Source organism: Eublepharis macularius, chromosome 9 (genome assembly GCF_028583425.1).
Source record: "Eublepharis macularius isolate TG4126 chromosome 9, MPM_Emac_v1.0, whole genome shotgun sequence".
Taxonomy (NCBI): domain Eukaryota; kingdom Metazoa; phylum Chordata; class Lepidosauria; order Squamata; family Eublepharidae; genus Eublepharis; species Eublepharis macularius.
Window position 1 is genome coordinate 19,606,448 of NC_072798.1, and position 125,740 is coordinate 19,732,187.

A 125,740-nucleotide genomic window follows, 5' to 3' on the forward strand; every position below is an offset into this window, starting at 1 on the left:
CTTCACTGAGCCCCATGACAATATTAAATCTTAGTCCACTAAGGACTTTGCTTGGGCAACGTTTCTTGATCAGACAAGTATCTGCATTGCTTTACTGGGGTAGTTTTAAAAAATCGGTTAAACCTTGTTTGCATCTTTAATCTGTCATTCACCATGTGAAAACAATGTTATGTCAGCAATCCCTATGTCAGTGACCCCGGTTGCAAGCCTTGAAACATCTATAAAGCACATGCCCAAATGCATAAAACAACTCTTTGTTGGACTTTGTTCAAATACTGGTAATGTTTAATTGGCTTTTGGCAGAAGATAGATACTTTCCCCACCCATCTCACATGTTTCTGCAGAACATTTGCTTAGCCACTCTTGCTCCACACTTGCCGTTGCCTTAAGCTGCACCCTTTTCTTTCTGAAGTTTTTGTTTCACAAAAGTACAGTGAAGTTTCAGCATTCCCTGAAGTACCGAATAGGCATTCAAAGAGATGCCACTTAGCAAAGATCATTGCATTTTGATGAACGATGGGAACAAAATTCCTGTGCTTGGATTTGGTACCTTTGCTGCAGATGATGTAAGTACCTCATTTGTTTCTCATTACTGTAGCTATTTGTGTTTTTTATGATCACTAGAAAAATACCTGTTCTTATGATAGTTGGGGTGTGTGTCAAGAAAGGTTTGGTGACAAGACCCTTCTTTGTTTCCCCATGGTGTCACTGTGAACAGTTTTGATCTGCCTATTTGCATTGCTGGTATTGTGCAGTTTATATTGTATGTATAATGTACATCATTTATTCAGATAACATATAATGCATAATGTTGATTCACTGATGGACAATCACATCTAAATGTGTACATTTTGTAGGACGAACTGATGTGAAGAAACAGAAAATAGTACAAATATTTATTCTTTAGTCTCACAGGTTCAGTTTGCATAAAGGAGAAACAAAATGACAACAGGGATACAGTATATGAAGCAAACCAACAAGTTTATGAAATTCAATAGCATTCTTAGAGTTGCATAGCACAATAGATGATATACAGTATCCTATTTGTTACCTATGGCGTCATCAGGGTCAGTGGTGAAGGACTGGTTTTGCATAGAAGAGCATTTCCAGGTGCACTACCTTGCTCTTCTTCGTGGCTTATACTTCAACAGTTGTTATTTACCAGGGACAGTGGCTATTTTCAGGAATCTATCCTTAACAAATCACCCCTATTTTGACTCTGTTTTTGCTTTGGGGAAGATTTGGTGGTGGCTTTTATATGTATATTTTAGAGTACACAAACACGTACTATCTTGTTTTCTGTCACCATCAAAACTTACTATCCTGATAGTAAATATTGAATTGTTTAAGTTGCAGCCTTTCTATGAACTTCTAATAACAACCAGATCAATGTTGAGATTATATATTCCATTAACCATTCTTAATGACTTCAATCCCTGGTGGGCCCAGAAGCAAGGTTGCATTTTTCAGAAAAATAAGTATTTTTTTTAAAAAAAGAAATTATTATCATCAGTTTACTAAAGAGAAAACAACACAGCCACACAAACCACAAGAGAATATCCAACACTGCTTCAATTTGTTATAGAAATGTACTTGATAAGGTTACCAATCTCCAGCTGGGGCCTGGAAATTTCCCAGAATCACAACGGATTTCAAGACTACAGAGATCAGGTTCCCTGGAAAAAATGGCTACTCGACCTTTATCTGGGACAAAAAGGGAGAAAACTTGTTCTCTCTGACAACGCATATTGCCTCTTAATGGGTTGGGTGAATATTTACAATAACTTGATTGACCATGGCAGTTCACCAGCACACCTTTTTTCAGAAGTGAGTACAGCACAGCTGTGCTTATATAACATGTCACAGATGAAAAAGAGCTCTGAGGTTGCAGGACGCTTTGCAATTTAGTGCCAAAGCTTCAAAGAGGCAGCAAAGGAAATTCTCAGGCACGCATCAATGGATTCAACTGAGTTTACCTCTGGATTTAAGACCTTTTGGGGAAAGTGTCAGAAAAGTTCCAAAAATAGTATCTTTGGGGCATATTCACAAATTCCCCCCAACTTAAATGTCAGCTGTCAGCCAGCATGTCTCCTACCACTGTATGACCTGTATCTTACCCCTCTGCTCAGCAAAGCTTGAGACCTCCTTCCAACCTAAGAAGTGTTCTGCCCATTTAAATGGTTTACAGTGCAATCCTACCATTTACACAACATTTACTGGCAAGTTTACCTTTTTTAACTGGCAGGTTGAAAAAAGTAAATGTGAGGAAGCTACAAAGATAGCCATAGAAGTCGGCTTCCGGCATATTGATTGTGCTTATCTATACAACACTGAGGAACAGGTTGGGCGAGCTGTTCGTGAGAAGATTGCAGATGGCACAGTAAAAAGGGAGGACATTTTCTATACGGGAAAGGTAAGTGAATTTGAGTTAGCTCTTTAATTTTAATTTCTTTTCACATCATAAGAAGTACAGAACTTTGTCCAAAAGGTTTAAAGTGGAAAGACAGGTGATTATTCAGGGTGGCAAAAAGCCAAGCATTATCACTGAGAGTAAAGGGAATTTCATTTGGCTTGATTGGATAGCCCGACTCCCCACATTGGAAATTCTAATTCTTCTTCAGAATATAGATCCAGTTGACTTTCAGTGCTAAATTCTTCTTTGATGGGCTCCTCAGATTCTCTTGTAGCTGAGGTGAATGGAGAACCTGCTTCATTGCAGGCCTGAACTAGACGGACCACTGGAAGCCCTAAAAATCTGCTATGGAAATGAATGAATGTGTGTATATTTCTGACAGCTTTGGAGCACCTTCTACCGTCCTGAGTTGGTTCGGACATGCCTAGAACAATCACTGAAGAAACTCCAGTTTGAGTACATGGATCTGTTCATAATGCACAACCCTTATGCTTTTAAGGTAAATATTCCTTGAAGTTGTAATGCAAGCAATGAATGCAATATTTCAATGAGATAGATCAGACTGGCCACTGTATAGGAAAAAAACCCTATATTTACATTTCAAACATATATCTGTTTTATACTAGTTTAACTGTCACAGCTTCTCTCAAAGTATCTTGGAAACTTTAATTTGGTGAAGTTGCTAAATATTCTCTAAGAGAAATGTTTTCCCAGAACTACAATTCCCAGTGGTTCTTATGGCAAAGGCATGGTTGTTGAATCACTTTCAAATACACTCTGTAGGTGTACGTGGTACCTCTTTTGTTCTGCCGCCTCTGCAGGATGCTTGCTGTAAAACGTGCTTGCATCATCTAAAACCAAAAAAGCTTACTCTCTAGAACTGTTTTTCTCATAGGAAACTTCACAGAGATTTTATTGATTAGTCATATAATCAGGGCTTTTTTTCAGCTGGAACGTGGTGGAATGGAGTTCCGGAACCTCTTGAAAATGGTCACATGGCTGGTGGCCCCACCCCCTGATGTCCAGGCAGAGGGAGTTTAGATTGCCCTCCATGCCACTCATCTAGAGATCAGGGGGCGGGGCCACCAGCCATGTGACCATTTTCTCCAAGGGCAGCCCACTGAGTTCTACCACCTCTTTTCCCAGAAAAAAAGTTCTGCATATAATCAATCAATTTAAAGAACAATCCTAAGCAGCTTACTCAGAATCCTACTTAGATCTATTCAGTGGGGCTTACTCCCAGGAAAGTGTGCCTGGGATTGCACCGCTTTAACGGAAAGACGCTGCAAACAAGCATACGGGTATGTTTCTGGAGGCAATTAAGGTTCTCTGAATCCTAACAAAAACATTTCTCCTGTGCTTGGATTGAGAGGTGGGTTGTTTTAAGGACAGGAATTTTTTTTCCAGAATTCCCTTTTTTAGATATAGCCATTCATCCCTCTTACTCTCTTTTTCTGTCTTCTAAAAGAGGGATTTCTCTTTCATTTCTCTTTGAAGAAAAATAAAACAACTCCAACCTTTATGAGTTGTTTTGTGATACACACCACTTGAGCATAGGGTTGACAGGTCCCCTGAATCTCCTGGTGGAAGGGAAAGGGACCTGGCACTTACCTTCTTAATCTTCCTGCGCGTGTGTGAAGTGCAGGAGCACTCCCGGGGCAGTGCAGTGATGTCACTTCTGGGAGTGACGTCATCGCGGAGGCCCTGGGAGAGCTCCCACACTTTGCACCTGGCCGATTTGGGCCCAAACAGCGAAGAGTGGGAGCCCTTCTGGGGTCATCGTGCAGCGCTGGGCGCACTCCCAGGAGGTCTGTTCCCCTGCCTTTCCCCGCTGCTGGCAGGGTGAGTGGTGAAGGGGACAGAGGCTGGGAGCGGGGAAATTCCCGGCTCCCACTGGGGGACCAGCAAGTGTTGGGAAGTCATCGCCTGCCTCTGAGCATCTACAGAGTGGGATTTTGCAGAACCTCCCTTCCTGCCCTTCCTGTCTTTGAATTTCTCTGATTGAAATGGGATTGATTAGAAATAGGTTACAAATTCCTAAAAAGAAGGATTGTTTGATTTCAGGGAGAAACTGGGTAGAGAGGAATTATGAGAAATTCTCTTAACAATACTAATTCAGAGGTGCTTTGTATATGGACCAAGGAAAAACAGGGGAAACGTGGAAGAAGAAGAAAGGGGAAAGTCTTTAGGAAGATAATGGAAAAAATTAGGAACCAGAGAGGCCTGTAGGTGGAGGAAAGAATGGGGTACCTTCGATATGAGGTGCTGAGAGACCTGTGGAGTGCAGAAACTGAGAAACACTGGATAGCAGGGATGCAAGGAGGCCTATGGATGAAAAAGGGAACTGAGAGATGGAGGTGCAGTCCTCTGGAGAAGACAAGAAACTGCAGCAGGGAGGGAGGAAGATTACCAGAGAATAGATTAAAGAAAAATGCTGAGTTAATATTGTATGTAAGTAAATGCTTCTTTCAAGCAGAATGTGGAATTCTGGAAAGGCAAGAAATGAGTCCAGTGGCACCTTGAGACCAAGAAGATTCAAAAGCTTACACTCTGAAAATCTTGTTGGTATCTAAGGTGCCACACTGGACTCCTTTCCCGCTGGTCTCCTGCAGACCAACATTGCTACCCACCTAAACTGTCCTTGTAGAATTCTGGACCTCTTGAATTCATTTTTTTCAAAAGAATAAAGCCCTCAGAGTGACTGGAACTGAACGTCTCTCTGCTGTGGAATAAGCCCCTTCTCTGACCCCCCCGCCTTCTGTCTCTGTTCTTAAGTACCAAGTGCTAAAGAAGAACATAGCAAGAAATCACCTGTCCAGATCTTTTTTAGGTTCAGAGCTGCATCTTCCTTTTTCTTTTCAGCCTGGACCAGATCTCTTACCTACAGGAGAAAATGGAAAACCTATTTATGACAACGTAGATATTCGTCAGACATGGGAGGTAAGTGTTTGAAGTTACTATGCCCAAACTTTGATACGGCTCCTGTGACTTTAAAAACTGGCAAGGAAGGAACAATCTTGGCCCGGTTGCCTTTTTGCAGCGAAGTCCCCATTGGGAGAGTCTCCTTCTCCCTTTAAAGTTTACATGTACATTAATAGAAGTATGGCAAACATTCCAGCCGTTGTAAAACATAAATTATGCTTTAAGAATGTTATTGTATGCATTCTTCTTTCCTAATCTGTAAAATGGAAACATTAGCCTGACATGGCAAGCATTAATAAAAATAAGAATTATGGACCTACTTTGAAGAAGCTGCCTAACTGTTCTAGCTGTTCAGCCTTCCCTAGAGAAGTGGGTGATTTTGATTTTTTTTTTCATCCAAAGTGTTTGGAGCATTCAATGTAGACACACAGATTTGCCAGCCCTCTTGGGAGGTATGTCCAGAACAATGAGTGATGCATGGGCTGGGCACCTCTGGGCGATGTTAGTTCACTGTCTAAAATTAAATCTTTTTAGGTAATGGAGCAATCCAAAGCAGGTTCACTCAGTTGTAAACCCCATGTTATTAAAGGGGACTTACTGCCAGGTGAGTATTCTTAGGATTGCAACCAGAGTAACTGAAGCGTGTCTCCAGTTTTAACTGAGAAGAAAAGCAGGACCTGCCTACCCGAAATATGAAAGATGTTGCTATTATTTTGCAGGCAATGGAGGCATGTAAAGATGCCGGCTTAGTGAAGTCTATTGGAGTCTCCAACTTCAACCGCCAACAACTGGAAATGATCCTCAATAAGCCGGGATTGAAATACAAGCCCGTCCTAAACCAGGTGAAATGGATGAGACCGTTGTAGATTCTGCAAGCCTCTGTTAAATGTTTATTTATTGCTTGTCTGATCTGAAGACTAAGCACTAGAGCCACTGCCTGAAAAAAGTTGCTTGAGATTATAAACAAAAGGTTTTGTGGCACCTTAAAATGAAGAATTTTTTAACTTGGCATAAGCTTTTGTGGAGTTAAGTCCAATGCTTGAGGTGGGTCCTCCTCAATAGGCAGACAAGGTTACTAAGAAAAAATGTAAACATTAGGTTCAGGCCACAAAATGCAAAAAGTACAAATTTTGTAGCTTGATACAGGCAAGGAGATAGGATTAACATAACATTTTATTCTTCAGTCCTTTTTACAGCCACTGATCTACTTTTTCCTCCATCTTTCTTTCCTGCACTTACTCTGCTGTTCTTCTTCAGGAGGGAGGAGTCTAGTCTCCCAGCAACAGACTGCAATCTCCCTAATGGGACAAACTTCTAAACATCAACAATGAAATAAACTATAGCTATTAAAACACAGGAACATAATCTAAAAATAAAACACAAGACTCATCTATTTACAGTATTTTTTACATACCCTCATATGTGTGTGGGTATCTGCCCAACTGCAAAGAGAGGATCCAATCTGATGGAATGGATCTAGGCATGCCAGTTAGGGATCCCAGTCCTTCTGCTATGGGGGGAGGCCTCCCACTGATTACCTCCATTGCTCACCTCCCCTTGGAGTAGTGGCAGGAAACTAATAAAACAAAAAAATTCTGCCATCCTCTATGGAATTGCTGGAAACTCTATGGTAAATTCATAGTTTACCATAGACATTCTGGTGCATTTTTACAGCTGTTTTTGGTCATTAGCTGTGCTCACCTGACACTAGGCGTAAGGAGAAGGCTCCCAACAAAATCGAGTGATCTAATGATCCTGAAGAGATTCTTATGTGTAATCACACCTCATGTTGTTCCTGAAGAGTCAGAGGACAGCTTAACTCATTGTAATTTACTGTAAGTTGCTGCTCCATTAACTGGGTCTGTTTATCTTTATGGTTGCATGGGATTTATAGCAGTTGGTGTTCTCTTAATGCATCTTGCTAAGTCCAAGGACATCAGTAAATAAAAGAAGAGCTCAACTTTCTGCCTAGTAAAATCAAAAAGAGTCCAGTAGCACCTTTAAGACTAACCAATTTTATTGCAGCATAAGTCGAAAGCTTATGCTGCAATAAATTTGGTTAGTCTTAAAGGTGCTACTGGACTCTTTTTGATTTTGCTACTACAGACTAACGGCTAACTCCTCTGGATTTCTGCCTAGTATCTCACTGCTTTTAGTCAGTGGATTTATACTCCAAACAGAGCCGCACATAATTACCAGCAGGGCAAAACCAGAGGCAAAGAAATGGGAGCCTCTAAACGCTCTCGTGAGTTGGGGGATTCCACCTCTCCTTCTCCAGCCTCCAAGCAAAGCAAGATCAGTGACTATTTTGCCCCTGCTAATATCCCTCTGTATAACATTACTACTTCAAATCAATGTGCAGCCTTATTCCCTACTTCTGAGATGCTGTAAAATAATAATCTGCATGAGGAGCAACATGGAGGCTATAACTCTCCACTACCTGAAGATAGGGATAATGACAGGGAGACCAGAAATATACTGAATTCTCTTTACTGACTGATAAAACAATGGAAAGGATTTTTGAACAACTAAATGCAGTGCACTCTAAGCTTCACCATCTAACTTAGTTGGTAACCAAGTTAAACAATAGAGGCCCTATAAAGACAAGCTGTACTAAGTGGGCAAACAACTGGGCAATCTCCCCGATCATGCCTGGGAGAAATGCCAAAGAGCCATGTGGGTCTCCACTAGAGATGGGCAAGAACCAGAAAAAAAACGAACCGTGCAGTTCGTGGTTCGTCACATTTCACGAACCACGAACTTTCATGAACCTGCCCAGGTTCATGAACCCGTTCATTTGGTTCGTGAAAACGTCACGTCTAGGTCAGCAAATCGTCACTTCCGGGCCAGCAGAAGGTCTGCAGGAAGTCCATCCCCTGTTGCCTAGGAAACTGATTGATTGGCGCCAGGCTGTCTGCAGTGACACACCAAAAAACGAACTGAACAAACCAGGGGTTTGTTCTGACGGGGTTCGTCAGAAATGGGCTCTGACGAATTGTTGGTTCGCGAACCACGAACTGGCCTAGTTCATCACAAACTTTGGTTCGTATTTTGGTTCGTGCCCATCTTTAGACACCACTCCCTCCAATCTAGCCCAGCAGTTGATTCTTATCAGCTAGTTTTACAGCCCCACAAGATCTGCCTGAACATTTGCCACTATAATGGACATATTCCCCCCTGGAACACAAAGTTCCATGTGTTACAACATCTGAGAAGGCTAGTTGGCAACAGAATTAGCTCACTGGACTGAGATCAGTCAGTGATACTTACCAGGCACAAAAGCTGTTTTGACTGTCCATCTATTCCCTCGCTACTTCTTCAGCAGAAAATACTTTTTAACATTCAAAGGAATCTTCCCTACATGGGTCTTACTAATATAACACTAATTCCACTTTTCAGTATGAAAAACTCTCACCGCCTTGGCCCAGCAGCTGTGATTAATCCTTCTAAAGGAACTCCAGCTAGGGCCTTTCATCAAGATTTAATTAGTTGGGCATAGACATTCCGGCAATTCCTAGAGCTACTTATTGTCACCTCCAGGTTGTGCCCAGAAGTAGCATAGTGAGGTTGGCACTGATGTCACACGTCTGCCATGTTCCTACCCCAACCCTTCTGCTGGTTGCCTTACACGCAACCTTTTGAAGGAGCCGGACTGATGTTTGGGATATTACTGTAAAAAGAATATGTAACTACAATACAAACAGGATTGTCGTCGGTCCATTCATCTTGCTTTACCATCTTTGACAAAGACTGGAAACAGGACAGAAAAGAACTGGTCCACCTGTCAGATGGTCAGCTCTGACTGGGCATTTAAATTGTGCCCTCTACAACACCCTTGATTTGTACAATATACTGGACTTTTCATGAATTTAGCATTTGATGCATGATTTTTGAATGGCTATAGCAATTACTTCTATAGGATTTATTTATGTCTATGTACCTTAGTCAGGCTGTTGCAGTATTGAATATTGAATGCTACAATTTTGAGCCTCTAGGAATTGTTGTATTTACGCACCAGGACTTTTGTACAATCTTGGGCGTTGTTTTGTGTGTGTATAAGTTTCAGAGGCATATTATATTTAAGAGTACATGTCTCTTTAAGTGATCTAATTATAAGCTTGAGTAAAACTGTGAAGAAATGGATACATGAGTATATGTGTTAATTGTATTGCTTAGTTAGTTTTCACGACTATCTCAGTCAGTTGGTTAGGTTGCCAGACTCAGCCTGGCAATCCTATTGGCAGTAGGGATGCTTCCTACTAAAGCAAGAAGTCTCCCAGAAACTCTTTTTGATGCTAAAAATCATAACATTTTTGTACAATTATAGTGTCTCTGGTAATGCACTAACATCATTTTCAAGCACACAGGGAACAATGTCAGTGCATTGCTCCTAATATTAGCACATCGCCAACAAGCCCCCCCACCCCCCGCTCCCAGCAGTAAGACTTCTGCCAGTTGCCAGCCAGCAACTGGGATGGGGACATGGAAGATCCTGTTAAATTGACAACGTGATGTCATTTCCAGGGCAATCCCTAAAGTGATGTCAAGTCATTTTAACATTCAGAGGAAACTCTATAGTTTTTGCTGAGTCCTAGAGCAGTGTGAAGTCACTTCCGGGTTTGCCCTGGAAACTGTGTCATGCTATCAACAATTTTTGCCTTATTTTTTTCCTTACCAGCCTACTGAGTGGGAGTGGGAGTCGGGGGGGGGGGGGGAGGCAGCTGCTAGGTGGAGGTTTCCTGCTATAGCAGAATACCTAGCAACCCTAGTGACTAGCCTCATGTTTTTGTTTTCTTTTCATAGTTCTGTAACATGCTGTAATGTTTTGATATCGTGTTCCCAGCGCTCTTGTGTTCTAGTTTATTTAGTAAAACACACTGAAATTGTGTTTTACTAAATTAAACACGATAAATATCTTTTTCCTTCTAAAGATTTCAGACTGTGTCCACAGATCCTCACCCAGGGCACCCAGCTGCTTATGCATGCTTAGACGAGAAACTCCTGACTGGGCTAAAATCAGTTAGCAGGCAGGGAGGAAAAGGTGTGAAGTGGCACACACACGCACACCCATATCCTATATCTACGAAGGTTATGTTGGAATAAAAACATGTTAGTATTTAAGATGCCACAGTACTTCTGTCTATTGTTCCTGCCACAGACAAATAGGGTTATCCCTCTGAAATGGAAAGTGTACTTTCTGTATCCTATGAAAATACTCTGTTCTCTCTCACTGTGCTTTCATTCATATCACAAAGCATTGTTGCTTTTGGGTTGTCTGTTGATGGTGCAGGTTGAAAGCCACCCTTATCTGAACCAGAGCAAGCTGCTGGCCTTCTGCAAATCAAAGGACATTATTCTTGAAGCATATAGTGTCTTGGGGTCCCAAAGGGTACCTGCATGGTAAGAGAAGCTGGATTACGCTATATGGTTAGAAGGCACAGAGAGGGACAAAGGCGATAGTGCTATAGGGATAAAAGGAACCTAAAGCCATATCCCGATCAAAGCATATAACAATACATACTATTACATAATATCTATCCTAATTCCACTGGATCTATTGTCTCAGGGAGACAATTTGGGCTGCCACCCTCCAGGAGGGAATAATAATATACTAAAGTGCCACTGTGTACAATATACACTAACAATCATGGAGTAGTTGTTATCTGTTGTGGAAATAAACAAAAAGGAATCTCCAGGTATCTTGAAAGTCTAACAAGTTTATTGTAAACTTTCATGAGACAGAGCCCACCATCAGGTACATTAAGTGAAGTCCGTTCAACAGATACACAGACGGACATGAAGGTATTTATTTTATTTTACTTTATTTATAGTTTGCCTTTCTCGTTGAGATCCAAGGTGGATTACAGGATATTAAATAGTGTAGATGACATAAAACAGCCAAAGAACAATGCAGTAAGACTAGGATTAGAGAACAAAGGAAACAAATAACTATTTAAGGCAAGGTATATTATAATGAAACAAACAGGGGTTGAAAGACCATGAAATGCAAGTCCAGTTCATGAAGAATATGAACTTATTAATAGATTTAATTTGGACTATTCATTCCTCGTGGGGTACCCTTCAAGACAATTCAGAAACTTCAGTTGGTGAAAAATGCGGCATCTCTTTTCGTACTGGGAGCAAGGCGTTATTCATACATCTTGACTATTTTTATGTTGCTATGTTGGTTGCTTTCCATATGCAATTCAAGGTTCTTACCTTTACAGTCCTTGAAGTATTGCCTCTCCCAGTATGAACATCTGAGACAGCTGTTTTTCCCACAAACCCCCCTGTTGCATTGTTAGAATGGCCACTGCCCCCTAGTGGGCAGACTTGATGGTGGCTCCTGCACTGTGGAATGGCCATCCCGAGAAAATGTTATTTATTTATTTTATTTTACTTTTTAATTTAATTTTATTTATACCCCACCCTCCCCACAAATGGGTCAGGGCAGCTAACAACATTCATAAAACACAGTGAATTAATCACAAAACCATAAAATCATTAATAATAATCTTTTAAAAGTCATTAAAATAGTCCAGGCGCAGGCTATTTAAATAAATATTTGGGAGTCCGTATATGGGCCTTTTATTCAGGAGAGATTTTGCAGCTAGTTGTCAACGTTTAGAAGGGCTTTTGGAACCTGATAGTGTTACTTGACAATTTTTCAGGACATCTGGTGATAGTTTTGTTTTAAATTGCTTGTAATTTAATCACACGGTTAAACAGTGTTTGAGTCATTCATTATGAGTTAAAAATGCCTTACATGAAATAAATTAATGACGGCATCAATGAGACAATATATTTCTGACCCTCTACAGGGGTTAAAGCAGCATAGTGCAGCTAAGGAAAGTGCGTTTCCCCAGTGACAGCTGTTGTGAATGTGTGCTTATCTTGTATCATGCTGAGCTTTGCATGGAATTGTCTCAGATTAGACCTCTGCATTGCATGGCCTTCTACTGTTCAGAACTTTTTTCTTTCTATATCCAGTGCACATGAGTGGTGCACATGTATGCATTTATAATTTCCTGACTAATGGTTTATCTCAAGCATGAAGTGGGTACTGGCCCACTAATGCTTAAGAAGTGACAAATCTCTTAGCTTTCAAGAATCCTTTCTGATTTTGAATGTAACTTGTGGTTGTAATAATAATATTTGATTTATATACCACCTTTCAGGACAACTTAATGCCCACGCAGAGTGGTTTACAAAGTGTGTCATTATCATTCTCAGGACAATGACTCTGTGAGGTGGGTGGGGCTGAGAGAGCTCCGAGAAGCTGTGACTGACCAAAGGTCACCCAGCTGGCTTCAGGAGGTGGTGTGGGGAATCAAACCCAGTTCTCCAGATTAGAGTCCTGCCACCCTTAACCACTACACCAAACTGGTTCTATCGTCAAGACAAAATCAAAGGGTGCCATTTATGCCAGGGTCAGATAAGGGATGCAAATTCTTGAGCAGTGCATTCAAGTAGCTCTTCTGATGAGCCTTTGAAAGAGAAAATATTGAGGTTGTCTCCGTATAATGGGTTTGCAGCGCATCAGTTCAGGTGATTTTTCTTTTCTTGATCCTGGAAATGCTCTTGCAGGTTAAATAAAGAGATGCCCATTCTGCTTGAAGACCCTACACTGGCCGCTATCGCCAAGAAGTACAACCAAAGCCCGGCCCCTGTGATTTTACGCTACCTGCTGCAGCGTGGCCTAGTGGTTCTGGTGAAATCATTCAACAAAAAGCGGATAGAAGACAATATCCAGGTAGAGCAGTGAAGAAGATGCAGCTGAGGAGGTGTATATGCTGGAGCACTGGAATCTTAGGACCACATTTCTCATATTTGCTATATATAAAAATGTACAGTTAGACCATAAGTGGAGGCCAGGAGATACTCCTACAAGAGACCTACCATCCAAGGCCTATGAGAAAACTATACTTGTAAGGATGGACTGTAGCCCACTGGTGATACTTTATCTCACTTCTATTTCTGCTTTTTCTGCTGGAGGGTTGTGACCTTCTCCAAGTTCTGGAAATGATCTTGTTTAAAAACCCCACTATTCGAAAAAGAGCCCCTAATTGTTACCTCCCATTAATGAAACATCGCCCGCTTTGTTGGACAGTTGGCCAGCAGCCTGCCTAACAACAGATAGCCAGCAGATATAGCACCACAGCAAGAGAGGGAAGTCTGGATCCAAGGTGGTTGTTGTGGGTTTTCCGGGCTGTATTGCCGTGGTCTTGGCATTGTAGTTCCTGACGTTTCGCCAGCAGCTGTGGCTGGCATCTTCAGAGGTGTAGCACCAAAGCCTGGATCCAAGCCTTTAAATCTTTGAACTCTATACTTTATACCTCTGATATGCAGTAGGATACATGATGCCAGAACTCCATGACGATTCAACTTCTTCACTTCTTTCGGTCAGGTGTTCGATTTCCATCTTTCTCAGGAGGATATGGAGTCCATTGATGGCCTTAACAGAAACCAGAGCTGCTTTAAAGTGGATGTGTAAGTCTTTCTTTAAAAAAAAAATGATTTTCAGAAGCTGTCATGCTATGACTTGCACTTAACTAACGGGAAATATGGAGTCAACTCTTTTTCATATAGAATTAAGGGCAATTATAGGAAGGGATCTTGGGGTAACATTTCCCTACCCCTGTGCCTCCCGTGTCTACTGATACTGCAGGTACAGTGCCAAACAGTCACTTCTAAACTGAACAGGACTAGACAAGAGAGGTAATAGCCATCTTGAGCCAAGAGGAAATGTGGGGTATAAATATTTAAATAAATAATAATTCGTAACATGCTTTGCATACATACAAATGTCACATTAAAGGACATTTGGCACATTAAGTAGAAAAGTTCTAGCTCAGCCTTCTCAATATAGGGATGGTTTTCTACCTGCAGGGAATGGTTTTTAAAAACACACATGAAGAGAGAATAACTTTTAAAACTATGATCTTCCACCTGGTGTCAGAAATGGCACAGTTCATTCTATTGTCTTTCACTGCATCTGCAGATCAAATCTCTGATCTTATTTGTCTTTAAAGTAGGCTACATGCAAAAAAAATTGATGTTTTTTACCAATACTTATAACTGATATTCTGCTCCAAGTCCTGAGCACAATTAAATTGTTTTGCCTCTTGCTTTTAATAGTTGTTTAATTTACCCTGTGGTGGTTTGACTTCTTTATGCCATTCTTGAAATTATTCAGAAAACACAGTTGTCATGCCTCAGGTGGGGTGAGCCACCTTACACTGCCACCACTCTGGGATTTAGGGTCCCTTGGGAAGGCCCAGAGTACCCTCCCAACCCTTCTGACCTCCTAGCTCAGCCAATAAACAGGCGTGAGGACCCAGCAGAGTAACAACAAACAAAAGGGTTTATTTACAAGGTCAGTTAATATCAAGCAAACAAGGTGCCTTAGCAACAATAGATGGGTGAAAGCAAAATAAACAAAAGGCCCTAACGCGACTGAACTCACTGTCCCTCTGACTGCCAGGCCTGTCTTCTCACCCTATCTGGATGAGGGCTTTTTTCCCTCCCAGACTTATATAGCACTAGTCCCGTGTTCTGATTGGCCAAAAAGGGCACCAAAACGGCCCAGGGGCTCCTGGGAATTGTAGGCAGGCCTACTCCCACTGCTAACAGGCTTCTGAGGCCTTGCTAGGCCTTCCTGGCACAGCCAGATCATGACAACTGTTAATTTGGATGTTTTGTCTGTTAACTGACCCAGGTCTAAATTTGTCCCAGGACTCAGCCCAGGCATCTGCTTGCGAGCCCTAAAAAATAGGAAATAAAAATAGGTGAAAGTACCCTTGAGTATGTACAGAATGTATTTCCTTTACACAAAGATTAGGAGGGAACATTGTTTCAGATAGAAGAGAGATGTGAAAGATAACTTGTGTTACCTTAGCATCTTTTCTCCACCCTTTCCCTTTTTACATGTACACATGTAGCTACCTTTTACTGCTTCAGGATATTAGTCAGGCAAGGTCAGTATTGTCTACCTTGACTGGTGGCAGATCTGCAGGGTGTTGGGTAAAGGTCTTGTCATGTTACCCAGGCTCTCATCCTTTCACTGAAGGTGACAGGATTGAAGGCCCAGGGGGCCTTCTGCGTGCCAAGCAGATGCTCCTCCATTCAGCCATGACCTTTTCCTGTTTCGCATTTAAATGCTAAAGTGAAGTAAACCCTCACAGGTGTCATCCTGTTCTAGGGTGTGTGCTTGGTCCGTGTGCTATGTGCAGAGTTCTATGATGGAATTAGTGAGCTCAACAGCCAATTACATGCAAGTTTTTAATCCTGCTGACACCATGTGCTCCTGAGCTGATTCTAGCTTTGCCACCCTGTGAAGAGCTACCTGAAATCTAAAATCTGAACATGTCTAAGATGAAGTTCCAGAAGAGAAGGCACTCAATGGGAGAAATTGCCAGAAATCCATAGTCAGGTTGTCACATTTGCTCTGCACGTACTGAGAATTCAAAATTGGCCTTCAAGTGTCATGTAGATGAACCTTAGATTGCTGCTGTGAAACGTGGGAAACAGCCCTGGGAGCCAGTTTGGCAACAGGACAATTCGTAACGCATATCTCTTGATGTCCCACTGTACTATTTCTCTTTCTTTTAGATTTACTGGGCACCCACAGTATTTACCACCAATTGAAGACTAGGATGCCAATAAGCTGTAACATCCAAAATGAATCTTTAAACTCAGGAAAATATGAAAAGGTAAAGAGTGCTGTGTTGAAGTCAGAACACCTAAGCTGTAAAGTGAAATCTATGAAGAAACCTTGTTAAAGTAACCTAAGTCTGATACTACCAACCTCTCACTTTTAAGATCTGTGACTACAGATAGTAAGCTTTAAGAAGATTATTGTGCCTAATGCTTGTGAAGTAATCTGTTCTACGATCAAAATTTACCTCAGCTTTATTTTCCCTGCCTACCCATATATCAGCCCTGCCTGTTTTAATAAACTTGCTGTTTCCTTTTGAACTTTACTCAGCCTCTAGTGCCATTTCATTTGAAGAAGATGTGGGTTGTTGCTTCTCCCTTACCAAATATTTGGGTTGGGATATAAGCCATAAATATAGGGCAGCATTTCCAGTCCAGACAGAGCTGTACAAAGCAAGCAAGCAACAACTTGTGTGAAACTGTAGCAGAGCTTAGAGTCAGCTTACAGTTGTATGTTGGAAATTTTCCAGTATATGGTAGAGAGGCAAACAGATTCTTTCTGTATCTTGTTCTGTGGCACCCCTTCAAAACTAGTCCTCTGCACTGATGAACAATTTTTAAAAAAGCTTTCAGCATACAAACAGCTAGTTTGGAAAGGGTTGGAATGTTTTTAACTTCTAACAGCAGCTCATGTGTGCAATTTTCCTAGGATCCCTTTATTTTGTGATTACATCAGTGCAGATCTATGGGACTTTAAAGCCTTTTTTAAACTTTCCGGTGTTCACAATCTCTGTGGGCATGAGGGGAAAATTAAGGATAACTATGGGTCAGAAGTTGCCACTTGGGTTCTCCAAGCCAGACAAAGATAAGTGGGCAGCATTTCACCAGGGACAAGTCCCATTGGTAAAAAAAGATGGAGAAGGAACAGGCAGAAACAACTTCCCCCAAATGCTGAGCTGACTGAGCAACTCTTGCACAAGACAGCATTGGATTACTGAGTCCCTGGGCTAGCACTATATAAAAGGCAAGGGTGGCCCACCTACTCAGCAACCCTAGGCAATTGCCTTGGGCACCAAAGGGGCAGGAAGCACCAAGAGGAGCAAACTGCTATGACGAGTGGTGCCCCGAGCTCTAGTGCTGCCACTATGGCATGATTGTCATGCCTACCACCTCTGCCTCTGTGAAGAACAGAGGAAGGAAGAGCAGGCAGTCACCTGCTCTGCCAGTGTGGGCTTCTACTCATCCAGCTTACTTCATGGCCGTGCTTCCTTTCTCAACAAAGTCCAGGAACACCACAGCCGTTCAGCGTATGCCCAAGTCTGTGCTTGCCTGACTTGGGGAGCACCTGTGTCCATGAGTGCTTGGCTTTTGGGAGCAGAGGCTTGATCATGATGGGAGGGGATGCCTGGCTAGCAATGGGAAGATGCCTGGCTAACAGGGTGCTGAAGCCCCAGGGCTGGTCCTGTTAAAAAGGATTCAACTTGTGCCCACTCATCAGAGAATGCTAAACAGCCATCAATCCAGAGAGGCCAGGGGCTGCTTCACATTCCCTGTCATCCTGAACTCCGCACCACCAGGAGCATACTCTGAGGGCAGCCGCCTCTTTGTGTGGAATGCATGGAGGTAGACACTGAGACCACAGTGTGTTGAAGTTGCACATAGTGGTTTGAGGCAGAACTGTCTGCCAGCTTGTGTATTGGCTTAATAAAAGCTACAGACAAGGTGATTACCTGCAAGTCTTGAGTCCATCCCTTTTTAAAAGATTCTATGAAACAGAACTGCTTGTTATCTGTAGTATATTGGTTTTAGAGGGCTGTTCTCTAATTTTCTAATCCTTTTGCTGCATTGTTGATTGTATTATAGTGCTCTAATTGCATTGCTTTTTATTATGTAATCCACCTTGAGTGAAAAAAGTAGAATATAACCTTACCTACTTCCTAGGGTTTTGTGAGGATAAAATGGAGATGGGGAGAATAGGAGGAGGAGCTCCATCTTACAGTTAGCTTGTTTTGTAATCACACTAATGTGTTATTGTTGAAATGTTTACGAAAAGGTACTTAAAATCATAAACAAAGTAGAATTGCCACTTGTGCAAGTGCCACTTGCCACAATTATCTTTTGTGCAAATCAGTTCAACAGATAAATTTACCATTCGAATGTTATTGATTCCGGTGAGCTGATCCCAAGATTAGTTAGTGGGTGCAGGAAACATCTCAAACTGGTTGGCAGCTGCAGAGTAGAGGTGGGCACGAACCAGGAAAAAACGAACCATGCGGTTCATGATTCATCCCATTTCACGAACTTTCATGAACTTGCCTCAGTTCCTGAACTGGTTCGTGGTTCATGGGGTTTAAATGCTCCTTTCCATACTGCTGCAAAGCAGCACGGAAAGGGGCATTTCGCCCCACCTCTAGGATCAGCTGCTTGTCAGGGAGATCTCTGACAAGCAGCTGATTCAAGGGTTAAAATGCCCCTTTCCCTGCTGCTGTGTGCAGGCTGTTCTGCTTCCCATGTTTGCAGGTGTTTGCTTATTCCCTGCTAACTTCCCTACCACTTTGTTTCCAAAAGGCTGTGCAAAACACTTGGTTTTTATTCCCTTTGGCAAAGCCTGAAACACGCCTGGGAGGGAGGGGAAAGTAGCTACTTAATCCTTTCCTGGCTTTTAAAGCCAGGAAGAAAGTGCAGTAATGTTGCAATGTTACAACTTTGCAACACTTTCCTGCCTTAAAAAAAAAAGTGTGTGTGCATACCCCAAAAGGAGGAAGGGAAAACCAGCCATTTAGCCCTTTCCTGGCTTTTAAAGTCAGTAGGGAATAAGCAAACTCCTGCAAACATGGGAAGCAGAACAGCCCACATGCAGCTGCAGGGAAAGGGGCATTTAAACCCCAAATCAGCTGCTTGTTGGGATCTCCCTGACAAGCAGCTGATCCAAGTCCATCTCCGGTTGCCTAGGAAACTGATTTATCAGTGCAAGGCTTTCTGCAGTGACTAACCAAAAACAAACCAAACGGACCAGCCTAAAGTTCATCCTAGTTCATCAGAAATGGGTTCTGACAAACTGCTGGTTCGCGAACCAGGAACTAGCCCAGTTCATGACAAACTTTGGTTCGTATTTCAGTTTGTGCCCATCTCTACTGCAGAGTAGCTTCTGTGTGTACTAGCCATACTCATTACTTGATCTCTGTGCCTTATTAACAGATAGACCCGTTCTCCTTGTGAACCAGGTCATTCTGGTGATTTGGGCATTAATAGCAAAGGCAACTCCAGGGCTGTTTCCTTCTACCCTTCCTCAAGCTTAAGTACAGTAGTGCATTCTGAGCCAACTTGGAGGAATTCCCTTGCATAGCATTTCTCCAGCTATTTGTGTGGGCCAAGGTGCCAGAGGAAGCATGGGAAATCCCTCTGTCCTCCTGCCCACATGTATGTAAAAAATCAGAATGAATACTTTTCAAAACCAGTGAGCCCATTACTCTGCTGTGTTAGAAGAAGGGACTGGCAATGTCTCTTGCTCAAGCGTTCAGGACTGCCAGCAGAGGAAAAAGGTAGGCAACAACCATAGATTTAGATCAATAGGCTGCTATCAGTCTCCTTCCTGCCAGGGGAACTTCCTTCCTTCCCTTCTCTCCTCCTCTCTCTTCTTCCTTGCATGCACCAGGAGAGGCAGCATCGTGTCTCCTCCTGAGATAGGGTTGCCAGCCTCCAGGTAGTGGCTGGAGATCTCCCAGAATTACAACTAGTCTCCAGGCCACAGAGATCAGTTCATCTGGAGAAAATGGCTACTTTGGGGGTGGGGTCTATGGAATTATGCCATGCCAAGGTCTTTTCCCTCCCCAAACCCCACTTTCTCCAGGTTTCATGCCCCAATCTCCAGGAATTTCCTAAGTTGGAGCTGGCAACCCTAGAGAGAAATGGCCTTTCAATCTAAAGTCATCCTAGCTAGGTAAGTTATTAGTTCTTTCTCTCCACTAAACTTATGTAAATATATTTCTTTAGTTAAACAGTTGTTGGTTCTCAAACTTGGATGAGAGGCTTTCAGCGTGCAGTTTTAGTTAATGTGCCTTAACTAAAACCCAATACGCTGATGGTGGGACAGGTGCTGTTCCCCAGAGGGGAGAAATGTATCCTTGCTGGACATGGTTTTTCACACAACATGTATGGCAAAAACAGTTGCAGCTTTGTTCATATTGCTTCCTTTGCTTATTTTACTTGTATGTCCTGATGCATTTATTTTGCGTGTGTGCAGTAGGCTACCTGGCTTGCTTACTAATCTTTCGCCTGCTTTGGCATTTGCACAGTTCTGTACTATCTGCCTGCAATGTTACCTTTCAGGGTCGAACCATCAGTTTGACCAATGACTTTGAACTGTTTGTCATTTGCCCCATCTCAATGGCAGTCACAAATGGGGTTGGTGGAAGGGATAACAAAGTATGGCTAACAATTAAAGATAGTGGTGCAAGGCAAACATACCAGGCCCTTTAACTATGGGCTGGGCCAAGAGTGTCCTACAATAGTGGTGAAGCAAAGGGTTGTGTTGCACTGTTATGGTAGAATCAATGAATCCATGAATGAAGCAAACTTGCATGTGTTAGTATTTCAAAAAGTACACGGTGCCATCACATCACCCCTTTGGAACCACTGGAGAGTGATGGTTGGGAGGCGCAAACTACTAATATGGAGGGAAACAACTCCTACGTTTTTTTGCAAAACCAAGCACACATGAAGCTATGGAACAGCAAGAGGAGGAACTTGTTCATTTTGAAAGACATCCATGCTAATTTAAATTTGTGGCATAGTATTTTTCCTACGAAAAAGAGTTGTCAGGCTGCAAGAGATAACACACATGCATGGAAGCCAATTGTGGACGTCTGAATGCATTTGTTGTGCACTGGGTTGCCTGGCTCAGCCTGGCAACCATCAGGAGACCAGGATTCGGAGACCAAGGTCAGTGGTAGTAGTATATTGCTGTGGCACGATAGCTGTACCATGGTAGAGAATGTGAGTGAACAAGACCTTGATGTGGTGGATGCTGTTGTTGGATCCTATCAGTCTCCCTCAAATAACATGGGTATAGAGCTGACAGCATGGCTTTATTTGCAGTGGCTAGACCCCATTAATGCTGAATAGCTATTGAAGGGGGTGTCTGGAATCAATATACCTTGCCCCCTCCTCTCCCCTATTCTTGGTTGTGAGAGGGAAGGATCAATTTCAGTCCTGCTGTGTAGCTCAGAAATGCCTTCAGAAGGGCTGCCATTTTTCTCCCCCAGATGCAGTTTTAAAATTGTTGCAGAGACTGCTTGTAAATGACCGACGGGTCAGTTCTTCACGTTTCTTGGACCAAGGCCTGGTAACTTCATTGGGAAGCTACTTGCAAGTAAACTTGCACAGGACTACAACCTGGATCTACACAGACTATAATCCCCTGAGGCTGAGGAACAACTCTTAGAAAGATGAACCTGGAATAAGTAGACCCACTTTTTTTTTCTGGTAGTACCAGGAAAGGGGTATTTCCATAAAATGCTTTTGCTGCAGGTAAATTTGTATGAAAATAAGAGACCAGGCAGAAATAGGGTTGCTATTACAATAAATTACCATTTAATTTTTCAAGCAATATAATATAAATAGAACATCGTTGCCAAGATGACTCCATCTTGTCCACGCTCCAGGTACAGATAGGTGTCCAAGATCACACAGATCTGTTTCAAACATTGGCGTAGATAAAATATAATGAGCACATATGAAATTTCCTTCCATGCTGGCGATTAAGAATTTAACCATTATCTGGCTCAGCTAGATGTATGCCCTGGTCCTGTGCAATATTTTGCATCCTTAAAGGCAGAAGGGGATGGCTACAGGGATATGACACTACCTTCCAGGAGCAGAATATGGAACAATGACATTGGATACCTAATAGAACAGTTGGTTTTGACATCCATGAGTAGTATGCAACCTTGGTGTTCCTTGGTCCATTAAGTTCACTAACAATGGACAGTCCAGGGCTTAACAGAGACACTGGATTCTTCTCTCACTACAGATGCCGATTTTCTGCTTCTCACATCCCAACTCTATTAAGCTAATTATAGTATTGTTATACCTCACAACCTTACTTTAAAATACCCTTCCCACCTTCTAGCTGGATAAAAACCCTACATATTTCCACTTCTAAATGTATCAAGAAAGGAGCTCTGACTCTTGAAAGCTCACACACTGGGAATCTAGTTGTTTAAGATGCTACTGGATCCAAATCTTGCTCTTCTACTGCAGCCAACATGGCTACCCACCTGAAACTCTCTTAGCACGGGGTGCTGGTTGAACATCATGGGTATCTGTATTGTGGCTTTGGAAGAAGAGTTGTTCTATAAAAAGGTTGGTGTGGAGTTCATGTAGAGTTGGGATGCTGTGCTCGAGTTCTATGGTATCACTTAACTGGTTTAATTCTCCATTGCCTCTTCCCAGGAAATCCTGAAAACTACTCAGGAAAGGACAGTTAAAACCTCTTAAAATGAATTCTCATCCAACTAGAATTCCTAACATTCTCTAGTGAAAATCTATTTACTCTCAAGCAGAATAAAGCCCATACAAAGTTGTATTGTAGACGCACACTCCGGGAGAATGCCAGAAGGTATTGTTCAGAGAAGGCAAATGAGACATAGGACTCCCTCTTTCTAAATTGCTACGTATTGCTCCTTCTGCAGAAATGCCTTTTCCCCCAGGGAAAGTCGTGTGATGCTTCAGCAGTCAAGGAAGCCCTCCGGAAATGAAGATGGCACAGTTCTCCAAGACTGTAGGGAAAGATGCTTCATGTGTCAGCTCTGTCTCCTTCTGAGCACAGTCACATTATGACCAGTTAAAGATATCCATGCAGAATGAAACTTTGTGGATCAGACTGCAGCTGCCAACTCTTTTTTCAGGTAAACCAGAAGATAGGCTGTTTCACTCCTGTAGGCAGAAACAAAAGCAAGACCTAATCAGTTAGCACACAGATTATGCTGCAGCTAGTCCTCTGATTAGTATCCTACAGAGTGTGTGAAGTGGATGACTGACAAAGTCCACGCTGAAGCGGGGAGCTAATAATTCAGGCAGCTATTCAACACACTGCACAGCAAGAGTGTTTGTGGCTGAAAGTGACATGCAATGTAAACAGGGATACAGGAAGCCAGCCAATAAAGGATCCTAGGCTCACATCCACTGCTTGTCCCCCTCTGTTTGTTAAACGTGCACCTTTGCATCCTGCTTTCCGAGCTGTATTGCTGCAAACTTGCGTCAAAACACTGTTTGGGAAGTGATCAATCAGCCGTGAGCCTAGCTGCATAAGAAGGGAAGTTACTCAGTTTGCAGAAGGATTCTCCCGTATGACTTCCTGAATTGTGTGTTCTGCTGGCTCATAATAAATGAAGGTCAAAATAAAAATGAAATAATATGTTTTAAAGCCAGAGATGACCTCCCAAACCCTAGAATTTAAACAGCCATATTTTCCTAAATTCCTTGGCCCTCACACTAGGATTGACAGAGAGAGAGTATAATGGTACTTCTTACCAGCGGAGACCTGCATTGCCAAAGGTACACCTGACATCATCCCAGGACACCTAAAGAGCAGAAAGCACAAACAGCATGCACACTTAACAGGGATTATTTATACCACTGAAGTCATCCATGCTGAAAGCATGTCAATACGTGGAACAAATATTAAACTTTTTCTCACAAGAGGGATTTTTTCATACAGTTATACTGATAGCCCAGGCAAGCCCAATCTTGTCAGATCTCAGAAGCTAAGCAGGATCAGCCTTGGATATTAATTGGATGGGAGACCTTCAAAGAAGACCAGCGGCCTTGACTTGACAGCATTCTTCACCACCACCAAACGGATAATAGCCTGGATCTAGCAATTCACAATCCTTGCATAAGCAGAGCTTTCTCTTCCCACTAATACCTGTTTCCAACCCTAAGAAAGCGGGAAAGTTGTAGGACCCACATGGAGTAATAGCCACAAAGGCTGGTGGGCTGCAATAAGCGTAAAGGGGGCAAAACTGTTCTCTCTTCCATCCTCACCCCATTGACCTGTGTAGCTATTTTTTAAATTTTATTCTATTTTAAAAACTTTTTACCCTGCCTTTCTGCCCACCCCAAGATGGCTAACAAATTAAAAACATACATCATAAAACCACTTCTTAAAAACCATTAAAACCAACAAATACATACCATTAAAACCAGAACTGATATGCATACAAAAACATAAAAAGAACGGTTAAAACATTGGGAAGAAAGGATTGCTGAGGGAATGCCAAGCAAAACAAAGTCTTTGTTACCAAAGATGTACAGTAAGCACATAAACATGAGGCATGGGAGCCTGTGTTGCAGTGTGTGTGTGGGAGAGAGAAACAAACTTACACTCAGAACGTTGATTAAGCTTTAGAAAAGAAATGAGAGTTCTTTATTGTAGGAACTTCATAAAGGATAGGAAACATGAGAGACAGGTCCGTATCTAGCTACCTAGTTTAAGGATGCCATTGGATGGCAGGACAGGAGATCTTGCCTCCATGGTGCCAAGACAGAGAAGAGAGCATGAAGTGTGGCAAAGAGAAGAAAATGAGTGTCACAAAGAGAAAGTAATCTGTGCATCAAAGGATAGCACCAGAGTAGTGAAGAGCAAAAGGGCAAACAGATCTCAGACCTCTCTGACTCTGGTTTGTTCCCCTCTAAAACCTGAGTAAGGGACAGCGTTCAGTCCTCCTCCCTTTACAATCTTTACCTGCTGTATCACTCTACATGGGTCCCTCCATCCTGGGAATCAAATTTCCTAGGGCTAGAAAGAGCTGCTCCACATGGGGAGATCCATGACCACCAAAGCCTTCCACTGACAGATCTCTGGATCCAACCTCAGCACTGGAATGCAGGCTACTTTCTTGTATTTAAAATAAGCCAGGCTGACCCTTTTACCGGATACATGTTCCCTGCCCCATCAATTGAAGTCGACCCAGAGTAAAATTCCAAACATGCATGCCGCAGAGGATACAATCTAGCCGCACTGTTTGATACTGTGTTCTGGCATGTGTTTGAATGCTCATTTACCTTTTCATGCAATGAGCAATGTCTGCACATGTCTAGAACTGGATTGGGGGCACTGTCTGGTGTTTCTTGACTCATGGTATCCTTTTTGGTAGATCCTGGGTTGTAGGAAGGGAAGGGAAGGAGCAGCTGTAGATATGGGTCTGGTTTCCTCACCTGGCAGACACTGGAGTCATTGAAGCAATACCACTTGTGTTCTGTTAGACTCCAAATATACGCGCAGTAATGGCCAAAGTTGGCTGATCCCGAGTGTGCAACAACTGCAAAGAGATCATAAAGTCCACTGCCCTGCAAAAAGCCATTCAGAGATGTGGTCAACACAAGCCAAAACCAGATCCACAACTTTCCAAGCATGAAGAATTACACGCAGAGCAATTAAAACTCCGAATCAAAGGATGATGCGATACTGTATCAGTTCTTACTGAAATTTCCTCTCTATTCTACGCTTTAGTCCTGCTCTTTATGGGTTTGCATTATAGAGTGTAGAACATTTTACTAGATTAAGTAACTCTGATTGCTGAATCTAATGGCAGAGTGGGACACTTACTGAAGAGCAGATCAGCGGGGTAGGAGTTCTTCAGCCAGTTACATAAGAGGACATGCTGGAATTCTTCCAGACAAGCATATCATCTAGTTCATTTTGTTCCAAGAAGAAATCTTGTGGGGGATCATCAGAAGACACATGGGAGACCTCCTAAGTACAACCTCAGACTTCCAAGATGGGGGTGCATATGGGAGGCACAGATGTAATAAACAGGGAGGGGAAGATTGAGAAGAACATTTTGGGCAGCTGTACCATCTTGCTGAGTGCTTGCTTTTACTTTTCTGGGCCAGAGGCAAGAGTTGAGGGCAAAAACCTTTTGTGTTTTAGCCTGCAGTACGCCGCCTGTGCCTTCACCCATTGAAGGCAGATGTTGATTTTGTTTAAGTTTTTATTGACTTGTTTATATCGTGGTTTTTTACTGCACGAAGCTGCTTTGGGTCACTTTCGGGAGAAAAACATGGTACAAATATCAATACATTTCCCCCCAATGAGTGACGGTAGCTAGCCCATGCCCCACTGCTTATCACAGACAAACTAGGGTGGCCACTGTGGGCAGATTTATTCTCCAACATGCACTGCACCCAGACATCTCAAATGGCAACCTTCCCAGGACTAATATTCTACTTGCAGCCAGTTCTCCTTTTCCTGCTCACCCAAGTGAAATTTTAACAAGAAAGGACAGGACAGCCAGTTACAGAGCGCACCAGCAGCTCCTGGCTTATCTGGAAGACCCGAACCCTCAACCCTGCAGCCCTATGTCATTTCAGAAAGTCTATAACCAAGCAGTGCTCTTCAGTGCCTAAAACCTTGAGAGTTTGTGTGGAGTGGGAGGCCAAGATAGGAAATCCTCCGTTCAGGTCTCACCCCGTCCTTAAACTTACGGAGCAAATGGGGGCAAACTGAAATCCTCTCGCCCTCAGTTATTCCTAGGACAATATTCCAGGAACCGTAAGTTCTGAATGCTCACCACTATCGGAATGGAACTTTAATTTGGTTGCTGCTGCTGTGCTTTCAAATTATCAATGGTCTCCTAGGAAGCTACAAGGAAAGATGCATTCCAGCACTTCAGAATTCTATTTTGTAGTATTGGCATCAATAATATCTAGGAATGAAATACCCCCGTGTTGTCAGGGAACAGGCCACTCTGCTTCCTGGGTCCTTTGACCATTGTGTTTTTTGGGCTATGGCTCTGAGGAAGGGTAGCTCAGCAGCAGTGGAGCAGGGGAAAGGGGGAGAAAGGAAAGGAAAAATCCTCCAGAAACAAGCTGAAACTACATCCTCATTTATGCTGTAACTCTGAGAACGTAAATTAGAGGGTCCAGAGTAATAAGGATGGATCAAATAAGGACGTATTCTTGGATTTGAATCCTGGGTCTGAAGAAGAGAGCTCTGATGTTCAAAAGCTTACAATCTCAAAGTCTTGTTGGTCTCTAAAGTGCCACTGACTCTGACCTGGGTAGCCCAGGTGAGCCTGATCTCGTCATATTTCAGAAGCCAAGCAGGGTCGGCCTTGGTTAGTACTTAGATAGGAGACCTCCAATAAAGACCAGGGTTAAAGAGGCAGGCAATGGGAAACTTGTATTCTTGGGACTCTTCTCTATAAACAACTGTATAGTGGCAACTGAGCTGGACGTGGTAGACTGAGATCTAGCTTTCAGCCACGTGAAAAAATTAGCCCAACTCTTGTCAGTAAAACTGGAACCATACCAAGTCAATTTCAGAACACTTCCCCAAAATAAAACTGCCTATCAGTCGATATGCTTTACCCCACCCTTCCTCTATGCTGGCTTACGAAGTTCTCCTCTCCTCCATTTTTATTTCCCCAACATCCCTGTGAGGTAGGCAATGCTGAGAATGTGTATCTGCAGTTCATCCAGTGGGGGTTTCATGGCTAAACGGGGACTGGAGTCCAGGTCTCCCCAGTCTGAATCTAACTCCTGTACCACACTGGCTTTTCATTCCAAGCTGGAACTATGATGTGAATAAGTTCTCCACCTCCTCCAAAGCGCCTGGCTGATACTGTTCTGCTGTCAGAATCTCGTTGAAGTCTAGATTCCGAGGGAAGGACAAATAATGGCTGATCTTCTGAGTCCTGCCACTGTTCTTGGAACAGAAACGCTTCAGGTGCAGGGTCAAGATGTGAGGTAGGCAGGTTACTTTCATGCCCTGCAAGTCAGAGAACAGAATGCAGAGATCAGCAGGAGGGAGCCATATGGTAAAGGACAACTGATCTATGTCTGAAGATCTGGATCCTGTCTTAGTTGAATCAAAACTTCTGGTCTCCGCAATGAGCTTATCCTGAAAGGGGATAGCCCTGAAATGCCAAAGAGGAAGCCTCGAAAGACAGCTGCGGTCCTTCATGACACAACAGCACAGATACCCGCTTACCTGCAGACACGGAGTTCTCTTGCCACACCGCTCACAGTGGCATGTGCTGTCCCCCGTCAGGTGTTCTGGTGCGAAGAAGCAGCGCAGTGCATCTTCCTGCAAACACAGGGAGGATTTTATTAGGCAAAGAGCACAGCTAAGCCGCCACCCCCCACCCCCCTCCACTTTTCTTTCTCATTCATCTGCACTCGCAGAACCTACAATGGCTTTTAATGGAAGACAATGACGGGACTGAAGTGGATTATTCTGCCTTGCTTTGGAACAAGCATCCAAGCGCCCTTCTTTCCTGAGCCACTTGTTGCTGCCTCTGTTCCAGCAACAAGTACCTCCTATAACTTCTTGTTCATCACTCTGAGTGAGGTTCTCATCTGTCTAGAAGAGCGGTATATAAGCGGAGTTATTATTATAACTACCCCATAAGCCATCCGCCCCCATGAGAACCAGTGCGGTGTAGTGGTTAAGAGTACTGGGCTAAGATCTGGGACATTCAAGTTCAAATCCAAAACCTTCTATAAAACTTTATGGGTGACCCTGGCCCATGGTCTCTCAACCTAATGCACCTCACAGGGTTGTTGCGAGAGTAACATGGACGAATGGAGAACCATGTATACAGCATACCTGACACAAGCAAGCGCCATTTTGAAGCCCCAAAAGTGGTAATGGCCAATAGGAAGACTACATGAGCAAGAGTCTCTGCATCTTGTAGTATTCCCATAAGTGCTCCTGACATACACACAGATGGACTTCCCCTTTCACAACAGAAGGGTCCCTATCTCCTACTATCCCCTAAATGCAGGCACGCCCTTTATGGCCTATGATAGAATGCCGGACGGAAAGCCCAGTTGAGGCATGAAGAGAACGATTCCCCGAATTTTAATATGTGTGTGTGTGTGTATATGTACGTATGTATATACAGGGCTTTTTTTCAGCTGGAACGTGGGGGAACGAAGTTCCGGAACCTTTTGAAAATGGTCACATGGCTGGTGGCCCCGCCCCCTGATCTCCAGACAGAGGGGAGTTTAGATTGCCCTCCGTGCCGCAAAACTCCCCTCTGTCTGGAGATCAGGAGGTGGGGCCACCAGCCATGTGACCATTTTCCCCGAGGGCAACCCACTGAGTTCCACCACCGCTTTTCCCAGAAAAAAAGCCCTGTATATATATGTGTGTGTGTGTGCGCGCGCGCGCGCGCGCGCGCACGCACACACGATAAAGCTCTCTTTGATGGCGCACTAAGCTTACCAAGGTCCTGATCGGAAGAGAATCATAAGCAAACACTGGGAGAGGGAGCATAAGCATGTTGCTGCTGTTCTTTGTCTCGAGCGAGCACTTCTGACACACCAAGCTCTCCTGCAACTGGATGGTGTATAGACCCGCCAGACTTTCAGCCTTAAAGGGAAAGATACAGGAGAGGGGAAACGGCCAAGAAGCGAGTAAATAATATTAGTGGTGGACAATAACAGCAGTTCTTTTATATGACTCCCACTATGATGGGAATTGCTGCTCTGAGACCCCCATCTGAGAGCCAAGCTACAAGTGATGAATGACAAGTGTCATTCATCACTTGTAGCTTGGCTCTCTGAAATGCCTTTAGACTCACCCAGTTCTGAGCTTTATAACGTTTTGGTGCTGTTTAGGTTTGCCAACATTTGGGGGAAATCTGTCCTGTCCCTTTAGTAGAGGCTTCACGTGTGGAAATTGGCAGCTGAAGCTTTTCATGACATGGACGTAAATCGCATCAGCCCACTTATGTCCTCAGCCCACCCACTGGTTGCCAAGCAGGACCTGGCAACCCAAACCCTTCCCCAGCATGGTTATAGGGAAAGCCCCCTTGGGGGACACTCTCCCTTCTATAGAACGTTTAAAGATATGCAAGTCTTCCCAGGATCTGGAGACCTTTGCTAACAAGTAATTGCCGGGGGAAAGAATCATTGCAACTGTATAGTATCCTTTATGGTTATAGACAAGTTGCTAGTAAAGCTGTAACATTCATGAAGTCTAGAAAATGGGTATCAAAATCAAACTACCAGTGCGGGGATGGGGGGAGCATGAGTGCAAATATTACATAAAAACTAGGCTGATTCCCAGACCTCTAAAAATGAAAACTGAGATTAACAACAGAATGTTTCTCTTTCCAAAACAAGCAACTTACCAGATCTAAATTTATGATTTGGCTCTTAATTAGGTTCCAGAGGATCAAGAAGAGTTCAGAAGCATCATAGAGAATGAACACTGGACAAACAGAAGAAATTACACTCAAGATTTAGTAGAACATCTTTAATTTCTTGTGCTCTTTGGAGCATCTCTCAAGTTCCAACATTCCACCCACTTCCTCCACCGGATCCTTCCCCAGCATCCCAGACTGACCCCTGAACATAAGCTCAACAGTTGTGTTCATCATCATTTCTTCTGTGCAGTACCACATGGGAACTGTGCATGCGCAGGCCAACTGCGCATGTGCTAAAGCTCCTAAAGGCACAAAATGTTCGCCTAGCCTTTTAGCATGCTTTTCACCCAGGCATGACTATAAAAGGCGGGGCAAGTGGCTCCCTCCCTCAGTTCTTCTTTAGCTGCCGCTGAAGAAGGACGTGTACTTTGCTCTGCTCCTTGATTTCAACAACAGATGCAGATTCGGGCCTTTGGATCCATGGTTTCGAAGACCCTATTCAAGAAGTGTTCACAGTGCAAAACCAAGATGGCCCGATCGTATGAGCATGCCAAATGCCTGCTTTGTCTGGGCGAGGGCCATGACAACTTGAAGTGTGCGGTCAGCAAACAATTTACATCAAAGCACACCATGAAAGGGCATCGTGACTTAAAGTGACTCTGTGGAAATCAGCCCTGAAGGGTTCTACCAACTCAGATTAAAACACCGCAGATATTGGACTGCAGTGCCCAGAAGGGGCCTCCTCAGTTCCTCCAGCATGTTCGGCAGCTATTACCGCTCAGAACCAGTTAGTTCCAGCCGTGCCTTCGACTGTCCTACCTCAGTGCCAATCAGAGATGCTTACTAAAAAGATTAAACTCGAAGCATGCTGATAATGCGTTGACTTCTAACTCGCCTAAGAGGAAAAAATCCTCGTCTTCATCCCCAACCCGCTAAACTGCGCTCCACTTTGGTTCCATCCCTTTCTGAGGGTGAGATTCCTAAAGTCGTGGAACTGTCTACAGCCATTTCTCCATTGCCGCTGTCACCAATACGGCCTATGGAAAGGCAAAGGGTCCCCTCAGATCCATCTGAGAGCAGAACCACAAGTGACAAAAGGCACAGATTGGACACTTATCAGCTTCCCTCAAGTTTTGATGGGAAATGTAGGCAGCTTGGTGGAATGTTGGACAAGTGACAGTTGAAAAGTCCATTGGACAGCAGTCAGAGAGCGAAGCTGCGAGACCAGGACGCCTACATTTCCCATCAAAACTTGAGGGAAGCAGACAAGTGTCCAATCTGTGCCTTTTGTCACTTGTGGTTCTGCTCTGAGAATGATAATTGACTAGAACTGGCTCCTCACCACAGACACCACTGGTTCCATTCTTCTCCATATGTCTACCATACCCTTGCTACACTTATGAGTTTGAAGCTTCACTGGGTATGTATCCAACCTCTCATTACTTCTTCCATGAAGAAGATCCTCATGTTTCAGTTCCCACAGAACCAAGAGGTAAATCAAAACTGGCATCGGTTCCGGCCACAGTTCCAGAAGATGCTGCTGCCCCAGAACTGACACTGAACCAAACGGTGCACTCTGGTGACAGTTCTGATGTCCAGTCTTATCTTGCACTGGAACCTTCTCCACCAGAATTTCCTTTGAAGGGGCAGGTCTATTTTCGTCCACAAAATGAAGAACTTAAAAAAATTAAAGATGATAAGGTAACAGCGAGGTCGTTGGGTATCACACCTCTCTAGACAGATTCCTTTAGGCAGATTTCTCCCCCAGGGGAATATGCACCTTACAACAGCAAATACAACTGGTCTTATCCGCAACCAACGGCACACTGTCCAGCACCTCTCAATAGCCGTCTCCCTCTACCTTTACTCAACCTTGGAGGAGGTATTTCTGAACCAAATTGAAGGATAATTCCCAATCCCCCAGGGATTAACCCTGATTCAGTAAACAAGACTTTTGATGCCACGCCTTCTTGGGCCATGTCGTTCAGCCACTCACTTCCTCTACAGGCTTGGGAGTCCATCATTCAGGAGGCTTGGTTGTTGTCCATAGTCAACCAAGATTACTACCTGGAGTTCAAAACAACGCCACCCAACATTCTCCCTCTGTCCAATCCTCCACCTCCTCTTCCCTTACTTTTAGAGGAAGTGCAGTCATTGCTGCAGAAACAAGCCACAGAACCGGTTCTATCCATGTTCCGACAGGGCATTTTCCTGGTATTTTGTTGGGGACAAAACAATCAGGGGGCTTCTGCTCCATTTTAGACCTCCGTTCCCTAAACAAGTTTATAGTTTCGAATGTTATTAAGAGACTTTGACCTCTGTTGGGGAGTCATGTTTGCTGTGTTACTGTTGATCTAAAAGATGTTTATTTCCATGTTCCAATAAATGTTCATTACAGAAACTTTATGAACAGAGGGGCACGGCTTTGTTGGTTCTTTCCTGAGAATCCTGACTGATATGGGAATGGGCTATCAAGCATCAAGTCACTCTCTCTGTCATACACATAGCAGGCAAGGACAATTTGCTAAAACAAAAAATCGTGACGACCTAAATAACAAGTACAATAATAATTACTCTCACAAACCAATTATTACAATATTTCAGCATGCATTTTATAAATAGTATCTTGAATACTATTAGTTATCTTGAATACTATTTATAAAATGCATGCTGAAATATTGTAATACTTGGTTTGTGAGAGTAATTATTATTGTACTTGTTAGTTAGGTCGTCACGATTTTTTGTTTTGGCTACTGTTTCTCTCGTGACTCTCTCCTTTGAAGGACAATTTGCTGGCAGATCCATTAAGTCGGTCAAAATCCCAGAACTAAGAATGGTCCATCCACATGGACTTCCTTCGTCTTGTTTTTGTAATGTGGGGACATCCTACTATATATCTGTTTGCCACAGACTTCACGGGCAGGCAAGGGGATGGCCTCTCTTGGGGATGCTTTTCAAATCCGTGGGTTGGGCACCCTCCTGTATGCATTTTCCCCTCTTCCTCTTATGACTTGACACTCAGCAGGATAATGAGGGAAGGTTCCTCGCCAATTGTCATAGCCCTTACTGGCCAAGGCAAGCCTAGTTTGCCACTCTATTACAAATGGCACAGAGCAGAATCCACCATTTCCCCCTGACATCACACCTGCTACAGGACAATGTGGTTCACCACCATGACCTGGCCACTCTGAAGCTAGCAGCCTGGTTCATATCCCCACCCACCCACCCCAGCTGAATTTCTCCTCCCCAGTCCAGAAGATTCTGTTGGAAGCTAGGAAACCACCCACCAGGAAATCATACCTAGCGAAATGGAAGAAGTTTTCTCATTGGGCTGCAGGCAACATCTTGAACCTCGTCTCAGCCCCACGGCCATCTGTTTTGCACTATCTGGGTCCATCTAAAGGACCAAGGTTTGGCTAACTCCTCCATTAAGGTTCACCTAGTGGCCATTTCAGCCTATCATAACATTATAAATGGGAAATCTCTCTCTGCCCAATTACAATGCAAATCTTTCTTCAGAGGTTTAGCAAATCTATATCCTCCAGCATCCAGACCAATTCCCCAGTGGAGTCCCTCACTGCACTCATGCATAAACCATTCAAGCCCCTAGCTACCTGCTCCCTGATGGTTCTGACAGCCAAAACAGCCCTTCTAGTGGTTATAACCTCAGTTACAAGGGTGAGTGAATTGCAATCCCTGAGATATGACCCTCCTTTCATTAAGATGTTTGCAGATAAGGTTTTCCTTCGTCCGAGCCTCTCCTTTCTGCTGAAAGTTGCCTCTGCTCTTCACTTAAACCAGGACACTGTCTTGCATGTATTTTCCCCTACTCCTTCAACTGACACAGAGAGACTTTTGCGCACACTTGGTGTTAAAACGTGCTTTGTGTTTCTACTTAGATAGGACAGCTCCTTTCCAAAAGGACCTTCATCTCATTTAAAGGGCCCACCAAAGGCCTGAAGGTCAATGCTAGGACCATTTTAAATCAGCTATTTTGGCTCATTAAGGATTCTTATCATCAGTCTAAACAACCACACCCTCTGCACATAAGAGTGCACTCTACAAGTGCTCAGTCCACTTCATCAGCCTTCATCGTGGGCATTCCTCTAGTGGAATTGTGTACGGTGGGCCACCTGTCCACTTTCATTAAGCATTATGCCATGATGTAGATTCCAGAAGGGATGCAGCCATCAGCAAGGCAGTCCTGAAGTCTTTTCCACTAAAGAGCCGCACGCCCACCTCCTGGGTAAGTTAGCTCACTAATCTACCACGTGGGATTGCACAGAAGACAATGAAAACAGGATTGCACTTATGTGTAACTGTTGTTCATCAAGTGTTCTTCGGTGCAGGCACACATCCCTTCCTCACTGTGTGCTCTTTTGTTTTCTTACATTCCTTCTACGCTAGCAGTTTAGAGAACTGAGGGAGGGAGCCGCTTGCCCTGCCTTTTATAGCTATGCCTCAGCAAAAAGCAAGCGAAAAGTCTAGGCATCTCACACCTTTAGGAGCTTTAGAACAAACATCCACGGCAGGATGTGCATGCACAGTTCCCCTGTCTGCCTGTGCAGAACACTTGATGAACAACAGTTACAGGTAAGTGTTCCTTTGTCATGATGCCCAGTTACTTGCATTTTTCTATTCTTCAGTTACATGGGGAATAAGATTAAAATCAACAGTGTCCCACTGGCAAAGAGTGAAACCCTTCAGTTGCTCCTTACGTCTGACTTCATGCTTTGAAAGGCATCTGGCAAGACCCACGGGGTGCACCGCTTCGTGTCTGCCCCGCTGCATCTCCTCTAAAAGCAAGAGCATTTGGTAAGGGACGCTCCATTTCTGATCTGCAGCTCCAAACGGCACCTTGATCCTGCAACAGAGAGGATGGAGGCCATAGTCAAACTTCATAGTCAAGCAAAAAATCAGGCCTCATTCTTGAAGGCTGTAATCCTAACCATTACTTACTTGGAAGTAACCCCAATGGAAAGTAATTGGACTTGCTTCCAAGTAAGCATACTTGTGCCCTGACCTGGATAGCCCGGGCAAGTCTGACCTCATCAGAGCTCACAAGTTAAGCAGGATCAGCCTTGGTGAACAACTGGATGGGACCTGGGCTGCAGAGGCAGGCAATGAAGACCTGGGCTGCAGAGGCAGGCAGTGGCAAACCATCTCTGTTAGTCTCTTGCCATGAAAACCCCAGCAGGGGTCACCATAAATCAGCCATGTTTCCACCATCACCAAGTACATTAAGCATCACACTGTTAAGTGGCACGACATTAATTAACATGCTCCCTTCTGATCTGTTCCACAATTTAAATAGATACAGTTATCTGCAAATTCTTTCTCGTCACCTCTAGAGGTGAGAGCCAGGATGGTGTAGTGGTTCCCACTCTGCCATAGAAGTTCTCTGGGTGACTTTCGGTCAATCACACATTCTCAGCCTAACCTGCCTCACAAGGTTGTTGTGAAGATAAAATAGAGGAAAAGAGAACGATGTACACCAACTGAGAATAATAGAATCATAGGGTTGGAAGGGACCTCTAGGGTCATCTAGTCCAACCCCCTGCACAATGCAGGAAATTCACAACTACTCCCCTACCCCACCCCCCGACCGGCCTGGTGACCTGCGCTCCATGCCTCCCCATCATGATCTGCCCAGGTTCACAGAATCGAAATAAACAAAGTAGAGCTCTACACGTGAAGGACAATCAGGGAATGTACATCACCACCAAAACAATGTGGAAATACACTGTGCCACAACTATGCAGTCACAATTTCCCCTTCATCAAACACATTCCAGAAATGAGTCACAACTCAAGATAATCATCAAAATATACCATCTATTGCAGTTAATTTAACATAACTAGACAAATTCCCTCTATAATGGTCATAAATATATACAATACATATGTCTTATTGAAATAAGCTGTGCACTCTTTCCCCACTAGTGTGCACTAAACCTCAGTCATACAATGATTCCAAGTTCATCAAAAAAAACCCATAATAGGTAAGTCTCTCAAGTAAATGTCCAAAACAATTATCTGAGATGTTTCTTCATAAATAATCAATGAGTAATATCCTTTCCAAGTATTGAAGAAAGCACTGTTGAACACCAAAGGGGCGTCCTTCGCCCTACATAATAATCATCCAAACATACCTGTGTGTCTTCTGCTCTGATTCTAATAAACCAGGGATCCCCAACCTTTTGGCACATGGGGGCCGCATTAGAGTGCCCAGTGCCTAAAGAGGGCCACAGCTTAACTCAAAATGCAACAAAATTGCAGGGTGATAGCAGCAAAAAAGCAGGTTGGAGGGCCGCACAGAAAGAGCTTGGGGGCTGCATGTGGCCCGCGGGCCGCGGGCTGGGGACCCCTGTATTGGTGCAGTAACAGCTGGGGAATGTGAAACCCCACAAATCACTTAGTCCTAAAAAGGCTGCTAATTGTTCACTCTTAAAGGAGCCATACGCTATTATAACTCCTTACAAAAAGCAAGTCAAATTAAACTCATGGTTCAGACCCTTGGGTTTCATAGACTTTAATTTATGGATCCAGAATGATTCTATCTGAAGCAACACCCTTTTTAATCTACGTTCAGAAATCCCTTGCCCTGAAAATAAGACAGTAAACTTGAAATCCTGTGCTTCATGATTATGTTGTAAAAAATGTTCCACAAGGGGAGCTTCCATCACTCTATTGTTTATACGTGATATGTGTTCTAATATCCGTGTCTTTAATGCCCTTGTAGTACTACCCACATAAAGCATATCACATTCACAAAAAATCAGGTACACCACTCCCACAGACTGGCAAGTGGTAAATTGTTGTAATTGTATTTGAGAGTCTAAGCCTGGGATGGTAATCCTCTCACCTGTGATTGCTTTAGGGCATAAACGGCATCGGCCACATTTAAAGTGCCCTACCGGGAAGTTAGAAGTATTACTGCCTCTCCCAAAGTCAGAGTGTACTAATAAATCTCTAAGATTCCTCGTTCTACGATGTCCAGTGATGGGAGGACACTCACAACCTTTGATATAGTCAATTAGGGACCAATGTTTATGTACAATGTTCCTGATACGGTGTGATAAAGAGGTAAAATCCACTGTCCATATCAGTTGTTTCTTATCCTCCCTATTCCTCTGTGTGAATAAATCCTCCATTTTGACATTCAAAGCCCGTCTTTGAGCACTATACAAAACTCCTTTAGGATAGCCCTTCTGTTGGAAAGCAAACATTAAACTCCCAGCTTCTCTAATGAAGTCCTGTTGATCAGTTGCATTTCGTTTGATCCGTAATAACTGACTATAAGGAATGTTGTTTTTTAAGCTCCTGGGATGATGGGAGTTAAATGTCAGATAAGAGTTCCTATCTGTTGTTTTGTGATATGGTCTGACTCCAAGAGTGTTGTTGTCTAAACATGAATACATCCAAAAAATGTATGCAATTGGAGTCCCCTTCCCAGGTAAAGCTAGTATTAGGATGTAATGAATTCATCCAGGCAGCAAAATCTTGCATACTGTCCCCTGCTTTTAAACTCAAAAAGCAGTCATCAATAAAATGACAATACAAGAGTATGTTTTCCAAAAAAAGGGTTTGATTCTCTCCTATATAAGAATTCCTCCTCTAAGTTGGACATAAATACATTTGCTACACTGGGAGCCATGGAACAACCCATGGCAACCCCCGATTTGAAAAAAGAATTGTTCTCCAAAGCGAAAAAAGTTCTTCTCTACCACTATGTCAAAGAGTTGTAATAAAAACTCTGTGGAGGGTCTTTGGGTGGTGCGGGCTCGCAAAGCTTGTTCTACCACTAGACGTGCCCCATCACGGGGTATCGATGTATACAAGGATGAAACATCCATTGTCACTAGGACTGAATCATCGGGTAACAGCATGCCTTCTACTTTCTGAATAAAATGACTGGTATCCCTTATATAAGCCCTAGAAGCTCTAACTATGGGCTGCAAAAAACCATCCAAATATATTGTTAAGGGCTCAAGGATCGAATTACTGCCCGACACTATCGGGCGTCCTGGTGGAGGAAAACACCCCTTGTGTATTTTGGGCAAGATGTAAAACACCGGGGTCCTGGGACTCGAATTTATAAGAGCTCTTTTGGTTAAGTCATCAATTTCCCCTTCCAAAAGAGCCTCATCCAGTACTATCCTGATCAAGGTCTCAATGTGCAGGGAAGGATCCTGTGGGATTTTAGTGTAACTCAAAGTGTCCGAGAGTTGCCTTTCGACTTCTTCCACGTACACTTCCGTGTCCAAAATTACAATTCCCCCTCCCTTATCAGCTGGTTTTATTATTATTTGGGGGTCTTCTTCCAACGTTTTTAATGTTTGCCAATCCCGTCTAGATAAATTGTGCCAACTGTTATGTGTTTGCTCCTCTAGTTTAGCCACATCTCTCAGCACCAAACATTCAAAGACCTCTATGTTAGGATCATTAACTGGAGGTAAGAGCCAGGATGGTGTAGTGGTTCCCACTCTGCCATCGAAGCTCTCTGGGTGACTTTCGGTCAATCACACATTCTCAGCCTAACCTGCCTCACAAGGTTGTTGTGAAGATAAAATAGAGGAAAAGAGAACGATGTACACCAACTTAGAATAATAGAATCATAGGGTTGGAAGGGACCTCTAGGGTCATCTAGTCCAACCCCCTGCACAATGCAAGAAATTCACAACTACTCCCCCACCCCACCCCCCGACTGGCCTGGTGACCTGCGCTCCATGCCTCCCCATCATGATCTGCCCAGGTTCACAGAATCAGCATTGCTGTCAGATGGCCATCTAGTCATCAGTGTTAGGACAACACTGAAAGAAAGGTGGGGTATAAACAAAGTAAGTAAATTTTAAAAGGGGAACATTCATGTGTTATGTCTCCCTATGAAAGCTCCAGGACACCATATAGGTCTATAGCAGCTGAGATCTGAAAAAAGCCTGTTCACAATGTAAACTGCATGGAGCATTTCCATCCCAGCTGCAAACCTCAATGCAACTAGAGCCCTGTTCACATGTTACAGTTACAGTCAAGGCACATCCATCCTGCATGTACATGAATAACATTGGTTAGAAAGAGCCACCAAACTTTCACTTGACAGGTAAAACTGGATAAATATTCGGTTTATGTCACACATTCAATTGCACATGAGTTGAATGTAACATTTGAATTACACAACGCACACATAAAGAAAAACAAGAGTACACTGTACGCAGATTGTACTGAGTTCACTGTAACTTGTCAACGGGGCTGGGATGACGCACAACACAGTGACTGGTTGTTCGATGCACATGCCACACATAGCCACACACCACCACTTGGAAACCTTTTCAGCAGTCCATGTGCCATTCAAAAGATAAGGAGGAGCCCATGGTGGACTGTACAAGAGCAAATGACATGAAGTGCACTTCTTAAACAGAACTCCATGTGACTATGGCTTGGGACAGTGAACATTTTATTCTCAGCTTTAGCCTGGGGAAAACAAAGCTGCCTCAGTGGTCCCCGGTGGGTGGGGATACAGACCCCCCCACCCTTGCTCACCTCCGGAGTATTGCAGTGAAATGTCTGTTCATGAAGAAAACCTGAAGCAAAGAGTTGAGGCAGCAGCTGAGTCCAATATTGTACAGGCCAACAGCTTCTGAAGGCAGAGACAAAATTGAAAAACAGGTTGTGCAAATGGAGAAAGAGAGATCCATTTATTTGGTTGTAATCCTATTTATGACAATACAAACTGGAGATGCTATTTAGATAGAGAATAATGAGACATGTTACCAACTACCTGTCCCAAAGTATCTGCACCTAACATATATCTGATCCCCACGCCCAATCTATCTACAAATCTCGAGTTATCTGCACAATGCTTAATACTGATTTGCTTAATTTAAGACCTGGAGAGCTTTGGAATGACAGAGTCTTATTAAGGTCTGCAGACAGAAGGACCCGACTTGGGGTTCCCTTAAGATAAGAAAACCCTTGTTTACTTCATTTATACTCTGCCTTTTTCCCCAATGGGGACCCAAAGCAGCTTAACATTGTTCTCCTCTCCTTAATTCATCCTCATGACAACCCTGTGAGGTAGGTTAGGCTAAAAGTGTGTGACTGGCCCAAGATCACCCAAGAAGTTTCCATGGCAGAACAGAGATTAGAACCTGGATCTCTGAGATCCTAGTCCGACATTCTAACCAGTACACCATGCAGAAGCCTGTAGCAAGGGAGGCCCTCAAGTCCACATCTGTTGACAAAGGAAAAGGCAAACATCTTTGAAGGGGTCCCAAAGCATCTCGCAATAAATAAGGCATTATGCAAAAGAAAACATCTCTGTCGTCAAGGCCTTCTGCTGATGAGTTTCACCTCCCAATGACTCTACCGCAAATTCATCACAAGCATCTACAAGGACAGAAACGAGGAATATGGAAAGGAGAGCATGACCAACTTAGGCATTTGACAAGTACCATTCTTTAAGTCAGCCAATCCACATATGGCTTTGAGCTGCTGACTGTGCTTCTCCACAGCATCCGCTCTACACTCCTCCTCCTCCTCCTCTTCCTCCTGCTCCTCCGCAGTCATTGTCTGATACTCTTCCAGCCTGATGCTCTTGCTTCTGTCTGGCCGTCCCACTCCCTGGCCCATCAACTGTATCTGTGCAACACAGGGAAACAAGAAGCCACTTACTATATTCCATGCAACAATTAATTTTATCACCTGAAAGTTTATGGTTCAGTGGCAGAGCATCTGCTTTGCATACAGAAGTTCCCAGGTTCAGTCCCCGGCATCTCCAGATAAAAGGATCAGGTAGGAAGTGGCGTGAAAGACCTCGGATACAAAAGACCTCTGCCTGAGATCCTGGAGAGCCATTGTCATTCCGAAGAGCAAGACTTTGGTCCAACAGCATCTTAAAGACCAACTGGATTTCCAAGGTGTGAGCTTTGGAGAGTCAAGGGAGCGCTGAGTCTCAAAAGCTCATACCTTGAAACTCCAGCTGATCTTTAAAGTACTGTTGGACCCAGATCTTGCTCTTCAATTGCAGACAAAGACTGCTACCCACCTGAAACGGTCACTCCAAGTAGACAATACTGACCTTGATAGACCAACGGCCTAACTCCATCACCCTGTCCATTTTTTATATTGAACATATGTCTAACTTGCATGTATGTGAGTATATCTGTTAGCAAGAAAGAACTAACATGAATTCCCTTGACAAATGAAACCGGGGGCCAGTACCTGGATAAATACGGGGTTTAAATTTCACTTGCAGCAGTGTATGTATTGAATGGAACGTGAGAATTACTCAACGCATGAAAGAAGAAAAAACAAGGGTACACTAAACATGGATTGTATGTGCATTCTCTGTAGTTTGTGAACGGCACTTGTATAAGGCTGCTACAGGTGAAAGAACAGCTTTCATTAAAAGTTTATCATTCAGCCATAAAAACAAGCAAGTAACCACCTAAGTGCATACTCGTTTATGGCTGCCCTATTAGAGAAGCAGTGCCCCACCCCCCACAACCAACAAGAACTAAACCTAGATATAGATTTGTGTTTTTACTATCTTAGAAACAGTTGAATAAAATGTTTATTTTAGTTGAATTTAAACAGTGTTACTTTATTTTTCAAATGAGTTGTAAGAAACTTTTTCTTTTTTATTTCTTTTTATTTCACTTCATTTATAACTCAACTTTTTCACCAAATGGGAACCCAAAGTGGCTTATTCTCTTCTCTATTTTTCCTCACAGTAACCCCATGAGGTAGGTTAGGCTGAGCACAAGGGACTGGCCCAAGGTCACCCAGCAGCTTCCATGGCAGAGCAAGGAATGAAATCTTAATCTATCAGTCTGGCCACCACACCACACTGGCTCTCATAACCATTTATAACAAACAAGTGCCTTAAATTACAGCCCTTCCCCTTAAGCATCTTTCTGTGGTAATAATTACACTATCTTGAAATAAGCATAGTTTTTTTCCCCAAGGACATTGCTTTATCATGTAAAGCCAAACAGGGAGGGTGGAAAGTACCTTTTCTTCCCAGTTAACTGCGCATTCAGCATCTCCCCAACTTTTTATGTTTTCTTCCGGAGAAGTAAAAAAGATTTAGGACCCCATGAAATCAAATATTATTGTTAGATTGTTCAGGCAGTAGAAATGATAGCTCTCTCAGAAAAAGGCATCTGGATTTTCCATGCTGAATCAGTATCAGACGCACATTATACTTATTTTACATTATCTGCACAAAGGCCGAAGAGACTGTGCTAACTGTGGTAGTAGTTGGCAGGGGATGGTTGGGCGGATGACACACCATCTTTATCAGCAGCCACCAGCCGAAAACTGCCTATAAAATGGCCCATACTTGAGAAAGGGGCAAAAGCCATCCTGACTGTTATTGGGGAATATGAAGTTCAAATTAGTCTACCTTGGTAGCTGGGACCTTTTAGCCGTACAAAGAAGCGCATCAAAATCATACACATTTATATTTCAGTGATGCAAGTACAATTTGAAACAAATCTACTGCGTCAAATTTAACGCAAATGGAACTCCCGGATTATTTACTACTTTCTAAGTGCCTCTCCATGTGAAGGCAATTGCAAAAAGAATTATCAAACTTCTAGAAAGACTGAAGCCATATGGGGTGGTCTTTTCCACAAAAAATGGAAATTTGGAGAAAGTTAAAATATATCCAATACTTACTGTCTTACCAGCCCTAAGCTTACTTTACTGTTTTATGCACCATGGAGAACCTACTATCTGGCATTGTTTATTAAATTTAGAAGTCTAAGAGCCAAAACACACGTTAAGAAATACCTAGGTTCAGCACGTGTTCTCTTACCTCAAGGTTTGCCGGGATCTGTAGGCGTCCTGGAAGCTTAAAGTTTAGCATTTACAGAGTGCCTGTATTTTAAGCTTTAAGCTTCCAGGACGCCTTTAAGCTTCCAGGACGCCTACAGATCTTTAAGCTTCCAGGACGCCTACAGATCCCGGCAAACCTTGAGGTAAGAGAACACGTGCTGAACCTAGGTATTTCTTAACGTGTATTTTGGCTCTAAATGCTTTGTGGTGTAATCCTAAGGACACTTTCCTAGGAGTAAGACTCATTGAATAGACCACAGTAGGATTCCGAGGAGGCCTGCTTAGGATTGCTTTTTTAATTTTCTGAAAACTAAACTGAATATACCCAGGAGTGTGTGTTTATTTATCAAAATGTATATCCCATCTCTTGGCCCTAATAAGGGCCACCAAGGCTGCTAACAAATTAAAATACAATATAATAAAATCACATTCTAAAAACTATTAAAACCAATCAAAATCATTAAAACCACAGCTAAAATACATACAAAACATAAAAACAACAATTTTTAAAACTGGGCACAAAGAGGGATTGCTGAGGGAATGCCAAATGAAACAAAAAAAGTCTTCACCCACTGGTGGAGGAACAAGAACACCCTCTCCCAGATGGCCACCCACCTAAACCCAGAAGGTGGGGGCACATGAAACGCAGCTCTGAAGATAACTGTAGTGGTTGGATAGTATAAAGGAACAGGTATACGGGAGAGGATGGGTCTTTTAGACATACTGGTTCCAAACTGTAAAGGGCTTTAAAAAGGTCAAGAGCAGCACCTTGAACTGTGCCTGGAAACAGACTGGAAGCCAGTGTAGAGGGGCTAAGAATGGAGCAATATGGTCCCTTATGATTCACTCCAGGCCACATCTGGGCTCCAACATTCTGCACCAATTGAGGTTTTCAAACACTCTTCAAAGGGTAGCCGTACACAGCACACTGCAATTATCTAATCTAGATGTAACCAGGGCGTGTACCACAGAGGCCAGATCTTTCTTGCCCAATAAAGGCCACAGCTGGCTAACCAGACAAAGGTAGTAAAAAGCACCCCTGACTGCAGCTGCCACCTGCTTATCAAGCAGTAGGCTTGAGTCCAAGAGCACCCCCAAACTACAGACCTGTTTGTTTGAGTGGAGTGCAACCTCATTCAGAATGGGTGGCATCTTAAATCCCAGGTCAGACCTTCCAGTCACCAGTAGCATTTCCATGTTGTCAGGATTAAGCTTCATCCAAAACTGCCTCCAGGCACTGGTTCGGGATTTCTACAACCTTCCTGGGATGAGCCAGGAGTGCAAGATAGAGCTGAGTGTCATCTGTCTATTGCAGAAAATCCAGCTTAAATCTCTGGATGACCTCACTCAGAGATTTCATGTAGATATTAAAGAGCGTAGAGGACAAGATGGAACCTTGCAGGACCCCACAAGTGAAGGGGCTGAACAGCATCCCCTTAGTCCCACCTTCTGAGAATCTTGGTGTACGCTGCAAATGGCTGCTCCCTAAACCACACATGCGTCTTAGTTTTTGTCATCTGAGAGGTATGAAAAAATAGAAATACACATTTCATAATAAACCAAAGAAAATGTACTGCTCGGATAGGAAGCGTCATGGAATCACAATAGGACTAGCAGCATATATGGATGTCAAGTTACACTTCATAACATTAAAACCACTGAGTTCTTCATGGTGTATTATTATCATCATACAAAGCCCTTCATGGCTTCGGATGCTGATACCTGTGGGGACTGCTTCCCCAGGTGTGTTCTGCCAAGACAAATTAGCTTATCTGAGCAGGGCCTTCTGCAGGTGCCATCACTGAAGAAAGTTAGGAAATTTGTTACTGAACAGACAGTATTCCATCCATTTTGTGTGCTGAACAAATATACTTGAAATTTGGATATAAATCTCCATGACTGTACTTAGGAACACAGCCGTGTGCGTCAATCCTAAATTCACCCTTTATGTTTAAACCATCAATGCTATCTATCTACAGGTCCTTCGGAGCAAGGCTGTAATTACAGGTTGCCAGGTAATGCCAAATACCTGGCGATTAGGCTTGCAAACCTCCCTCCAGGTGGTTGGCTGGAGATCTTCCAGAGTTACAGCTTATCTCTAGGTCAGAAAAATCATTTCCCTCAGAGAAAATGTCTGCTCTACAGGGTGGACTCTATGATATTATACCACATGGAGGCCCCTCCCCTCCCCAAACCCCACCTTCTCCATGATCCATTCCCCAAATTTCCAGGAATTTCCCAACCTGGAGCTGGCAATCCTACGGCCGAAAATCTAGTTGATCTTTAAGATGCTACTCGGCCCGAATCTTGCTCTCGTACTAGCAATGGTATCTCTGCTGCACAACTGCATAAGGGAGGGGCCATTTGGGCAGGGAAAGCTGTGGGAGGAGCTTATTAGCTCTGCCCCCCCCCGCAACCTCAGAAGTTTCTCGCCTTGCTAGGGGGGTTCCAGACTATAACTACTGAATTAAACAGTTTCTTTCCCAGCAGGAAGAGACAGAGGCAGTCCCATTTATAACAATGTGTCTCAAACGACACGGAAGGTGACTCCCCCTCCCACCGACCTGGACTGGCTCCAAATTGGATGGGAGGGAGCCTAAAGCACCATAATCTCCTGTGGCCACCCCTCCCACATTCATGCAGGGGCTCAGGGGCTTACGAATGCACTCCCCATCAGCAGGAGCAACGCCTATCTGACAACTGCTTTGGGTTGAGGCGGGACTTGAAGGAGGGTGGGAGAGCCACATTCCTCCACATTTGGCGCTGCATCTTTGCATCCCGACTTTGCACAGTAATCTTTGCACCACTGTCCCACCTTCTGACAGAGCTGTAAGGGTTCAGGGATCTCCATTCCTACTTGTATCTGATCAAAGGAACCTGACTCTCAAAAGCTTACACTGGGGGAAATTATGTTGGTCTTTAAGGTGCTCAAATTTGGCCCCAGTGCTCTTCCCAGCCTGAAATTGCCCCAGAGGCCTTTGCAACGCCCCAGGCTAGCTTCCTTTTCTGCCTGGGAGCAGCAGCAGAACCTGCGCTTCTTAAATCCCCACTATCAGCTCCTTCCTCTTCAGGCAGGCTTTGAGGCGGCGGCAGAGGGCCAAACCAAATGCAATGCAGATGTGGGAACCACTGGCTGATGGCTGTGGGGGTTTCCTTTACCAAAATGCAGCTGCGGTGGGGGCTGTGGGTCCTTTCTCTGCTCCAAGTCACTCCCCTCAGCGGCTTTACGGGCGAAATTGTTTTATCCCCTTATCCCCGAGTCAGACCACTGATCCACCGAGGTCAGTAGTATCTATTCTGACTGGTCGTGGCTCTCCAGGGTCTCCGGTCAAGATCTTTCGCGTCATCTGCTACTAAATCCTCCTAGCTGGATTGAACCTGGGACCTTCTATATGCAAAGCAGATGCCCTACCAGTGAGTCAAAGCCCTCTTACGAGGGCTTTCATACTCAGAAAGAGAAATGTCAGAGGATCCTCATACCTTTGTAGAGAAAAAGCAGCTCAAGCAATGGTTTTTGAGCAGAAGAGAAAAAATTCTGCATGGAAATGGAATGGCGCACACATCCTGCATGACTGCTCCTCGCAGCCATCAGTGGCTGTATCTCAGTATAGATAAAACCAGGGGGACTGTTCCTGCATCTGACCCAGAAATCCGATGCCCACCTTAGCCAGTGGCCCCTCGACAGAGTCTTCTATCCTCAACAGTGAGTTATGTCCATGAAACTGTGTGATGGCTTTAGCCGCTAAAGGACTGCAGGCAAAGAAAATACCGATTTACAAGAGGCACGCAGTGCAATACTCTGGATGGTGATTCAGATGCAAATCCTACTGACCTGTTGCATAGGATTGCAGCCTTATGGGCTTTCGTGCACAACTCTTTAAACACAGTTGCCTTCTTGTATGTTTTGGCCCTGATCCAACAAGGAAAATCACACGTTCAAACATGTGCTGCACATTTCCTGGGGCTGAAAAGTCTAATACAAGAGCCAGAGCTGTGGGCATGATTCGGGTGAGGGAGGGAAGAGTAGAGAGCTAGATCCATACTTCTCCCAAACAGATGATTTTTATTTATTTACATTATTTTTATAGTGCTCCTTTTTCACTGCTGTATTTGAACAGGGGTTAATGCAAGATGGTATGGCGTCCTGGTAGGAAAGCAGCTGACGTGGAACCTCCCATCTTCTGCTTTGTACCCCACCCCCCTCCACAAGAGATGCAGTACCTGTAAGAAAATGTAAGTTATTTTTACCCCTACATAGAACTCTGAATCCCGGATCAGACTTTTTTCATGCTAGGAAGGACGTGTACAGTATCCTTTGGCATGCTGGATCAGGACTGAAAAGAGAACCAATTTAAAACTGCAACCCAATTTTCTACAAAAATACAGAAACAATGTGCAGTAACACCTCTATGGGTGGTTTCACCAGTGAAGCACAAATCACTGTACAGCCAATAAAAATTATCGTGCAACCTGGTGCTTCTCAATCAATGCCTCTAGAAAGCCCCCACCAAGCTCAATGTGGCTTTGGTCAGGTTTGCTGCCTAACAATCCTCTCCCATGTGTGTGCCTGTATGTTCCAAAGATGGGGAAAAGCCAGGATGTGAGCATCACAAATAATCCTATGCAAATATCTTCAGACTCGCTGAAGTCATAGGGGCTTAATAACGTACAGAACCAGACTACATATTTCTTTATATCTACGTCAGGATATTCAGCACATTTACTGGCTGGTACGTGCAGCAGGCTTACTTGTGAGTAAGTGTTCAGATGCTCAGCATCAAATCCAAATGACTAGCTTTGTTAAGTCTGTTGCTGGAAAAGTGGCCTTTAAATAGCACCAAAATTTTATTCCAGCATAAACTTTGATGGACTAGAGGGCTCTTTAGAAGCGTTTTGATTGCAATCCAAAGACCCTTTCCTAGGAGTATGACCCACTGACTAACATGGGGCTTAGTTCTAAGTAGACCTGATTAGGATTGCTCCCATAGTGTTTCCTAGGGAGGACCCACCTCATGCTCTAGTCCACAAAAATATGATGGAACAAATTTGACTCAGTCTTCCGCACAAGACACCTTTTTATCCAGAATTAAATCACCTTTAAGGATGGCTCTAATGCCATTCACACGAAGGGAAAAAAACAACAAACTATTGTTTCCAAAGCCAGCAAAAGTCGGATCTCAGTATTTCTTACATGGGGTAAAAGACAAACATTTTAATGAGTTAATTTAATATTCTATACAAGAACATCCTCATTTTTGATTTAGCAAAAACCAGGGCGTGTTTACCTTACGAGGAAAGAACCCACCGCGCTTATGCCCTATAAGTTGCCGGGAGAGAAGTGTCTTTGAAAAAGCACAGAATTCCACTGAATCTCTTTTTTACCATCCTTATATACCTCGTGAGTTGCCTTTGAAAGTTGCCCTAAAGGCAGAAAATCATCAGGAGAAGCCTGCTAGGAAGCGCAGTCATGCAACCCCCCTTAACCCATTTCGCTTACCTAGGTGTGCAATCTTCCGCACGCTTGCTCGAAAGTAAGCTGCACTTAGATAGTCTGTTCTATTGCGCTGTCAGTATTTTGTGAACGTCTGATACAGGCGAGCAAACTTTCCCGATCTCAAAAAGACATCCCCAACTGGTCCATAAAACACAACTCTCAAACGGTCCACAACGAGAATGCCTTCTGCAGACCGGAGGAAAGGCAACAAGTGGCCGGGGGGGGGGCTTGCAGGACAACTCCAATCTTTCCAACTTTTGCGGGAAATAAAATCAGAAAGTGCAAGCCCCAGAGAACGGGACTTACTCCGAGCGAAGGCGACCAGAGCCTGTCACCCCACCTCCCGTCCTCTTTCTTCCACGAGCCCGGAAAGCTGCGCTTCTGCAGCACGTCTCTTCTAGAGGGCAGAGCTGCGCAGCCCAAAGACTCCTTCGCCTGAGTTTTGCTTCCCCGCCGCCCAGGCAGCGAGAATCGAAAGCGAAACTTAACACGCGAGCCGCAGCGCCAGCTTCTGAGACGCCGGAGGTTTTCCAATATCCAGCCCGTTTGCGCGACTCTTAACCGGGGAGGACCAGGAGAGAGAGAGAAGGTGGCCTTCTCCCCTCGATAGGTATGGGTCTACTTGGAGCACGCACTTACTGCATCCCCAGCTTAGATTTGCTTGGGTGCGTTTAATTTAAGAGGAGGGCACCCGCTGAGTTCAACAACCGCGCTTACTTTCATGCAAATATTCCTCCCCCTCCCTCTTTCTAATGTAAACTGCTGGAAGAGAAGAGGGTCTCTGAACACGCACAGAATTCCATCGAATCCCTTTGTGACCGTCCATAGCCTGAAGTTCCCTTTGAACGTTGCATGAAAGGTAGAAAATCCACACGAGAAGCCTGAGAGGAAGAACGCAGGCATGCATAACCCAAACTCATTCACAGCACAGGTGGGTTTTGTCTCTCCCGGAGAAAGGTGAGAAGCCCAACCCACAACGTGTTAAGATAATAAAAGGGAACTTTCTACAGGCTCAGAGATTCTCTATACTGGCTTTAAAGAAGAAACGTTCAGTCTTAGTTGATGCATAGGTTCCAGGACAGCAAGACAGGTAGACAAAGTAAATAGATCCAGAGGAGTTAGTCGTGTTAGTCTGTAGTAGCAAAATCAAAAAGAGTCCAGTAGCACCTTTAAGACTAACCAACTTTAATGTAGCATAAGCTTTCGAGAATCACAGTTCTCTTCGTCAGATGCAAAGTAAATAGAGTAATTACATTTTTTAAAATCCGGGTACTGGAGTTGCTAGGTGATAATCTTTATTACCATATTGTAAAAAGCTTTTATCTCTTGATTTCTGCAGTGGAAGTGGCTGATAGGAGCACGGGAGCAGGCTAAACCAGATTTTTGGGCAATTGGCAAGCCTTCTGCTTATTTTACAACCTGCTGTAGTCTTTGTATTCAAAATGCTATGATCCCGTGCACACATATCCAGTGGGAAGCCTTGCTTCCAGACGTGTTTAGGATTAAGGTTGAGGGAGACCAGTAAATAGTTTTTCAAAGCGGGACTTACTCTGCAACTCTGTCTAGGATCATCCTACAATCTCTGCAAGTTTGCTGGGTTCATTAGCATCACGCCATTGGTTCCACGTGGAGATTTTGCTCCATTTTTTATCTCCAAGATAAAGCATCCACATTCCATCACCCCCCAATTGTCCGCATTCTGAGTTTTAATGATGTTTCCAAATGAGGGGGGGCAATGCCATATGGATGCTCCAGTGTGGAGAACCAGGAGAGCTACACAGGGACAATCTTCTTGCATCCTGGATATTGCTGTGATCTTGTTTTCTGCCGTATCTGGATCTTGCTTATGGTGACGGAGTTTATCGTGTGCAAATGTTAGTGGACTCTATGTAAAAATTTGATCCCACACAAGGATAAATTGGTCCTCTAATCTAATGGTCTTCATAAAGGGGACGGTTTATGATATGAAACTGACATAAGACAGCCCCACCTACTGTTTCCTTGCTGCTGAGGATTCTCATGGAATCAGTGGAAATGAAAGTTTGAAAAAGCTGTACAAGGGAGGGGAGAGAAAAGAAACCTCAAGTGGCCCTTGGGCTGTTTTGCATCTAAATCCCACTGTTGACCAGAAAGATAATAAAATTCAAAGCACTCCTCTAGATTGAAGAAGTTATGTTTAAGGTCTCGAAAAGCAGAAGAGAACTATTATCAAATCCATTCTTCTCCCAGAAGAATTCACTAGCACCCATGGAGTTGAATGAGACTTTGAATATAGTATTTTAAGTTTTATGATGATATGATTTTTAATGGTTCAGGAAATGTAAGAAATTCAGTCTGTACCTTTCTATGAGAAGATAAAAGTTTGCATTAAAATGGTTGCTTCTATTCTGGAATCTCCCTACTCATATGCAGGAAGCCCCCCGCCCTCAATTTCAATGGAAACATCCAGGCGGCATCATGCTTACTCATGGGGCATTTTGTCTCTATTTTTCTCCTTTATTCATGGGGCATTTTTCTCTCCACTCATTTAAGCATCTCCTTCTCTTGCCTTCATGATATCTGTATGATTTACCCTCATATCGATGTTTCTAGGATGCAGGGCATGTTGGCTGCCTCACCATCAGGTTCTAGTGTGCAGAGTTATAGTGCCTCTGATCATGGAAGCTTCATTTACCTTTCATCATTAACAGCTAAAGGGGATGCCAGTCCACGGGAGAAACTGATGCGAAAAGCAATGGACATGCACTAGGACTGCCAACTGATCGGAAAACATGGCTTGTCCTGTTCCTGTGCCTTTTCAGCTATTTGAACTGGATAAATCAGCAAGTGAAACTTTTCAGAGCATGGGGACAAGCAGTATCACCTACTTACATACACTGCCCAAGTAGCAGTTTAGGACATAAGACCAGCAGTTTAACTCTAGCTGCAATCATATGCACACTCCCTTGATAACTCCTGTTGAGCCTAGTAGGACTTTGCTTCCAAGTAAATGTGCATAAAAATTGGACTTGTGGTTGACAACAAGCCCAAAGAAAAATATCCTATCCCTTTAATAATGTCTTAATAATGACAGCCAAAGTCACCCATTGGTCTGAAGGTAAATAACATCAACCAGGAAATAACATTCCATTAAACCTTTATTAAAGAGTGGGATATTTTTTTCTCCAGGTTGTTGGTGACCCTAATTGGGCTGTACAACCACTTTTGAGGGGTTTCTGCCTTTCACCTTCTTTAACATGTTGTTTTAAAGCTTGGAGGTAGAGTGCCATCAAGTTGTAGCTGACTTACGGACTGGGGTTTTCAAGGTGAGAGATGAACAGAGGTTTACCATTGCCTGCCTCTGGATAGCGACTGTGGTCTTCTTTGGAGGTCTCTTCTTTGGAGGTCTCCCTCCCATCCAATTACTAACTAAGGCCAACACTGCTTAATCTTCCAAGATCTGATGAGATTGGGCTTGCCTGGGCAGGTCCAGGTACTTTAAAGTTTATACCCTGGGAAATCTCATTGGTCTTTAAGGCGCTACTGGACTCAAATCTTGCTCTTTTAGCTCTTGTGTAACAAAGAGGTTGATACCATCGCTGCTAAAAATCTGGATTGGATTTTTAAATTTTTGAACCAGTCCTTATATAACTGTCTCCTAAACAGAGTTGTCAACAGTAGGGGTGTGCAAGCCAAACTTTTTCGGCTTTCTTGTTTCGGCTTTACCTGAAACAAGAATCTATTTCGGATAATGCCGAAAGCCGAAACGGCTGGCCGTTTTGGCTTTCGGCTTTCGGCTTTGTTTCGGCTTTCGGCTTTTTTCAATGGGAAAATGCCTCCGTTTTCCCGGATGCCTGGGGGAGGCATTTTCCCACCGAATCATCCCAAAATTGGTGAGGACCTTCCACTAACCCCTCTCTAACAACCCCCCAAGTTTCAGACCAATTGGACTTTGGGGGGGCCATGTTATGGCCCCTCAAACCAGGTCCCCCTATCCTCGCCTAAGTAAGGGAAAAGTGAGCGTCTTTTTAGCTTGCTGCTGCTAATCTTCTTCATTATTTCCTATGGGAAAAAATGAAGAGGCAGGCTTCCTTTGCCAGGGGTGGCATTTTGCATGCAAAATGCCCCCCAACCCTCTGGGGCCCTTCTCCCACCCTTCCTCCCACCCCCCACCAAGGCTCAGCCTGCTCCCACTTGGAGGGGCCATTTCATGGCCTCCCCAAGTAGGTGCTCTCAGCCCCCAAAGTCCACCCCTTACAGCCCCACACAAACCCAATTCCCCCCCAGCTGCCACACACAGGCCCAAATCCCAACATTAGCCCCTCACAGACCCAAATCCACCCCCAGCAGCCCCACACCCATAACCCCAGGAACAGGCTGGCAAAGGCCAGCCCTCTCCCTTTGTTCCCTATGATGGGAACCAACTGCACAAGAAAGAATAAAACACGAACAACACAAAATAAAGTTTTTAAAAAATTATTTTCTCCCTTTCAAAGTACAAGAAGGCAAAGCATTATGACACATTACACCAGCAGTCCCCCACACAGAAAAATAACATAACTCACTTAACATCAGAGAATCACAAAAGCACAATTCCTGTCAAAAACACTTTTATTTCTTGAACAGCTTTAGGTTACACAGTAGGAGGGCACAACAGGGCATGATAGCAATGTACTACACAAAATAATACAACCCACTTCACCGTTTTTGACAGCAATTGTGTTTGGGTGATTCTCTGATGTGAAGTGAGTTGTGTTATTTTTGTGTAGTACACTGCTTTCATGCGCTGTTGTGCCTTCCTACTGTGTAACCTAAAGCAGTTAAAGAAATAAAGTGCTTTTGACAGCAATTTTTGGGGGTGATTCTTTAATGTGAAGTGAGTTGTGTTATTTTTGTGTAAGATGCTGCTGCCATGCCCTTTGGTGTTCCCCCCTGCTGTGTAACCTAAAGCTGTTCAAGAAATAAAGTGTTTTTGACAGGAATTGTGCTTTTGTGATTCTCTGATGTTAAGTGAGTTGTGTTATTTTTGTGTAAGATACTGCTGCCATGCCCTTTGGTGTGCCCCCCTGCTGTGTAACCTAAAGCTGTTCAAGAAATAAAGTGTTTTTGACAGGAATTGCACTTTTGTGATTCTCTGATGTTAAGTGAGTTGTGTTATTTTTGTGAGGTGGAATGCTGGAATGCCCTTTGGTGTGCCCCCTGCTGTGTAACCTAAAGCTGTTCAAGAAATAAAGTGTTTTTGACATGAATTGTGTTTTTGTGATTCTCTGATGTTAAGTGAGTTGTGTTATTTTTCTGTGTGGGGGACTGCTGGTGTAATGTGTCATAATGCTTTGCCTACTTGTACTTTGAAAGGGAGAAAATAATTTTAAAAAAACTTTATTTTGTGTTGTTCGTGTTTTATTCTTTGTTGTGCAGTTGGTTCCCATCATAGGGAACAATGGGGCTGGCTGGCCAGCCATCTCTGTAGGTGGTGGGGGAATTTGAGGGAGGGTGTCTGTGGTTTAGGTGCTCTTTCACAGGGACCAGCTGGCACTCAGAAGTGTGCCCACCATTGTGGCACCCCTGGGCTGTGCAGAATTGCCCAGGGAAAGAGAGTTTAGAAGTTCCCAGCATAGGGAACAAAGAGAGAGGGCTGGCCTTTGCCAGCCTGTTCCTGGGGTTATGGTGGGTGTGGGGCTGCTGGGTGTGGATTTGGGTCTGTGAGGGGCTAATGTTGGGATTTGGGCCTGTGTGTGGCAGCTGGGGGGGGAATTGGGTTTGTGTGGGGCTTTAAGGGGTGGACTTTGGGGGCTGAGAGCACCTACTTGGGGAGGCCATGAAATGGCCCCCCCAAGTGGGAGAAGGCTGAGCCTTGGTGGGGGGTGGGAGGAAAGGTGGGAGAAGGGCCCCAGAGGGTTGGGGGGCATTTTGCATGCAAAATGCCACCCCTGGCAAGACAAGCCTCCCCCAGGTGGAATTGGTGGAGAAAAGAGCACCTACTTGGGGAGGCCATGAAATGGCCCCCCCAAGTGGGAGCAGGCTGAGCCTTGGTGGGGGGTGGGAGTAGAGGTGGGAGAAGGGCCCCAGAAGGGCCACCCCTGGCAAAGGAAGCGTGCCTCTTCATTTTTTCCCATAGGAAATAATGAAGAAGATTAGCAGCAGCAAGCTAAAAAGGCGCTCACTTTTCCCTTACTTAGGCTAGGATAGGGGGACCTGGTTTGGGGGGCCATAACATGGCCCCCCAAAGTCCAATCGGTCTGAAACTTGGGGGCTTGTTAGAGAGGGGTTAGTGGAAGGTCCTCACCAATTTTGGGATGATTCGGTGGGAAAATGCCTCCCCCAGGCGTCCGGGAAGACGGAGGCATTTTCCCATTGAAAAAAGCCGAAACAACCCGAAAAACCCGAAACGTTTCGGGTTATTTTGTTTCTGATAACCCGAAACGTTTCGGCTTTCCCCGAAACATTTCGGATAACCCGAAAAAAGCCGAAAGACATTTCTTTCGGCTTTCTTTCGGCATTCGGAAAGCCGAAATGCACATCCCTAGTCAACAGTCCTGGGAGAAAACTGTAATGTGGCTTTAACAGAGGCTTAAAATATAGGAAATGTACAGCTAGCATGGAGGTAAGTAATGGCATAGAAGTAAGTCACATCACCTGGTAAATAACAGCCTATTAAACCTCTATTAAAGGGACGGCATTTTTTTTCTCCATGCAGTTGGCAATGCTAGGGAGAGTCACTCCTGCTGCTGCCCCAGGACAGACTATCAGCTGAGCAGCTTTTTATCACCAGCCTTGAAGACTCTTTGATGAAAGAATAAGTCTTTAAAATAAATGTCTGGCTGCATGCTCTGATGAGTTTCTCTAGCTGATTTCTGCAAAGAGGCCTCTGCATAATGCAAAGGAACAAACAGGGTGTTTGCTGGGGAGGGGGGGTCCCCCCTAGGTTACATTGCCAGGTAGCAGGCAAGCTATTAAAAAACTCTTTAGCATGTGCATTAGTTGACTTGTCATAAGTTTCGTTTCAGCACTGGGATGTGGTGTAAAATGAGAGCTGTTTTGGCTCTGCATTTTGAGGTGGGGTTACTTTCATGTAGCTATTTCAGTCACAGTATACATAGATGCACAGGTTGGTCCAAAGAAAATCTGCAGGAACTGTAATTAAACTAGTATTTCTTGAGGGGTAGTTGTATTGGGCTGCTGCAGCAAAAAATAAACGGGCCCCGTGGAATCTTAAAAACTAGCAAAATTGGGGAGAGGGCACAGCATGCAGAAGTTCCCAGGTTCAATCTGCAGCATCTATAATTCAGAGATACAGGTAGCAGGTGGGAAATCTCCACCTGAGACTTTGGACATTTGTAGCCTGTAAGAGCAGATGGTGCAGACCTTGCTAGATCCAAAGTCTGACTTCGGACACAGCTTCATGTGTAATTCAACATTTATTCCAATGTAAGCTTTTGTGGACTCCACCAGCTTCTTTAGATGCAGTGAGTGGATCCTCATTAGACTATCAGGTTTTGCTAGAATAGACAACACCTGCAATGAGTGACAAATCTAAGGTAGAAAGGTAGGGTTGCCTGCAGCCTGGAGAAAAAGTGTCGTGGCCCGTTAAAAGAGGCTTAATGGGTTGTTATTTTCCAGGTGCGGTTATTTACCCCCATGCGGGGGGGGGGGGGGGATTTCCCACTGCCAATTTCCACATATTAATCAGGGGTTCCCAACCTTTTTGTGCCTGCAGGCACCTTTGGAATTCTGAAATGAGCAGTAGGCACAACCACTAATTGTCTGCCACAGAAGGTGGACCTAACCACAAAATGACTGCTGTGGGAAGTGGAGCCACACATTCAGAGGAAGCCCAAGTGCAGAGGAGAAGAGGAGGCATTTTAAAAATGTGCTGGGAAACGGGAGAGAGAATAAAGCTAACATGGTGGCAGCTACTGCTGCAGTGTTATTTTAACCCACACAGATCTCCAAGCCTATCAGAAGCCCTGCTGGGAAAGAGCAGCATGTGGCCCCACCCACTTTCTAGAAACCCTTTGGTGGGCACCAGGATGCCCAAGGGTGCCTCATTGAGGACCCTTGGATTTAATCTTCTGTTAAAGGGACAGACCATTTCTCCCCATGTCTGTTTGTAGCTCTAGTCCTCATGTGTGTGGAAAAAAACTTGTCAAGCTGGCTATCTTTGCTGAGGACTCCATGCTGTGGAAAGCTTCACATACTGATGCCTGCTTATCCAGCTGCTGTTAAAGTTACAAGAGCAAGTTTTCACTAGCCAGTTGGCAACCTTAATGGCAAAGTGCCACACCTTCCATTTCTGTACAGCGTGGTTCTGGGATCATTTTTAAAGCTTATGTTGTTTGTTTTCCATTGTGGGTGCTGCAGCTCTTTTTGAAGATGAGGAGGGGGGACATTTAACCCCTTCCTATTCTACCATTTTCCTGTTGGAAAACAGCACTGATTCCCCCCCGCCCCCGCTGAGTGTTCTCCCATCCAAATGGAACCAAGCCAGGTTGCGCTACCCATAGAACATTTCACTGCTTGGGGAAATAGGGAGAAGGTAATAATATGGAGCTTGCTGAGGTATAGCCTCTAGCCTTTGAAGCCAGAGAGCAGCACAAAGCTGGCTTGATTGTACAACAGGACAGACAGATCCTGAGCAATACCTCAGACCAGCTGGGTTGCAAGATAACTATAGCGCGTCCATTCCCCCCCCCAACACATACACTTGTATTTTGGAAGGCCTGTTGTTAGTGTGCATGCATAGAGAACAAGGGTGCTATGCTGAGATGAGCAGTAGAACAACGAGGCAAGTTTGCGCAGTATTGGAGGGAATTAATTCCACAGGAAAGCACATCTCCTGGGGTGCAGCTTGTGTCCCCCTCCTAGTTCTCTTGCTCTGCTGTCCATCCTCCTAGCCTTCACACCGCTGAAATCTTAACTCTGCTCCCACTCTTCCTGTCGCATGAATGTGATGTCACAAAACTTCCTGTCAAGTGCTCAGTGGTTCCTGGATCTCAGATGGTGGAAGACCATTGCAATGGACCGTTGCTGTTCCCGTCGAAGCTTCTGACATTTTGCAGTTAAAAATAAGAATGCCCTTTTGGACTGTTATACTTCTGCCCTGACACCAAATATCACCTGAGCGTGTGTGCCCAAGCCCTGCCTGTCAACAGTGTGGAAGGTTCTTCTCCACCTATGTTGTCTGTGCAGTCACTTGCCCTGTAGTGGTTTTTGAAGCAGCGTGTATTAATAAACGTCATATATTTTTTTTAAAACTGAGAATATTTAATCGTATACCAAGTCAAGTTGTACTTGCAGAATAGCTGCCCATCAGACATATTCAACAACGTTGTCTTTCTGGCGGGACGGTGACAGAGGGATACAAAGGAAGCAGGTGTTGGCTTTTTAGGCCCACGCAAGCAGTCATCTGTACTAGAGCTGAGATGCCTCCACTCGCTAGTCACACAGAGTCTTGGGGAAAGAGCTTGAACCCTGAAGAACTCTGGTGCACATTACAAGGCATCCTCAACAACTCCCCCAAGTTCCAAATGGTAAGAATGTTTTACTAGGGACTGTCATTATTACTAAGGACCATTGCTAGAACATAGGGATAATATGGACTATAAATCCCTTCCAGAATCTCCGTACAGTCCTGCTTTTGTGCTGACAGGCTGGGCTACTAAGCCATAGAGCATCCTGGTTCAGTTGTGGGAGTAAGCAACCTTGTTGGCCCAAGTGCCAGAAAACCCATACTTCCTACCTGTGATGATGGTGATGTGTGCTGGAAGACAAAAGGAGGGCAATGGGTTATGCTTGCCCTAAGCCAGACATGTTGGGAGCAAGCTGGGCCCCCAGGACTCTGCCAACGCATTGGGGGCTTGCCTTGGGCAGAAGCAAAATAGCTTGGCTTGCCTTGGTTTGGCGTGCGTAGTTGGAGGTTGCTTTACCTCTCTTGTGTTGCCTGCTATGCTTTCCCTTGGACTACTGAGTGTGGGGAGGACTCATGTCTTAGTGATATATAAGACAGGAAGAGGAAGATTCAAGTCCAGGAGCACCTTAAAGACCAACAAGATTTCCAGGGTATAAGCTTTCGAAAGTCAAATTCTTTCATCAGATACCTGATGTCAGATATCTGATAAAGGCAGCTTGACTCTTGAAAGCTTATTCCCTGGAAACCTGGTTGGTCTTTAAAGTGCTACCTGGACTCGAATATTGTTCTGTTGTAGACCAACCTGGCTACCCACCTGAAACTATAAGACAGGAAGTAGTTAAAATTGCTTCTCACACCGACCGTCCTACTGCAAGAGTGGAGCCAGGGTGTCGCTCCCCCAATGTTCCTACTGTGCACCTGCCATTCCTTTCAAGGGGCCTTGTGTGGGAGCTCCGTGGAACGAATGGAAGCTGCACAGCAGAGAAACTGGTGAGTTACACCCCAGTGCAGTGAAGAGCTACCAAGATGCCTTCAGGCTCAGCCAAGGACAAACTGTATTTTAAAATTCTTCCCCATCGTTTTCCTCTTCAACGGAGTCCATTCCGACTTCCTCATAGTCCTTCTCCAGTGCAGCTAAATCTTCTCGGGCCTCCGCAAACTCACCTTCCTCCATGCCTTCGCCAACATACCAGTGGACAAAAGCACGCTTGGCATACATCAGGTCAAACTTGTGGTCCAGCCGTGCCCAGGCCTCAGCAATGGCTGTGGTATTGCTGAGCATACAAACGGCTCTCTGCACTTGGGCCAGGTCACCCCCAGGGACTGCGGTGGGAGGCTGGTAGTTGATGCCAACCTGGAAATGCAGAGGAGGGGAGGGAGAGATTGAACAAATAACAGGAAGAGCGCAAAGAACAGATGAATGAAAGGTTTCATAAGCAGCAGAGGACAGCTGAAAGATCCAGGACATTGGCCTTTTTACTTACTATAGTCACTGTCCTTGCTCCAAGAATTGTCATCTTTTGAATTAGATTTTTAAACTAAATCATTCTGGATTTTCTCTCCAAGCCTGCAAGTTATACTCACGCTTATCTGGATATAAGTAATCCCACTGAACTTAGTGGTGCTATTAGGATCAACCTCTCTTTTGAATAGTAATAAAAAAGCAGGAGCCAATATATTTCCTGTACAGATTCTTGCATGTTTCTTGGAGTGGAAGAAAATCCACTGAACACAACTGAGGGTCAAGCTAGACATGCAAGTTTTCAAAAGAGTTGGGCTCCCTGCAGCCACACAGCGGGGAACCCCTAGTTAAAACAGGGAAACAAACCTCCCCCTGTGTTATTTCGACATGGAAAACAGCTTGGGCTGGAGGAAGGCAGGAGTTCTTCTTTCCCCCATGGCAGCATCCTGAGGCCATTTGGGCTCTCCTTTATTTTTTATCAACCATTCCCCAAAGGGGAACCCAAATTGGGTCTAGGGAAGCTGAACCCAACTCTTTAAAAACCTGCATGTCAGGCTGCACAAGATAACACTGTTGGAGGAGAGGTGGCTTCCTCCAAATATCTCCTACTCTAGTATAGGTCAAAAAAGAGAAAAAGTTCCCTAAGCAGCAAACATCTGCAGAGTTCAAGCTTTTCCAACTCGTTACTTTGAAGGATTTACTAACCTTGTTGCTAGTCCCAAAGCTCCCCTGCTTGCATTCAATTACTGACTGATTGATTTTCCCTCCCCTTCTTGACTAATTCTCTGCCACAGAATTAAAACAAGATCAAAAGTTCAACACTTAATTTACAGCAACATTTTCTGCACTATCGTATGTTGTGCATTAATGCAGAATGGTGGAGGGGAGCTGCTCTGCCCCCCACCCAGTCTATAGGGTTCCCCTGCTTCTTTTTATTGGTTGACCCCCCCCACACACACACACACACCACCACCACCACCTAGAGTTGCCAGCAACCCTGGAAGAAAATGTCCTGTCCTTTTAATAGAAGCGTAATGTGATGTTACTTGCTAAGTGATATTATGTATCTCCATGCCATAAAAAAATTTACCTTCCCATTTCCACATATTAAGTCTCTATTAAAGAGACATTGTTCTTCAGGCCTGTTGGCAACCCTTACCCTCCCTCCACTTCTGTACATTCAATAGAGATGCTCCTTTAAGGATTCAACTTACAGAGCACCAATTCTTAAGAGATGAAGGGGTGGGAACAGCCTGTCTGCCACAACAGAAGCCAGACTTTTATAACTTTTCTTGGAAATGGTTGGTGAAGGTGCAAAGACTGAGTAGTGCTGGGAAGATGTGAGAATGTAGGAGGAACCATTCAGCAGAGGTCTGATGCATGAGGACTCAGTTGTGGAGTGGCAGGGAAGCAAACGGGCAGCAGGAAATACATCTGTGGCATATGCTGCTGTAGGTCAGTATCTTCCATGCCATCTTGGGAATTGCACACATTAGCCTTGAAACCTTGTCCTTTATCTTCGGTCCTAAGCACTTCTTTTTTTAGACCAAATGAGAGGGACCAGCAAGGACTTACTGGGGGCATCTCATTTTCCTCTTTCCCTTCCTTGAAAATCCCCATAGCCTCTAATCCTTTTCCTGGTTGCTTCTCTCCTTCTAGCCCACCAGGCAATCTATCTCCACCCCACCCCCTTCAGCATTCTTTCCTTCCATTTCCCTGGCAGCCTCTGCCCTGGAAAACTGGCCCAGTTGCATGGTGCTGGCTGCCACTCCAGGCCCAGTTGTGCTCTGCTGGCTGCTGGACTGGGTCCAGTTGTGCAGTGGGGAACCTACAAGGACTTGTGGAGGGGCTCTTCACTTTCTCCTGTATTCTCCTCAGCCTACACTATTTCCTTTTCTCTCCCCCTGTCAACTCTAATATCGTTACCTTTCCTTGCTTACTTCTCTCTTTCCCACTTGCCAATTGACCTACCTTTTATCTGCCCCGCATCTTCACCTATATGTTTTATTTACTTAATTTTTATTCTCCCTTATATTCCACAATGGGGACCCAAAACAACTTAAACCATTCTTCTCCATTTTCTCCTCACAACAACCCTATAAAGGAAAGCAAACATCCCTCCTCACCTTGAATCCAGTTGGGCACCAATCAACAAATTGGATTGTCCTCTTGGTCTTGATAGAAGCGATGGCCACATTGACATCTTTGGGCACAACATCACCACGGTATAGCATGCAGCAGGCCATGTACTTCCCATGGCGGGGGTCACATTTCACCATCTGGTTGTTGGGCTCAAAGCAAGAGCTGGTGATTTCTGCCACAGACAGCTGCTCATGGTAGGCCCTCTCAGAGGAGATGATGGGTGCGTAGGTCACCAATGGGAAGTGGATGCGCGGGTAGGGCACCAGGTTGGTCTGGAACTCGGTCAGGTCCACATTGAGGGCACCATCGAAGCGCAGGGAAGCAGTGATGGAGGAGACAATCTGGCTGATGAGACGGTTGAGGTTGGTGTAGGTGGGGCGCTCAATATCCAGATTGCGACGGCAGATGTCGTAGATGGCCTCGTTGTCCACCATGAAGGCACAGTCGGAATGCTCTAGAGTGGTGTGAGTCGTCAGGATCGAGTTGTAGGGCTCCACCACTGCAGTAGAAACTTGGGGGGCTGGATAGATGGCAAACTCCAGCTTGGACTTCTTGCCGTAATCTACGGACAGGCGTTCCATCAGCAAGGAGGTAAAGCCAGAACCTGTGCCACCACCAAAACTGTGGAAAATCAGGAATCCTTGTAGGCCACAGCAAGAGTCAGTCTGAAAAGAAAACCACAACTATATGTAATCTGTTCAGATTTCAAGGACTCCTTTGACTTCATTCTCACTTCTGCCATATTCAGAGATCATTTTGTCAATTCTAGCCAAGTCTGTTTAATTAGTTAAAACTCCAACTTTTATTTTTTACCACCCTTTCAATGCCATTTTTAAGTTCTTTTTGGGTGTGGTTTCAGTAGCATCATTTTTTTCTTTTAAACCCTCTCTTCTGATCCAACCAATCAGGGATCACATAGCCCCCAGGTTGACATCACAACACTGTGTAGGGGGGAAAAGGCAACGTGTTGTCCCCATTTTGTATGGGTGTCTGGGAGCAAGGTAGGACAGCAAATAATTATTTTCATCTGCATCCCACTCAGTTGCCGAATGGGTAGAAATATTTCCAAATATCATCCCCCTTCAGTCTAACTCTAGGATCAATGGGGCCAGCCAGTGGTCCATATGAATGGAATGGCTGATCTAGAATATCCAGAAAAAGAAACAAAATCATGTAATACCTTTTACTGAGGCCAACCCAAATGACACAAAACATTGTAGAAGCTTTCAAATGCTTTAGAACCCTTCATCAGGCTAATCTTACCAAAATTAAAAAATGGCGGCGAAAAGCAAAAATTCCCAGTCTGGAATATGTTCCAGGATATTCTGTATAACAAAGGGTCTCTGGTGGGAATGGAAGCATCCCTTGGCAGACAAGATGATATGGAAACAGTTCCCACTAAGGCAGAAAGTTAGAAAAATGCTGGCTTAAACAATTACATGGTATACCTCAAACCCATCATGGCCTGAACAGGTGTGAATGGAATGAAAATTTCTGGCAGTCCAGGCTCCTGTCTTTTCCTGCTGTCTGTGGCCCTTTTCACACTACTTACCTGCTCCCAGAACATTGTAAAATATTGCACAAAAAATGCGGAAGATAGCGTCTTCTTGCGAGAGTTTTGCATGATGTCGCGCAAAACTCTCATGAGAAGACGCTATCTTCCGCGTTTTTTGCACGATATTTTGTAACTTTCCGGGAGCAGGTGAGTAGTGTGAAAGGGGCCTGTGTCACTTTTAATGAAATAATTTGTACTTACCAGTTTGCGAATGCGATCAAGGACCATATCAATGCTCTCCTTGCCAATTGTGTAGTGACCCCGGGCATAATTATTAGCTGCATCTTCCTTGCCAGCAATCAGCTGTTCCGGATGGAAAAGATGGCGGTATGTGCCTGCCCGCACTTCATCTGTTAGCAACAAAAATGCACCATGATGGAAGTTTGGCTGGGGGAAATGTCTTTTTAGTCATGTTGAAGACATATGACTTGGCAGCATTTCTATGCACTAATAAACTTTTTGTGTGTGTAAAGTACCATCAAGTTGCAGCCTATTTATGGTGACCCTGTAAGGTTTTCAGAATGAGACACACAGAGGTGGTTTGCCATTGCCTTGTTCAAGCTACAGGCCAGGGAATAGAAGAATCGGAGTAGGAGTACACTACCAAAGAGTCATTGTTGCTTTGTCCTGGTTGGTTCTTCCTTCTTGCAGTACCTTCCCCACACATCTGCAAGGCTAGAGCTGTTTAACATGTGGGAATTTATAAATGTATGAACCCAGGGGTGTCCAAAAGGATACTCAGTGAACTTGCCCTATTCAAAACAGCAATGCAACTTCCCCAGCTTTGCCAAAGAGCATCACCTCCACCTTGTCTGGTTTAAGCTTCTACATCCCCAGCTTTGCCAAAGAGCATCACCTCCACCTTGTCTGGTTTAAGCTTCTACATCCCCAGCTTTGCCAAAGAGCATCACCTCCACCTTGTCTGGTTTAAGCTTCTACATCCCCAGCTTTGCCAAAGAGCATCACCTCCACCTTGTCTGGTTTAAGCTTCTACATCCCCAGCTTTGCCAAAGAGCATCACCTCCACCTTGTCTGGTTTAAGCTTCTACGTATCCTGCCTCATGTACTTAAGCACAGCGTCCAGACATTGGCCCAGCAGGTAGTTTCTGGAGGTTTACTTAATGAAATACAGAACTGGGTGTGATGCACATACTGATGATGCCAAACCCCAAAACTACAGACGATCTCAGTTAATGGTCCTTCCATATATTTTGAGCAGCTTCAGGGATATTATCAAAACCAATGGGACTCCACAGAAGACATCCCACCAAGCACATTAAGCTTTTCCCACAACACCCTTTGGTCGCTAGCCCAACAAAAAGGGTGTAAACCATTTTTGAGATAACCTCCTTGTGGTGGAGATGGGTTGACCCCCCCTCCACACCCACACACAAGCCTTTCACCTTCCTTGCCACTCGGGCAGAAAAAAAGGCCAGGAATCCACTGCCACACACCATCACTTGTCTAGCCTCCACTATAGCAGACAAGGAGCCCTGACACAAATCCTCAACGAGTCCCCTCTCTCCTCTCCCAGAGACTCTGCCAGACAGGCATCCCGTATTTTCCTGCCCTCACCCAGCTACAGCCCAGGGCTACTGGGGAACTCAAGAGGTTACTTTCCCTCAATGTATACTGCCACCATTTAGACTAGGCCTATTTAAGGTGACCAGAGTGTTTGTGTGTGTCAGATATTTCACCTCAGCTAACAACTTCAGGCCAGCCAGGGTTAAACAAAATAAAAATAAAGTTTATTTACAAGAAGGAAGATAGGAGTGAACGGATTTTAAACTAAAAACCATACTGGGATTAAACAGGGAAGGTTTCAAAATAAGAAAAGAGATTTATAGCCAGATATCTTTCTGTTGCGTCATATAGCAGCATCTCAAACACTTCTGTCTCTCTGTCTCTCAAAAGCCACCTTTTCCCTCCAATGGACTGTGATTGGCCCAGCATTCCACCCACTCCCATTGGAGGATCTGGAGTCAGTCCTGTCTGTCTCACCCCTTTACTCCCATATTATTCTCTTTTTAAAAATTTTATTGGATTAGAAACATTTAATATCCATTACAATCAATTTCCTTTAAATTCTAATATTCCAATTCTAACCCCCTCCCTCCCCCCCCTTTTATTGACTTCCAACAGTTTTCCAACCCTTTGTCTATTTTCCGCTCCCATATTATTCTCCAGGGCCAAATCCACACTTCCCTACATTCCGCTTTTCATGTGCATTAATCGCGCTGGATTCTATTCCGCAATGTCCCAGTCTGTGTTCACATCCCTTCTCTTACTGCCGCTGCCTCGCACTATACTTCATCCACATCCCTGGTAGAATTGCGCAATATGGGGCGGTTTTAGATCCGACGTCGCCGATGACGACATCGCATTCATTTTTTTTTCATTTTTTCATCAGATTTCCGCTATAGCGTTTTTTTGCTAAATTGCTATAGCGAGGCCACACCTCTATGATGCCTGTGATTGGTTAATGTTATTCTGTGCCTTCTTCTTTGAAATCCATTGGACTATTATTCTGGCGGGCTAATTTGAAGTGATATCGAGGGTGTGGGGGTGCTCCAAACTCTCCAAATGGGCAGACTAATTGTTTGACGCTTGAATGTAATGTTAGAATGATGGATTTCTGCTATAACGGTAATTTCAACAGTTAAAAAAATTAATTTTAACAGCCACCGATATTTCCGACCGTTCGGCATCCTAAAATGACACGGAAATGGAAATGACGCCACCCCTTGATGTCTCCGCAGGGATTTTGGAGCACCCCGATTAAGATTTATGGCTGGGATTGTGCAACAGCGCTGGGAAAGTCCTCTTTTTTATTTTTTTTAAAAAAGGGAAAGGACGGGCAGGCAGGCATGCTGCAGAGAGAGTGGAAAAGCTTGATAATTGCACGGCAAAGAGGGATGGTGTTCCGGAAAGGCTGCAAACACGGAAGTAGGGTGGTTTGAAGGGGGCAATCTCCTTGGGAAACGCTTCTATTTGTCCACATCTACGGTGAGAACCACGCAAGAGAAGCATTCGAATGCATGACAAATCCGTCTGAGGTGCAATGTGAAAGATGCGAGAGAATGGCAGGATTGAGGTAAGAGTATGTGAACAGCCCTCTGAGAAATGAATAATGGGTGGGGAAAAAGCAGAAAACTTGAGATGTGTGGATTCGGCCCAGGTGTCATAATAAAATGATATTGTAACAGTGTCAAACGCTACTGACAGATCTAACAGAAGAAGGAGGGAGGCAGGCAAGCATTCCCACCAGGGATTGTGGCAGGTACGGCTTATCTTACCCTTGCATGGCACCTTTCAAAACTCCCTCTTCTGTATAATTATTAAAGGTACAGCCGCCTTGTCTGCCTTCGCATCTGGTTACTGCACTTCCATCCTCACCACCAATGTGCATGCAAACAGTCTCCTTGGCATTTGCTAATGTTCACACTGACCTACTACTGTAGGTTCTAGGTCCGCCATGACAGCCCGTGGCACATGTTTCCCTGCGCGTGTTTCACTGAAGAAGGTAGTAAAAGAGTCGTCATTGTTAAACTGGTTGGGATGGTTCTGAAAGGTACCGTCCGGCTGGATGCCATGTTCCAAGCAGAAAAGCTCCCAGCATGCATTGCCAATCTGAACTCCAGCTTGTCCGACATGAACAGAAATGCATTCACGCTATGGGAGAACAGAGAAAAGTCAGAAGAAACAACAGCTATCATGTCCATTTGTCCATCCATCCCGCCGTTCTTCTCACGCATCATCTTTGGAGGAGCATCATCAGTAAGAAATCTGAAACCTGTTTTGCTACAGTCTTATTGAGAAAAACAGAGTTCAAGCCATCTGGACAGCAACGTGTATATTTTCAAAAGTCCTACCTACACTGATGCCATTTTTCTTCTATTATTACCTAGAGGCTCCTGTTTTTCCTATTGCATCACTGGAGGGCTTTTTGGGAAAAAAAGTACTTTCTGTAATGCTAGACTGATATACAATTTGAAATGAAATCCTGCCCTTGAGTCATAGTTGACTTATTGCACACCCTAGTGGGGTTTTTATGGCAAGAGACTAACAGGTGGTTTTGCCATTGCCTACCTCTGCAACCCGAGTCTTTGTTGGTCTCCCATCCAGTTGCTAAACCAAGGCTGAACCTGCTTAGCTTCTAAACTCTGACGAGCTTAGGCACTCCTGGGCTATCTAGGTCAGGGCTGATACAGCCTTTACCAGTGTTTTAAAAGCCCTCTAGTGGCGTAGTAAGGAAAAATGCAGAGGGAAAGGAGGCTGATGGAGAAAAGTGTGCAGAAAACTCCCATTTCAAAGTTTCTGTACTGGTGTGAATGACTCTGCACCCCCAGTGATGATTAAAGCAAAATGGAGATTCTTCCCCATGTGGACGCAGCCACTGTTGCCCTGCTCTGATGGTGCGCCCTATTAAAAACCCAAGATTGGTAAAGGTAGAAAAGTTACGAAGCAAGCTTGGCATCATTACTGAACTTTTCACTAAGAAACACCAGGGGTTGCCCAGAACACAGCTTAAAAACAATTAGCAAATAAGGACTGTATATTCCCTAGCATAACAGCTTATTAATTACTATTTTCTCACTATATACACAGTTGCTATCAAGTTGTCAATGACAATTGATGATATCCTCCAAATGTATTTGTTTAGGAGACACGCTTTCGTGTTCCCAATAAAGTAGCGGCTGAGTATTATTATTTAGTGTAGTGCGGCAGTTATAGAGTCAGAACGGGATCTTGGAGAGCAAGTTTCAAATCCCATAAAATGCTGTGAAGCTCATTGGGTGATCTTGGGCCAGTCACACGTCTCAACCTAATCTACCTCACAGAGTTGTTGAGAGGATAAAATAGAGGAGGAGCAACATAGGCTTCCCTTCGCTCCTTGGAGGTTCTGTAGGCTAAAAATGTCCAAGTCAGATAGCCACCAAGCCAAAGAGTTTGCTGTAAATGCAATCGTCGATATAATTATAAAGTGAAAGTTTTCAATCTTGAATAAAAATCCGCTTTGTGTTCCCGGGGTTGCCTCCAAAAATATGCAGAGATGGGCAAAGAACAGTCATGCCCTGTGATAGATCATGGAAAGGAGACCGTATGCCTAATGAGTTTATTTTTATTTCTGACTGGGACCTGGCCCAGCTGAACAGTATTTCTTCACCTCAGTGTAACTCAAGAAGGCCAGAGTCTCTTTTCTGGTTGCAGGGCTGAGTACAGGCCCTCCAAAAACATTTATTTCTATCTTTTCTAACCATAAAAGCAGCTTAGCTTCATGAATCACAGGAGATTAATAGTCAAACGATTACAGTTGTTTAGTGTACAAGTCGAAATTAAAGTTTTTAAAAGCTTGCAGATGGTTTTAAATGGGTCATTTCGTAGAAAAAGAGCTGGAGGATCTCAGTAGCATATGCCACGCCCCTTGACAGCACTGGAAGGGTGTCATTATTAGCATAACTGATTTGCATATGCCATGCCCCCTGACTTCACCTATCCTGGCCATTTTGGACCCAATCCTGGCCATTTAGGGCCGAAATAGCAAGAAGGGGCTGAAAATGGCCGAAAAGGGGCCCAAAATAGTCAGGATCGGGCTGCTGCTGAGTGGGAGAGTGATCCACCACCCATCAGAGGCCCAAGCTGGGCCATTTTGGCCCCAATCCTCCTCTTGCCTGGCAAAACTTCTTATAAATAGGAGCCAGGGGAATTACTGAGAGGGACACAAGTTTATTGTCAACAGGCCTGAAGACAGTCTACTCTAGGGTTGCCAGCCTCCAGGTAGTGGCTGGAGATCCCCCGGAATTACAACTGATCTCCAGGCCATAGAGATCAGCTCACCTGGAGAAAATGGCTACTTTGGGGAGTGGACAATATGGAATTATGCCATGCCAAGGTCCTTGACACAGAAATCCATCAAGCAGAAGCAGTTGCACGTAGACTGATCCCAGGACGGCATAGGGTAGTTTAAAATAGATAATAAGGTACAATTATTTATACTTCAGTAGGTTTTTTTAATCCCCTTGGTCTAATTTAGGTTGCTTTCCATCATTTGCACTGAGCCACTAGAATGATACCAGTTTTATTTTTAAAGCCTAATGAACACACAAAGCTGCCTTATGTGCAGCCAGATCCTTCATCTGTCAAGGTCAACATTGTCTTTGCTGACTGGCAACAGCTCTCCAGGGTCTACTGCCTGCCCCATTTAAGTAGAGGTGCTGGGGATTGAACCCTAGACTTTCTTTATGCTAAACAGAGGCCCCTTCTCCACAGATACTGTAGTTCTGATCTGAACTGGCAACCACACGTGCAGAAACAGATCCCACCGCTCATGTGGGATCATGTTTGTTTAACACAGAACAGGGACCTGGATCCAACCTGTGTACTCCGTAATGTGTGAAGAGGGGACTCCAGGCTAGCCGGTGCCTGATGCAATGGTTCTCAAATGGTGGCTTGAGGAAATATTGTACAAGGCAAACAGGATGCCAGCAGCGAGAGAAGAAGCTGAGGGAAGACGCTGTAGCCTTTCTTAAGAGAATCATTTAAGAAACATTGCGCTAATATCTTGTCTTGAGTGGGTTACTTGACAACTGTTAAAGGCTTGTGCCTGCTGAACACAGGTTGAGCCATTCACAAGAAAAGGATGCCTTTGGAATATCACTGGTGTTATAGCTAAATCATTACATAGCAAAGACGACATTTGAGTAAATTCATCTTTAAGTTACCTGTGGTATTCACAGAAAAGAGAATACCAAAACACTGCAATTTTTCTCCATGACTGGCAGATCTAGGGTTGCCAGCTCCAAGCTGGGAAATTCCTGGAGATCTGGGGGGTGAAACCTGGAAAAAGTGCGGTTTGGGGAGGGAAAGGACCTTGGCATGGCATAATTCCATAGAGTCCACACCCAAAAGTAGCCATTTTCTCCAGGTGAACTGATCCCTGTGGCCCGGAGACCAGTTGTAATTCCAGGAGATCTCCCGCCACTACCTGGAGGCTGGCAACCCTAGGCAAATCTGCAGTGAAACTTGCAGCCAATTTATGGTGACCCTGTAGGGTTTCCGAGGCAAGACATGTTCCTAGGTGGTTTGTCATTGCCTGCCTCTGCATAGGAACTCTGGACTTCCTTCATGGTCTCCCATCCAGGTACTAATCAGGGCTGACTCTGCTTCGTTTCCAAGTTCTGACAAGATCAGGCTAACCTGGGCCATCCACAGATCAGGTCTGTGTTTTGATTCTCTCATATGATCTTTTGGGGTAGCAGAATCGGCTAAGAGAGGAATATATTAATAAAAAGCCACAATTCATCTTCAGTACTTGTGTTGCTAATTAGAAGCAGTAAAGATGAAAAAATGATTTTGAGAGCCTTTCCTCACCTCTGAGGAAAGGCTTTGAGCAACTAGTCTATTCACAAATCCAGACAGGGATGCACTCTCCCAACCAGTAACTCTTGTTTTCAGAAATGAAACTTGGCTAAACTCTTGTCAGATTAAACTGCATTATCTAGATTTGCTTGTATTTGGCAGAGCCATGGTTCTTACCACTGAAGCCCTAAGCAGTCTGAGATCAGTGTATCTGGAGGATCTGATTGCTACAAGCTTACTCAGAAGGCTGGTTTCGAGTGCCACTTCAGTGGACAGTTGAGTGGCTACCAGAGATAGAGCCTTCTCTGTGGTGGTACCTCTCTGCACCCATTTTCCAGGGAACCTCCTTTTGAGTTTTAGTGTCAGATGCTGGCTGGGGTTGCCAGCCTCCTGGTGGCACATGGAGATATCCTGGAATTGCAACATCTCCAGGTGACAGAGATCAGTTCCCTTACAGAAAATGGCTTCTTTGGAGGATGGAATCTATGGCTACAGCCCCTTCTAAGTTCACACCCCTTCTAAAACCTCACCCTCCCCGGGCTTCATCCACCCACCCTCAAAACACCAGGAATTCTCAACCAGTAGTTGACAGCCTTATAGCTGCCATATTTATAAGCTGTTTTTATTCTACCGTCTGTTTCATTTTTCTTCTGAAGGACTTTATTGCTTTGTATTTGTTTTACGGTTACCACCAGCCTTCAGGTGTGAGGCTGAAGTTCTCCTGGAATTCCATCTGATCTCCAGATTACAGAGATAAGTTTCCCTTGACAAAGTAGCTGCTTTGGAGGGTGGACTCTATGGTATTATACATGCTGAGCCTCCTCTCTTCAAACAACATCCTCCAGACTTCACCCCCAAATCTTCAGGAATTTCCCAGCTTGGAGATGGCAATCCTAATTTGTTTATTTTATTTTTGTGCTCTATTGTACTGTTTTTTAAATCTGTGTAAATCACCTCAAGAACCTCCCTAGTTAGTTGATATACATATAAATAATGATTTAACAATAGTCTTAAAATGAGTCTTGAGGGGAGTAACAGTACTATCACTAATAATAATAAATAATTTGATCAATATTAAGTAATGCTTTTTTAAAATTTTCACCTTTTTTACAAATTACACTAAAGACATGTCTAGATTACAAATGTAAACTGATTCAGAACCACTTGAATTGCCATGACTTCTGTTCAAGATACCTTAGACTGTTTATTTTCTAATGGATTTGAAAATCTTAATCTGAAACTAGCAATCCATAGCACCTTCATGAAATTACTATTTTCAGTTTTGCTGACTTGGTTCAAGTGCTGTGGCCACTCAACTGCATCAGAAATTGGGTAAAATGTATAGAATAGATGTTTCTTAGTTCAAAGCCTGGCTTTGCCTGAGGAAAGGGGTGAAGTTTCAAAATCAGAATATAGGTCTGCAGGTAAGGAATTAACCTGGAAGACTAAAACTTAAAATTCGGCCTAACTTCTAGACTATGACCCAGCAAATTATGGATGGTGCAGTCCTGAACAGAGTCGCACCCTTCTATTGAGGTCAATGGGCTTAGAAAGCTATTACTCTTTTCAGGATTGTACACTGCACCACTCTGCAGGAGAATAAAATACAACATTGTACCTGCCCTGGCCCCAAACCTAAACATTGGTGTGGGGGTGTTGTACATCTTTCAATATACAAATATTTAAAATGTTTATTTAACTTATTTTATATGCCCATCTTTCCCCTGAGTATCTCAAGACAGGTACATTAGGAAGAATTCCCCAGGTTTTACTTTGGGGAATAAAAGTTAACAGCCCAGTCACTTTAATAATTTCACTATAGGCGGACTGCGTCAGAAAAAAAGGGAAAAAATCTAGCCAAGGAAGTGGGGAAAATGACTCAATCTGATATAATGATCACTCAAGTATCAAAAAAGAGCCAGTGGTTGAGAAACACCCCCAACACTTCAGTCTCTTTCTGTTTCCCATATTCCCCCTTACCATAGTGTTGCGGCTGATTCTCGCTTCCCTTCTTGGTCAGCAGTTAGGCAGCAAAAGTTCTGTTTCGTCTTTCTGCTGTTCTCCTGAACAGCTTTGAGCTGCAATGCAAGCCCAGAGCTGGGACTGGCAGCAGACACCTGCTAGTGCCCTTCAGTGTCATAGAGCAGAGGAGGACAGAGGTCATAATTCCTACCCTAGACACACTCACACCCTTGTCTACTTACATCACTAATAGCCCTTTGCATGAATCTGTCTACACTGGTAAGCTAACCCCTGTTACATGGGACACATGGGCAAGGCTTGCCACCCCTGTCTTTAGGAACACTGTACTCTTGTTAACACCAACTTTGTTTTTCAACTTTGTACTACCCTGATGAGAGAGGACACATTGGGCATAACTGGCATAGTTTCCAATGGGGATCATCTAGGGCTGCCATCCTCCAGGGGGTGGCTGGAGATCTCCCGGAATTACAACTGATCTCCAGGTGACAGAGATATGTTCTCCTGGAGAAAACAGCTGCCTTAGAGGGGCGTTTCTATGGCATCATACCCTACTGAGCTCCCTCCCTTCCCCAAAACCCACTGTCTCCAAGCTCTGTCCTTAAAATCTCCAGAAATTTCACAACCTGGAGCTGGCAACCCTAGGGCCATCCAATTTGCTTGTTGTTGCTTATTTCCTAGATAGCTGGGTGATTCTGTAGGCCACCTAGTTGCTCGTAATTCCCCAAATTCTGTATTTTAAATTGCTCTTTCAACCTCGCTTTGTTTCCTATTTTCCCTTGTTCTTTTTCTGTGTTTAATAAAGATTAATACACAGGTACTGTGTCCTCCTAACACAGTCTGCTGTTCCAAATCTTTTCCTGAGGCATTGCCCAAGTTGGTGCCCATTTAAGCCCCCCTTGTCCCAGGAATCTGGAAGTGTTCCAGGTACCACTGTTGGCGTCCCGAGTAGTAAAGCAAGTTAAGCTAAAGAACAGTATTAGCTGTTCAAAGAAAACAAAATATAAAGCTTGCTCCCAGAGGATGGTTTCACCTTTGCATTAGGCAGCAGTGACTTCTCCCTTCACATCCTGGCTGGAGCCTTCCTAAGAAATCTGCTTTTGCAGGTGGCTGCTAGTAGTTGGTTACCAACGGTTGCTTCCACCTTTGAACATAGAAACTTTCCCTATGTGGAATGCAGAGAGGCCTCCTATTTAAATGTCATGCTCCTTCTAAGCACAATTCATGGGTCTCCTTGGCCTGACCAGATTAAGAAATGTAGAAGCCCTAAGACGTATTAAGCTTAAGAGGCCCCCTAGAATGACCAAAATAATGTTATTTAGTAATGTTTAGTATATTTTTCCTGCATTTAAAGGCCACTCATAATTTGTGGCCCTAAACTGTAGTTTAGTTAGTTTGTACATAAATCCAGGTCGGCTCCAAGGGTTTTCTCATAGCATAAAAACTTAAGAAGAACCCTGCTAGATCAGAGCAGTGGTCCATCTTGTTGTAATAGAGATGACTCAGGGTGCCTGGACACTGGGGGCACAGTGTTTTCCGCCTTTATTTTAGAAACAGACTACGTAGTTGTGTGATAACTCTTTTTATCTGAGCTAAGAGCTTCTATCTGACTCCTCTTTCCATGTCTTTTGTTCTCTCTTCCCTTGAGTTGTTGCAAAAAGATGCTTCTGGAGAGCCCTCCTGTGATCCCAGACTCCCACTAACGTGCAACCAGATTAGCTGGCCACTTGTAATAGGGAATAGTGTTATTCAAGTTAGATTTCTATTTTTCTTCTGCTACTACAAAAAACTGCAAGTGAACGTGAATCAACTTCAGTTAAAGTAAGTTTCATCTGTTGCAGTATACTGGCTTACAGAGTGTTTCACCACGTTTCCGTACTTTTCCTGACAGTGCAATTCTGCATTACCTAATATCCCCAATACATCTAGGTCAGCATACTGTCTCACATAGCGACCAACCAGTTATTCTGGAGAGCCAATAACATGGCATAGAGGCTGAGACCATCCTCAGATGTTGCCTCCTGGCATTGGTAGTCAGAGGTTTACTGCCTCTGAACATGAAGGTTCGCCTTTAGTCAACCTGGAAGTCCCCTTTGAACCAGATTTTTTTAAAAAAAACATTTTTGAAATGATTTAAAAGATGAATTGCAAGGGGCGTGTCCATGGAGACATTCCACAAACAGTCACTTCAGAGAGGGGTTGCAGAACTAAGATCTGTCTTCAAAATGGTAAGCTCCACATTTTTACCGTCTCCATTCTGGCCCTATAAAAAGCTTTCCCCCTTTTTTCAGATGAGCAGTGTTGTAGCTTTGTAATTTTTTTAGTTTTTAAACCTTCAACCTTTGTCTTTGGACCTTCAGCTTCAGCTCCAGCTCCTCCCTTATGTTAAAGTTTTACCTCAGGAGGCCCCTGGTCCCAATCAACGCTCCTTATATTTCCACACCCACAGAGCTTCAGGTGTTCTTTACCCAGGCTTATACCTCAAGAACACCTCCCCTTTTTTGTTTGTGTGACCTGTATATTGCTACCTTCCTAACTCCCTTAAAAAGTTCTCTCTGCCTTAGACCTCCTCAGTTTAAACAGACGGTAGTTTGACAGAACAGTCAGCGCGTGAGAATGATCGTAAGGTGAAAAAAGGGATATTTTTTCTTGAACAGAAGTAGAATTTATTTCTAAGTACATAAGTGCGATGGCTGTAGAGTTTTGATAAGCGTACTGGTTTCAGAATAGTTCTTAAGCTTGGGAGTTTCAAAAATTGAAAAGGGGAGGGAGCAGAAAGGTTTCTGAGCCATGGAGGGGCACCATCGTCTCCATCACACGGGTGCTTTTGTGCAGATATGATGGAGGAAAGGGGGAAGGGGTAGCAGGAGCAGCAACAAGCAGCAGAGGATGTAGTTCCAGCCCATCTGCACGCTGTTTGCTGCTGCTGCTGCTGCGATGGTGAGGCCATGCTTTCAAGACAGCAGCCAAAGGATGGCTGCTTCCACACACGTTGGATATTCCACTTTCAATACGCTTTAGTGAACATTTATAACTGATTTTCCATGTGTGGAACAAAAAACTCACTTCTAAAGGATAACTAAAGTGCATTGGAAGTGCATTATTCAACGTGTGTGGAAACGGCCGATGTGTCCTCCTGGCTATGTGGTGTCCATGGCAGGATGGCTGATCCATACAGAAAGCCAGTTCACACACAGCAGATCATTGTGCAGCCCTGGTAAATTTTTTTTTGTTTGCTTGCCAACACAAGTCACAAAACAAAGAGAGAGGGGGTGGGGGTGATCATTGGCTCTGTTTGTCAAACTCCTAAAAAAACTACAAAGACAGAAGAAAATGTTGCCTTAGTAACATTCTGAAGTCCAGTAGGAAGTGGTGGGAAGCTTGGAGAAGGTTTCCACATGCGGCTTCAAAGAAAGAAATTCAGACATGTATTAGAGTGAAAGGTACAATGTAATAGATATGTAATTTCTTTTTTTTGTTGTTCTTTCTTCTCTTTCTATCCCTCCTCCTTTACTTTCTATTCCCTATTTTCTATCTAAAAAAATTAAAATTTTATATAATAAAGAGATTCAGCAGAGGTCTGGTTCACACTTTAGCCTCAGATGTCCTTTGTATACTCATAGGGTTATCAGGCTTGCACTGACAATTGAATTGGGGGGGGGGGCGTGCATGAGGAGGGTAGTTTCAGGCAGTGTGACAACACATTCTCCGTAACATTCTAGGAATTTCCCCAAAGAAAAGGTAAAGACCATAGAGATTGTAGGGACTCCTAGAGCGTCACCTGTAATTGATGTCACATTATCCAGTCCTCCATGCAGAACTGACATCACTTCCAGGTAACGCTTTAGCGAACTGTGCATTCTCTATGGTCTTCACCATACAGACTGAGGAAATATACCTTCAACGCTATCCCCCCTTTTTTCTTCTGCCCCTCATATCACAGAAAGCAGAGAACTGGGGCCAAGGGTGGGGGTTTTGCCCACCACAAGCAAGCAAATGGCAAGCCTATATACTCAGTGGACAGCAAGTTTGCAGGCCTTCCCTACCCAGTACATACAGAAGGTCGGACTCTGTGTATTTGTTCCAATAGCAGAGGTGCTTTCCCCCGAGGCAAGGGTCTCTGAAAACCTATCCCAGTTTTTTCTGTACTGTGAATATTTCTCACATGCCTGAACACAGGTAGCATATGAGCAGGCTCTTCTCTCCTGGATGGTTATGTGCATAAGATCACACTGAAGACTGTAGGTGTTGTGCAATAATGCCAGTGAGTATGACATTCACTCCCATGCCCCATCACATGCAGCTGCATGTGTGAATTGTACCAGAGAACCAGTCTAGTTCCCAAATTAGCCCTCCTTTATATGCAGCGGAAAAGCCAGCTCTAGGGATACGCTTCATGTCACCAGTGAATGACTCTCCCATTTCATCACTGTTTTTTGGTCAAGAAAATTGGCGAATAGGATTTTGTCCCTACTGCTTATGAACAGTGCCTGCTCATTTAAAAGGGGCTGCTGGAGAATTTTCTGGTGGACATGTACCTTCTTTGCCAGGAGACCAGGCTGTCATAGCCAGTCCCTGTACAATTGAGCGCAAGATGGAGCAAGGGTGGAAACATGTTTGCATTCATTAAAAACAATCTCCTGAATTGCTCATACTGGAAAGCAAGTCCAATTCACAAGATTTTATAGGAGTCAGGGAGTATCAGTATCCATCTATTGAACACATTTTCCACTTCACCTGTACTTCAAGGAGTTCTGGATGGTAAACAAGGTTTCCCCTCCCCCACTTTATCCTCACAACAACCCTGTGAGGTAGGTTAAGCAATTTGTGAGCAACTTATCCAACGTTGCCAAGCAAACTTCAGAGATGGAGGAAGATTTCCCCTAACTATAGTTTTGCATTCCATCCACAGTGTCACACTGGCTCTCACCAAGGCTTACCAGTTGCTGACTGTAGCAGAAAACCTTCCAGCCTTGCACGCCATACCTTGTGCTCATTTGATGGAGCAACAGAAGAAAAATGGGGGCAGGAGGAATAAAGGACAGCATCCACAACACTAGGAACTTCCCCATATCTCTATGATCTTTTCCATAGATATTGTGGGGGAATTGCTAGAGCATCATGAGTGCTGTGATATCACTTCTGGATGCTCACTTGGAAATGACATCATGGCTTCAAAGGTGCTCCCCAAACAACTCTGCACTGACAGCCCCATTCTCACCTGACTTACTTTGACCTGTTGGGACAAGGAACCTTCCTTGGCTGTTCTTCTTTCATTTTCCCCTTTGGGCAGAATTCAGTAGTGGCGCTTGGTCCCTACCCAGCATATTTCAGGGCACTTGGTCACGACTTGCTAGAGACCTCAGTCACAGATCTGATAGCTCACAAACAAAGTGAAAAACAGAGAGAGAGAAAGAGAGAGACTGCTTGATGCACAGAGAGGAGCAAACTGTATTTTAAATGTCCTCGCCATCAATTACTGACTCAAATGAGTCAGTTGCCACTTCCTCATAGTCCTTCTCCAATGCAGACAGGTCTTCTCGAGCTTCTACAAACTCTCCTTCTTCCATGCCTTCACCAACATACCAATGCACAAATGCTCTCTTGGCAAACATCAGGTCAAACTTGTGGTTTAGTCGAGCCCAGGCTTCGGCTATGGCTGTGGTATTGCTCAGCATGCAGACAGCACGTTGGACCTGTGCCAAGTCTCCTCCTGGAGTGACTGTAGGGGGCTGGTAATTGATGCCAACCTGGTTGGGATGGAAGAAGCAAGCAAGCAAATAAACAAACAAAAATAATGACACTTTAAACCACAATGCTTAAGTGTATCTGTAGAGAGAGGGGAAAAACTAGTGATTCTCCAATGTAGTATCCATGGGCACCAGGGTGCCTTTAGATGCGTTTCCTGGCACCCACTTGCTTCTTCCCCAAAACAAAGAGCCATTCTTGGCTTTCTTCCACCTTACTGTAGCAGGAGGGGCTTCAAAAGACTCATCAGAAGACGATGTTTGGCTTGGAACCTCCAACATTTTGCTGTGGACATCTATGGCAGCCATTTTCTGATATCCAACTTCCCATGGCAGCCATTTTGTAATGGCAGCTGGTACCCTTTTTCAAAATTCCAGTAATGTTCACATGCTTAACAAAGTTAACAAATCCCTGGCCTTGAGTGACATACAGCTTAAACTTCAGGTAACAGTTGAAAGCTATTTGCCAGGATTTTAAAAAAAAATTGTACAGATTGATAGTGTATGGTAAAAGTTCTTTATATTTTGCATAGGAAGACAGAGTGGGTTAGGCCCCAGAACCATCCTCAGAAAAGGGGAAGTTCAGTATACTGGCTGGCAGACCATATAAGGCCTTCAAATTGGCTGGGCCAAATATTAGTGCTTGGGGGTTGATGTGCTGCCCTTCCCTGGTCAACAGAATCAAATGCGCTCTGTCTAATGCTTTCAACTGCAGTTACTGACTGCAGCTGAAGAAAATTTAAGGGCCTAATTGCTCATTACAATTTTCATGTTTCCTCACATGTATGCCCTTGGTCCTATTAAACCAGACATACTGTTAGAGTTTCATGCTCAGTGGCTCAGAACTGAATTCTCACGTGTCTGGGAGCCTGATTTGGATTGAGAGCCCAACAGGAGAGGAGAGGTGGTGTAAGCCTTCCCCTCTGTGCTGCTTTCCCATGCTGAATCAGTCCCAGAGAGCCACAATTTACTTCAGTGGGGAAATGTATGCGTACTGATGGGTAACATATAAGTTTCCCAAGAGAGGCAAATATAAGTTCCCTGGGGCCATTTAAGCCTGGGAAATGGCATGGAGGGGAAGGCTTATGTCCCTCATCTCTGCATGCTTGGTCCTCCTGATCCAAATCAGGCCTCTGTACACCTTGGAAGTAAACTCTGAGCAAGGAGCTCGTAAAGCATATCTATTGACAGGGCCAGGCGGGACGTAGGGGACACAAAGACTATACAGATATGAGGTAACCCTAGTCTCAGATAATCAGATGTTAGATGACAGCACACAGCAGAAAAGAAAATGAAAGCGTTTCTCTCCTTTTTGTAGTTAGCTGAAAGAGGAAGAAATAACACTTCGGCTTCCTCTTTATCCTCATATAGTCCAAGCCTTCCGAGGAAGCCAAAAACAGGTGCAGAGAAAAATTGCAATACACACTTCTTTTTCCAATATCAGTATTTACCCCTTTCTTACTAATATTGTCTAGGACATGGCTTTCAGCCTTACAGAAATTAACTGTGATCACAAATATTTCTGACGTCTGTGGTGATTTCAGGCCATGCTAAATTACACAACTTGGGGTCGCGCCACAATCATTCAGCCTGAATTTCATTCCTGGCATGCCACAGAAATGCACACCAAGAGCCAAAACCAAACCATGAAAAGCACAAGTCGCGTGCTTTTGTGTTCATTAGGCTTTAAAAATAAAACTTGTATCATTCTAGTGGCTCAGCGCAAATGACGGAAAGCAACCTAAATTAGACCAAGGGGATTAAAAAAACCCTACTGAAGTATAAATAATTGTACCTTATTATCTATTTTAAACTACCCTGTGCCATCCATGCGACTGCTTCTGCTTGATGGATTGCTGTGTCAAGGCTGTAAAAAGTAGCACCAGCCATTCCATCATGTATGGCTTTACCAAGAAAAGTTGGATCCAGACTTAGGTGAATGGAAGGAGGTTCTGCAAACAGATCTCATTCACCTGCTCCTTTGCAGAGGAGACCCCACCCCATCCCACCTCAAATTAATGTGCTTAGGATCAGATGCCCCTTGTAAACAGAAACACCACAGCACCAAAGTTTGCAATGAAGAGGGGGAACCAGGCAAAGTTGCCGTCCATAGTTCTTTCAACAGCAGAAAAGTGGAAAAGCACCCGGGAAGTGAGAAAATATATCTGTATTGTAGGACAAGAGCAATGTAATATATTCAATAATAGTACAGTGTGCAAAAGTGCATTCATACGTTCATAATAACATTCCTAATATGTCCAAAATCCTTTGAATCTGTCCAAACAGGGGACTCAATTATACAAATTGAACGCAGAACGCAGTTAATTATACAAATTGATCCACCCATTGGACAATTGCCCTGTTCCTGAAACTGCTGGAGTGGGGCATTGAGTCCCCTGTTTGGACAGATTCAAAGGATTTTGGACATATTAGGAATGTTATTATGAACGTATGAATGCACTTTTGCACACTGTACTATTATTGAATATATTACATCGCTATTGTCCTACAATACAGATATATTTTCTCACTTCCCGGGTGCTTTTCCACTTTTCTGCTGTTGATCTTTACCGGGGATTGCCTTGTTGTTTTGCCGTCCATTGCTCTTTGGCATGAGCTCAGCAAATTTGGGTCGAGGCTCGCTGCCAGACAAAGGAGAGGAGATTTCAGTTTGAGTCCTTCCTCTTCACCGCAGCCTGTAGTGTCAATGTGCCTTTTCTTTAAAAGTACTCTCCCCACACAGTGCATGAGAGCAGCAGTGAGAAGGGGAAGATGAACAAAATCTGCGTTTGCAAATTCCTCCAGCTTGCATAAGTCTGGATCCACTGAACGCTTGCATTCATAGCTACCAAACCGCTTTATGAAGAAGGCCACAGATGTAAGAAACTGGCAATAAAAGATACCGTTCCAAAAAAAGGGAGAAAAGCTAGCAAGTATGACAAGGCTAAGCACGGTAAAGGTAACTTCTATTTATACAGTGAAGCCTGAGCAGACAAATGCAAGCACAGATCTAATCGGCAGACCTGATTTAACCTTAATGTTGACTTGGGGTTAGATCCAGCCAGCTTTTTTCACTCAGTCCTGTCCAATTTCCCTTTTTCTTACAGCCCCAGTTTCACATGGCTGTACATGTAGATCCCAAGATCGGCAACATAGCCTTGGGGGCAGCGGGTGTCAATAGGGATAGCATTTTTTCACCAGAAGAAAAGCTGATTGGATGTAACCCCTGCCACTGAATGTCAATATTCCTTGAAGACAAAAGAAAATTCATCCCTCCTCACCTTGAATCCAGTTGGGCACCAATCAACAAATTGGATTGTCCTCTTGGTCTTGATAGCAGCGATGGCCACATTGACATCTTTGGGCACAACATCACCACGGTATAGCATGCAGCAGGCCATGTACTTCCCATGGCGGGGGTCACATTTCACCATCTGGTTGTTGGGCTCAAAGCAAGAGCTGGTGATTTCTGCCACAGACAGCTGCTCATGGTAGGCCCTCTCAGAGGAGATGATGGGTGCGTAGGTCACCAATGGGAAGTGGATGCGAGGGTAGGGCACCAGGTTGGTCTGGAACTCGGTCAGGTCCACATTGAGAGCACCGTCGAAGCGCAGGGAAGCGGTGATGGAGGAGACAATCTGGCTGATGAGACGGTTGAGGTTGGTGTAGGTGGGGCGCTCAATATCCAGATTGCGACGGCAGATGTCATAGATGGCCTCGTTGTCCACCATGAAGGCACAGTCAGAATGCTCTAAAGTGGTGTGAGTTGTCAGGATCGAGTTGTAGGGCTCCACCACTGCAGTGGAAACTTGGGGGGCTGGATAGATGGCAAACTCCAGCTTGGACTTCTTGCCGTAATCTACGGACAGGCGTTCCATCAGCAAGGAGGTAAAGCCAGAACCTGTGCCACCACCAAAGCTGTGGAAAATCAGGAATCCTTGTAGGCCAGAGCATGTGTCCGCCTGAAAAGAAAACCATAATGAAATGCTAGCTTTTTACATGCAGGGTTTATCTGTTTGCTTTTTTAAAAACTTCAGGAGAGACTTCAGACATGAGCTACTCCAATTTCATTTATTGTTTTCCTATAACTTATTATTTCCTGGCTCTTTAGAGTCAAACAGTACACAATAAACAATACATAAAGAAATAAAAACAAAATACACATCACAGTACTTAAACTACATATTTCTCCTCTCCATACTCATACTTACTTAAAATATTTTACATTCAACATTTTAAATTAAACATTTTATGTTCAGCATTATATTCAAGCTTATTATGTTTGGCATATTATATTACTAATTTAACTATTTAACTTAGCACTTAATCTATTTCACTATTAATTCCTCTTCGTTTTCCTTAGTTTACAGCTACATAATAAAAAAAAAAGCTTACCATTTTATCTGAAACTCTTCAATGCTTTATTATGTACAGAATAACATCAACAACAACATTTGATTTATATACCATCCTTCAGGACAACTTAACACCACTCAGAGCGGTTTACAAAGTATGTTATTATTATCCCCACAACAATCACCCTGTGAGGTAGGTGGGTTTGAGAGAGCTCTGAAAGAGCTGTGATTGACCCAAGGTCACCCAGCTGGCTTCAAGTGGAGGAGTGGGGAATCAAACCTGGTTCTCCATATCAGAGGAGTCCCACCGCTCTTAACCACTACAGCAAACTAAGAAGTTAATTTTGCCATTGACACACATTCATACCATTTGTTCATCTAATCTGTCATATCTGGATAGGATTCCGCCTTCCATTTTGTTGCATATACTACTCTTGCCAGTGTCACCATATATTTAAAAAGTTTGCTGTGTTCTTTTATTATATTACTTGGTAAAATATGTAATAACATTCTTATCCAGCACAAAGTGGAACTTCAATATTTTTTGCATCTCATCATGTATTTTTATCTAATATCTTTTTGTTCTCTTACGTGTCCACCACATATAATAGAAAGTTGCATCCGTACATTAACATTTCCAACACATTCCACTATCATCCTTACTAGTTTTTGCAATATCCTTAGGACTAATATACCATCTAAAAAAATTATACCAATTTTCTCTTAACATTTGATAGTCTTTAAATTTAATTTCTTTAGTCCATAAATTTTCCCATTGACTCATTGAAATATTTTCACCAAAGTTTTGCATCCATTTAATCATACAATTTTGACCTATTCTGATACTGTTTCATGTTGCAATAAAGTTTATATACTTTTCCTAACAGGTGTTTTGGATCTCCGCTGATTAATTGTTCAAATACTGTTTTCTCTTGAGTCATATATCTTCATAAATATATTTATAACCAGTTTTTCTCCCCAATAGGGACTCAAATCAGCTTACAACATCATTCACCCTTCCCGTATGTTATCCTCAAAACAACCATCCAGTGAGGAATGTTAGGCTGAGAAATACTGACTTGCCAAAATCACCCATAGAACTTTTATTGCAGAGACACAATTCGAACCTGAGTCTTGCAGATCCTAGTTCGACATTAACTACTACACCAGGTTAGTGAGGCTGATGATGAATATTCCCCTTTCACAGATGATGTGGTGAAAGTGAAAAGGTTCAAGCACATACAGAGGACTGGCATGATGTTGACTAACGGTTGAGAAATGAACTCTGCCAAAAACTACATTATATGTTGAATGCCTTGGGCTCTTACCAGTTTTCGAATGCGATCCAAGGCCATCTCGATCCTGTCTTTGCCAATTGTGTAGTGGCCACGGGCGTAATTGTTTGCTGCATCCTCTTTGCCAGTGATCAACTGTTCTGGATGGAAAAGCTGCCGGTATGTCCCAGCCCTCACTTCATCTGTAAAAGGAGAAGAAGGGTGAACTCTGAGACCACCAGCAAAAGCTCCACTTAAAAGCAAGGATGGCCAACTTCTTGATGATCAAAAGATATATTTTGCTCCATTCTATCAGGCTCTGTAATAAACCTTCCCAAGTATCGATGGTTGTTGTGGATTTTCCGGGCTGTATAGCCGTGCTCTTTGAATTGTAGTTCCTTTTTTTTTTTTTGAAAAGTTTTTTATTGGGTTAGAACATTATTATTTTTGCATTACAATCAATTTTCCCCTAATTTTTCGTTTCTAACCCCCTCCCTTTCCCCCCCTTTTGTTGACTTCCAACAGCTTTCCCACCCTCTGTCCCTTTTCCCTTACTTCTGTTAAATTCCTCTATCTAAAACAGATATACATTCTCCATTATATTAAGCAGTGCATCTTTAACTCCCTTACTTATTATAAACCCAAACTATACGTCTTTAGATAAACAATTTATCCGATTTTCCAGTTTTGAATATTTCTATATAAACCTATATATCATAAACCATAAAAATTTCCCACATTTAAATCAAACAATTTGATTTGTTCTTTATGTATTACTCATTTCATCTTTTTATGGTAATTCTATATAACTCCTCAGATACTCAATCAATTTAACTCTTCTATACATTCAGTTTGGTGCATATAAATCTTGTCAAAGAAAGAAAATATTGTTAGTTACTCAATCCTCATGTTTAAACCTTATCATTAATTATTCTCTATCAGTTAACCTATACATATCTATATATATCTCAATCAATTAATCTAACTGCTTATAAATTCACATTTCTCTTCCTCCCCCGGTAAAGTCACCCCTCTCTTTTATACTTTTATTATACTTCAGTAGTTCTCAAACTGCCACAGTTTTCCTCCCACCTCCCATTTCTTCTCCAGATATTGTTTCAGCTTCTCCCAGTCTGTGTTAAACTGCCCTGAGTCCAGATCTCTCAGTTTTCTTGTCATCTTGTCCATTTCAGCCATATACAGCAATTTGTAGATCCAATCTTCAATAGTTGGCACTTCTTGTACTTTCCATTTCTGCGCATACAAAAGTCTAGCTGCTGCAGTCATATAAAAGATCAACGTCCTATGATGGGCTGGAATTCCCTCCATTCCCAAGTTTAGCAGCAGGAGTTCTGGGTTCTTATTTATTTGAAACTGTAAAATTTCACTCATTTCTCTTATTATTTCCCCCCAGAACTGCCTAGCTACCTCACACGACCACCACATATGATAGAGGGAGCCCTCATGTTTCTTACATTTCCAGCATTTATTAGAAGTATTCAAGTTCCCTAGCGCAATCTTCTTTGGTGTCATGTACCAACGATAGATCATTTTGAAAATGTTCTCTTTAATATTGATACATGTCGTTGTCTTCATTGTAGTTTTCCACAAGTATTCCCATGCCTCCATTGTTATTTCTTTATTAAAATTTATAGCCCATTTCACCATCTGTGTTTTAACTATCTCATCCTCAGTATACCATTTCAACAATACTTGGTATACCTTGGATATTCTTTTCTTGTCTTCTTTAAGAAGGGTCTGCTCTAGTTCCGAGTTCTCTGTTCGTATGCCCCCTTTTACAGAGTCCGAATTGTATAAATCTCTAATCTGTCTGTACTGGAACCAATCGTAGTTAGGTGATAGTTCCTCTTGTGTCTTTATTCTAAGTTTAGATACTTCAATTTTAGTTATTTCTTTGTATGTTAAACATTGTTGTTCATTATCAACCGCTCTCGGATCTATCACCTCGTATGGAACCACCCACAAGGGGGTTCCTTCTTGTAAGTAGATTCTGTACTTCTTCCAGATTGTATATAAACTTCTCCTTACAAAATGATGTAGGAACATCGAGTTGACCTTTACTTTGTCGTGCCATAGGTATGCGTGCCATCCAAACATTTTTTTATATCCCTCAAGGGCTAATAGTTTCTTATTCTTTAACGTCATCCACTCTTTTAACCAAACTAGGCAGATTGCATCATGATAAAGTCTCAGGTTGGGCAGTTGCATTCCGCCTCTTTCCTTTGCATCTTGTAGAACTTTTACTTTCACTCGAGGCTTCTTGCCTGCCCAGACAAAATCTGATATTTTCCTCTGCCATTTTTCAAATTGTTTAGAGTCTCTGATGATTGGTATTGTCTGTAGCAAAAACATTACTCTTGGTAACACATTCATCTTAACTGCTGCAATCCTGCCCAACCATGACAGATTCAATCTATTCCATTTGATCAAGTCTCTCTCTATCTGAGTCCATAATTTTTCATAATTATTCTTGAACAAATCTATATTTTTTGCAGTCAGCTCAACTCCCAAATATTTCACCTTACTAGTTACTTCACAATCCGTTGTTTCCATTAACAATTGTTGTTTCTGCTTAGTCATGTTTTTGCATAATATCTTTGACTTCTTTTTGTTAATGAAGAAACCTGCCAAGTCACCAAACTCCTTGATCTTATCTATCACTTTTGGCATGTTCTCCAATGGATCTTCTACAATTAACATTATGTCATCAGCAAATGCTCTAACCTTGTATGAATAGTCCTTTATTTTCATTCCTCGTATTTCCTCATCTTGTCGTATTTGTATCATCAGAATCTCCAATACTAAAATGAACAACAATGGAGATAACGGGCAACCTTGTCTTGTTCCTTTACTAATCGTCAATTTCTTGGTCAATTCATCATTCACTACAATTGCTGCAGTCTGGTCTCTATAGATTTCTTTAATTGCTCTGATGAATCTTTCTCCCAGTTGTAGCTTTTCCATAGTGGCAAACAAAAAATCCCAGTTTAAATTGTCAAACGCTTTTTCAGCGTCTACAAAGAAGAAACCAACCTCTTTATCACAACGCTTATCATAGTATTCAATAGCATTGATCACTGTCCTTAAATTGTCTCTTATTTGTCTGTCTGGCAAAAAGCCTGCTTGTTCTTCCTCTATGACTTCCGAGAGCCACCCCTTCAGTCTCTCCGCCAGTATCTTCGCAAAAATTTTATAATCATTGTTAAGTAGTGATATAGGTCTGTAATTTTTCACGTTAGTCAAATCTTGGCCCTCTTTAGGGATCAATGATATATTCGCTTCGCTCCAGGTGTCTGGAATTCTTTGATCCCTAAAAACTCCATTCATCACCTCTTTTAGGAATGGTGCCAGTTCATTGGCCATTGTCTTATAAAATTTAGCCGTAAGTCCATCTGGCCCTGGCGCCTTTCCTAGATTTGCAGATTGTATTGCCTTACTTATTTCCTCATCGGTTACTTCACTATTCAACTTATTTCTCCAAGCTTCCGAGATCTCTGGAAGTTTAGTTTTCTCCAAATATGATGCTATTGATTCTTTGGTTACTTCTTTTTTATTATACAGCTTAGCATAAAATTTATAAAAGGCTCTACTAATGGTAGTCTGTTCCAGATACGTTTTGTTTTCTTCACAGATTTTATTTATTATTTTCTTTTCCCTTTTCTTCTTCAATTGCCATGCCAAATATTTCCCAGGTTTATTAGCACCCTCAAAAGCTTTTTGATTCAGTCTTTTAAGGTTCCACTCCAATTCTTTATTACTCATTGCTGTTAACTGTTCTTGAAAAATTTTGATTTCCTGATATACCTTCTTTTTCCCTGGTCTCTTTTTTAGCTGTATTTCTTTGGCTTTTATTTTCTCCTCAATCTCTTGTCTTTTCTCCTCTTTCTTCTTTCTTGCTCTACCATTTAAGTCCATTAGTATGCCCCTTACAACCGCCTTGTAAGCATCCCAAACTTTATTGGTTGGTACTTCTTTATTCACGTTGTATTGTATAAAAAACTTTGTCTCTCTTCTCAGTATTTCCATATTCTCTCTTTCCTGTAACAAATCCTCATTTATTCTCCATGGTTTCCTTTTTCTCTTTTTTCCAAATTTCCACATAATTGGGTTGTGATCTGAGCCTACCATCGGCATTATTTCTACCTCCTTAGTCCATAACGCTAAGTCCTTTGAGGCCCAGATCATATCGATTCTTGATAATGTAAGATGCCTTGCAGAATAAAAAGTAAACTGTTTGGTTTTAGGATATTCTCTCCTCCATACGTCTTCGAGAGTCTCTTGTTGAATCAACTCAAAAAAAAGCTTTGGCAATAGTCCTCTTTTCTTTTATGCTGTTGTAGTCTTTTTGTCTAGTTCCAAATCTGTCACTCCATTGAAATCTCCAGCAAGAATTATCTGGTCATATACAAGATCGTCTAAATGCTTCCTTAAATCCTCAAAGAAGCTTTCCTTTGCACCATTAGGTGCATAAAGTCCGACTACCAACACTCTCTTTAAATTCCAATTACATTCCACTGCTACAAATCTAGCTTCCACATCTCTCATAACAAATTTTAGCTGCAGCTCCTCTTTTATGTACAACACCACTCCTCTTTTTTTCTTGTTAGAGGCCGCTACAAATTCTTTGCCCAATTTTCCAGATTTTAAATATTTTACATCCTGTTTTCTAATATGGGTCTCCTGCAAACAAACAATATCACATTTTTGTTTTAGTAGCCAATGAAAAATATTTTTCCTCTTATTCGGTGAGTTTAGTCCATTTACATTCCAAGATAATACTTTACACTCCATATTCATGGTTTTGTTGGTAAGTCTTTTTCATTGTCCTTGATAAATCTCTCCATCTCCCGCTCAGATCTGATACGTTTTTTTGCCCCTCCAAACTCAAAGGACACTCCTTCCGGTAACTCCCATCTGTACCTGATATTCATGTCCTTCAAAGTCTGAATTAGCACTCTATATTTTTTCCTGTCCAGTAACACTGATCTGGGCAGTTCCTTCATTATGATAATCGTCTTGCCATCAATCTCCAATGGATCTTGAAATTGTTTTGTCACAATCCTCTCTTTCATGTTTCTAGTTGTAAACTGCACAATCACATCCCTTGGTAGTTTCCTCTGGGTTGCAATTCTCGAGTTCACACGGTACGCCACATCTAGGATAGCCACAATTTCCTCCTCCTCCTTCCCCAGGTAATCAGCCAACACCTCAGTCATCTGTTCTTGCGCTGACTTCCCTTCCACTTCCGGCAGACCACGAAAACGAAGCTGCTTCTCCATGTGTTTAGTTTCTGCAACTGACATCCTCCCCTTCACCAATCTCATCTCTGTTTGTTGCGTGTCTATTAAATTCTCCATCACGTCTTCTACTGTTTTAACTCTCTGCTGCGTTCCTTGTAATTCACTACTAATCGTTTCCACGCCTTTTTTCACTTCTGACAGCTCCGACTTTACTGTCTGTGTAACTTCTTTGACCTCTTTAATAAGCTCCAGTTTCGTGTCCTTAAGTTCTTTCATCATGTCTATAAGTTTTTTGTCCAAATTTTCTATCGCCGATTGCCACTCTTTTTTCGACATCGTGGGGCTTGCTTTAGCTCGCTCCCACGAATCTGCTCTCTTCCTTAGCTCCGTGGCGTATATTTAAACGTTTTCCTTTTTTTCAAATGTCCCAATCTTTGCCAAAATTAATTTTTTTTGTATCCAAAATGTCGGGCGTCTTTTCTCTATGGTTTCTCTATGTTATTGTAATCCAAGATGGCCTACTTCCTCTTCCGCTGAAGCCGCGACCCTTCCCCTTTCAAAAATGGCGATTCCCTGCTTCCTGTCCGTCGGCAAGGGCCGCTTCCCTCCAGCCACTCTATTGTTGTTACGCACTTCCTGTCTCCCGTCTTCCCACAGCAGGTCTCGCGATGGTGTCTTTTTCCCACAGCTCCGAAACCACAGGTATTCAAAACAATAGTCCAATTTTTGCAATAACTTCTTTAAATTTAGTCTCTTTTAAAATACCACTCCTGCCGAGTCTTCGCCTCCTTTTCACTAGTCTGTTGCAGTTTAAAAATCTACTTTCTTTCTTCTCTGTTTTTATCAATCTGTCCCGTTTCAAGAGATAGCGATCTTTACCTTCTCTTCAGCTTTCTCGGGTTGTAATCGCTGTTTCGATCTTAAATTCTCCTCTCGACTTCCCTCCCCGATCAAAGCTTGGGTATGTAGGTCTTATGCCAGCCGAATTGGCCCCAAAACTGCCGCAGAGATTATAGCCGACCCGTCGCAAGGTGGGACCTCAAGGATCAAGGGGGAGACTCCTTGTGTAGAGCCCCCCCTCGTCCGAGATCTAACTCACCCTAGGGTCTTGAGCGTTCTTTGCCTGCTCCCCGCCTGAGAGCAGTCGGCCGCGGGTTATTTTCACCCCTCCGGCCGGTTAAAACGGCAGTCCGGTCAGCTCCGCAAATGGAGCTGCGTTAGACCTCCATGAATCCCAAACCGGAAGTCGAATTGTAGTTCCTGACGTTTCGCCAGCAGCTGTGACTGGCATCTTCAGAGGTGTATCACGAAAAGAAGTATCTGTTGTGTAAGGCTGCTATTGCTTATAAATCATTTGATATTTTATTGTTTTGTCTTGTTGCTGCTAAGTTAGTGCTTTTCTGCTGCTTAATAGTTTGTTTGTTTTATAACATTTGCTATATGCTGCTGTTGGTTTTTGTGTCTTTTATCCTATTTTCATAGATCAATGTTCCTAGATTCATTATTCATTATGCTCCTAGATTCATTATTTTAATATAACAGTTTACATTTTCTGCTAATAATTTTAAATGTTTAATGTTGTTGTTTTTTTAATTGTAAAATATCTCAGGAGCCTCCTGGAGGAAAGACCAAAGAAAATGTTAACATTAGAATGTGAGACATCTCCATTTCTTGCAGGGCTTGAAAACACCACAAGTGAAAATGCAGGCAAAATTCTTACCAAAACACTAACAGCTGGAGATCAAGCCCTGGAAAACCTAGGTTCAAATCTCCACTCTACCATGGGAGCTTGCTGGGTGACCTTGGGCCAGTCACACACGCTCAGCCTAACCTGCCTCACAGCAGGGCTTTTTTTCAGCAGGAACGCAATGGAACAGAGTTCTGGCACCTCTTGAAAATGGTCACATGGCTGGTGGCCCCGCTCCCTGATAGCCAGACAGAGGGGTGTTTAGATCGCCCTCTGCACTGCTGGCCAGCCATGTGACCATTTTCGCCGAGGGCAATTTAAACTTTAAAAAACTCCCCCCTTCTTCCAGCTGACCCAAAGTGATGTCATTGCGCAGTCCCGGGTACGTGCGCACACTTTGCGCATGTGGTACCAGGGGCACCATCTCCTGCCAGGAGTTGCTCCCTGTGCTGGCAACCTACTGAGTTCCACCACCTCTTTTCCTAGAAAAAAGCCCTGCCTCACAGGATTGTTGTGCGGATAAAAAAGGAGGAGAGGATAACAAAGTAAGCCATTTTGGGTCCCCATTAAGAAGAAAGGTGAGCTATAGATGAAGTAAGTAAGCAAGCAAGCAAATAAGTAGGTAAATAAAATATTGCCCTGCTCTCTGCAAATCACACTGTAAGTCAACACTGGTGGCCATGCTGTCTGTCCAATCACAGTCCATTTTAAAAATAATATTTGGGTTTTCAAGAAGGTATTTTTGGGCTCTTGCAAAGTGCTGTTGGGATTTTTTAAAGGGAGTTCTCCACAGAATGGAAAAAGAGGCCTACAGTGTTCTATAAGGCTTCTGAGAGCTATCCCCAGTCAACTTCTTATACAAAGTGTGCAGCACACCATGTCCTGATTGCAACAGCTAGGAAGCACAATATTGACAATTTTGTGTTTGCCTCATTTTCACCACACAGGAGATCTGTGCTTTAACAACTGCATAACCTGTAGAAAACCAATAAAAGGATGATGCTTCCATGGTCAATGCCAGGAAGAGTTCTATTTGTTAAATTTCTAGTTGCCCCACAACAATGAAAGTCAAAGTTGTCTTGCAAACATGTGCCGTCATTACTGACACAGAGTAGGGCTGCCAACAGGCCTGGAGAAAGGTTCTATCCCTTTAATAGATGCTTAAAGTGAGGAAATGGGTACCTGCAGGTCTTTTTTTCTGGGAAAAGAGGTGGTGGAACTCAGTGGGTTGCCCTTGGAGAAAATGGTCACATGGCTGGTGGCCCCACCCCCTGGTCTCCAGACAGAGGGGAGTTTAGATTGCCCAGCGGTGCGGAGGGCAATCTAAACTCCCCTCTGTCTGGAGATCAGGGGGTGGGGCCACCAGCCATGTGACCATTTTCAAGAGGTTCTGGAACTCTGTTCCACCGCGTTCCAGATGAAAAAAAGCCCTGGGTACCTGATGATTTTCATGGCATGGAAGTAAATAAAATCACCCTGTAAATTACATTCTATTAGACCACTAATAAAGGGACAAGACATCTTTAGTTTCCCAGGCAGCAGTTGTCAGAAGGCTGGTCAGTTTAAAAACCACAGAGTGACCTTGAACTAGGCATTCTCTCATGCTGACCTGTCCACACTAGGCTGTGAGGATAAAATAGAGGCAAGAACCAAGTATGCCAGCTTGGGTTCCTTGAAGGAAGGATCAGATTTGAACATGTAATAAGGATTGTGTTTCCTGGTTCAATCAAGACAGATACTGAAATTTGGCATCAAAAAGCCCCACATCTTTTTTCTCAATGGGTCCCAATTTCTCTTGGAGTTTCACCCCACACTTCAAAGAGAAATGCTGTCCTAATAATCTTGCAACACATTTTGAGTAGCATTTTCATCTGAATTCTGCACTGAGAGGTATAACTTTGCAAATTGTACTCACTTTTTTGATAGGGTGGACTTCCATCTAACAGGCTGTGCATGTTTTTGAAATTATACAAAAACTTGCAAGTCCTGTTTGCCAGAAATGAAAATTGAGAGTTACACACTGTAAGCAGCAACCTCTCTTTTAAAGGGACTTAACTTCTCTGGTGGTGGGGGACGGGGGAATGCTGTACAGAGGATACTATCCAATCTTTGTTCAACATTCATATAATTTCCATCAGCAATTTCTTGCCAAAGAAATGGCCTTGTATCTCTCAGGAAAATTCTCATTTATCCCAGTTACCAAATCAAATCATGACATACAACTGTAATGTCAGTAAGAGTATTAATCAATAATATTACTTATTATTATTAAACAAATACTAATTAGTACTAATTCATAACTATGCTAATCAGTAGAATGTATTAGAAGAGCAATCCCCTGTCCTTTTTCCTGCCCTAAACCTAGGCCAATAATCCCCCAGTGTAGTGCCCATGAACATGATGGCAGTCACCAATGTGGTTTCCAGCACTCACTTCCTGCATCCCACAAGTGACATCACTGACACTCTAGGATTTCACCAGACACCAGTGAAATCCTAGAGCGTTGATGATGTCACTTCCAGGTTTTAACCAGAAGTGATGCTGATGCCTCAATGATGTCTCCCCCACCCCATTCCTTCCAACCTGCTCACTCAAGCAGCGACAGTGACCAGAAGATGGCAGTAGAAGATGGTGCATCATAATAGGTAAGTTGGCAACCATAGATGAATCTTCCAACATTCATAACGGGCCCCAGCTCCTATGGAAGAAATCAGTGGTGGTGCCCACTCCCTACTTTCAGCAAAGTTGGGATCAGTCTTCTAGACTCACCAACTACAGTTTGTTCCAAATCCACCATGATGGCCCGTGGCACGTGCTTCCCAGTGCCTGTCTCTCTGAAGAACGTTGCGAAGGAGTCATCATTGTTGATCTTGTTCATTTCACCAAAGGTGCCATCTGGCTGAATTCCATGCTCCAGGCAGAAGAGTTCCCAGCATGCATTGCCAATCTGAACTCCCGCCTGGCCGACGTGAACAGAGATGCACTCGCGCTAGGGGACGAAAAACAAGGTAGAGTCAGAAGAAACGGCGCACACTGCTCCTGGTACCCCCCAGACAATTCCATTTATCTTCGTTAAGAAACCACACAGAACCTTGGATTCATCCAAATGAACCTGCCATCATCCAGTCAAACTAAGTAAAAACTGGATGTAATAGTAGTGGCTGAGATGACCGATTCAGGGTTTGAAGTAAGCATTTCTGAAAAATGGCCCCATTGCTACATTGTAATTTGTGGGGGGAAAAGAAATGTGTTATTTCCAAGGAGTATCTTAACACGTGACCCAAAAGTAAGGTTGCCAGTTGCTTGGAGAAAAAATTGTCTGAAAGCAATGTGATGTTACCAGGACCATCTCCTCCTGTACTATCCAGCTTACCAGTTAAGATCTGACTCTCAAATCCTATTCGCTGTGCCCCCACCTTAAAGGCGGAGGTGGGTGATAACCAGTGATAGGGCATTTTCCATGGCGGCACCTTGCCTTTGGAAAGCTTTTCCCCTCAGGCTTGCCCAGTGCCTACTTTACTTTCTTTTAGGCACCAGGCTAAAAACGCATCTTTTTACCCAGGTTTTCAATCAGAGGTTTGTCTTAGCTTTTAAATGGTCTGTTCTGTTTTATGAACAGTTTTTATGCTGCTAAGGTCTAACAACTTGTGTTTTTTAACAGCTTGTGTTTTGTACTTTCTTTTATTCTAGACCACCTTGAGCAGGACTATGAAGAGATGGTATAGAAATATGCTATCTATATAAATTTACCTCCACCATGACATGAAAACTTCAGCTGCCCAATTCAATGCATTAAGGCTCTACCAAAGGGATAGGCCTGTTAGCAATCCTACCCCAAGTGTTTTATATATTTATTCACAGGGCTTTTTTTCTGGGAAAAGAGGTGGTGGAACTCAGTGGGTTGCCCTCAGAGAAAATGGTCACATGGCTGGTGGCCCCGCCCCCTGATCTCCAGACAGAGGGGAGTTTAGAGCGCCGTGGCACGGAGGGCAATCTAAACTCCCCTCTGTCTGGAGATCAGGGGGCGGGGCCACCAGCCATGTGACCATTTTCAAGCGATTCCAGAACTCCGTTCCACCGTGTTCCAGCTGAAAAAAAGCCCTGTTTATCCAAATAGATTTAGGTATTTTCATGCGGAGTCACCCCAAAACATATTACAGGGAATATGTCTGAATTTCCACAAATCTGCAGCTCAGCAGGGCACCAAATGCTCCCTGAGAAGAAAACAAACGTGCTGTGTTCCTTGTAAAGATATTGACAGATGTGTGGGTGAATTTTAACAAAGTGCACACACTTCTGCCTGCTTAAATCAAAGCAGCCTTGAGAAACTGTGAAGGAACAGTTGCAGCAGGAATAGGCAAGGCCCCATTCACCACCCCCATGCTGCCCTTGGTTCTGCTCTAAACCATCTTGGTAGAAGAAAAGAGGTGGATACCCGTACCTTTTTCTTTGCAGGACCTATTACGGTTGCCAACAGGCCTGGAGAAAAAAAAATGTCCTGTTCTTTTAGTAGCAGCTTAACGTGTGGAACGAGGCAACAGAAACTTTTCATAGGTAAACGGTATCACCTATGAAATGACACCCCATGAAGCCTCTGTTAAAATGGCAGGCCCCTTTTTCTCCAGGCAGTCTGCAACCCTAGTATCAATTTGTAGTACAATACCAAAATTACACTCTTCTAAACCCAATGACTTCTATGGATTTCAAAGGGTGTGATTCTATTTAGAACTGCATAGATGGACTTTGTTTCAAGTGATAACGTCAGATGAGGAAGAGGTCAGAAAAAGGGATGCTGAAGTTTTATGTTCTTGCACTGAGCAGGGGGAAGATAACCTCCAAAGTCCCTTCCAGTTCTAGCACTCTTCTGATTCTGAGAGTCTCTCTACACGAGACCTCTTGCATGAGAACGCTTAAGTGTAGGAAGACGCAATGTTAGCTGGGAAGCATAGTTTAAAAAAGAGCTGAAGCTCTGTCAATTTCACCTCACTATAGGAGGGTAGTTTAAAAAGAGCCAGCAAAGATAGCTCTTCAGAGGGTTTGTTAATTTCATCTTTGAGGGGAGGGGAAATTGACAGAGCCTTTGGGGAGGTGAAGATGAAATTAACAAACCCTCTGAGGAAGGATCTCTGCCAGCTCTGTCTTTTTAAACTACACTTCCCAGCTAACATTGTCTCCCTACACTTGAGCGTCCTCATGTAAGAGGTCTCGTGTAGAAAAATGATACAAATAAAGTGTGTGTGGGGGGAGGGGTGGTAATTTTGGGGATAAGAATTAGAACCAAAGCGCTGGATGTAAGTTCTCCCCATGTCTTTCGGCTTCTGCAGAACAAGCCAGGCATTCTGGGGGAGGAAGGAGAGTCTCCATGTCTGTTTAAAACTAGATGGCCATTTTGTTTGCTTTTCAATTAGTTACTTTACCAAGTCACATTTTATTGCAGTGCTGGGGTATGATTATGTAAAAACTTCTCCTTTGAGCAAGTTGTTTTTGATGTCTTTGTTATCAGTGCAGTGTCAGGCTCTTCACTATAAGTTATAGTCATGATAATAGGTAACGTGATGCCATAGATAAATGTAGTACTTTGCAGAGTTTCTTAAGCAGAAGAAACAGGTCCCCAGTCTTCAAAGAGTTTAAACTTTGGCATTAAGGGATACAACAGAAAGAAAGTGGGATGGAAAGCAGAAGTGGAGTAAAAAAGGATTGAGTGGAAACATAGGCTTTGATTCGGTTGCGGATAATGGGGTTAAACTGGGACACACAGCCAAAGTCCACTTGAATCCCATTTTTGCCTGTTGGCAGTGCATCGGTTGAAACAAAATCTGCAGGTCCCACCAGAGCTTACGTGGGAAGATATTGAATCCACGGCTACAGCTGTGAGCTGGTTAGTGTTGGGAGTGGTGCCTGCCAAGTTTGACTCAAAGCACTATGGCTGTTCCTAGTAAGTTGCTTTTGCTACCCCTGCCTCCTATTGTATGCCATGAAGGTGGGACAATCATGTTTTTCCTTTTAGGGCTGTACCGATTGCAGCCTGTTTTCTTAATCGTGTAGAAGTCAAGGGAGTGATAGGAAAGGATATATCCAGTACACAGAAGGGAATTTACGGCATTCCCTTGAGTATGCTGGGAGTAGCCTTTCCTCTAGCATGAGTGGGTTGAGGGGAAGGTTCCCATCAGGAAAAGAGGGTGCAGTCATCCCACATCTCTTGGCTTCTTGTCCCAAGGATTGTGTTTTCTCCTGAAGGATTTTCCTAGCAAGCTCGGAATCCTAGTCCAGGAGCTGGGATCCACATCTACTGCAGAGGCACACCAGTAACCTGAAAGCCTTGTCCCCTAATCTCAGCTGCAGAGATGTGGCTCAGGTTACCCACAGTATCAGCCCTGTAAATCTGCTGCAGATGAAGCCAGAACGTATCTTGCAACATCTTAAAAACGAATGACTCTATTGTAGCATACGCTTTCCTAAGCCGAAGCCCACGCCTTCACTTGCGTCAGCAGAGACAGACATCATTTGAGCAAGCTCGGGAACACTATTTTTCACGCATTCCAGAGAAAAGGCCATTCCGTTTCTAAAAAGCTGAGCATCTCAGCCCTGGCTCCAATTCAGCCCAGTAAAAAATGAAGTTTGAAATCAAGCCCATGTTTTGATAGCTTAGCATGCTATCAGCATCCCTCTTTAAATGACACGGTTACAACAGAATTAAGCCCACTACAAACTTCCGTACAAGCTTGTTTGCCAGGCAAATATGCCTTCCTCCAGGATCACTTCCTACTCACGAGGTGAGACCTCACCTGTCTCACCCACAGTTTGATTCAAGCATTGAGCCAGGCTGTAGTATAGCCACCGTAGCTTACTTTAGCATCTTTATGACTGGCAATCGTTGTTGATGCTTGTGCAGTATGGGGGCATGGTTGCCAACAGGTCCAAAGAAAAGTGTCCTAGACCTTTAATAGAGGCTTTGTGGGATATTATTTCCTCCATGTGATGAAAAACTTCAGCTGCCTCTATTAAAGGGGCAGGACACTTTATTCCGGGCCTGTTTGCCCGGGGACATCAATCTAGGACATGTCATTAAAGCACACAGATCAGTTTGTCATCTCTTGTGCATATGCAGTAGGAAACATCATTTGAACAGATTAAATACACATTCCCCATCGTAGTCATATGTTGTTGTTAGCCAAACACCAAACAGATTTTTTTCCTCTTAGAACTTTTAAATTTCTTCATGACTGGACTGATTGTATTTTGATGCTGCCCTAGCCTATGTGTAATCTTTTCCTCCCTTCTCCCACACTGGCAGGATTTTTCAAGTATTTTCCTGCCCACGGCCTCAACCCGCCCATTAGAGATGTGAATAGACCCTTCCAAGGCTTAATATGCAAACATCTGGATTATCTCCATTCTGTGGCCATTCTTGTAGCTGCTGGCCTGAAACAGCAGGCTATTGTGACATCACACTCTCTCACCCCACATTCTATCCATCGCCAACCATTCTAGAAGCTCAGGCTTCCTTGGTTCTCTTTACTTTGCCCCAGATCCACAGCAGAACAGTGGCCAAAAGGAGCGTTCTGCTTCCTTGGACCTGCTTCCTCAGAACCAAGGCTCCTTCTTCACCCTCCTTACCATGGTGCCTGCACTGGTGCTCCTTCCTCCCCTTCCTGATCTGCCACAGCAGGTTCTGGTGTAGATGTTCTCCACTGCTGTCTCACTCTCAGCAGCTTGCTGCCAAGGAGTCTCACCCGTGCATGTTATCCCAGGGGACTGCCCTTGAGCATCACAGTACGAGGGACGAAGGAGGTCACAATCAACCTTGGCAACCTCCACTTCCCTCCTCCTGGCCCCCTTTGCATCACTCAACCACACTCAAGAGGTGGGCTCAGCAGGAGCCATGGGCATACACTCCAAAAAGGGTGGAATCTTCTTTGCGGGGGCCTTTCGTACTCGCAGCAGAAGCGAGTGAAGAAGCTTTCCTGGACTTTTATGTCATGCTGCCAGCCGGGGATCGAATGACTCTCCCCCATGAAAAGCAAATAACATCCAGCATATAGGAAAATAGCAATCAAGATGGCTAAGGCTGAACCCTTCTGTCATTTTAGTTTTTGATGTGCAGGGTGATTCTCCCCTCAAACACACCTGGGAGTTGTCCTGAAAGGGGGGGGTATATAAATTGAATGTTGTTCTTGTTATTATTATTAAGCATGCAAATGCAACTCGTTCTGTGCAGTTGCACATTCCCAGAACTCCAGGGACCACTTTGGCACACCAGATGTGTGGTACTACAACTAAACAGGATTTGAGTCCAGTGGCACCTTAGAGACCAACAAGATTTTCAGAGTGTATGAGTGTCTGAAGACATAAGCTCTGACTTTCAAAAGCGCACACTGTGAAAATCCTGTTGGACTTTACGGTGCCACTGGACGCAAATCCTGCTGTTCTACTGCAGACCAGCACGGCTACCCACCTAAAACGACAACAAAGCAGACACACAATACAGAACACTGATTGAAATTATTAAAAGGCCTAAGTATACAAAGAAGCATAACAATGAACTAAAAATTAATATATAACAACCACCCTTCAGCAACCATTTTGAAATTCTGCAGACAATACTTCTTCACAGAGAAATCCAACTCTGGAAGCTTTAACTGGATGTCTTTGGGGAAATGGGCGCCACATTTTGGCCATTCTATTGTGGAAGTACCTTAGCAATACAATCTTGACACGCTACGGCCACTGCTCAGTTACTACACTTGCACCGTTTACTTTTTCTCCCGTTGGCAAAGATGTCCTTCCACTAACCCATGCAAGTCACTTCATATATCTCCTCCAAACCCTCCAAACCACTTAGTGCTGAACACAAAATTAGTAGTCTTCAAAAATGAAATAGTTTTAATGTATGAATTAAATGGAGGGCAACAATAACTACTTTAAAATGCCTGTTTAAAAATCGTAAAAATCTTTACTATGCCTCCCCCCCAAATGGAAAATAGTTCCTCTTTACCAAGCTGTTTCTTTTAAACTAAGCAAAAGACATGCTAATATGAAGGTTATAGCACTCCCACATATGAAAAAAAAACCATTGTTATTAATTCGTGGAGGGCCACAGAGGTGCCACCTTTTCTTCCTGGCAAGGCTCCTATGCTTTTAAATTACCTTGTGTCCCAAACAGGAAAAATTAAGCAGGTAAAGTCGTTCTCTTCATTTTATCAGCTCCATGCCATGAAAATAACTAGGTGTTGAATTCCTGCTTAACACACATAGCTTGTTAAAGGCACAGGAGCTCTGGCAGAATTTGTTTTGGGTTTTTTGCAACCTTAATAATCACGTTGAAAGGATGGCTATCAAAGGGTCTGCTTGCTGTGTTAACCCAAAGCGAGAGAGAGAAAATATACGACAGTTCCAGGCCTTGTTCCCCTGAGAGCTAAACAGGTCATAACTCTTGAAAGGACAACACAGGTTTCCTAGGGCACGCCGTGAGAAGCCACAGAACTGAGCAGCAACAGAGATCTCTCTCTTAAGAGATGGGCTTGAACCAAACATCGAGGGCTGGAAGAGGAAACTTAATCCCAATCTTAAACACATTCATTTGGAGGAAAGCTCAACTGGTCTCAACAGAGCGTTCTTTTCAACAGAGTCCAACCAAGTCTAGCAGGACAAAAATGAACTCGTGTGTAATTGCACAGTCTCCTCAAGAGATGCACAGCTGAGGTGAGGAAAAAAGCGAAGATGGCCTTCCAAGCCCAGTGCGTCATCACATTAAGCACTTGATAAATCTTCCACAGTGCTTGTACCCTTCTCTCTCTCTCTCCCCTCACAACAACAGGATCGCTCAAACTGGCTTACAGAGTCTCTTCAATGGCTCTCCAATGAGTAGAATGTCATTACTGAGGAAAACGGCCCAGTTCAGCCCTGAACAGGAGGCCTGTAGTTTGTGGAAAATACAGCCGAGCGGACTTGATGAAAAAGCTGGATGAGCCTGTAGAGGAAGGGCAGGGAGGTGGGAGACGCTGTGGGAGAGGAGAGGGGAGGAAAGCACTTTTAATGTTTCAGCTATATTTTTTTCAGCTCTCTAGTTTTTTTTTTCTTTTAAGCTCTCTAGTCCACCAACGTTAAGTGTTCTTAATGAAATCTGTCAACTATTCCTCTTCCAAATCCTCGTATCTAAAATAAACCCTTAACACAGCTGGAATTCCCCACTGTGACAAAAACGTATTTCCAGCAATCAAACTTCATTTTCTTCACCGGCCTATGAGGAGCCACGAGGTTGGACTCATCAAGCCCCTATTGAACCTTCACTCCCCCCTACTGGCTATCATTGAAAAAACATTCTGGAGCAACACCGAGCATCCAAGGTGGACTAGCTCGGCAGGCAGATGGGAGAATATCTAGGTCAGGGGTCTCCAACCCCGGTTAGCTTGTGAGCAGCCTTGGAATTCTGAGGACAGGGAGTGGGTGCCGCCACAAAATGGCTTCCATGGGGTGCTGGGCCCAACTGCGAAATGTTTGGAGGTTACAAGCATCCTCCTGTGATGAAGGCAGCTCTTTCCGAACTGGCGCTGCCTGCAGAGATAAATGGACAACATGCTAAGCTCAAAGGCCCCGTAGTTCTAAACACACACACAGATCCCCATGTCCTGGTGTCTGTGTGTCCCATCTTGTCCTACTAATACTGAACAGGGAAGCAGAAATACATGGGGAGAAGGCCCTAAACTTGCATCCTAGGCTTTGTTTCTAGTTGCGGTCCCCCAGATTGAGCCTCCTCTTCCCTTACTCCTGGAACTCAGCATCACAGAGTTGGAAGGAACCTTGTAGATCAAGCAGTCAAATTTATTTACTTAGATATTTATACCTGGTTTTTCTCTCCAGTGAGGTTTACCACTATCTTCTCCCTTCCTCCATTTTATCCTCACAACAACCCTTTACCCTGCGAGGTCAGTTGAGCTGAGAGACAGTGACTGACCAAAAGTCACCCATCAAACTTTCATGGCAGAGCAGGGGTTTGAACTCGAGTCTCCCAGATCCTGGCCTGGCACTCTAACCACTACGCACAGTGGCTCCAACCCTCAGCTCACTGCAGGCATACTCAGCTACAACGTCCCTGACAGATGGCCACATAGCTTCTGCATAAAGATGTGGCGCCTTTATTCAGGCTTCTCCAGACCCCCCTCCCAGCCGAACATGATCACCCATTACCTGCGTTGCTTGAACCACTCTGAACAGTCCCACAGTCCCAATCCTTGCCAAACGCCCCTGTCCTAGACTAGGCTGCCTAATAACCCAGCCCCTTTTCCTAAATCCAGCTTTGCCAATTCTTTCTGTAAATTAGAAGTTAAAAATCAGTAACAATCTGAATGAATCTCTCCTTCTCATACCTGGATCAAGTTTCACAACAATGAGAAACAGCATGAAAATGGCCAAGAGAGTTTTCTTGTAGGGAATGGAGCTGAACTGGCCTGCTAAGGACCCCAGCGCTCTGCCCAGCTGCACCAAGACGGTCAAAACCTTTTGGGACATCGAGCCTACAATACAAGAAGAAAGAGTCACAGAGGAAAGTGGCGAAGACTCGCGGGGGAAAGTGAAGGGAGACATTTTCCCCAAAGGTAACTTGAGGCAGTCTTTCAAGACAATATCCCACGGAAAATATTATTAGAAGAGGTTGTGTGTGCTTTTTCTTGCATAACCATATTTTGGAAAGTCATTTATGCATGTCCTCATTGCCTAGAAATATTATTTACCTGTCTAAATACTGGAACAATTCCAGCACAAGAGAAATAATACTAACTGGGAGGCGGGTAGGAATTGTTGGAGCACATACATGAGAAATGAACGATGGCAAGGCAATCCACACAAGACCCTCACCAAAGGTCTCTCAGAAGTCTGGCTGCCTGTCTCCTAGCAGGACGAAGAATGTGTAAAAGCCAGATTTGGTCACATATACCAAATGATTAGCAATCAGGGCAAAGAAAAAAATGTACGTATAAATGGGAAAAGATATTATTGGGAGTTCCATCCCACAACAAGGAATGGATCTGGGAAAACGCCTCCAGGAATATAGATAACATCAGGGCTTTTTTCTGGGAAAAGAGGTGGTGGAACTCAGTGGGTTAACCTTCGGAGAAAATGGTCACATGGCTGGTGGGCCCCACCCCCTGATCTCCAGACAGAGGGGAGTTTAGATTGCCCTCCGCGCTGCTCAGCAGCGCGGAGGGCAATCTCAACTCCCCTCTGTCTGGAGATCCGGGGGCGGGGCCACCGGCCATGTGACCATTTTCAAGAGGTTCCGGAACTCCGTTCCACCGCATTCCAGCTGAAAAAAAGCCCTGGTTAACATGAACTACATTTAACCATTGTTTAATTGTGCACAGTTAAGACAGTATCTGACGCTATCATGGTAGAAACATATGCATGCAACAACTTCCTTGAAGAATCACGAGCGTATTCAGACAGCAACAGTTTCTGTGACAAAATGAGAAGGTTAAAAAGAAAGCTCACCCAGCTGCGTCTTCCATGCCATTTCTGCCTTCTTCTCAGGATCTGGGTGCTCCTTTGCCTGCTGCAACCACTGATGCCTCTTCTCCTTAATGATTCCACGTGCCTCCAGGCGCTGCTCCTTGCTTAATGCCTTACAGCCTTCCACCAGCTCTTGTGCTTCTTCAAAGTGCCCAAGTGGCAACAGAACATGGAAGATGTGCAGCTGAACCAATAGGCTGTAAGTTGGCAGGTGCTGATTGGCTGAGGCGTGTAACCAATCACATCCAACATCCAGCATCACATGAGGCTCTTTCACTTTGCTATGGAGGAGGATGCTGGGGGAAGGGGATAACAAAACACTGCTTTAATGGTGTAATAGGCAGCTTACATAGGCAGAATTCTACTACTGGACTTCATTACCCTTGGTGTGATCTAGCAAAGCCCTTTTCATATTCTTAAACACAAGTGCAAGCTGAGCCAGGATTACTTCACTTGTGCCTTGGTAAGCATACATGAGTGTGCACTTTTGCTTTGCAAATTAAAGAATATTTATCATTGGATTTTGGGCTCTGGGAGGAATAAAATCAGTCAGCCCATCCCCAATTTAAGTAACATTCATTTGGAAGATGTAAGCATACTCAGATAGTAAGTTTGTGTCTAGGCCACACAGATCACAACTTGGCTTGCACGAGCCATACAAAAATTCCCTGCATGAAGAAAGCTAAGATTTCAGGGAGATCAGCAGTATTTGAGTCCAGTCACACCTTAAAGACCAACAAGGTTTTCATGGTGTAGGCTGTCAAAAGTCAGAGCTCCATTCTCTTTGACACATGAAAGCTAACACCTGAAAATCTGGTTGTCGCTAAGGAGCCGCTGGACTCAAATCCTGATGTTCTACTGCAGACCAACATAGCTACCCACCTAAAACTGTTTCAGGGAGAAGACTGTCCTAGAATACTTGTTCCTGACATCTACTTTTCACCATGCATGGAATCATTTAAAGGAACATTCTATCATATCAGCCCTGGACCTGCAGTCTGAATGGTACAGCCCAGATGTGAGTTTTCCACTTTAGTAAGAACTAGACCGACTTTGAAGAGGGGAACCCACCACAGCTCCAAAACTTTGGGAGGTAAACATGCAGGATCTTGGTAGTATTGGAGAACCCAAGGGAGGACTTCTCTCCATCGGTTCATTTCAGCCAGGGCCTGGATACCCACGATGCATAAGGAGCATCTCAGTTCTTCAGAGCTGGTTCATCAAGGAAGACAATAAATAACAACAGGGGTGGGAAGAAACGTTATTGTTGCAAGCAGCATCCCAACCTCGAGGGCAGTTTGGCCAGATGCCCATCCCCTCCAATGACCATAAATAAAATTAAGTCTTCCTGTCTATAGCTCTCAGGATGTTCTAAAATTCTATTTCATTTTTATGAAAGTGCAGAAACTCCAATCCCTCTCACGCTCCAGGTAGCATTAAAAAAAGATTAAGATCTGCAAAAAAGATACGTCCTGGATGGCATCAGAACATTTCACTGTAATAGTAGTCCTAAGATAGCATTAAGCATCGGAAAAGTATCAAAGGATTTGGGTTCCCACAGCACCAAATTTCTACACATGGAAAGGCACATGAGTATTGGAGTGCCACTATACACTATAAGGAAAATGTTACATGGATGCACTCATGTCCTCTGCTTAGGCAGGCAATCTGTCCCATATGCACCATATCACAAGTGACATTCATTAGAAGGGTGTGCTAGAAGGTTCAGTCCCAAAAGTTTAGAGTGCCAAGGCCTAGCCCGAATACACAAACTATTAAGACAACAGCACAATGCCCTTTTCTGACCACAGGATAATCACAGCTCAACATCTTGCTCTCTAAGATTTGAGAAGAGAACTCATGCAAATAGGACTGAGTATCCAGTACCTCTTCATTCTGGAAACCAACCTTCCATATCAAACCTTGTGGCATTATCCCAACTTGTAATTTGGAGGTTCATTTGTGGGGGAAGGCCTATACCTCAAAAAAGCACCATCTCTCACTTCTCTGCCATGCATACAATTCCCCAAGGGTCCAGGAAATGACCCTTCTGTTGACACCTTTTCAAGCAACTACAGGTCACCTCTGCCCAGACTGGCTGGAGATCTCCAAGAATTACAACTGATTTCCAGGTCACTGAGATCCATTCTCCTGGAGAAAATGGCTGCTTTGGAGGGTGTACTGTATGCCATTTTAGTTCTTTGGGTGAAGCTCACCAGTCATCATTACATTCACAACACATACCTGCCTGAGTCTTCACTCTCTGGATCATTCAGGAGGCTCTCACAGCCCTTCTCGCATCTGTCTACAGCAGCAGCAAAGTCCAGGTGCACCACCAACAGATCTGCAGCTTCCTCCAAGAAGGAGGCTGCCTGAGAAGCCACTGGAGACAGAGACGCAGGCTCACTGCTCCGCAAGACACTGCCGGCCCCGCTGACTCCAGCAAAGGCCACGGACAGGTCGTTCCTCATGGTCCCAGGATGGTTGTGCCCCTGAACCCCAATCAACACTCCAGCTCTGCTCTGCCAGTGACGTCGTTAACCCTTTCCTCAATAACAAATTCAATGCACAACATCCAACTCATCAGCTCTGGAGTTTGCTGGGGGAGGGTGGATTGTATTATATACTTTTCTCTCCTTCAGAGACTGAATCTTGTCTTTGCAGTTGGGCACCAGCTAGAAAGGAAAAGAAAGGAAAAGGAATGTAAATCCTGCAATAAAGAATGGTTTAGACTTTGCAATGCCTAGGATGCCAACCTCCAGCTGGTGGCTGGAGACCTCCCAGAATTACAACTGATCTCCAGATAACGTAGATCAGTTCCCAGAGAGAAAATAACTTGTTTTGGGAGTTGGACTCTATGGTATTATACACCGCTGAGGTCCCTCCTCTGTCCTTCCCAAGCTCCACCCCTGAAATCTCCAGGAATTTCCCAACCCAGAGCTGGCAACACTACCTAGATGAAAGAACCGTCCCCAAACAGTTGTACGCAAGCAGGCGTTTACAATCCACCAACAACAGTACATGAGGCAAGCAGGAAGGAGCAATTTTATATGGCCCTAAATCCTATAACGTGCACCCAAATCAGCCCTTCCTTTTTAAGTTCCCAAAGACTCCCTATGCCGCCTGCAAAAAAAACAAACCCACCAAACTGCTCCTTTCTGCCGCAGAGTCTTTCCGGCTTTTCCTACTGTGAGGAAAAGCATTCTGGGGATTGTAGTTTCGCTCCCTAACGGAAAAAAGGATGATGTGGGAACGCTAGACTACAACCCCCAGAATGCATCATTCTACAGGAAGTCACGTGAGAAGTTCTACCAGGGCGCTTTGTCGATGACCTAAGTTATCGTTAGGCAGCAGCAGAACTTCCCAAAGTGAGTGTAGGTAACTTTTAGGTTACCAATCTCCAGGCGGGAGCTGGAGATCTTGATTTAAAACAGCTCTCCAGACGGCATAGATCATTTCCTCTGGAGAAAATGACTGCTTTGGTGGGTGGACTCTATGGCATTACATCCTACTGAGCTCCCACCCCTCCATAACCCTGCAATCCCAAATCTCCAGGAATTGTTCAACGCTGAGTTGGCAACCCTACTTCCAGTGAGGGCTTACCAGGAGCTCTTAAATTTCTCTCCCATACTACAGGGGTTAGGTTGGCAAGTTTAGTAAGATTGTCTTCTTATCTGGTGTGGTGGTGGAACGTGCTGCCAAGTTGTAGCCAGCTTATTGGTGAGCCCTGCTGGTGTTTTCATGGCAAGAAACTAACAGGTGATTTGCCATTGCTTGCCTCTGCATAGCAACCCTGGTCGTCTTTGGAGGCCTCCCATCCAATTACTAACCAAAGCCAACCCTACTTAGCTTCTGATAATCGGGCTAGCCTGAGCTAGCCCGGTCAGGTTTCATCTGATATTGTTGTGATTGGCTGTGCTTATCTTGTACACAGTTACGCTTAGTATAGAAATGTCACAGACTCGTGCTTTCATCACATTTTGCCTCCTCTGTTAGTCCTTGTTTGTATGCCCACATATGTATTTATATCTGCTAACTGATGACATACTTCATGCACCTACCCCATGAAAACTTATGCCACAATAAATCTGTTAGACCAGATTTGCCTGAGCTTATTAAAGTGTTTTTCAGCCCCTCTCGGGCTGTTGGCATGTCATGTGAAAAATGAACAGTGCAGTACTGCTTAGTACAAGTATACACACACTTCAGAGAGGGTAACAGAACTAAAAAGATCCAGAGGAGTTAGCCGTGTTAGCCTGTAGTAGCAAAATCAAAAAGAGTCCAGTAGCACCTTTAAGACTAACCAATTTTATTGTAGTACCTTGCATCTGACGAAGAGAACTTGATTCTCGAAAGCTTATGCTACAATAAAATTGGTTAGTCTTAAAGGTGCTACAGAACTAAAAAGAGCAGTCAAGATTCTATACTTTTTTTTACTTTGATCTGCTCTGCTGCTCTCCCTTTGACCTTAGACTGCTGTTCTCAGGGAACCTCCTTCCCTCTGGCTGATCATCCTTCTTCCCTGTCTTACTCTCATAGGAGCAAGATGTTTCCACTCGATCCATCATAGCATGGGCAGACGGTTAGAATGTCATCTCCACTCTTTCCTGGCCAGTATGTATAATAAAGGACTACTTTTTATTGTTCTGAAGCAGCCAGTCTCATGAGAACTTAATTCTTAAGCAGCAATGCAGTTCTGCTGTACAAAAAGGTACAGGGTCATTAACAAATGAACAAAAAAGACTATAACAAGTTTCCAGATTGACTGATGATCTTGTATGAAGGTTAATTAAAAGTTTCATTTTAGCCTGCCTGTGCTTTACAGTATACACCTGAGATTTCAGCCTTAACCATTAAGATGCCACATGGCTCTTCGGGTATGTCGCAACAAGCCTTCTTGTCAGAAACTACTCTGCCATGGGAAGAGTTGCATTCGTTATCTGGAGGTAAAGTTTCAGTGTTGGGTCTTTACTTGATTCAGATGTTGGATTGCAGCCTGGATGAAGATTTAGTTGCTCCAAATAGCCTGCTGACTACCTCCGATCACATGTCCAGACTACCAGAAGGCTTGATCCAAAAGTCTATTTGTGCCAAAGCATCCTCAAGGGAACACCTTCATTTATCCGACTGGAAACTAAATACAAATAAGGTACTGATGGGTTTAGACTTGTGCCCCCCAAATAGCTTTTGGACCACCCCCAAATCAGGAGAATGTCCCCTGGATGCTCCAGTATGCTTGATGATGGGTCCCAAAGTTTACTTTCATAGATGTCTCTGCCCAGCATAGTGGCCCCTTCACTCCTAGTAGAAACACACATACAAATTCAACACTAAGATTTAAATAGCCGGTAAAAAGCAATTGATATCTAGTTTCTCTAGGCCTGGAGTATAGAGCAGACTGATACAGGGGCAAGAGTTCCTGACAGGTAACACTTTCTGACAGTCTGTGCAACAGTGAGATCTATCCAGTGCCTTTTTTGGGTACCCATTTCACCAATTCTCCCTGCAGGACTTGGGAGAGCCCTGAAAAAGGTGTTGGTACTCAGTACTGATAAGTGTATATACACAGATACACACAGAGAGAGTAGCTCATTATAGTTGGAGATGAAGAAGCAATTTCTGACAATTAGTTTGCCACAAGGGCCAGAAGAACCAAATAGTCCTACCACCAGGAGAGGAAATTTTGTTCCCTTAATTTCTATGTTTTGTAAGGCATTCTACCATTACAGAGGTTGTAGCAAAATAGTAAAGTGTCCAGTAGTACATTTAAGACTAACCAACTTTACTGTAGCATAAGCTTTCGAGAACCACCGTTCTCTTCGTCAGATGCATGGAGGGTAAGAAGAAACTGGCCAGATATATATAGGAGGAGAGGGGGGAGTCGCCAGATATATATAGGACGGGAGGGGAAGTAGCTCCCCCTCTAACACAGACTAACACGGCTAACTCCTCTGGATCTATGAGAGGTGTGTAGGAGACACTTTGTTTCCTCAGGGCCTTTATAATTACCAGAAACATAAGAAAAGCCCTGCTGGATCAGACCAATGGTCAATTTACTTTAGCATCCTATTTCATAACAGTGGCCAACTAGTTGACCTGGAAGGCCAACAGGCCACAGAGGCCTGATGTTGTCTGGTATCCAGATGTTTACTGGCTCCAGCAGGGTATTAGCTGCAGCTTAAGAAGGGAAAAAAACATACTTTCCCCCTCAGACAGGAAATTGCAGCTCTGGATAAGAGCATATGCTTAGACAGGATTTTTATTTGTCATTTAGTTAGGATTTGGGGTCAGGTTAGGGAAGAAAAATAGTTTTAAGGAAATAAACAAGCTCCCTATTAAGGGCCCGTCAAATCTAAATTTGTGTTCTACGATTAGGAGCTATGTGAGTTAAAGGAGAGACCTGGGACCTGAACAGTAGTCCTGTCAGTTGTGAAAATAGGTTCTAGTTGAACCTTGAATTGCTGAGGAACCCTTTCTGGAGAAACAGGAATCAAATCTCCCCTCAGTAGTTGTATATATTAGCTGAGGCTCAGTTTCAACTTAACTCCCATTAGGAAAATGTATAATTTCTGGACAGTGAAGCTGAATGCCTATTTCACATTCAATACTGAAGTATTCCACACAAACCCTTTACCTTATTATGCACCTTACTTTCTGTAAATAAATCTTTGTTGTTCATCACCACTGGTGTCTTGTCTGCCCAACCAAAAGAGCTGTGAAAGTACATTATACTAGTAGGGTCCCAAATGAGACCCCTTTGGGAAGCACAAAGCTTAGATACTGCCAACTAGTTAATCAGAGCTTATATCCCCTCTTTTTTTTTTACTGACTGTGGATGGCTGAGGTTTAAACAAATAAAAGGAGAGACCAGGGAGTATGAGAGTGGACAGCCATAAGCCCAGAGTGCAGTTAAGTCAGAAGTGTCTTTCTCATTGCCTGTCCTTGTCACCACAGCCACCCTGGCTAAAGGACGGTCTACTGAGCTGCTATCTGTAGCCTTCTATTCCAAAGGCAGGCAATCGCCCCAGGGCTCTGGCCTGATCCCCTTTTTCTGGTCTTGGTGAAAACATGTTTCTTTAATAGGGGCTTAATATGTGGAAATGAGCTGCTGACTTATGGTGACCCTGGCAGGCTTTTCATGGCAAGAGACTAACAGGTAACCACCTGCCATTGCCTTCCTGTGCACAGCAACCCTGGTCTTCGTTGGAGGTCTCCCATCCAATTACTAACCAAGGTGAATCCTGCTTAGCTTCTGAGATCTGATGAGGTCAGGCTCATGTGGGCTAATCAAGCTGCAAATGGAGGGGAAAAACCAGTCCTAAAATACAAAAATCAATTCTGTTATGAAAGTCAACAGCTATATACAAGAAATACTACAACAGCATTGAATCTCAATTAAATGAATAAATCCAAAGCAGGCAAGCCACTCCAAAATACATCAATATAGTCCAACAGGTGAAGTCCACCAAATGACTGGACTCCACGAGATAAGGAACCTTGTATATAGCTGCTGACTTTCATAATAGAATTGATTTTTGTATTTTAGGACTGGTTTTTCCCCTCCATTTGCAGCTTGTTCTGCCTGTTAGTAGTTCTCTGGTTGGTGGAGGAGCCTCTTTCTATTTATGTTTTCATCTGGGATAATAACATCCCCTCAATTAAAGGGACAGGATAGTTTTCTCAAGGCCAGTTGGCAACCCTAGTTATGAGAAAACTAGGGAAACTATTTCCCTAGTTATGGGAAATACTGAGTTTGATGACTGGGGGAAAAACGCTTTCTCTGATTTGTATGTGTACAACTACAGAAGGTGCAACCAGGCAGGGCAGGACACATCAGTGCCAGATAGATCTAGTACTGGAATTTCTTTGGCAACCATTCTTTGCCTGTCCTCAGAAGCACAAAGGAAATAACCTGATTAGGAGATGCAGTTCTTTGTCTAGTCACAAGAGGATGCTCAAATTGTGCATATTTTCTAGCCCAAGTTATAGGGCATGGTCAGGGCACCATTCAAAACAACAACAGACAAAACTGAGGAAAGAGAACAGTTAAGGCTAGCATTTGTCCTACTGATGCAACACTTAGCAAGCTACTTTTCAAGGAGGTGAACTGAGTAACAGTACAAATCCCCCCTCCTTTTTTTTTTTGCTATCTAGATCTTCAGGTGGAAATACCTAGCTGGCACGGCAGAAGGAGGAGCATTTCCTTCAAAATCAGTAAAGAATGCAAGTTACTATAGAAGTTACATCCCTAAACCAACATTCCCTATCCTCCTCTACTGAGGTAATGATCCAATCTGACCTAGACAACATGCTTATTTGATCCCAAATATTGCAAGCAATTAGACCCCCAATTATTAGTAAAATTAATGCACCAAGCTTTTCAAAAGAGAATTGGGAGTTGCTAACCTTCAAAGAAATAGACCACCTTGCCCCCACCTATTCACTGCGGAACAAGAATTTATAATAGCCAACGCACAGCTATAAAAAACAGAATTTTTAAAAAAAACTTGCTTAACAGAAGTATCAAAAACATGGAAAGAAAATGAGGCGAACTACAGACTTAAAACATTATTTAAAAAATTGCACTGCTACTCGGGTCATTTTGTAGAAAAAGAGCTGGAGGAACTCATTAGCATATGCCACACCTTTTGCCATCACCAGAAATGTGTCATTAGTATAACTGATTTGCATATGCCACACCCCCTGACATCACCTATTCTAGCTGTTTTGGACTCAATCCTGGCCATTCAGGGCCAAAATTGGGCCCAAAATGGCAGATAAGGGCTGAAAATGGCCGAAAAGGGGCCCAAAATGGTTAGGATCAGGCTGCTGATGAGCAGGAGAGTGATCCACCACCCATCAGAGGCCCGATCCGGGCTGTTTCGGCCCCAATCCAGGCCGAAACAGGCCCAAAATGGCTGAGAATCAGGTGGGTGGGGCCACCTGACGTGACCTCTTTGGGGCACTGCCGGAACTGCGTTCCTGTGCGTTCCCCCTCTAAATGAGCCCTGCTGCTACGTTTTTTAAAAGATGCAAGCAAGATCTTTTAATGAGAACTACAATTCCCAGTATGCACTAAGAGAGAAGCGTTTGAGTTATACCAGCCTGTACCCAACACAAATTCCCAAATATGGAAAAGGATTAAATTTTGACAGTTCCTAACTGTTGAAGAATGGTCCTCTACTGTGAAGAAGAGGCAAAGTTTGAGAGAAGCCAAATGTGAGGCAAGTAAGAGTCTGCAAACGTTTCCGTCATACATGTTTCTTTCTGGAAGATAGCCAAAGATGTTTGTTCGTGGGAAGGAAGGAGAGGCGCATTGGGGATTGGTTGCTGTGGAAATTGGTCTGAATTTTGAAACAGGGCTGGTTGTTTCAGATGGAATACAGTCTCAGGAAACAGATTTGCTCCTAAAATGAATCATGTTCCTACTTTTCAGCCGTGTGGCTTCCAGTAAGGAACAAGGGAATGAAATACTACTCAGGAGCATATTTCTGCTAGAGAAAGGCTGCACAGTTGCTACATAACCAAGGCATGATCCAGCCATAAATTTCAATGGGGGAGTGCCTCAAGCTGCAAATTTATGTGTATTTACTAGGGAGTAAGACACGGGCCTGAACTCAGTGGGATTTACTTCCAAATGTACAGGATTGGACTACAAATCTGTCCCACTTAGGGTTGCTGACAACTTGATGGAAAAAGTCCCCTACCCCTTTAATAGAAGCTTAATATGTAAAAATTAGTAGCTGAAACTTTCTGTAGCATGGAAGTATATAACATCCCATTAAACCTCTGTTAGAGGGACACGGTATTTTTCTCCATGACTGTTGGAAGCCCTAGCTAAGTCAGGTCCTAACATAGATCCTGTTTCTTAAAATCAGAAGCCTGCCTCCTACATATAATGGGGGGTGGGAGCAGCTAACAGTTGAGTTTGTGTTGAGAGCACAATGGCTTCATACAGTAACTGTAGTAAGAAAGCCTAATGAGTTGACCCCTGTGGATATGTTCTGTTTTCACAAAAGAAACAATTGTTTGAAAATACAAATTCACAACTGAACTGAAAGGATATGCAATCATTGTCACTATTATTTGTTATATGTACTAGCTACTGATGTGGACTGAATACTGACACTTCTTTTCCAACAGTCCTTTGACTGGTGACAGGCTATTTCAGTGATTAAATCTCAGACAACTATGCTACAATAAAATCTCTACCAAAACACATGTACATTTATCCGACAGTGAGCTTTAACTCATAACAGCTTATACCCTGGAAAATCATGTCAGTCTTTACAAAGCTACTGGATTTTAATTTGTTCTACTACTACTATAGAGTAATACGCCTGCCCCCCTGAAACCTCATACACATTTATAACTGTAAAGTCAAACAGGGGCATGATCCAGGCAAAGTTATGCACTTTCAAGCCTTATTGCTTAGAGTGGGAGAGAGAGTTGCATTCCACACTCTCTCCTGGTAACCCACCCATGCCCGAAGGAGACGTCTGCATAATTTAAAAGCTTGCATTCAACATCTTGAACATCGGATGTTTTTTTTTTCGCCATTGTCTTGTTTCTTTCTCAGAAAACTGCCTGGTAAAAGGTGCTAGTAGCCACAATCCACCCCAATCAAGCATTCTCAGTAGGAAAGAATAAACACAAGCTTAACAATGCAGTCCTAAGAACTTTCCTGGGAATAGTGTTGCCAACCTCCAGGTGGGCCTGGAGCACTCCCAGAATTACAGCTGCTCTCCAGGTGACAGGGATCCGTTCTGCTGGATGAAATTGCTTTGGAGGGTAGATCCTCTATGGCTTTATACCCCGCTGCAGTTCCTCCCCTCCCCCAATACCCTCCCTACCCAGGCTTCATCCCCAATCTTCATGAATTTCTCAGTCTGGAGATGGCATCCCTACCAAAGCCCCGCTGAGTAGACCTTAAGTCTGCTCTCTCAAAGCAGAGCAATCCTAAGCAGATCTCACTGAATCCAGTGGAGTTAGAAGGGTGCAACTCAGCGTAATCCATGGAACCCTGCTCTAACATAAGAGATGCCGGAGCGGATTGTTTTTGTATTTCCCCATAGAGGCCTCTAGGGGGCAATGTGGAGCTATCAAGAACCAATCTCAACTCAATTTCCCTCAGTGCCACTCACAGTAACGAGATAGTAATGAGGTCTGTAATGTGATTGGTAAATGTGTTTCAGGCACAAATACATGTTCTGAGGGGATAGGACAGGCTTTTACTTTTGAATCAAATCAACCTGCCATACAAACAGAAGCAACTGCTGAAATGTCAATGTTCCGATTTTGGAGGGTGTGGGCGGATTAGAACGATTTACAGGAATGGCTTTCAGTCTGAAATGTGTCACTTGTTAATGCCAATATGCCATACGGTAGGATAGATAGAAAACGGACTCTATAAACTATATGCACATTTATCAAACCAAATCAGATAATGCAGAAATGCCTAATGCTTATAACATCAAGTGTTATAAGAGGCCCCGGGGAAATGATCTCAAGAAACAGAAATTCTGGAAAGCTTTTTGCTTTATGAAGCACATGTTTGCGTTTTATTTATTTTATTTATTTACTTCACTTATAGCCCACCTTTCTCACTGAGACTCCAGGAAGATCACAAAATATAAAAGCAATTTAATCAGGCAACGTAAGGTGCGCCCAATAAACAAAGTAACGGCTAGAATTACAGTATTTAAAAATAAACTGACGAAGACATGGCATACTGGAATACAGAGAGTGGCCTTTCTCTCGCTGATTGTGCTGTGTAGTAATACTTACCAGGTCTACAGTGCACTTCTAGGCAGAGTTACTCCTAGGGTTGCCAGCTCCAAGTTGGGAAATTCCTGGAGATCTGGGGGGTGAAACCTGAAGAAATCTGGAGAAAGTGGGGTTTGGGGAGGGAAAGGACCTTGGAATGGCATAATTCCATAGAGTCCACCCCCCAAAGTATCCATTTTCACCAGGTGAACTGATCTCTGTGGCCTGGAGACCAGTTGTAATTCCGGGAGATCTCCAGCCACCACCTGGAAGCTGACAACCCTAGTTACTCCAGTCTGAGCCCACTGGGTTCAGACTAGGATTGCACTGTTACAGAGCTTTAGAATACTCAAAACACATCACATACATGATTTTGTTGTAATATTACAACAACCCTGTAAGGTATGCCCATATTTTAGCTTGGTCGAGAGATTGCAGCTTGACTAAGGGGTGAAATTCCTGACTTGTAGCTCTATTTTGTAGTCTTTACCTGGTCTTGGCTTTGAGAATGTATGTAGAAGTTGATATTGCAGGTTGCTGTGCAGAAGTGTCACAGAATTGTTCCCTTTTAGTCTGAGAAATCATGAGCAATCCGGTCCCTCATTTGCAAACTAAGGAGGGTTCCTATGAGTTGCACTACAAACACAATATAATCGCAATATCTTGTTGCATTGGTCTGTGAATATATGTAATAAAGGTCTTGGAAGAGGAACAGGAAGAGATTCATGCATGTTTGTGATTTATGAGTAAATTGGAATGTTGTTTTAACATAAGAGGTCTAAATAACTATAAAAAGACATACAAATCCCTCCGTTTGGCTATCACTTTGACCAAAGGCATGCTTTACATGCGGAAGGCCCCAGATACATGCCCCAGTACCTCCAACAGAAGGGTCTCTCAGTTACCAAGGCCACAGAAGCAGCGCTGTTGAAGAACGTGGTGAATTGCAGTCTGTCAGGATGGACTTGAACAACGAAGAAAGATGTGGTAGAGATGTTTTCATGAATAAAATAAATTAATAATAGACAAATGGAGCTACCTTATACTGAGCCACTGGTTCTTATATCTCAGAACTATCTACTTTGTCTGGGAACAGCATTTTGGGAAGATGTCTGTCCTAGCCCAACTCTGCAGAATCTTTTTAATTGGAAAAATCAGGGACTTAAACTGTGACATTCAGTATACAATCTGGATGCTCTGCCATTGAACCAAGCATTGGGCTAGATGGAACATCATCTTACTCAGTATAAGAGTTTTTTCTATGTATACTGTCATTCAGTTTGTTCAGAGTGGGTATGGCAAGCAAAATATCATCATGCATTATATTTCCACAAAACAACATTCCCTTATTAGGTTTCGAATTCTGGCTTGGTTTATCCTGCGTCAAGATACCACCCCCGTTTCACTCAGTCCCATTTTTTAAACTGAAGGCAAAATAAAGTTCGCTTGTACACATGATTTCTTTCTTCTTGAAAAAACGACAACTTTATTCATAAAGTATTTTTCGACTTACTCTGGACAAAATTCCTGAAATGTGAACAAACTTATGTAAGTTATGAGCTGGTAAATGTAATGTGTAGTTGGGGCTCCCACTGAACAGTGCTTTTTGATCACTCCTAATTTTGGTCAAGTGGATCATCAGGGTGTATACTTTGGTTGTTAGGCCTAGTGACTGAGGAGGTAAACTGCAAATGTGGGGTCACTTCATTGGATGCTCCTCTGACCATACCACCCAAAACACCTCACACAGAAAACTAGTGTGTCAAGGAGTAGGCCAAACCCTTCTCCCTGATATTTTCTATATGCAGTGTTGTTGGGTTTGGGTTTTTTTTCAAATAGAGGAATGTTCTGTCATGAAGCTCCCCATGTATTCTGAAGTTGAACATATTGGGCACGGGTTTGATACCACAGAGAGAAGGAAGAGGACAATATTTGTTTGTTTATAATTAAATACAACACATGAAGAGCTTTGCTGGGTCAGACCAAAGAGCCATCTAGTTCGACATCTTGTTCAGGACTGGCTCAACAACGATGTGAGGCGGTGGCCTCAGACAGTAGATTTTGAGATGCAGCATTCTCTGCCATCTTGCCTTCACCTCTTTTGTTCCTGCCCCTGTCACTTCTGCTCCTTCCATTCTCACAAGATTTTGGGAAGCCCTATTGGGCATGTGCAGCTTTCCATGCTGCATTGAAGATGCCTGTGGGGGGGTGAGGAGGAAAGGGGCACACACTGGCTGCTTTGGCTCCTGGGCAGGGAGAGGCAGTGGGATGCAATGAAGGCAGCACTAGGTAGTAGGGTGGGGGTAGTGTCCTCAGGTGGAACTAGGGTTACCAGCCCTCTGGTGGGCATGGAGGTCCCCCACTCCCAGCTTCCACCCCCCTGCCACCTCTCACCTGACTGGTGTGAAGGGGAAATGTGTGGGAACAAGGCTGGAAATGCTGGAGCGCACCCTTGGATGCCCCTGCATTCTGCCGGGAATGACATCATTCCTGGTGCGAAACAGAAGTAAAAATCAGCCCCAAGCCCCCCCCAGTGCAACCCCCCTCCCAGTTCCCCACTTTAAGTCCCCTGCTGTGCTTCCATTGAATCTGTTTTCCATAGTGGCCAGCCCACAAACATCATTAGAAGGCAATAGCTCTCCTTTGCTGTTTCTCCACCAAGCAAGAGGCATTCAGCAGCATGCTACTTCTGATCACAGAAGTTCCCTTTAATCATCATGGATATAGCCATTGATGGACATCGTGAATTTCTCTAATCTCCTTTTAAAATCACCTAAGCTTGTGGCCCTGACAGTCTTGTGACAGTCGATTCATTTGGTTTGCTTTTAACTCAGGCTGTTCACTAACACAAGATACTGTAGGTGGCAGTGAGTTCCAGTGGCTGGCTTGTTGATAGCATGGAGAAATGTTGCCTGAATTGCAAATAAAAGTTTGTTTACACTCACCCTGAAGCTATTTATTTTCCACCTCCTTGTCATATTTCCTCTGCACTTTTTTTCAGCAGAAGAAAACTTAAGGGAGGGGCTGTGGCTCAGTGGAAGACCCTCTGCTTTGCATGAAGAAGGTCCTACATTCAATCCCTGGTGCCTCCGTTTAAAAAGACAAGGCTGTACATGATGTGAAAGACGTCTGCCTGAGACCCTGGAGAGCTGCCAGTTTGATTAGACAATATTGATCTTGGTGGACCGATGGTCTGGTTCAGTATACAGCAGCTTCATCTGTGTCCAAGTGTATTCATCTTGCTAGGTATAGAGGACAGTCTATTCTCCCTGTACATTTTGGGTGGGCAAGTGTACTCATCTTGCCATGTTCAGAAGGCATCCTATGCTCCTCGTACATTTTTAGTGGGCATTTGCTGCTCCTTTTGCATTTGTGAAATCCTTTTTTGCAGGGGAGGGATAGTTAAGTGCAATAACAGAAGGACATGGAGAGTAGAAAGATGATCTGGGATCTTAATCATCGTTGTATACGTGGTGCAGTGCAAGGGATGGTGACGTTTTGAATGCCACCTGGTGCATCTCAAAGGGCATTAGAAAAGGCCAGCGCTTGAAATGAGGCCTCTGGGGCAAATCGCCTCTCGCATTAATCCTGATCAGAACAGTGCCTGGTCACAGGGCCACAGGGCAGGGTGCGGGCAGTCTCTCTAGCTCCAAGCCTCTTCTGTGTTAGTGGGCTGTTAAGTGGAGATTAGCGGCACTAAGACGTTGAGCTGGAAGGAGCAAGGCCACACAGTGGAGTTGGAAGAAAAGCAGGCCGTCTTGCTTCCTCGTGTTGAAGAGGAGACTGAGGGCAGCGCGCAGGGCAAGTACCTGGAATGGTACAATGAGGTTTGTGGGGCATGCTCCTCTTCCGGTCTCTTGGACAGACTGGGGATATACTGCCCTGTGTTGATTGGTTGCAGTATTATGGCCGCTTGGCCTCTTGTACCTCAATGAGAGAAGATTATAACATGCATTTAGTTCATATGTGGCAGATATTGTACCAGCTATGGTTTTCAGCAAGCTCATTAAACCCAGGGGGCACTGGCAGCCCTTCTCTGCTACTGATGAGGAGTGCAACCTTCAGAACAGGAACAGAGGGTCCCCAATGTGGCACCTGTGAGCACTGTGGCACCTGCTGACACCTTTCTTGGTGCCCACTAAGCATTTTTAGAAAGTGGGTGGGGCCACATGGGGCTCTTTCCCAGCAGGTCTTTGGATTGGCACTGGAGATGTTATTGGCTCTACAGATTTGAACAACATTGTTTCAGAGGCATCTGCCACTGCAGTGTTGGTTTTATCCTCTGTCACTTCTTTCCTTGTATGTGCATGTCTACCACCAAGAGCAGCCATTTTGTTGTTGGCTTGACTAGGGTTGCCAACCTCCAGGTGTTAGCTGGAGATCCCCTGGAATTACAACTGATCTCCAGGCCACATAGATAATTTCCCCTGGAGAAAATGGCTGCTTTGAAGGACAAACTGTATGGAATTATACCCTGCTGAATTTCCTCTCCTCCCCAAACTCCACCTTCTCCAGGCTCCACCCCCAAATCTCCAGGAATTTCTCAGCTTGGAGCTGGCAACCCTAGCTTGACTTACTGAGGCAGCCATTTTGTGATTGCACCCACCACCTGGTGACAGAATTCCAAAGTGCACAGAGGCTCAAAAAATTTGGAGACCCCTGATTTAGTGTGTTATTTTTGCCATATTTTGGATACCTCCTCCCATTGGCTCTGTGTTTTAGATGCCAGTAAAGAGCTTGGAGCGAGGAGGCCTTAGTCTCTCTTCAGTTACCCTGTTAATAAATTACTGCATTTGGCTGCTTTAACAAAAGGCATCTGAGTTTCTATTTGGTTACTAGGTATTGGTCAATAAAATAGTACAGTTAGCTTGAAATCTCCTCTGTCGATTTACAAATACTACACCTGCCCCTGATGTATGTCTGCCAGTTTTGGTGGCTATTTTATCTTAAGCTGGACTTAATCAAAGACTCGGCTTTATTACAAAGGAAGGAAAAGTAACAGAAGAGAAACACTGACACCAAAGTCTGGCAGGTAAATACATTAAAATGGGGGTGTGGGCAGAGGGCAGACTGAGGTCCACGTGACAGCCAGTCAGTTTCTGGTGGTTCCTCTGGCACCTGCTGGTTGCTGGGAATTTTGCAAAGAATGCTGGACCTTTCTCTGATGCCAGCAAACGCTGCTTCATATGGAAATCCTAACAACAACAACAATAATGATAATAATACAAAAGAATAAACCAAGACTGAAATCATCCCATTCCTGCATTATTTATTTATTTTTTATATTTATAGTCCACCTTTCTCACTGGGACTCAAGGTGGATTACACAGAGTAAGTCAATACAATCAACAGGATGAGACATCCAGTAAAAAATGTGATAGGATTTGTGTCATAATACTCTTTTCTGTGCCATTGTTGAGCTACTGTGGTTCAAGAGACCACGTTATATATTAATAGTCAGACAACATATTGACATTGGAACGGACCATTTAAACTTCATAGATGTCATAGGTGTAGTGGTTAAGAGCGTGGGACTCTAATCTGGAGAACCGGCTTTGATTCCCCACTCCTCCGCTTGAAGCCAGCTGGGTGACCTTGGGCTAGTCACAGCTTCTAGGAGCTCTCTCAGCCTTACCACCTCACAGGGTGTTTGTAGTGGGGATAATAATAGCATATTATTATTATAATAGCAATAGAACCGCCTCAGGATACAGTGAAGCCTCCCGCCATTAGCATTCCACACCCTGGGAAACTCTTACAGAATGACTCAGCTCAACTCCACCCCTCCTGAGTAGATACAAATGACCTACATCTTTTCCACACTGTGACACTGAGAGATCTCTGTCTTTTGGTGCTACACCTCTGAAGATGCCAGCCACAGCTGCTGGCGAAACGTCAGGAACTACAATGCCAAGACCACGGCAAGACAGCCCGGAAAACCCCCAACAACCATCAATAATAGCATACTTTGTAAACCACTCTGAGTGGGTGTTAAGGGCGGTATATAAATTGAATGTTGTTGTTGTTATTCCTGTGCTGCATTTTGAATGGTATGCCATTCTAGGAGGGAGCACTTAGACTGAACTACAAGAGTAAGATAATGCTTTATTTGATATGGCTTTTTTTCTTCTAATAAATGGGACATTAATTATTTCTAGATGTTTGGTACAGGGGATGGTTTCTTTAATTCCGGTAACAGCCAGAGAATCAAAGAGTAAGTAGCCATGTTGGTCTATAGCAAAATCCAAAAACAAAAACCATGGAATACATTTGATTAAGGCCAACCAAAATAACACAACCCATTATGCAAGCTTCCAATATCTTGTGTTTCTCTCCCTTCCTCCTCCTCTAAAAAAAATCCGGTCTGATGAAGAGTTCTGGAGAACTCAAAAGCTTGCACATTCTTTAGGGTTGCTACCAGACCTGGAGAAAACTGAAATGCTGCTTTAATAGAGGCTTATTGTTGGAAATGTATAGCTGAAACTTTTCATGGCATGGACGTAAGTTATGTCAGCAGATAAATAACATCTCTCATGATGGGAAGCGATCAAGCAAGGCAAATGGTTAGGCAAAGGATTGATGATATTGAACGACAATCTGACTTACAAGGCACTCCTGCTTTTATAGCTCCTCCTAGTAACAGATATATTTCTGCACCTGCTCCCTACTTATCCATTCTGGAGGCAAACAAACTCAGGAGAGCGTTTACCTTGGCCAGATGTTCTGCCTTACCCTCTGCTGTTCTGGATGGCAAATTTAACAAGATTCCTTGGGATGAGAGGCTATGTCCTTGCATACTTGGGGAGGTTGAAACCCAGGAACATGTTTTCCTGAGATGCCCTTTCTATAAGGAAACATGTATGAGATTTATTATTCCCTTTCTGGATGGTATCTCAGAACATTCGGATAAGAAAAAATTAGAGAAACTGCTGTCAAACTCAGATTTTACTGCATTACACCAGATAGTGAAATTTTGTGCTCTGGTCGTTAAAGCCCATTAGAGTGTAGGCCTCCATTTCGGTTGCTTGCTTAGAACTATGCTGACTTCCTGGTTTTTACAAATTTTGATAGATATTAGGAAATTATGTTTTTAAATTGTATATACTTATATGCTTCGTGTTTCAAATGGTTGTAAAATGTGCACTTAAATTTTATGGTTAACGTACTGGCTGAGTGCTGTAATAATAAAGAGAATAAAGATAAATAACATCCCACTAAGTCTCTGTTCAGGGAACAGGGCATTTTTTTTCTATGGGCAGCCCTAACACTGTGTTGTGTTATTTTAGTTGGTCTTAATAATAGGTATAACATGGCTTTGTTTATTTGTGTGTGGAGAACTGATTCACATAAGCATATGCATCACTTGGGTTGCTGCAACCCTTTTCTGGGAGTATGCCCCATTGAACAAAAAACTTATTCCTGAGTAGACCTGGGCCATCTCCACATGCCTTTAAAATAGTACAACACTCACCGAATGCTGGCAGCTTCGTCTTGTGATTTCTGACATCACCCTGCCATGATTCCATTTTAGTGGCGCCATCGTAACTGCCTGCATCTGAATGATGCTTAGGATTGCTCCCTTGATCTCAAGTGACTTGATTATTCAGAACCTGGTGAGTCTCAGCCAAAGATGTGAACTGACCCCTCTCAAGAGCATTGCCTGGTGAAGCAATGTGAGACCTGTGTATAAGCTCTTGTGTGTCTGTCTCTCTTTTTTTCTGGGGTGGGGTCTATGACAGCTCATTCACAATGCAAGTCACCACTTGATGCTGCTGTCACCTAGTGTTCCACTTGCATGGACTTCTTTACTTACTAATCCTGTCTGCCCAAAAGCAGGAATATCCACCCACTAGCCCACCCCACCTCTCATTTATTTTTGCAGTCCAAAATACAGAGTAGAGCAAGCAGAAAGCAGGTGCCAGATAGAAAGATAGCTGCAGAACAGCTACATCCTGTTGGCTAAAGCTGAGCTAACTGTGGCAGGGGGAACAAGAACAAAAGGCAAAGTCTCCAGAGTTTCTAGTCCATGTGATATGGGAGAAAGCTAACCCTCTGCAAAGAAATTTTGATTGAGCTAATCTCCACACAGCGTCCTGCCTTTCGTTGTGACAGTCTCTGGTACCTCAAAGAAAATGGGGTGTGTTAGCGTTCTTAACCCTAAATATGCCACAGTATATTTAAACAGTTTTCCATAAACAGATCACCACCCATTGGCTCTCTGATCTGAAATTAAATCTGGTGCTCTTCTGTATCCCTGCCTTGATAGCCTGTGTGAATTAGCACTGATATTTTTTGCTGTTGTTACATAGTCTGAAGAATGGAACAGTTTAAGAACTAATAAAGGGAAGGTATATCTATCCCTCATAGCCTTCTGAGCTTTTTCTTTTCTTTTGCTGCCAGTCATTCTTGAGACAGTTAAGGAAAGACTGTTTTGCACACACTGGCAGTTCTTGGCAGTTGCTAGGCTACAATGCCCTGTGCTCGAGAAAGGATCAGCTGATTAAAGATTGTTCTGATGATGGAAAGCGTCGGTCTTGGTGCTTCATTGGTTGGTGGCCTTGTCACTCCAGTGTCTGCCTGGGGATTCTCTGGGCGGAATTCTGGAGCCAGCCAGATGCTTCTGCTTTGTCTTGCTCAGGCTGGTGGATTTTTGTCTGTACAGTTTATTCAAAAGTGCATGGAAAAGTAAATCCCAGTGGTTTGAGTTCTGAAGGAATAAAATGAGGTTTTCTAAATTTTCAACTCCTTGGTACTGATACACCAACAAGCTTGGAGTATTTACTCTCTGTTTTGCTTTTGTTAAGTTATATTTTGCATTTGGACTTTGGTCGTTTGAGAGAGAGAGAGTGAGAGAGAGAGATGTACTCCATATATATATATATATTTAAGTGGTGGATTTGGTGCTCCCTCACTGCCTGAATCTTCAGCCTCAAGACATTGTTGGATCAAACTGGATGCAGATGACTCTGGGATTAGATTTCTCATTAGTTAATGAACTCTGGGCATGGTTGTTTACCACTTGGCGCAAGGGGAAGGGCAGCCCAGAGAAATCTAACCCTCATCTTCTCCCCCCTCCCCTTTCATCCTCTGAAATCTTAGCTCTGAAGTACAGGAGTTTCTAGATCCTTTAGGCAGAGCTGTGTATATGCATCTGATTCTGCAAGAAAATCCTATACTCTGTGTCAGGAGAAGCTGAATTCCGTGACATGTCTCAGTTATACAAGTGAAGGTCACTTGCATATATGCACTTATTTTGCATAATTTAGACCACTTCTGTGTGGGTCGAACACAGACAAGAGCAAAAAGGATGGACAGCAAGTGTTAGTCAAACTTTTCCAGCCCTACTTTTGAGTTTGGGTTTTTAAAAGCAGCAGTGACGGGGAGTTCCTCAGGATGACTCCATTATTGCTTTCTGTGCTTTCAAGAAGTTTTTACAATGCCTGGTTTTGGAATACAACCTTAAATACTTGAGTTAACTTGGAGACAGAGTACAGAAAACTAGCAGGTCATTTGGTTGATCTGCTTTGCCCATGCTCCTAAGTAATGGAAATGATGCTTTGTCTAGTCTGAAGGTGTTGGTTCCCTTTTGGAAAGCTTGCTGGTACTCCTGGTCAATGTCTGCCTCACTCCAAGTCAAGTGACACTTAACATATCTGCATGCATGGGGTTTCTTTATCAGCAAGACTCATAACACCTCTTTTTGCAACCCGTTAGGTGACAGCAGGCATGCTCCCTCACCAAAACTCTGGTACCGTTAATAAGGTCAGGGCAACCTGGAAGCCATAGAAGCAGGCCCAGGGAAACGCTGGCACATGAGATTTCTCTCCGCTGTATGGCTCATATAACCTATACACTTGGCTGTTACTTGAGCCAGGGCTTAAACCCAGAGAAAATTAGTTCTATCAACGGTGGACAGGTGCATCCTGGCGTGGCTCAGGGACTGCTCTAGTAATACAAATAATTGAAAATTAGAAATAGGTACCCTTTCTAAAAAGGTGTCCAGGCTCCATATGCTTTTTCTCTCTTTATTTTTTTCCTCAGCTTGGTGAAAACAGTCTTAAAATGTTTGGAGAAACACTGTGATGGGTTGAAATATCCTCTCAGCCATAGAACTCACTGGGCGACCTTATGCCAAGGTCCCCAACCTTTTTGAGCCTGTGAGCACCTTTGGAATTCTAATACAAGGTGGTGGACACAACTTATAAAATGGCTCACACGGGAGTGGAGCCAACCACAAAATGGCTGCTATGGGAGGCAGAGCCACAACGCAAACACACACAGAGGAAGTCCAAGTGCAGGGAAGAAGAGGAATAATTTTTAAAATACACTGGAAAATAGGATTGTTGTGGCAGCTGCTGCTGAAGCAACATTATTTTAATCTGCATAGCCAATCAGATCTCCAATGGCCAATCAGAAGCAGTGCTGGGAAAGAATACCACCTGGCATTATGTACTTTCTGAAAACACTTAGTGAGCTCCAGGAAAGGTGTTGGCAGGCACCATGGAACTCCAGGAAGCCACGTTGGGGACCTGTTTTACATCATCCACTTTTTCTTGGCCTGACCTGCCTTGGGGCGGTGGTATTAGGATGAAATGGAGAAGAAATGAATAATATAATAATAATAAAAACAGGGTTTCTCACCTGTAACTGTTGATCGTCGAGTCTCTTCTGTGCAGACACACATTGGGACTGCGCAGGCGCAGGCCAGCCGCGGAAAAGATTTTTCTAGCTTCCAGAGATGTGAAGGGGACGTTCGGATCCACCGCGCATGCGCGTC

The 125,740-nt window shown here is 43.7% G+C and overlaps 5 protein-coding genes across 8 annotated transcripts; 1 reads left to right on the top strand and 4 right to left on the bottom strand.

The window, feature by feature from the left end:
• The first annotated feature begins 336 nt into the window (after nucleotides 1-336).
• Nucleotides 337-16,317, top strand: LOC129335705 (aldo-keto reductase family 1 member C3-like). The gene is made up of 9 exons (XM_054988493.1): nucleotides 337-566; nucleotides 2,246-2,413; nucleotides 2,796-2,912; nucleotides 5,276-5,353; nucleotides 6,055-6,177; nucleotides 10,626-10,735; nucleotides 12,923-13,088; nucleotides 13,743-13,825; nucleotides 15,947-16,317. The coding sequence occupies exons 1-9, from the start codon at nucleotides 480-482 to the stop codon at nucleotides 15,987-15,989; spliced, it is 975 nt and encodes a 324-aa protein (XP_054844468.1). The 5' UTR covers nucleotides 337-479; the 3' UTR covers nucleotides 15,990-16,317.
• A 5,293-nt stretch (nucleotides 16,318-21,610) lies between these two features.
• USP18 (ubiquitin specific peptidase 18) lies at nucleotides 21,611-48,902 on the bottom strand. 3 transcript variants are annotated; one of them, XM_054988490.1, is made up of 11 exons: nucleotides 48,790-48,902; nucleotides 40,601-40,787; nucleotides 39,690-39,786; nucleotides 34,869-35,014; nucleotides 30,136-30,215; nucleotides 29,226-29,372; nucleotides 27,987-28,082; nucleotides 27,594-27,764; nucleotides 25,211-25,342; nucleotides 23,525-23,574; nucleotides 21,611-22,927 (listed from the first exon to the last, which is right to left on the bottom strand). In XM_054988490.1, exons 2-11 carry the CDS (start codon nucleotides 40,776-40,778, stop codon nucleotides 22,870-22,872), a joined length of 1,155 nt encoding a protein of 384 aa, XP_054844465.1. In that variant the 5' UTR covers nucleotides 40,779-40,787; nucleotides 48,790-48,902; the 3' UTR covers nucleotides 21,611-22,869. The 3 variants fall into 3 exon arrangements, with proteins under 3 accessions (XP_054844465.1, XP_054844467.1, XP_054844464.1); XM_054988492.1 differs by having other exon boundaries at nucleotides 39,690-39,783; nucleotides 48,487-48,902; XM_054988489.1 differs by having other exon boundaries at nucleotides 48,487-48,902.
• Nucleotides 48,903-57,711: 8,809 nt separating this feature from the next.
• On the bottom strand, nucleotides 57,712-72,473 carry LOC129335703 (tubulin alpha-8 chain). The gene is made up of 5 exons (XM_054988488.1): nucleotides 72,370-72,473; nucleotides 66,480-66,702; nucleotides 63,232-63,380; nucleotides 61,460-62,140; nucleotides 57,712-59,225 (listed from the first exon to the last, which is right to left on the bottom strand). The coding sequence occupies exons 1-5, from the start codon at nucleotides 72,370-72,372 to the stop codon at nucleotides 58,932-58,934; spliced, it is 1,350 nt and encodes a 449-aa protein (XP_054844463.1). The 5' UTR covers nucleotides 72,373-72,473; the 3' UTR covers nucleotides 57,712-58,931.
• A 5,352-nt stretch (nucleotides 72,474-77,825) lies between these two features.
• LOC129335424 (tubulin alpha-4 chain-like) lies at nucleotides 77,826-93,586 on the bottom strand. Its single transcript, XM_054987886.1, has 4 exons — nucleotides 93,463-93,586; nucleotides 83,800-83,948; nucleotides 81,398-82,078; nucleotides 77,826-78,119 (listed from the first exon to the last, which is right to left on the bottom strand). The coding sequence occupies exons 1-4, from the start codon at nucleotides 93,569-93,571 to the stop codon at nucleotides 77,826-77,828; spliced, it is 1,233 nt and encodes a 410-aa protein (XP_054843861.1). The 5' UTR covers nucleotides 93,572-93,586.
• Nucleotides 93,587-99,184: 5,598 nt separating this feature from the next.
• PEX26 (peroxisomal biogenesis factor 26) lies at nucleotides 99,185-106,374 on the bottom strand. 2 transcript variants are annotated; one of them, XM_054988600.1, is made up of 6 exons: nucleotides 106,342-106,374; nucleotides 105,442-105,872; nucleotides 104,269-104,409; nucleotides 103,180-103,493; nucleotides 102,060-102,206; nucleotides 99,185-100,694 (listed from the first exon to the last, which is right to left on the bottom strand). In XM_054988600.1, exons 2-6 carry the CDS (start codon nucleotides 105,666-105,668, stop codon nucleotides 100,591-100,593), a joined length of 933 nt encoding a protein of 310 aa, XP_054844575.1. In that variant the 5' UTR covers nucleotides 105,669-105,872; nucleotides 106,342-106,374; the 3' UTR covers nucleotides 99,185-100,590. The 2 variants fall into 2 exon arrangements, with proteins under 2 accessions (XP_054844575.1, XP_054844576.1); XM_054988601.1 differs by lacking the exon at nucleotides 106,342-106,374 and adding an exon at nucleotides 106,151-106,300.
• Between the last annotated feature and the right edge of the window lie 19,366 nt (nucleotides 106,375-125,740).

What these genes read in the sequence shown, in the direction of transcription:
- LOC129335705 (XM_054988493.1), top strand. Translation starts at nt 480, where the DNA reads ATGCCACTTAGCAAAGATCATTGCATTTTGATGAACGATGGGAACAAA. An exon ending in ACATTTTCTATACGGGAAAG is followed by an intron (nt 2,414 to 2,795) that starts GTAAGTGAATTT and finishes TATTTCTGACAG; the next exon opens with CTTTGGAGCACCTTCTACCG. An exon ending in AGCTGCTTTAAAGTGGATGT is followed by an intron (nt 13,826 to 15,946) that starts GTAAGTCTTTCT and finishes TCTTTCTTTTAG; the next exon opens with ATTTACTGGGCACCCACAGT.
- USP18 (XM_054988490.1), bottom strand. Translation starts at nt 40,778, where the DNA reads ATGGGCCAGGGAGTGGGACGGCCAGACAGAAGCAAGAGCATCAGGCTG. An exon ending in TTCACTGCAATACTCCGGAG is followed by an intron (nt 35,015 to 39,689) that starts GTGAGCAAGGGT and finishes TCTCTGTTGCAG; the next exon opens with GATCAAGGTGCCGTTTGGAG. An exon ending in GGCAATGCAGGTCTCCGCTG is followed by an intron (nt 22,928 to 23,524) that starts GTAAGAAGTACC and finishes TTCTGCCTACAG; the next exon opens with GAGTGAAACAGCCTATCTTC.
- LOC129335703 (XM_054988488.1), bottom strand. An exon ending in TTGATCGCATTCGCAAACTG is followed by an intron (nt 62,141 to 63,231) that starts GTAAGTACAAAT and finishes TTTTCTTTTCAG; the next exon opens with ACTGACTCTTGCTGTGGCCT. An exon ending in GGTGCCCAACTGGATTCAAG is followed by an intron (nt 59,226 to 61,459) that starts GTGAGGAGGGAT and finishes CTGCATTTCCAG; the next exon opens with GTTGGCATCAACTACCAGCC.
- LOC129335424 (XM_054987886.1), bottom strand. Translation starts at nt 93,571, where the DNA reads ATGAACAAGATCAACAATGATGACTCCTTCGCAACGTTCTTCAGAGAG. An exon ending in TGGATCGCATTCGAAAACTG is followed by an intron (nt 82,079 to 83,799) that starts GTAAGAGCCCAA and finishes TTTTCTTTTCAG; the next exon opens with GCGGACACATGCTCTGGCCT. An exon ending in GGTGCCCAACTGGATTCAAG is followed by an intron (nt 78,120 to 81,397) that starts GTGAGGAGGGAT and finishes CATCCCAACCAG; the next exon opens with GTTGGCATCAATTACCAGCC.
- PEX26 (XM_054988600.1), bottom strand. Translation starts at nt 105,668, where the DNA reads ATGAGGAACGACCTGTCCGTGGCCTTTGCTGGAGTCAGCGGGGCCGGC. An exon ending in GAGAGTGAAGACTCAGGCAG is followed by an intron (nt 104,410 to 105,441) that starts GTATGTGTTGTG and finishes TTGATGAACCAG; the next exon opens with CTCTGAAGAACTGAGATGCT. An exon ending in GGCATGGAAGACGCAGCTGG is followed by an intron (nt 102,207 to 103,179) that starts GTGAGCTTTCTT and finishes CTTGTATTGTAG; the next exon opens with GCTCGATGTCCCAAAAGGTT.